Source organism: Cydia fagiglandana, chromosome 13, assembly GCF_963556715.1.
Source record: "Cydia fagiglandana chromosome 13, ilCydFagi1.1, whole genome shotgun sequence".
Lineage (NCBI taxonomy): Eukaryota > Metazoa > Arthropoda > Insecta > Lepidoptera > Tortricidae > Cydia > Cydia fagiglandana.
This window is the reverse complement of record NC_085944.1, coordinates 18,257,370-18,391,082: the sequence shown is the minus strand read 5'-3', so window position 1 is coordinate 18,391,082 and position 133,713 is coordinate 18,257,370. Positions and strand designations below refer to the sequence as shown.

Here is a 133,713-nt window from a genome sequence, read left to right as displayed (position 1 = left end):
TGCTGACTGCTTGTCAAAAATATCAACTGAGCATGTTACTGCCTCTGCTTACAATTTTGAAGGATTAAAAATAATTAATACCACTTTTTCATAATAAAATGCAAATTAGAGCAACATACATATTATTTGTTTTTTTTTTTATAAAAGTAGTTTTTTTATTAAATGTTGATTAATTTGTTGATCTTCAAAATAAAACATGACGTACTTTAAATAAGTAGTAAGTACACATGGAATTCATAAAGATTTTTACTCAAAATAACATATTTTTAATTACTTTCTCAAATCTCGATCTCGTCGAGATTAATCTCGATCTCGAAAGTGTGACGGTCGAGATCTCGAAACACCCTATCTCGATTCAGATTTTTCGTGCGAGATCTCGAATCGCCAATCTTGGTGCGAGATTGCATTCCCTAGATGCAAGGTTACGTACGCGTGGCGACACGCGACCGGCACGGGGTTTCGTCTAATGGCCAATTTACATCAGGTGTGACGAGTTAGGTGTTCCATGTACCGCTATTGACTACATTTTAAGTTATTTCTTGTTACCATTAGCGAATTTTTTGTCACAATTTGCCGCCCCTAAATATCTTGCCGCCCTAGGCCCGGCCTACTGTGCATTAGGGCAAATCCGCCACTGCAAGCGATAGGACTTTTGTCTTAATATGCTAATGGCTCATTTACATATTTCAGGTGTGACGATTTTTAGGTGTACATATTGCAATTTTTTCGCTGGGTTTTAATAATGATGTGGATTGTGGGATTGCGTACGCGTGGCGACACGCGACCGCCATCGGCACGGGGTTTGGGTTTAATTTAAGTAAGTACATAGGTAGGTGTGATAAGATTGAGGTGTTCAATTTAGGTATAACAGTTTTTCTAAGTTACAAATGATTTAAGTACAGATTTCTATTAGGTCCAGGTGACCGTAAGTTGTCACATACATGCTCTATCATGTACCTAGTTGAGCTGATCTATGGGCTACATGTGGTAAATATACGTCTTACTTCCACAAGGGACCACATGATGTCATGGCGGATAACTGAGTACCTAAGTACCTAGTTACCTACAAAAGTTTAACGTATGCATGTCGATGTCGCCATCTTCGGTCACCGCCATGTCTTTTACTTTACCTTACCTCACTAAAAATTAAACGACATGCTCAGCTTGTCAATATTTCATTGCGGAGTAGGTATAGTCATCACTTTGATTTTAAAGTTCCTACTTAGTTATGCAATTTGTACATTGCTAGTTATGCATAATATACCTATCTAGATGCGTATAGGCACCGAATGTAGACTAGATAGAGGGAATACTACACAGCGCAATGAGATTTTGGCGCATGTCCAGTTTTGTACAAATGTCCGTTTAATTTTAATAGCAATGGCGTTTCAACAAGAACCATAGTGTCATTCATAATCTTGGCGACTCGTGCATATTGTTAGATCCACAACTTTCTGAATAAGTGTAGCCCTATTCATCCTTCCAAGGAATTCTCTCATTTTATAGATTAATACCACGACGCGCTGTAGGGAACGTAGCACATCAATTTATAAGCACGCGGTCGGTTTCTGCGATAGACGCAATGTGAATGAATGCAATCACGAAATGTAAAGGCACAGTGGTCAAGGATGGTCCATAACAAGCCATCGCCATAGTCTACAGGGTGCTGTATACAATGGCGCACAACTAAGCCATCAGTTGATGTCTATAGTGGTGCGCAATTGGGAAGTTGACGATTATTATGACAATTCAAGGGAATAGGTATATCATCCCTGTTCCTGTTCTCTGTGTTCCTGAGGGCCTACCGCGAACCACGTTCGACGTGTTACCTCTCTGTCGCAATTTTAAATTCGTACGTAAGTGTGACAAGGAGGCAACATATCGAAGGTGATTTGCGGTAGGCCCTCTGTTCACACAGACGTCCATGGCAGTGGATTGGCATGGCCCCTCGTTAGCCACTGTATACTGGGGCCTTTAGGAAAATGACAATGCGCTTAAGTACCACTGAGGTTGCCGCGTAAAACAATAAACGGTCATTAGATCATTTAAAATCAATCATGTGCGCTGCGCATAAAACAACCTGGGTCTCCGCAGTAAATGTTTAGTCTATGCTGCAGCCAAACCGAACCTATAGAACCACAGGTGTAGTGCATGTGTGCTTGTACTCGCAACGTGACTTTATCTTAATAGCGTCGGCGCACGCGCTTACTATTTAAATGCTGACATCACCCGCGTTATTCCGATTGGTAGACGTGCATAATCGAGTCGAATAGGTATAGTTAGACCGTAAAAAGTCTGCAGCGATTTTGATACCTAGCCCATGTAGTGCACGTGTCATTTTAAACGTCAAACTTCTATGGAATTATGACGTATAAATAACACTTACACTGCGTGGGATATGAAATCCGCTGCAGACTTTTATTGGTGCGACTATAGGTACTCGGGTGAACTTGTATACATGATGATAGACGTGGGGTTGTCATGCGTCAGGATTCCCCTGACTCTCTAAATAATTTATTACCTATAATAAATTTTCAAAATGGCGGAGGCTTCGGGGTTCGCGAAGCCTACAGCATACTATTCTTCATTTGGAACTTTTGGGAGCTGTACATATCATAATAATATATACTGTATTAAATTACTGTGCGCCACATAATGAAAAGGAACACACATTATCAACCAGGACTCCTCAAGGAATCCCATCAGACCTTTGATGTTGAGTAGGACCCTGGGGGAGAGCGCTTATTGGAGATCCGAGATGTTTTGTGCTGTTTGTAGCCACTCCGCTGCATTCCAGCGCAACTTGAGAGGCCATCTCTTCTGTCTCGATAGTCATGCACTTGGCATAGGATCTGCACCGCCTGAATTTGTATTATTATTGAAGGTTTCTATCAACAATCCAAATACGAATTTAAAGGTCACGTAACGCTGGCCAACGCCAGAATTCAACTCTCACGCTCTCTCTATAGGTAGTAAGTTAGTAACACGCCGCCGTCGCATCTCTCGCCGCCTAATGTATTGACACTGCGCATAAATTTGTTCGCGTCGGCCTCCGCGCCGGCACTTCAAAGCTACCGCCTACAGCAATGGTGTGTGACCGTAGTTTAGGTAATGATACCCCGGCGTGTTGTGTGCAATTAAGAGGTTTTTAACAACTGATGACTTCAACATTTCCTGGTCTACGTTATTTTTTTCACCGTCAAATGTACTAACAGTTTTAAACGATTCACGGTTAAGGATGACTCACGTTACACCGGGCCGTGTCCGACCCGTAGCTTCCGGCGCATGGCCTATACTATGGCGCATGGCGCATCGTTTTCTATGAAAAGCATCACGTGATCGCCTGTCATGTCATAGAAAAGTAAGCGCCGGAAGCTCCGGCCCGGACACGGCCCGATCTAATGTGAGTCATCCGTTAGTTTCACTACTAAGACTTTATTTTATTTTATTTATTTTATTTTATTTATTCAGAACACATACAGTCATATAAGATACATATGTTAGAGGTGCGTAATACGCACATAAATCTTAATACTAAAAAGACCTGACTTATCGAGACTTATCGGGAGCTCGAACGAAAACGATACAAAACACATATATATATATATAGGTACAAAATGTAGGTAATCACAGGTACAAAAATCTTAGAATGCAGTTTTGTTTCTTTTTAAAAATAAAGAAATGTCGAGCCAGCTTAAAGGATTTAAGGTAGTTTCCCTCCAGGGCTCGACTTGTGTTTCCACGCTGTATATCCCGGTCGATGTAAGTTTCGTCGAACGTACTGTTTTCAATTTGTTACTCAAAACAGGCCTCGACATAGTGTTTATCATTAAATCAAATAAGAAACAGACGTTTAAACAATACGCGAAATTCCTTTCTCGCAGCGATATCTCATTGAAAGTTGCATTGCTAATAAATGAAATCAGGCGTTAAAATGGTTCCATATACCTAGTTGTTCCGGGATTTACAGAGAAGTACCTACATCACTTCCCTAATTTCAATATAAACCTTTACCTAATAACTAGCACTAAGTCTCATTTTAAAACGACGTTCTGCAATTAACATGGACCTGAACATTCAAGAAATTGTAAATTGTGTTGTAGTTTTGTATGTAAACTTCTCCTCCCTCTAATTTCTTTTTATAACAATTTTTAGAAACGAAAACGAAGTTTCACGTAAGTACTTGAAACTAATGTAATTTTAAAATGAGAGCGTAACTTAGGTTGTATTAGTATGTATTATATTATATTAGATTGTATAAAAGTTATCGCGGTTGCTAAACTCTACCTAAAGGTAAGTACCTAACCTAACAGTTAACACCCTAAAATTCTAAACACTTCAAAGAATTAATTTTCGCGCGGATCCTGATAAACTTTTTTTATTCAGTGTTGCCATGAAATTGACTTGTGTTAACTTTTTCTCCGGCGTTTTTAAGGTTAACTGAAACAAGCTTAATAAGTTTTGACAACTATAGCGAAGGTAGGAAAGATTTTTATGGTCGATTGTTTTCATTATCTTATCGCATTATCAATGTTTTAAAATTATCTTATTGTTTTTCTTAATGAGCGTCATTTCAATCTAAGCTTCTATCCACGGATGTTGTTGACATACTTTACTAGAAAGAGAAGTTTTAATTGAATTTATTCTCGCGGGTGGTACTCAAGAGTTAACAGTAAAATAATTACATTTACTGTATCTTTAAATGAACGGATGGGAAGATTGTTAGCTAGACCTTTTCTATTATTCTTGCCGGGTACGCCAAGTTTTCGCAAGATGAGCATCGACATTGGAGGTAAGTAATTAATTAAACAAAACACAATCATGCACATTAATTTATAACTTTCTAGACGTGAGATTGACTTTTAACTGGCTTAATATGAGCTACGATTTTAATTATTAAGTAGGTAATATAAACCCAGTTCAATTGAGTGATGTGGTCTGTAATTTTATTACTTTAAAATTGATAACAGAATGTTACCATTAAATTATTAAATGTTACTTTTTTAAAGGAATGAGAATCAAATACAAGGACAAGGATGAGACGTTTCTGGAAAAACACCTGGTCTCAAAGGAGCCTTTTGGTCAATTTAAGGCTTGGTTTGAAGAGGCCTGCACTAAAAAGGAAATCCTTGAGCCAAACGCTATGTGCTTAGCCACTGTGTCACCGTAAGTTATCATTTTTGTTTATTATCTTTTATAAATATGTAGAGGAATACAATTTAATCTTAGAACATAGTCCTACAAAACTCATTTTTGAATTATGTGGCACTATGTTCCTATTTCTTTTTACTTTTTTTTTACAAACATACAGACATTTACTATTGGTTTTTTCGGAGGCCAAGATTCTCTTTGGATCGCTGAGCTAAAATCGTTAGTTACATTTAATACATACTGAACTGTATGTAGCAAGCTGTAATGTTTTCTTAATTTTTTTTTTTGTTTTGCTCTTATTAGTTTCACATTTAATCCTCTAAAGACTTCAGGTACTTAAACCGTAATTAACTTTCTTGCCTGCTTATTCAGGCATGAAATTGAATCTGAATTAGCTACAACCTTTGATCATAAAGACCTTGAAAAGACTTACCACTGAAAGGAGTTACTAAGAAGTTCTAAGCTAAATCTAAACAATTTGTAGGTTTATAACAAAGTAAGGTTTAATGTTTTAGTGTGTTTGTTTGGTAAACTTTTTCTTTGGTAAACTTAACAGGTAAGACTGTATTTAAAATGTTTTTTTTTTGTATCTTGTTACAGGCAAGGTTTTCCTTCGGCTAGATTTGTTTTACTGAAAGGCTATGGAAAGGAGGGCTTCAAGTTTTTCACCAACTATGAAAGTAGAAAAGCTAGAGAATTGGTAAGAGTGGTACCTTTTCCTCTAATGTGAATTTGTTCCGAGGTTTTTTCCTTCTTATTTATTTCATAATACCATTACATCAGATTTGTTGGGCTATGTCAATTTACACAGATAAGGGGCTATTCATAAATTACGTCATTTCAAATTAGGGGGGGGGTCTGGACATCGGATGATGGTAGGAGGAAACGGGGTCATTCGAAGCATGATTTTTGTATGATTTTAGGGGGGGGGGGGTCAAAAATCGATGACGTAATTTATGGACAGCCCCTAAGATAAAAAATATCAATATTCAAGCCATTTGATATAAGTATTAACATTTTACAGGATCTCAATCCAAATGTAGCGGCAACCTTTTACTGGGAAGTCCTAAACAGATCCATAAGGATCGAAGGTCAAGTAGAAAAGCTGTCGGAAGAGGAATCAACAACATACTTCCATTCCCGGCCGGTCCCAAGCCAGATTGCAGCCTGCGCTAGTCATCAGAGCACTCCGATAGAGTCGAGGGATGTGCTGTGCGAGCGAGAGAGTGTATTGGAGGCTCAGTACCTGATACCTGAAAAGGAAGTTCCTAAGCCAAGCTATTGGTAAGCTACAATTTTTGTTTCTCATTATGAGAAAACAACACAACCTACATAAGTTATGGAGCCAGCAATACTTAAAACTGACAACCTCAGATTTGGAAGCAATTATAAAAAAACCCCATCATTCAAAAAGTGTATGTATAAACAAAAGCTCCTTTAGTTTAGATTTTGCGAGATTGCATGTTACATTACAGTATTTCATAGGGCAGCAGTAAGTCAGCTATCCTAGCTTAAATATATGTTACTTGTTACAGGGGTGGCTACATCATTCGTCCGCGAGCTGTAGAGTTCTGGCAGGGCCAAAGGGACCGTCTCCATGACAGGATCAAGTTCCGGAAGCCAAATGTAGGCGAACAGCCAGACGGGAAGCTACTCCATGAGGGGGAGGATGGATGGGTTTATGAGAGACTCTCACCATAAGTTTCTACTGAAAATGTGAAATTATGCATTTTTTTGTTTCTTTCATTATGTAATTCGTGAGCAAATTATATCAGCTTAGTGAAGTAATTATAAGCTAGTACAGCCTGGCGAAAAAGAGTAGAAATTAAAAAGTGGCAACACTGTAGTGTCATCCCGTTCTCTTATATATATTGATTTGAAAGGGACGACACTATAGTGTTGCCACTTTTTAATTTCTACTCTTTTTTGCCAGGCTGTAAATTTGTTATTATTTAAGTTTCAAGCACATTTAATAAATTTTATAATGATTTTTTATAAAGATCAATTTAATGTAGGTTAATGTAGGTATGGATATTATGGATAAGAAAGTCTTCCAATAATAATTATAATAATTTTTATTTACAATGTTGATGTTTTACACTGCTTTTGTTATACTTAAATTATAAATAAATAAATGTCATGTCTTCTTCGTCAGTTTTAAAATTTCCCTAAGTATTCCTCCTGTGCTTTTCCAACAGACTTTGCTTTCCAAAAGCCCATTTTTCTTTATACTTGTTTCAAACTGCCTTGTGCCACCGCCCACTCCAAAATAGCAGGTTTTAGCAGCCACATACACTTCTCCGTCTTTACTTAATCTTTTTACAAAGATATCAATTAGCTTATCATAATTTGTGGTGTTATAAATAGTCTCAGATGTCAATATGAGGTCAAAAACTTCAGTATCATCTAGTTTATTATTGAATGAGGCCCAGTCGCCAGAGTAGAATTTACATTTACTTATGTCCAGTGCTTTTTCATTTTCTTCAATGTTAAGTAAAACATTAGGTATTGTAACACATTCTAGTATTTCCTTGTTCTGAAACAAAAACAACATACAGAATGCGACACTGATTGGTCGAATTTATTTGTTGCCCACCATAATCATCCACACAAGTAAAATGTGAGACTGTGACAAGGACAGACAAGCTTTTGCTGCTACTCCTACTGAAAGATACTAAGACCATCCTGTTCAGTCACCTACCCCCCACCTTTTATGCCAGATCCAGTTATATAAGTACTATAGTTCGTTTTTTTTAGCATTAGAAATAAGGTTGTAACAATCTTGATGTGTCTTTTAATTGAAAAACACATTTTTTTTTTCTTTTTTTTTATTATGCATGGGTTTACTCATGGCCACATACTAGCCGAGGCGTAGACGTGGCCTACGATGGAGCGAGCTCGCCCAGAAGGTGCCTGTTCACTCTTGATTTGAAAATAAGTTACGGCAAATATGTAACAATTATGAATCTAATACAATCATTTATATTCTTCTGCTTTCATAAGTAAAAGTTATTGATTTTTAAAAAGCGTTTTCCAATTAAAAGACTTGTCAAGATCACTTACCCTCTTTAAGTTCTTTCTAATGCTAAAAAATACAAACTATAGATTCATGCTTTGCACTAGGTTTTATACTTACATAATCCTGAAATGTCACTAAAGCATCCTTTAAAAAAGTGTAAATGCCAAGAATACCAGCACCACAGCCAAGATCCAATACTTTCTTATTTTCAAATTGGATATCAGTGTCATAGTCAAGATATTCTATTAAATCATATGTGCATTCCCATATTTTAAGACCACCTGTAAAAAAAAGTAAACAAAATGACTTCAAATCTTAAAAACCAATACCAAGGGATCAAACCCTACTGTTTTTTCTTGTGTAGTATAATCCAATTGGATTCCACTTTGAAATTCTCTTATTATATTAGTAATGAATGAATACTGAATAGAATGATCTAATAGATATTAAATTTAAAAGTATTAAACCCACCTTCGTATTTACCGGCAACTAGGTCTTTGTGCTCTTTCTCTGCTAATTCAACAGCATTTTTGAACTCATTATCCCCAGTGTACATTTTGTTGAGTGCCTCCGAAGCCACCACATGACCGATCTCCACTTCTCCGCAGGCGAACATCCTAGCGTGCCCAAGGAGGTCCTCAATATCATCTATTTGTTTGTTTGGTGTGACTTCTTCACATTGTAACCAAACAATTTCTTCATTTGATTCTTCTATTTTATCTTTCGTAGCATCTCCATCATTGGAAAAGTTGAATTTGAAAGTGGACATTGTTGTGGCTGTATTTTGTTAAATATTAACTAGAAATATTTCATTGTAATCAGAATAATATAGAAATTAATTAATTAGGGAGATATTGGGAACGAGCGACAGAGATACAAGAAACCGACACCATAGACACCACGTGTATTTGACAATCTCTCACTGTCATTTTTATCGATTTGACTTTTGTTTTGACTGGACACATTATGGCAACACTTGCCTGTATGTTCGAGAAATTTTTTAAAACGTTGAAATTATTTTCTGTATTCAGTTGTATTGGTTGCGTTCATGGAAAAGTATATTTTTGTTAATTTGTACGAAGAGTTTTAACGGCAATGTCACAAAAGTCATGAATGGCACAAAAAATAAAAAAAATATAAGAATATAATTTGTATTAACGTCTGCCCATTTCACCATCCTTTAATTTCCATATAATGTCTTCACATAAAGATGTGGAACTGGAAAGGCTTTTAGATTCGGTAGGATGCATATTATTATAATTGATTAGGAGCCATTAACATTGAACGCAGCTAAAACCAAACCAAATTCAATTCATGGTTTGTAGTGACGAATTGTTGAATTAGCTATTATATTTAGTGGAATTCTACGCCTTTAGATACAATAAGTGAATCGAATAAGTTGTATTCTAGTAATAAATATCGATAGAATAATGACGGACGTTGCGAAAAAGGTAAACTGTTCCACTTAGCAGCGTTATTTGTTTGACACGAGTTAGGGACAATGAAGTGTGCGTGACCTTACACTTTCCGAGTAAAGTACGTCTAAATATAACCGTAGTGTGATTTCGTGCCACCTGTGGCTAAATTACAAAGTTTAGAGTATCCCTAAAGCTATTTCTTGAATGTTAGGACAGTAGTATGGTGTGTATGGAAGTCAACATAACCTCTATTGTCGGCCATCGGAGTTGTTTCGATACGCGTGTCGAGTAGGCCGCCTGCACTTAATCTCTTTACTTCTACTTGCAATGTTTCAGGTGCAGGAGTACAAAGATTCTCTCAAGCAGAAGGCCGAGCATTTAATAATAAAAGGCTTCCCCGAGAAGATAGTGAAGTTGAATGAACTTCTCGAAACGTCAAATTTCCAAAATCGAGATTTCGCTGATGTTCATCAGGTATGTGTATAAAATTGTATTACCCTTAGGGTTGCAATCAGAATACCGAAAATCGATTTACCTAATGTTGAATCTTCAATGCTTGTTTCACATATTAAAAAAATACCTAATGATCAATTAACCTAAGCTTATAACCAGAGCTCGGATAGGGTGAGCTATTTGCCTTATATATGACATAAGACATGTCAAATTATAAGGCAAATAGCTCACCCTATCCGAGCTCTGCTTATAACACCTAATGAACGAATTTATTACCTTTTGCACATTTCACCTACAATTGGTTTACCTAAGCTCAAAAGTTGAAAGATCTAATTTTTTTTTTTTTTTTTTAAAGAGCTAATCATAAAAAATTAATTAAACTCTGTAAGCATGTTGATATGTAACGCAAAAGACTATTTCAGTGCGGCAAGAGCAAAATGTGGTTAAATCTAGTATTGTAACTTCGCTGCTGCCTTTAAAACAAGTAAATAAAATAAATCATCTACATATTAATAATTCCTTTTATGTTTTACTATAAAAAATTGTAATTTTTTTAATATAGCTTCCAAATCAGTGTTCTAAAAGTTGGTTCACCCATATGATATTGCGAAACTGTGTGATTGCTTGTATTATTGAATATAAAAAATATTTCTTCATGGTTAATATTGACATTTTAGCTTTGAACTCAAAATTTCTAACACCATCTCATCTTTCCAGGACCTAAACATTCCAGTACCCCCGCCAGCTGCCTCCCAAAATGAACCACAAGCCAAGAGACCCAGAGTGGACTCCTCAGAGACATCCAGTCACTCGACCCTCGACGGAACTAGAGTGTATGCGCTGCCAAATGGCTCCGTTCCATGTAACAAGCCTCTCAGCGACCTCATACATCTTGTTAAACCACACATTCGGGAACTCGTTGAAGACTCCAATTTGGTAAGTGAAAATACTACTGTTGTTTTAAAGGTAGATATTCAAAGAAGGGAGAGATAGAGAGATATTGTATAGAATTATTTACATGTTTCTTCATTATTAACTGATTCCATAGTTATGTCTCTAATATACCAATACATTTTTCTATGCAATTCACTGATTGCATTTGGCTTAAGAAAAAATATAAGTTGATATTTACATTTATGATTTTACTCTGTTGGTGTTTCATAATGAAATAACTGTATAAGGTTATTGCATGATTCATTGTTGTAGGATAAGGAAAATTACAATTACCTACGTTTGTACTTTTTTACTACTGTTTTCCCATATTACGATCATATTCAAAGGAAATGTTACACATTTATTCATATTGATTTCTTTGATATGTAAGCTTGTTCAAGTTTCTAAATAGCAAATTCATGCCAATATGAAAATGAAAGTAATTCTCTTTCTGTTTAGACGACAATGGTTTCACTCACTTAGTCGCTATTGGCGACATGTTTTATGCCCGTCGGGGGTCCTTCCTCAGGCTCAAGTGTTCGTGTGAATTCAAGTGAGTGAAACCATTGTCCGTTTTGTTTAAAATATGTCTCAAGAAAGTTTAATTTCGATGAACTCTCTGTCTGTTTGTTACCTACCTCTTGCTGCTTAAGTCCTCGTACGCGGTACGCGGATCCGCGTACTACAACCTATACTACACATTTGACCTGGAGCCAGTTCTTCCCCGCAGTCCTTTTTATGTCGTCGTCCCAACGCATCTGGGTTCTAATTTGAGGACCTTCATTGGTTATATTTATATATTTAGATATTTAACTTCATTCATGTTAATTTTTCCGTTTCCAGTTGAAAATGTGGATCTCCTTCATGATCCCAAAGATCGAAGACGGCAACAACTTCGGCGTGTCAATACAAGAGGACACGTTAGCGGAGATACAGTCGGTCGAATCCGAGGCCGCGGCATTCTTCGACCAGATCTCGCGGTACTTCATCTCGAGGGCGAAGATCGTCTCCAAAGTGGCCAAGTATCCACATATTGATGACTATAGAAGAGCTGTTAGAGTGAGTAGTTTGTTTTGTACAATATTGTTACTATACAGTAAGTCGGTCGAGATGGAGGCGGCGGCGTTTTTCGACCAGATCTCGTATTTAGCGAGGATCGTGTCCAAAGTGGCGAAGTATCCATTGATGACTATAGAAGAGCTGTTAGTGTGAGTAGTTTTGTACAATATTTATTATATTTAATACAAGAGCACGCGTTAGCGGAGATACAGTTGGTCGAATCCGAGGCCGCGGCATTCTTCGACCAGGTCTCGCGGTACTTCATCTCCAGGGCGAAGATCGTCTCCAAAGTGGCCAAGTATCCACATATTGATGACTATAGAAGAGCTGTTAGAGTGAGTAGTTTGTTTTGTACAATATTGTTACTATACAGTAAGTCGGTCGAGATGGAGGCGGCGGCGTTTTTCGACCAGATCTCGTATTTAGCGAGGATCGTGTCCAAAGTGGCGAAGTATCCATTGATGACTATAGAAGAGCTGTTAGAGTGAGTAGTTTTGTACAATATTTATTATATTTAATACAAGAGCACGCGTTAGCGGAGATACAGTTGGTCGAATCCGAGGCCGCGGCATTCTTCGACCAGATCTCGCGGTAATTCATCTCCAGGGCTAAGATCGTCTCCAAAGTGGCCAAGTATCTACACATTGATGACTATTTGACTATAGAAGAGTCACAAATAAGTCGAAAGTGACACTTTTTGAATTTACCTTTTCTACATTTTTTTTAAATGTATTTATCTAAGGCACACACACATACATAATCAATTTTAAAGTTACTCGCCAAACAAGTGATATTGTTATATTGTTTGTCACAAAATTCATGGAACTCATAAAATTTTGTGCTCAAACCCCGGGTTAGCGGCATGTTGCAAGTGACCCTAAGTCATAACTCCGCTAATTGCAAAGAAAATTCTAGAAGGAACCTATTATTTCAGGAACTGGACGAGAAGGAATACCTGTCCCTGTGGCTGGTGATGTGCGAGATCCGCAACCGCTACTGCTCGCTCCACGACATCGTCATCAAGAACCTCGAGAAGATTAAGAAACCACGCTCCTCGAACGCCGAGAGCCTGTACTAAACGTAAATAGGTGCACACGTTTTGTATGACGTTTTTTGAACGGTTATTCAGCGTGTAATGTTTCCTATAATATTTTGCAACTCCAAAAAAGGGCTGATTTAGAACGCGCGATCTCGCATGCGATTTTAGTTATTGCGGACTGTGGATTACGTCCAATTTGACCGACCGATCAAAACCCGCAATGGTATGAAACTCGCATGCGAGTTCTCGCATCGTCTATATCAGCCGAATGTCATGAAAGACAAACATTTTATTTTGCTCAGAGTATGAAACATTCCCTATATGTTTTTCTCTGGCTTCAATATTTTGCTTACCCCATCTAACCCTATGAAACATGTTTTTGTACAATGACATTCCTTCGTGTCATTTTGTCTCACTCAGTGAGTAAAATCACATGTTTTTCTCTGTTTTATAAGCAGCAAAGTACTCTTGTTCGAGCTGCTGGTCAAAAACAATTTGCAAAATTTGCAATATGCTAAACTAGTCCATTCTAATATTGTATATTGGAAATCTAAGAATAAGAAAATCTAACTGTCAAGTCAAATTTAAATGTACCTTATTTGCATAATAAACGCAATTATTATTTTTCTGTTTAATTACTTTTCTGTAGTGAAAGACGCAACATGAATGTTTGGGGTAGTAATTAAAAAATGAATGAATAAGATTTTTTTCAGGACAAGTCCCATATTATGTTAGTAGCAACTTAGGTACATACTAAGAATGCAACGTCAATTACATGAGTAATCAGATTTGCAAAAATCATACTGTAGGAAACATTACATGATAATGTAAAAAAAGGGTTATATAAAACCATTTAGTCACATAATGTAATGATGCAAGATTTTCAATCTAATATCAAGCCGTCTTATTTTTTATTCACTGATTTGCCTTTCAGTACAAATTGACATTATTTTTACCGCTCAAAACAATAATTATACTTAATTAACTGTACTATAATTATACAGTAAAATTCTGGACCCTTTCGCCAAGTAACCATCCAAAATTTTGTAAGGGTTGCTCACCCAAGGGGTGTAGAATACTATCTCTGTCTGCTGGCTGTATCTCTTGAACTAAATACAGTTGAAATTTTAAGTGAAAAATAGGGTCCCGAAATATGAATTCGACGATTTTTTGTGTAGTATGATAACATGAAACCCTCAGTTGTGTATAACGTGGTTCTACAAAACAATAATTATACACCTACTTAACTTTACTTTATTTATATAGTAAAATTCTGCACCGATTTCGGTAAGTATCCCTTACAAAATTATTGCATAGTTATCTCTGCAATAATTTTATTATTGCAAATGCAAAGAGTTACCTCAACAATAATTTTGTAAGGGTTGCTCACCCAAATGGTGCAGAATTCTACTATCTCTTTGTATGTCTGCTGGCTGTATTTCTTGAACTTAATATAGTTGAAATTATGAGTGAAAAAAGGGTCCGTAAATATGAATTCGACGATTTTTTGTGTTGTATGATAATATGGAACCCTCAATTATATGTGATACAAACACTTGGCTGGTTATTATATTTTGGAACGAAACAATTTTAAACTGTTAAATCTACCCTTTTATTTAATAAAGAAAGGACGCATAGCACGTGATATTTCGTATATTGCTGCCCGCGCGCAGTGTCATTGAACCCCGTCATCATCGACGAGACAGCAATATAATTACGCGCGTGCGATAGAGATACGAACAGGCGGAGCAATGTACGAAATTCCTTGTGCTATGCGTCCTTTCTTTAGCAATAGATTAATGACATCAGTAGACTTATTTCCTTAAGTACGCCAATAGTCAGACTAACTGCACCTACTTTCAAGCTACAGTATGGAGGTGCCACTATAACATAACAGTCAAATTGCCATGAAAATATGTGACAATCCTCACTCTGCCGCTACAAAATCGGTGCAGAGTTTGCTTAGACGGGCTAAGTATTTCAATTAATGTAATTTTACTATGTATATATTAAGATTCTACCAGAGTGAATAAAAAAATAGATGCTTGTGGTACAGTAGTAAAATTTGACAAATTGTCTGTATTAATCTTAGTATTTCTGATTTCTCGTACCTATATAGGTATGATCGCTATAGGCCTATTCAATACTTGTACCAGTGACGCTTTAAACCCTAAACCTCTCTAAATCTTAAGTAGCATATTATAAAAATCGAAATAACTACGTATGTTATTTTTAGATCTATTTTGGGAAAGTGCGTTTAATATTTGGAATTGCTAAAGATAGTTTTTTTATTTTGATCTGCTGATAAAAATGTCTAACGGTAAAACCTGTACATTATATTTTAATTAGAATGCCTGACCAGGAATATAATTAAAATCACGCGCCATGTTGCGAAAATTCACTGGAACAATTTTTTACATACTACACTGTACTATCACCCTATACCACAGAATAATGAACGAACCGTACCGAAAGGAAACTTCCTACAAAACCGAAGTTTGACAGCGGTTCAGGGTCGAATCATGCTGTCCCTTTCTAATATATGGCACTATCCCTTTCGGCTATTTAGTTGTCAAAAATCAAGTGAATCTTATCTGTGGTCGTGCACGCCAAAGGAAGTCAAGTGGTGCCAACCCTAATAATTGCTCGGAGCAATGCTGAGTCGAGCGGAGCCGAGTTTGGCCGAAGTCAGGAGTTTCGCACCCTTGCCTATACATGAGAATAACAGCGCCCTCTGATGTTCAATTGATCATATATTACTAGTCAGGCATTAAGCACCATCGTCGACAAGGAAATATCGATTTTCGAAGTTTTCCTTTAGTCATTTTTCACGGAAGATTTTTTTTTCGAATATATAAACATCACGTTGTAGGACATCTTTAGGATTTTCATTAACAAACGTTATTATTAAACTCATTACGTATTTCGTACGTAGTTATTTTAATATTCCAAATTTTGCTACATACAACAGTAAAACGCATCTTCACAAGCCTCCATACCATACATTCGACCCATCACCTATTCTGTAAGTTCAAACGTACCGTCGACATCAAATATATGTATACATTTTTCGCCTAATACCAACGATATAAAGCTCAAAATTGTATACATATTTTTGGGATCATTTCCCATTTTCATTTGAAGTGCCTGTGTTATAAAAGGATTGTAGAGATCCGAGCACTGACGTGATATGTCGAGCCGATAGTCTCATTAATTTAAATATGTACCCAATACCAATAAATATACATTTCTAAATATGTATTTGTGTTTGTTATTGATGGACCTTATCATCATTGATCACATTGATTACTTTTCTATGGAATACAAAGTCTTCTTTCGTTATAAGTTACACCTATAACTATGTTTCTACCTATGTTTGTTTTTAGAGAGGGACTCTAAAAAGGACTAAATTGCCATATTTTTTAATTTAATATTTAAGTGTGATTTTGTTTACTTATATATTACAAATATAATCCCTTGCCTTATTTACTTATATATTATAAATAAGGCAAGGGGCATGGTATTCAACTATTCATATATTCAATACCTACTCTTTGATGAATTGATGATACACCATAATTAACAAATTTTATATAAAAATGGTAAAGATCAATTTTGTGCAATACCATATTGTCCCACGTCCAAAATGATAACTTCCTTTTAATTTAATATCCTGTAAAATTTTCCAAAATCCAGATTTTTGGCAATATTATGTCCTGAACTTTCATATATTATTCGAAAACTATCTAGATGGCAGCACTGAGATTTGAGGGTCTCCGTTAGGTATACTCATAGCAAAGAGAATAGATAGTATAGAGGGCTATTGCCAAAGTAAATTTTGTAGTCACGGTACATTTACTGCCATCTATCGACACACGATTAAAACTTAAAATAAAATTGAAAATGTATAAATTAATCAAAATATGTTTATGGATAAATGATTTTTAATTTTTATTGTTCCATACTGACCCATGTTCTTTCACTGATATGTGTAAAAATTGTTAAATATCAAACGGTGTCGTCAACGCTATCTAGCCGAGAATAGGCCAAAGGTATATGGCGCCATCTATTCGAGAATGACTTATTCTTGATTTCCGAGGCACGTTTTTTTCATAGACTTTATTTATCTTATACGGAGTTATATATATCTCTGCTCATAGGTATACTTATCTTTCCACACTGTAGGTATATTTATTACTAATAAATATACCTACAGTGTGGAAAGATAAGTCGGGCCCTGGAGGGAATCCAAAATAAATCCTTAAATCCTTAAGTTAGCTCATTTTACTTAAAGGAGACATTCCTTTATTTTTTATTACACTACTCTGGTGGCGCGAGTGGTCATTGTGCCTAAAATCCGTCGCAGTGCGTCCGTGTCAGTTAGCGTTGCTCATACCAAGACATATGTAACTTCGATCCGTGCACTCGCGCCAGCAAGTGGAGGCTCTGCCATCTTGTGGCTCGAATCTGAAACATAAACATGTACATTGCCAAAGCAAGTGCTGCCATCTACCGTTCTCGAATGTTTTATGTGCATAGTAAGATTAGTAGGTTCTGCCATCTTGGGGGCTACATCGGAAGCATAAACTCCACATTTACGACTCGCGCCAAAAATCTGACGGCTCCTGTGCTGCCCCCTATAGGTCATGCACGCTACCTATACTTGCCGTAAAACTAACTGGCGACCGAGATCATAATGTAGGTATCTCCTTTACCCTTGTAAAGACCAACCAAGAGTGAAAGAGATGGCCTTATGACCTGACTCGCCACTTAGCTTTTCGGCAAGGTATGAAAACTTTTTACCACTTCTTCGCGCCTACCACTATTTCACATTCGATTTTAGAATCCCCACTGACATTACATCGACATTGGCAAATCCATGTAGTGAATGCTCTTTGGGCAAATCTTTTTGACAACCACGATTTACCTATTTGTCAACTATTTTATGTTTAATTTGTATAATTTATTTTTAATCTAAATATTTTAAAACAAAGGTTAAAAGATGGCAAGCGACATAGATAAACGTAATTTTGGGGACAGTGCTAGGAACAGCGAATGCGTGACCGTCCGGAAGGCTTCTAACCACGTTTTCGACGGAGCCGGCGAGAACATACATTACCATAGCGATACGGATTCCGATGCTTCGAGGAAGAGCAAGACGCGATATATAAACTCGGCGATATATATTGAGCCGGTGGAGGCGTCGCAGTCGGTGACGTCGCTGCATTCGGGGCAGTCTTGTGCGGACGTCACTCCACACCCGCACAGGTACTTAACTAACGTTTATTTCAGTTTTTATACGTCCCACTCATCCCAGTCCCACTGCTGGGTATAAAAGACTTGGTGGAGTTCTAGGCCCCACGCTGCCAGGATAATTATATCATATCCAGAACAAATTTTAATCTATGTCCAGAACTTCGTGCGCCTTTAAATTTCTTCCTTCTTTTATTTAAGTTTTCTTTTACCCAATAGCAGCTGCCGCAGGCACGCAGCTGGTAGGTAGGTACTTAATGTTTTAAATGATTTTTCGTTTTTGAAGTTCCCTAAAACTCATTCGTTAAACCGCATGGCAAATAAGATCATATTCATCTATCTATTCTAGAAATATCTGTAGGTAATTGATAAGCTGCAAATATATTGCTGACTGATGGCTGTCCGAAAATATTTAAAGAGTAACTCAACCCTCAAGACGCTCAAGGACTGATCTAATAACATTGCGGCATTAGTAAACACGGAGAGTCATTACTCTCCGAGTCAGGACATTTCCTGTCTACGTCCATAACTTAGTGATTTGCGTCGCGTTACCTTCCAGCTCATACAGAAGCAACTCAACTCCCTGCCTCTCCGGGCGAGCTTCATCCACTTCCAGCATCAAACGCAAATCCTGTCGCCTAGAGATCGGTCCCATTCAAGATGAGGACGTTACTCCTCGTGATGACCGCACGTACAGAGAGGGACAGGACACGTTCAGATTGTCCGTCACGTCGGTTTCTACCACCACTACTGCTAAGGAGGAGAGAGAGAGGAATGAAGCGAAGAAGAGACAGGTATTTGAGCAGTGGTTGGCGCGGAAAGAAAAAGAGGTAAGGATTATCCAGAATCTAGTTAGCAGTTGGTTTAAGCCGCTTAGACGGTTCAAGAACTTGCATGCGATTTTCGCTTCATCGCGGCATTATGAGCGATTGACTGCATTAGGGCTGATTTAGACGGCGCGCGAACTCGCAATACTCGCATGCGATTTTAGTTAGATAGCGGACTGTTGGTTACGTCCAATTCAACCGAATGAAACTCTCGTATCGAGTTCTCGCATCGTCTAAATGAGCCCTTTGTGCTATGTAGTAAGCAACCGAATACTTATTGCATGCAAGTTCTTGAACTGTCTAAATGGGGCTTTACTCACGGTATTACCTACCTACTCCTTTGACACCTGGCTATGACATAAGACATAATGATGATGAATGTAGATTAGGTACCTAACTTCCTCGATACTTAAACTCCTGCTCAACTGCTTCACGAGTCTAATCTTTTACTGTTCACTTCAGGATTGACGGACGTTTAAATCTATGATTATGAATATATATTTTTTAAAACCTGCAGAGATTGAACAAATAAAATACATTAGACTATTTGGAACAAAGCACCACTCAGTTTAGGGTCATAGGTACCTCTTTGAAATTCATTTTGCAAGTTTTTGCAGCGCCCTTAGGAACTTCTTAAACATTTATATAGGTTCTTCTTTATACCCTCCCTACAGAAACGCGAAAAGGCCCGCCTGGAGAAACTCAAGCGTCAGCAACCACCAACAACAACGCCTGAGCAACGCGAGGAATCCTACCGCCGCTGGCTCGAATGCAAGCGCTCGCAGAACGAGCGTCGGAAAGCTGAGGAGATCGTGCACAAATTCAAAAATGCCGAGCGACTGGCGGAGGAGAGAAATATGCGTGAACGAGCGAAGGAGGAGAAACTCGCTGAATGGATTAGGCGGAAGGAGGAGGAAATGAAACGTAAGTAAATAAACCGGTTAAGTGCGAGTCGGACTCGCCGCGTTCCCTACTTTTTAACCGACTTCCATTTCATAGAAGGAGGAGGTTCTGTATTCGGTTGTGGCTATTTTTTTTTCTATGTACAGTCAGCAGCAGTAGTCGCTATACACTCCAGGTGCTCAAAGAGAGGTAAACGTTTAAACTGTCAAAAAGTTGTTGACTGTCATGGTAGTATTTACTTGTGAGCGCTCAACGTGTCACAAATATGTTAACAGTCGCTATTCATTAATTTCTACACTTACAACAAGTCATTGATACCTTAGCTGTCAAAAAACCAATGGTATCTAAGCGGTCAACGTGTCAAATATATCTGAACAATATGGAAAAATAGACTTTAAAGCATACAAGTATGGTCGAATATTGAATAAAAGATAGCCATGCTAATTTCAGGTAAAGCGTTTTGACAATCATCGAAAGCAGTACAGTCTTGTCATCACATACATCTATCTCACGTTTTGCCCTTCAACCATTTGACAGGAGCCTCTCGGTCAACTTACTGCAAACTATTTCTTTTAACAGAATCGTCAAGACGAATGACACATAGCAAAAGCTAACTGAAGCCGAATTTAGAGCCAATTGTCAAGGCACGTCGTGGTCTCAGTAACAGGCGTTTGCTTTTCAAAGCAGAGACCGCGGGTTCAAATCTCAGTCGCACGCACCTAGAGATTACAGCTTTTTGTTTTTTTTTTGGATTTCATTTCTATTATTAATTTGTGTCTTCTGGTTTTATGTTAATTTCGCATTAGTTTATATAATTTTTGAAGATAATGTCACATGTAGCGTATGTACGACTTTCTATCAGGACGTTGTAGGTTTGAACCCGCAGTGGGCGTTACTTAGATTACTCCTGTGCGGAATGCCATTTGATATTTACTACTCAAAAATCACGTTTGTTGTATGGGAGCCCCACTTAAATCTTTATTTTATTCTGTTTTTAGTATTTATTGTTACTTATAATAGCGTCAACAGAAATACATCATTTGTGAAAATTTGAACTGTCTAGCTATCACGGTTCCTGAGATACAGCCTGGTGACAGACGGACGGACGGACGGATGTCGATGGACAGACGGACGAACAGCAGAGTCTTAGTAATAGGGTCCCGTTTTACCCTTTGGGTACGGAACCCTAAAAATGGCTGGTCTCTTCGAAAACTGACTAAATTAAATTATAGGATATGAAAACAATGCATTTTATTAATTTCAGACATCATGTTTCATAGTAACATTTATTGCTTAAGACCTACACAATCGATATCTAAATAGAAATAGTCTTAGTTTTATTTTTCAAAACGTTCGGGGTTCGATTCCCGAGCTGAGTACACATTTTTTTTAATGTATGAATGCAGTCGTATTACTAAAATCGATAACATGATTCCTAAGAAGAGATCGGTGTATATCGTATAGTATCAGATTTTCCCATACTGGCCGATCTAAATGGGCCACCCTGTATAGTATATTTTACTACAATAAGTGGGCTAAATAAATATATTAACATAGGTATATAATATGATCAACGGTTTGGAAGAACAGCTGCATATGACAGTTAAAATAAAAAAAACCGATCATTCTAGTAGAACCTACTTATTTATTGTATAAGTTTGACACTTAACGATAAAATACTTCTTTAAGAAAGGAGGTGTCAATTCGTAGTGCTACAGTATTTATTTTAAAGTGAAACAGATAAAATGTTGATGCTTAGTTACCATTGAAATAACAACTGCTTAGCAACTGGTGGCACCCTGGCTGCTGACGTACGTACGTGATTGGCAGTGCGTGTAGGTATTAATGACAGCAGCTTGAATTTGATTGCTTAGTTACCACTGACTTTTTAACCGTTATTGTCATTGTGATTAAATAAGGGTGTATGTGTTAAAGAAAAACTCAGAAGTTAAGGTATTTGTGACGAACTGGAAGCCTACGTGAAAATGACATCTTAGATGTCGTTATTTTTGTGACGATTGAAGTGTATATGTTTTCTTGGACACCTTGCCCGCTCAGGTATATCTGCTGCTGACTGTACGTTCACCGATTACTCCGACATCCGTAGTCCGATTTGAGTAATTCTTTTTTTGTTTGAAAGGAGCTACCTCCGAGTTGGTCCCATTTTAATTTGGTTCTGTTCTGATGATGGGCTCCATGAGGAATTGAGGGAACTCCTCAATTTTTAAAGGCACATGCATGGTGATTTGGGTGTTTTCTTAAGCAACTCGAGCATTTTCTCCCGAAAACCACCACTTTGATGAAATAGACCTGATGATGATGATTGTTTTGATGATAATGATGATGAATGATGATTTTTTAAATGTAGTATGTTCAGCGATTACTCCGGCACCTGTGATCCGATTTGAGTAATTCTTTTTTTGTTTGGAAGGAGTTGCTTCCAAGGTGTTTCCGTATTATTTTTGGTTCTGGTCTGATGATGGAATCCATGAGGAATTGAGGGAACTCCTCAGTTTTTAAAGGCACGTGTAAAGTGATTTCGGTGTTTTCTAAAGTAATTCGAGCATTTGCTTCCGAACACCGCCAATTTGATGTAGTGCAAGTGTATCCTTACCACGAGTTTGACATTGACATATTCGCTAAGTTAGCGACGCTAACGTCTTCGTAACTTACTTTTTTTGCATCTCGCTCGCACTAATATGCCAGTAAGAGCGAGATGCAAAGAAAGTAAGTTACACACACGCTAGCGAATAAATCAATGTCAAACTCTTGGTAAGCTGGTAAGGCTACTGATCGGGGGTTAGGGTTAGGAGTTAAGGGGGTCGGGGATTAAGAGGTCGGGTAATGGTGGTTGAAGGGGTGCTGGTTCAGGGCCGAGGGGTACATGGATCAGGGGTTCATGCGCTGTGAGGTAGAGTGATCGGGGAGTTGAGGGATTGGGTCAGTGGCGGGGCGGAGGTTGGATTTAGTGTAGAGACAGGAATTATAATTTCCCAGTCAGACTCGAGAAAATTCCTGATTACATATTTATTAAAGTAGGTACACGAATTTAGTGTTAATCATGATATTGTTTTTCATTCATGCGTCGCGCTCTTAACAATGCGTTAAAACTAAAAATGGAAAAATAAAAACTTTTACAAAAAAAAAGAAAACCGACTTCAAAAAGGATGAAATAAAATATTATCCTTTTTAAGTCTATGCGTTACCAACTCATATGTTTGAAGTCGGTGCCAAGCCAAGTAGTAACAATACCCGTCAAAAATAATCAGCTTTATGACTATAAATCCCATTAGAACTATATTAATAACTATTATAAATGTGTAAGTAATTCTGTCTCCCTCTGTGTCGCCTTTTCATGGCTAAACAACTGAACCGCTTTAGATGAAATTTGGCAACAATTCCTTGAATTGTTTTATATTTTGAAATGTAGTCCTCTGAATCAGGGACGGGAAATAACTTCAGTCCCAATCCCACGCGTGCGTGCCGACAAACATGGTACGGACTGTGCCAAGAAGGTTTGATCGTGTGTTCTGAGGTGTGTTCTTAGGTATAGTCGACGTCAAAGATATGTTGACACTTTTGCACCTTACTCCTTTGTAATAAGACGAAAAGTGTAAACATATTTTGAACGTCGACTGTACCTACAGAAAGTACGTTCATTGTCGTCGTGTAAGGCAATCCGACGTACATCCTTATCGAATCGCACCAAAATCATGGTATGCTTCAAAAGTTGGCTTGGCACCGACTTCAAACATATCAGTTGGTAACGCATAGACTTAAAAAGGATAATATTTTATTTCATCCTTTTTGAAGTCGGTTTTCTTTTTTTTGTAAAAAGTTTTTATTAGTATTTGTTTTGTTATATCGGCAATAGAAATACATCATCTGTGTAAATTTCAACTGTCTATCACGGTTCATGAGATTCATGAGATAGGTATAGGTAGTACCTATAGGTGACAGACAGACAGACAGGCGGACAGTGGAGTCACGGTCAATTGTCTTCTTATTTTTCACTTTCGATTCGACTGTTCATCATCAATCTGTAATTGTTTTACTGTCTGTTATCTCTTCACGCTTAAAACCTTTGAACCGATTTAGCTGAAATTTGGTATAGAGATATGTAGTTTGAAGGCCGGGGAAGGACATAGCATAATTTTTAGGGTTCCGTACCCAAAGGGTAAAACGGGACGGACCCCATTACTAAAATGCTGTCCGTCCGTCCGTCCGTCTGTCACCAGGCTGTATCTCACGAACCGTGATAGCTAGACAGTTGAAATTTTCACAGATGATGTATTTCTGTTGCCGCTATAACAACAAATACTAACAACAGAATAGAATAAAGATTAAAGTGGGGCTCCCATACAACAAACGTGATTTTTGACCGAAGTTAAGCAACGTCGGGCGGGGTCAGTACTTGGATGGGTGACCGTTTTTTTTTGCCTTTATTTGCATTATGGTACGGAACCCTTCGTGCGCGAGTCCGACTCGCACTTGCCCGGTTTTTAGGGTTCCGTACCCAAAGGGTAAAACGGGACCCTATTACTAAGACTTCGCTGTCCGTCCGTCCGTCCGTCCGTCTGTCACCAGGCTGTATCTCACGAACCGTGATAGCTAGACAGTTGAAATTTTCACAGATGATGTATTTCTGTTGCCGCTATAACAACAAATATTAAAAACAGAATAAAATAAAGATTTAAACGGAGCTTCCATACAACAAACGTGATTTTTGACCGAAGTTAATCAACGTCGGGCGGGGTCAGTACTTGGATGGGTGACCGTTTTTTTTTTCCTTTTTTTTGTTTTTTTTTTGTATTATGGTACGGAACCCTTCGTGCGCGAGTCCGACTCGCACTTGCCCGGTTTTTTTTTGCCTTTTTTTGCATTATGGTACGGAACCCTTCGTGCGCGAGTCCGACTCGCACTTGCCCGGTTTTTTATCAACCATCAGAAAAGCTAATATTCTACAATGTTTCTCAGTAATGAAGACTCGCGAAGAGCGCCGAGCAGCGCGTCTCGCTATCGAGGAGCAACGTAAGCGAGCGGAAAGCGAGCGCGCGTACCGCGACTGGCTGCGCACGAGCAGGAACAAGCCGTTACCCGTGCCGCTGAACCAGGGAGAGCTCAGTAAGTATTATTATAGAGGACCTACCGAGAATGTGCTCTTTCGTTCGTCAATTTGCCTCTCTATTAGGGAATGCAATAACCGGCCAATCTTCATAACCGGTTTCGGTTACGATTATGCCCAAAAAATAACCGAATATCGGTTACGGTTATTTTCAATAAAAAATATAATTTTACAATGAAGTAAATAAAAAATACGAAAATAAAGGTACAGTATTAGGGAATGTGAGTATAAGTCTTAATTTTTTAATAAAACACACAAAATACAGTAAGAGTAAAATATGACCTTGGACGTGATACAATATTCAATAAAAATATTTCATAAATAAGGAAAAGTCAATTTGGTATATCTTCATTAGTAAAGTACAGGAATGACAAAAATTATAGTCACGGGCGTCATAGCCATAAAAGGCAGGATTTTGTAGTCATTAGATGATAGAAACATAGAATTTAAGTCATAAATGAATAACCGAAAATAACCGTAACCGGTTATTCCATTTTCCAATATTCGGTTACGAAATTTTGTCAAAATATTCGGTTATAACCGATTATTTCGGTTACGGTTATAACCGAATTGCATTCCCTACTCTATCCATCGAATGCTAGAGCGGTAAAGATGCAATCATGAAATTCCGATTTTCGACGTTTGTCCTATTGGCATCTGGTGATGACAACAAATAATGTTCATGACCTGGTGTGTCATTACTATCGGATTACATCCCCAGTGCTATTATTACCATCACAAACGGCGAACTGTTGCTACGATAGGTACATTTGTCCGAAACGATAGCTAGAAATAATTCTGTGAGCTTTGAGTTTAATCGTTGATTACCTAGTCGCAATTCAGCAAAGGTAAAAAAAAAAAAAGTGTAAAAAGTAAGGTAAGGTGGTAAAAGGTAAGGTAAGGTAAGGTAGGTGTTAAAGAAAGCGGATTAGCCCCCAATATGGTACGGTCTTAGGTGGTCGCTTTCATGGCCTGTATTTTTGCGCCACTTTTAAACAACACCTCGGTTTCCTTAAGGATACAATCCTAAGTGTAGTCCACCTTCATATAGCCTTCGTATATAGGTAGTTGTATTCCGAAGGTATCACCTTTCAACGCCAATCATGGCGTAGTTTACCCTACTATCGATCGATACAAGCAAAAAGTTGATGTTAAAAGACCAGTAGGTACACATATTTAATTACACAAACGGGTCTACCGCGATATAATTTCATTGTTTTTACCTTTAATTCCGACATTTCAGCTGAGTTGAGTAGGTATAGTCTATGAACAACCAGCTGAAATAAATGGCGTTGCATGGCCTTGTTTTGGGGTCACTGCTGGCCTAGCCAAGGTTACAATCGCTATCGCTTCGACAACGAAAACCATTATGTCTCTCTATCACTCTTCCGTATTAGCGCGACAGTGACAGTTGCGTTTCGATCGCTACGGAGCGTAAGCGATTGGCATCTTGGCTACGCGGCCTGGATTGTCTAAGGGTGGTATTCCACCTATTAACCCACATTTATAGACGGGTCTAACGATTCTATTATGAATAATTCTTAGATAAAATTAGTCATCAATTTATTTTTAATCCTCCACAGGTATGCGAGGCTCAGTTTCTAAGATGTACATCAACCCGATCCCATGGCAGTCCCCTACTTGACGGATCCAGTTATTTGACGGATCCGGCCAGTTATTTGACGGATCCGGTTATTTGACGGATCCGGTTATTTGACGGATCCGGTTATTTGACGGATCCGGTTATTTGACGGATTTAGTTATTTGCGTCAGACAACTACAGACTATCGTTTCTAGCTTTATTGACACCAAATGTACTTACTTTATTTTAGATTAAATTTACGATTTTTAGATTAATATTGTTGTTTTAATAACATAACTTCCGTGAGACACAGACAATTAAATATATTAAGAACGGGTCACTCACGTATTTTAGTCCGTCACCGTCAACGCAAGCTCCCGATAATACTACTCGGTACGGAGTGAAACATGTCGAGCGTTTTTCGACTTAAAATACGTGACTGTTAATATTGTTGTGATATATTCAGGAGCAATGGACATTGGTTACATTTATTCAGGTTGATTTCTTGCGTAGGTAGATAATAAAAAATCTTTTTCTATTGAAATTACCTTAAGATATATAAGAGAAGTTCAAAATGATCTACGAACATTAAGTATTATTCTACATTTTCTGCTACAGACTGTATATAAATTTAATAAAACCTGTCCCAGTTATTGCTCTTGTTTTAATTTATCATCGGGGTTTAAAATAATGAAGCCTTTATTTTAAAACGTTTATTATTTCAAAATTCTAACAATTTTAGAATCTACAGGGTCCCCTCAAGTTACGAATGACGTGAATTAGAAAAATACCTATTAATGTTTATATTTTATATTTTTTATATAAAATCCGTATCGTGCGTTCAATTACGCTTTCTAAGAAATTCGGCACACAACTAGTTTCATTGAAACATTTAGAGTTATCTAAAGTGCAACACGAAAAGCAAATAATACAAATGTTTCGTTTTAGATACGGCCCGCTTACAAAATTATTTAGCCTCACAACTCACAATCACACGGTCTCATGATTCCAATGATACCAATCTGACCACTGGAAAAGACTGAAAATCTCAGGTCATGGGTCAACATAAAGTGTCATTCTACGGAACTTGCTAACTATGTAAACAAACCGCCATATTGAAATTGTCACTGAATGATGATTTCAATGTGGCGGTTTGTTTACATAGTTAGCAAGTTCCATAGAATTACACTTTAGGTAAATATATGCTATCAGGTGATTTGTCACCTACACCACCAGAAAACCAGAGTGTTACCATCAGGTGTGTAGATATATAATCTATCAGCCGATGAGAAACCTATACTAAAAGATGAGCTGTCCAAAACATGATAGTTCCTTCATCTCAAAATATTTTGTTGAATTTCTTTGTTATTATTCCTTTATCGTCTTCTCGCTAGTTAATATTACCGAATTGGTATACCTATCGCTTACAAAATCCATTTGTAGTTAAATATTAGCCATGGATAAAGATATAACATCATATCAAAATATGAAAAACAGAGACTGACTCACATTTTTGTTTCAAATAAGTAGTAAACGAGTTAAATGGACAGAAAAAGTACTTACTTTAAAAAAAGTTAGAATATTGTAATTTTTAAACTGTGCACAAGTGGTTAGAAGACGATAGAAAAATAAAGAATAAAATCATCCAAACTCCTCAACTACAATTCGAGGAATCAACTAAGCCCTCCTGCTCTGTCAGTAAATCTCCTCCTCCTCTTTGAGCCGCAGGATGTCAGACTTGTTCATGAAGTAGTAGGAGGGTTGGCGCCCCTTCAGGTCTTTGAGCACGCGCTTGGCACCCGCTCGGATGAGGACACGGCTTAGTGACTCCATCTTCTCCACTCCCATTGCGTAGTGAAGGGGGGTGCGCTCTAACTGTAAAGAAAAGGATTATCGAAATTAAACTTTCGTGAGACATACTTATTTTAAACTGCTTAGACGGCAACGGTTTCATTCACTTGAATTTTTAGTCGCTATTGGATTGGCGACATGTTGCGACTGCACGAAGTGCAGCCGCCGCGAGTACTCGAGCCTGAGGAAGGACCCCCGACGGGCCCGAAACATGTCGCCAATAGCGACTAAAAATTGAAGTGAGTGAAACCATTGTCGTCTAAACAATTTAAAAGGATTATTACTTGTTAGTTAGTGAAACTTATTTTTTACTAGCGAACACTTCGACGGAACACACTATGCAAGAAGGTTTAAGGATAATGCCTATCGTGAGAGTATAAATATGCTGAGACTTCTTTCGAACCTTGTGCAAACGGACGGATACTGACAAATCTGAGGGTAGGCCCCCAAGATGACAATCGTAGATAGAAAACTCCAATCAAAACTTAAATAATATCCGTACATGGCGGAAAAGGTTGATATATGCCGGCAAAAATAAATCAGAACTTTAAGTAATTTTATTTTTATTCTATGGAATTTGCTAATTATGTAAACTAACCGCCATATTGAAATTGTCAAATAATGATTTACTAGTGACTTTTATTTACATAGTTAGCAAGTTCCATAGAATGACACTTTGGAAGTAGGTAACAAAGGCGTACGTTGTCTCCAAACCGTAGCAGCTCCGGACACTTGGAAGCCAGTAACGCCACGATCTCTTCATGCTGCGCCAGCACCGCTACATGGAGAGCTGTTCTCCCGAACGAGCTTTTGCCTCTAGCTAGTGTTCTTCCACCCTCTGCTGCCAGGGTATTCTCAACTGCTGCGAGGTCTCCTCTTCGTATCGCACTGTGGAGGGCGTCTCGTGAGTCCTGAAAATATGGAAGAATTGTTTTATGGATATTCATCACTTTTCTCTTAAATAGCTATTGTACTATTAGGGTTCCGTACCCAAAGGGTAAAACTAAGACTTCGCTGTCCGTCCGTCCGTCCGTCCGTCTGTCTGTCACCAGGCTGTATCTCACGAACCGTGATAGCTAGACAGTTGAAATTTTCACTGATGATGTATTTCTGTTGCCGCTATAACAACAAATACTAAAACCAGAATAAAATAAAGATTTAAATGGGGCTCCCATACAACAAACGTGATTTTTTACCAAAGTTAAGCAACGTCGGGAGTGGTCAGTACTTGGATGGGTGACCGTTTTTTTTTTGCTTTTGTTTGTTTTTTTTTTGCATTATGGTACGGAACCCTTCGTGCGCGAGTCCGACTCGCACTTGCCCGGTTTTTTATTGTGGATAAACAGGTCTTCTGACGTTATCTAGGCGATTGATTGAAGCTTTCATCGTGGACCATAGGTACTTTTCTTTAAAACAATCATCTACCTACCTAGAGATGTAGTGCATAATTGTTTTCCATCGTATGGTTTTCTCGGAAACGTTCGCATTTGTCATGCTTTGCAGTCAACCTCAGTCCTACTTTTTGCACCGACACTGACTGAAATAGCAAGAAACGTTCGTACATTTCCGTGAAAATACGACGGAAAATAATTATGCACTACTACATCTGTAATTCTTATCGAGGCATTTTTTAATGAGACCAAACTCAACGAGGTTTGCATTAATATGTAGTCAACATATAGGCATCGAAAACGGCTCAGCTCGCGCAATGACATGTAGGTACAGTCGTCATCGACTATATCGGAACGGCCAAGGTGCCCACAAATATCTAAACACGCCTCTATTGTCAAGGCGTTAGAGTGCGTGTTCAGATATTTTTTAGCACATGGACCTGTCCGATATATTTGTTAGCGACTGTACTTGGTGCACACTGTATTTGCTTATTTGAGAAAGAGTATAAAATACTAGACCTCGAAAGCAGGTATCGAAGCAAGCACGTTGCTCATTTCACTGTCCCGGCTGGCCACTACATCGGTTATTGGCACTCCCTCATCGTCTACGACGTCTAGTATGTGATCGTAGCCTTCTAGAAACAACTCCATTATCTTTTCCTTGTTACCTGTAAACACGTGTTTATTACAATGTAGGTACGAGTAATCATAGAAATTTAGCGAACTCGACATTCTGGAGGAATGCTCCAAAAATGGAAGCATGTCAAGTAGTAAGGCCTTTTACCTCTAGCAGCTAGATGCAGCACCCATCGGTCGATCTCAGCAGTATTCTCCGGCACATTAGCCTGCAGAGATACGTCTCTCGCAGTCCGGTACAGCTCATCTCTATAGGCAAGGTTGACATCAGACTCTTGAAGCAACTGGAACAGTGCGTTACGTGTGTGTGTCCTCGCGGCCGCGAAGTGGAGCATAGATTGGCCGTGTTCGTCCTAGAATTTAACATGATGATAAATAAGACAAAAGACAGTCGTTGATGGGCTTTTCATAAGGTTCTCTAGTCGCAGTAGAGCGCTGCCCTTATCCAACGCTTCCAACAGTCCCTGGCCAGTTCTTGACCAGTTCTTGATCAGATCATCTGATGCGCATCTGTATCTGCATCCTTGCAGTCAAGCAGTTATATAATCAATGTGCCCCGTCCACTACTATAGTCAGCCAAGAAAGTGTTTTACCACTTTTCGACTCTATTATCTGATTGATAGAGTCGAAAAGTGGTAAACCACTTTCTTGGCTGACTGTACCATAACGTTTTGACGTGACGGTTAGGACGTTTTAGAAGTAGGCAGAAAGGAAAAGTGAGCCGTCTTGTAAGTTTCAATTAAATTTCACATGAAACGAATTTTCTGTAAAGCCTGACAACAGTTTATTTGACCCGAGGGTCAAAAGCCATTTTGCGGATTTTCAATGGTACTAATTTCTTTTACTGGCAACAAGTACTCTTTGACAACGAACGTTGGATGTCATCGAATGTCACCGATGTAAACAAATAGAAAATATCTACGAATATATTCAAATATAAACGGTTTTATTACAAAAACATGCCAAAAAAAATCCAAAGATGTGAAAAAAATTGTAGTGAATGCAATCAAATACTTACAGCTTAAAAAAGACGAAGGATTACATAGCATTCCAATAAACAATGTTTTAAAGTTGGTTGTTGACATGACCGGGATTGACATTTTATAGTGCGGTTGTATTGAACTATGTAGTTAGTTGTTTGGTTTAATAATTAAATATTTAGAATCAGATTTTGACGAATAGGTAAATTTCGATTTTCGCGTTTACCGGTAGGCTCTTGTTAACAAACCGCCTTGATGCATCAATGTCATATTTTATTGTCTGTGAATGCAATCAAATACTTACAGCTTAAAAAAGACGAAGGATTACATAGCATTCCAATAAACAATGTTTTAAAGTTGGTTGTTGACATGACCGGGATTGACATTTTATAGTGCGGTTGTATTGAACTAGTTAGTTGTTTGGTTTAATATTAAATATTTAGAATCAGATTTTGACGAATAGGTAAATTTCGATTTTGGCGTTTACCGGTAGGCTCTTGTTAACAAACCGCCTTGATGCATCAATGTCATATTTTATTGTCTGTGAAAACTTGTCAATAAACAGTTAGTCTATGAATTTACTGAGTCGGTAGTGCTGCACTCTGGCGGCAGAACATTGCAGTAATATCCCCTATTGAAAGAACCGAATTCTCTGTAAGCAATGTTTTGACATTATACGAGTATCAACATGAAGCCAATGCCCACTACCCCGACTATACATGACGTACGCACATTATTGCCATACGTAAGCTGTTTGCAGCGACACTATCACAGGGTTAAATAAACTGTTGTCAGGCTATAACTTTATAACTAATTTAGCTGTGTTGTTATAGTTAGTTGACTGCTTTCCGTCAGTGAGTCTACCGAAACGTCAATATAACATAGGCCACGGCCTCGTTGCCGTACGGGTCGCAGTCCGAGACTTCTACGTATATAAGTAGTCGAATTTTTTAAGCTGACCGTTTAGGACTATAAGAGCATAGTTTTAAACGGTCATCTTAAAAAAAAAACAACTATACCTACTGATAGAACATAATAAAAAAAAACCTTACCCTGTCAGCACTACTAAATGCGGCCTCCGGCCCATCAGGACTGCTTTCTGCCCGTGGATCCACCGTGATGACGTCAATAGGCCTTGGCCTCGTCGCTGTGCGAGTCGCGCTCCGAGACAATGCCGCGTGCGTGTCCGGAGGGGGCTGTTCGTTCTCCACTTCGGGTGGCCCTTGCGTCACTAACACATTGGATTCCTGTTTACAGAGTTGTGTCTAAGCATGCAAGTTAGGTGCGGGAGATGCTGCAAGCCATAGGGGTGATCCGATTTAAGTATGCAGATCTATTTATTAATTCCACTAGGTACGTGGATATGATAATGGCCCATGCAATCATTTAAATATAGAAAGTAATAAAGCAACAGCAACATAAGCTGATGTTGAACTCTTAGTTTCAAGGACTAGAGGACTATGTTGTATTTTACCTTAGTAAGATAACCGTTTCATATGTGATATAACAAGATTAATAACAGGAGTGATATGAGATCATGTGACTAAAGATTATTTGTCAAAATTGCCTTACAGAAGTCATATCTATCATGATGTTAACAGGCTCATTTTAGTGAGAATGACCTTGGATGAAATAAACATTATTTTGATTATGGATAAAAGTAAACCGTATTCTAAAAATACACTTCGAAGCAATTCTACGTCGTTAACATTATATAAATAACTAATCAGAAACGTGTTTAGCTTACTAGGCAAAATACAACTTAATTCTGCAGAACTGAATCCAGCAGAAGCTAAATTATAAAATTAGAAGCGCTCACCTGCGTACCTAATCGTGGTTTTTCATTCTCCGGAAAATTGTGCAAAAAACTCGCGAGGAACGCCACTGGGTCCTTTGGCTTTACATTAGCCACTTCGGTCAACCCTTTGATCAAAGGATCGCCGAGAGCTGTAAAAACAGTGTCCGTGTAAACGTCCTTCGTGTCAACTTCTTCCATTTTAATTCTATTTAAACTACTATAATCTGAGAGCTTACACTTGGCGAGGTATCTGCCCTCGTCGGTCCGAAAGATGGGAATGTCCATATGGCCGTTTGCGACGTGGTCCGTACCTGAAAGTGATTTATAATTCAGTAGTCGGCCTTCGGTGCGTCTGTGTGCGATACAGTGTGTGAATACACACAAACGGTACTTTTGTAGGCGTAGAGGAGGCAATTTGTGCCGGTAGAAAAATCGTCGGTAAATAGAAACCCCTCTATTAGCGCTTGAAGCTAATAATTGATATGACGAAGTTATCGATCGTTGATGATACATATACCATACAGTTCTACTAAACTGTGACCTTTTATACGTGGTAGTCAATTAAATATTATTTTGACAGTGGATCAATACTATTTAGTACTAGTATGACGCAATAAATGACTCATTCCAGTTTTATTAATTAAGGTTCGACATCGTTCATCATACGTTGCCACTTAATATTTATAAACTTTTGACATAATGTTTAGTAACGTATCGCCTTCACCTTTACCTATTTTGAGTATGAACACCATCAGTGCGGACACAAACACAAAATTAAGATGGATCATAAACACCTACTTAGTAGATAAACTATAAAAACTCCCTCCCTGTTGCCAAAAGTTAAGGAGGTCGAGCCTAAATTGTGATATTTTAATTAATATATCCACAAATAGAGTTTACTTAGAAGTAAGTTTTTGATGAGTTGATTATTTAGAGTTTCCACACGACACTTAACTCTTGAAAACAGGAAATAAGCAATAAAAGTCTAAGACTTCGTTAATGGACACTGGCATCTCGCGTGATTTCTCACAAGCCGTGTCGTTTTATGCAAATGCATATACTTTTTTATGTCATGGCTTATCAAGTTTAAATTAGATCGTGTGTCCAAAAACAAAGCCATAGCCTTTTATGACCCAGTTGATCTAATGTTGGAAAGACTGGCATTGCTAGTGGTGAGTGCAACACATGAACTGCTCGGTGTCAAAGCGTCAATGAACAACACTCGGATGTAGTCACACGAACACAACTCACATGTGAGGGTGACTTAGAATTACTGTACTGACCTAAAACATTAACAGCAGTCATGGCTACTAACGATGCTCCCATTCCGACGACTGCACCTACATCTTTCCAACATTCGATTATAATCATTATTTAAAAAAAAGTCTAAAGTGGCTTCTAATCTACAAACTTATTAATTGAATTCTTTATGGTTTCTCGTAATCCGACGTATCCGCACCAGTTAAACTGCTCCTTTTCCGACGGAAAACATTGTACAGCATTGTAGCGATGTGCGCTGAGTTTTGCATCGACAAATCTTTCTCTAAGTGCAGTAAATTCGAAGCTGCCGTCGTGAAATCGTTGAAACAGTTCGATTCAGTAACACTGAGACACTGATAATTGCTGATTCTGGCTATATCGGTGCTCAAAGTCTCTCTATACTGCAGACCTCTCATGGCACACAAATGCTTCATATTATCAGGATCTTTTGTTAGTCCAGGGAAATTTACTATTAGACTGAAACGGATGCCTGATCCCAAAAATGTTGGTCTGCTGGATAAATGCCCGAGTTTATAATCAAATACGAAATCCATTTTCTCATGAAGGTATGTCATGATAGTGAACAGTTTGCTGAACGGAAGGCCCACCTCTCCTGGTGATTCTGCGGGTGAAGACGTTATTACGCGGATGTGATCATGTACGTTTATCCAGATGGCTATAGTTTTATCATCACTGACGTAAACTCCCCGACCATAAGGCCAGTGTTTACCGTGCAAACGGGTATAGTCATCGATTTCTTCTCTGTCACAAAGGGCGATAAGAAGTCCAGAGGACGCTAAAGTGGCAGATATTTCGGATGGCTTTTCCAACACCTCATTCAATGTGTAGTATGTTCCTCCCTTTTGGTCAGACTCTGGATTAGATTGTGCGGTAATTTTAGCAAACTCTTCTCTCATTAAAATTGTGGTTATAATACGTTCTATTGTTTCCAATTTGCCGATTTTCAAATTAATGGGTAACTCGAACCCTAGTAGGTTTCTTGTACATTCTATTGTACCTGATAGAACAAACTCGTCATTAGGATCTATATTCAATTCTACGAGGGGCTCCGATGAAGAAGAAGATGATTTTGTCTGTGGTCTTTGATGCGTCACAAAATCAGAAGGAGGATGCAACGGCAGATCAGAGTGCACATTGATGTTGTGCAAATCTTTAACTAATGGGGTCAAAAATTCATGAAAAACTTCGTAAACATAATAGTCGGGGGCAGTCACACCTCCCGGAAAATCTTCTTCCACTGTTTGGACGACGTTTCGATTGTCTGGCAATTTTTTCACGGCAGGCCAAATCACATCGAATAAATCGTGATCTAATTTTGTTACTCTATACTTGAGTGCATCAAACACCGGTCTCTTGAGGAATCTGCCTAAAACCAATGGTGGTGTAGCACTGTTAGATGAAGCCGAGAGGGGAGTACGCGTGGGACGAGCAGACGCCAGCAAACGATAGCACCGCTCAAGTGTTTCCAATGCTTCTGGTACATCCAATACTCTCCTTGAAGAAACTTGGTCCTCTGGCACTGATTTTTAAAAAGATTTTGTGCATATATTTATTAAAAGTTAGCAAGCGTATAAAATAAAATTTCTACGAAACAAAATCCTCTTCCTTACCTTTGTCCGATAGCATCTCTTTGGCTGTTTCCTCATCTATGCCAAAGTCTGCAATTAACTGACTAAACGGCAATAAACTCGGAGTTTTGTAATACTCTTCTGCCGAACGACCGTTCTGTGTAAAAAACATGAGTTAATTTTCCGTTTGTTCCCAACTTAATTATTTTACTGTTTAATAAACTAATCTTACATCATCTAGGTCCTTTGCATTGGCCCCTAGCTGTTGCAGTAAATTATAATAATGACCGTTGTCTGGCAATACAGCTGCATAATGTAATGCCGTTCTGCCTTCAAAATCAACCGCTGAGAGCGTTTCAGGAAATCTGTAATATAGACAAAATAATTTGATATTCTTTACGATTACAACATTTGCACTTTCAATATTCTTTTTTAGTGTTATTGTTTGATGACATTGGTTTTATAACTACTTACCTTCCACCTAAATATTTAATAATATTTGTTTTTCCAAAAACTGTAGCTACATGCAAAGGCGTGGCACCATTGGGTGAGATAGAATCTCGTGCTATGGCAAATTTCCGTCGATCTAACGCTGCTTGAAGCTCTCTAATATTACCTTCCCTGGCTGCCAGGTGAACCTTATTTATTTTTTGCTAAAATCAGAAAGTAAATGCTAAGAGCGCTGTTGCAAAATTAAATATAGATTACTATCAGGTTGAATTGAACAATTTTACCATGTAAGTTGAAACATTATCTAGAAACGCTTGCAATTCAGAATTTCCTGAACGTCTACCAACTAGTCTTGATCCTTCTCCATTTAAAACCAATGCTGCCAACATTTCCATGTTAGCATTATTTATAAGTTCCGTCACTTCCGGGTCAATTTCATTGTCCTGTTAAATATTACACAATTAACGACAGTTTATACAAAGTGAGATAGTAAATAATAAAGTGAAAGGCATTCGCGTACTAAGAAGTACTATCAAACATATAGTATCTAACTAAAAAGCTGGCAAATCAATTTATGACAGTGGTGTTACGTGTGCCTGTGGAAATACACAGTGCTACAATGATGCTTCTATTCTAAACAACACCACAATCAACTAATTAATTTACGGACTCGTTACCTTTATCTGTTTCGAATGTCTTACGTGGTGGTACGGTATGACTTATACTTACAACAGCGAGCCCGTCCCCGTGTACTGATCCATCTCTTTGTGTAATACTTGCATCTTGGGAGTCCAATTCGGCTTCTCCGTTTACTATTCCTTCAATAAGACTGTCTTGCGTACTTCTTCCGTCAGTCAGGTTTCCTTAATCAGCAAAATAATTAAAAATATTGAGCTTGTCAGGGACCCTTTTACAAATGATTAAATAGGTGTTGTGATGATTATGTTTTTATTGTTTCGTGTATGGTACCAGAAGAGATGGCACTTTTACCTCTCTTGGCACTATTCGTGTCGGATAGTTCCGCAGTACTTCTGAGATTTGTTTCGCTGTATTCGGAAACAGCGTCTCCTTGTACTTGTACATCATCGTCATCCTCGTTGTGGTCATACTTGTTATTACCTTCTTTTGGAGATTCAATAACTTCTTCTTCTGATTTATTACCAGTATCTTTCGTGTTTTCATGAATGTCATTGTTTTTGTGTGTCATCTCACCGTGTTTATCAACTTGTGACTCACCATTATGTTCTTCGTGGTTTTCAACAGCAAAATCGTGTTCCTCATCTTTAATCTCTGTCTTTTCTTCTTGATTTGCAGGTTTTGTTTCATCGACTTCATTTTGCTCTGAATGTTCATGGTCATGTGGTTCATGGTTTTCAGAGGCATCATGTGATTCATGGTCTTTAGATGCATTGTGCGTAATCTCATCAATCTCAGCTTTTTCTGTATCTTTAACTTCTTCACGGCTTTCAACTGCATCGGGTACTTGCTCAATAGCTTCAGTTTTGTCATCAGTATTCTCGGCATTCTGTGTTTCAGGTTCGTTCTTTTCATCTTCCTGGTGTTTTTCATCATTTTCTTCTTGTTTGTGGTTAGTTTCATTTTCACCATTTTTAGTTTCATGTTCATCATTTTCATGATATTTCCCGTTTTCATTTTTGTGCTCTTCATTATTATGATCGTCTTCAACGTCGTTGGCGTTTTCTTCAACTGGTGCTTCTTCAGCTTTCTCTTCCTCTGGTTTTTCTTTTTCCTCATCTTCAGTATAGTTTTCAGTTACATCGTCTGTTTCTTCAGCTATTTGTGAATCCTAAAATGCAAAAATAAAATTTCATGCAGATGCTTATCAACAAGCTATGCAAATAAACCATGACAACAACAGTGTAAGCTTGGCATGCAGTCCTCACCTCTAATTTGCTATCATTCGTATCGCCATTATTGTGATTAGGCTTGACATTATCATCTAGATCAGGTAAGTCTTTTATGAATTCATGCGTGCTACTATTTTTCATGCCCCCTGCCTTATTCTCTATTGTTTCAGAGATGGTGGTTGTATTATTTTTCGAAGAAATATTTTCACTGGATGCTTTCATTTTCCTCCTCGACTTTTTATTCAGTTCAGCTATGACTTCTGTGTCCAGTATCTTCCAATCCCAAGACGACGGGTAGGTGCTGGACGGGGTTCGAGGTGCATCAGGAAGTGTTTTTAGAATATTTTTGTCGATTTCCTGAGGTCTATTTATATAGTAACCAGGTGTCTTGTTTTTCTATAAATACACAATATTTATATTGAAGTGAATTGTTTCATATTTTTTAATTATTAAGTTTTTGTTATAATTGATACCAGTAAAATCGATTAAACTGTAGTGAGTCATATTAAGACTCGATTAAACTGTAGAGATTATATTACTTAATTCTATTAATTATACACAAAATATATACGAAATCTGTCAACTTTTATATGTAGGTATATTACATTGTTGTCTGTGCTTATCGATAAAAAACACACGCGAGTAGAGATATATCATTCTACACGGTTCTTGAATAATCTATTTGGAATAGCAATAATTGAAATTGCCATCAGTCGTATCTCGATAACACTGCAGCGAAATGGAACCCGGTTTGTTATTCAGTGCGGCACAGGTCATACTGACAAGTATAATGAACTATGAGTTAATTGCCGGTGTAGAATAGTCTAGAAATGTTATTATAAATCCATAAGTATTTCTTGTACCCCAACCCAATACTAAGTTGGTGAGTTATGGATGTTTTTACTATGTCGGTATTGTCGGAGAGTAAGTCTTTTGTACTGTCCAGTAGTGCGCTGAATATAAATGTGTGTGTCACGTCTACTGTATGTGTGAAGCATGCAACTCACGTTGTCCACAACCGACTCATCAGCCCCCAATCCCACTAGCGTATTGTACATATGCTGTTCATCACGTACAATAGCTGCGTAGTGTAAAGGTGTGCGGCCGTCGTTATCGACGTCGTTGATGCCTTGAGGGTAGCGGAAGGCGATGTACTTCAGTATACCGCCGTGGCCTAAGCCGGCAGCCTGGAAGAGATTCATGGTTTTGAGGGTTCAAAGTTTGAAAGTGAATAAGGCCCTAGATAAAAAATGGTTTGGAGAGGTACAGATGTAGTGCATAGTTGTATTCCGTCGTATTTCTCGGAAACGTTCGTGTTTGTCTACTTCAGTCAACCTCAGTACTTTTTGTACCGAGACTGACTGAAATAGCAAGACGTACACGTTCGTACTTGGTTCGTACGTTACCATGAAAATACGATGAAAAATAACTATGTATACACTACATCTGTTAAGTACAGAGTTTGATGATTTCAATGTTAAAGACTCATTTATTTAAAAACAGTTTGTATGTTATCCAGTATAGATACGATCCAATGCTTAAGACAGACGGAGGTTTTTACTTTCATGAGAATCATGAGTTCTAGTTCTGTGAGATATACATTGAATAGCATGAATTTAAATTGGACTGTCCGTTGGAGTTCTCTGGAGAATCAAATAACCACAACGACTAAAATTATTGTCACGATCGTCACCCGTCGATCTAACTTCAGCTTTCTCTACTAGATCAATGCCTATCAATTGCTGCATTATCCAGTATACCATTCAGATTTTTGGAGTAAATTGAGTACCTAATCGTTCTTTTGAGTATAATCAGATTTAGACAATCCCGTAAAGTGTATATACGACGGGTATTTGTGAAGATCCTTTGTCCAGCCGTACGTATCTTTGGATGTTCATGGAGATATCTCTTTGTCCTCACCTTATGCATAACAGTCATATTATTAGCGTCGCGACTGGATAGGATTTGAGACGTCACCGGCTCTCCAGAGTGCTTTATCAGACCTTCCAGGTCGTTCTGGATCACTGCCTCGTGGATGTCTCGTATTGTATTCTGGAAAATGTTAAAATAATATGAATAACAAGTTAGATATCTTAAGGTGCCCACAGATTACCAGTTCGCCGGGCGGCATCAGCCTGTCAGTTGTTCGGAACTGTCAGCTTTTGCGTTTAACTGACAGGCTGGAACTGGTAACCTGTGAGCCCCTTTAGATGTGCATTAAGGAGTTATGTACTCCTATATGTACGTGTTGGTTACATCAAGTAAGCAAGACGAAAGGTAAGCATTCCAGATGTGAATCTTTCACTGTAGCAGCAGGTATCAACCATCAAATAAGTTACACCTTTCAGGAACTTCTTGACTACTAGCTAATTAGAGACCGTGCTGATAAGTCTGGTTCCGTGACACATCGCAACGTGAAACTGCAAACCATGTTGTCATCATAGAGATGCACCATCGGAAAGGTAATATAGTAAACGCCGGTCTGGACTAGTGGGTACCCTGCCTATGGAGCCGATGGTCCCGGGTTCGAATCCCGGTAAGGGCATTTACTTGTATGATGATACAGATATTTTTTTCCTGAGTCATGGTTGTTTTCTATGTATTTAAGTATTTATATATTATATATCGTTGTCCAAGTATACCCACAACACAAGCCTTCTTTAGCTTACCGTGGGGATTAGTCAATTTGTGTATGAATTTCCTGTAACATTTATTACTATTTATTTAATTATTCACCATCAAATAAGGCACAGCCTCCAGAAACTTCTTGACCACAGGTTGGTTGGAGACCTCGCTGAGAAGCCTGGCCCCGTGTCCCTCCCACACGACGCGCTGCAGGCGCGCCATGTCGCAGTCGTGGCACCATATTCGGATGTTGTGCCGTTTTATCACCAGTCCTGAAACAGACGATGACTAATCAATTTTTGTCAAGTTTATCAATTTATCAAGTTTTTTTTTTTCCTAGCCTACTTTTGTGTCCCACTGCTGGGCAAAGGCCTCCCCTCGTTTTCTCCACTCGACCCTGTCATCGGCATTTTCCCACCATTTGGAGTAGAATCAAGTTTCTTAAAAGTTGGAAATGGTCTCAGAAATTTCACACATAAATGGAAAATCCACATATAAAGAGAAGATAGATATACCTTATCTAATCAGAGAAGTTTTCGAAATTTTTCCATGTGGAACTTTCCGCAATTTTGGAAACTTTCCGACGGCACAATAGTTTTTGCACTTTCTGAATGAGGGTATAGGTAGATGCAAGTTATGCAGAGGGAACTCCAACCTTTTGAGCGTTTATTGACCTTACCGTGGACGTCCATGACAATGCCCATCCTCCCATAGTTCAATAGTCCATCGCTTTCCCCCAATAACCTAGTTCATTTTAGATCCCATCAAATTTCAATAGTCCTTACACCCTGCGGGTGCTGCCTCAGCGTGCGTCCCATGACACGGGCAAGGGCAGCATCCGCTCGGTGTACCCCTTACTTTCATTTAAGTGTCAAGAGGGCCTCTACATGCTGGGAATGACATAATATAAGTATATAATGTCGCTCCTTGAGAAACACAGTGTCATTAAGCGAAAAACGTATTTTTTGGGTACAGAGCTTTAAAATTTTCGAAATCTTCAAACGTCTAAAACTGCCGTACTAGAGATAAAGGAAAGAGTTTTTTGCTATATTTTGTTAGCAGACTGTTAGTTAGTAAACTGTGTTTTTTTGTTTAATTTCTAAGATAATTCAATTAAAAGAAAATTGTAATGTCACTATTCCGTTTAGTTTTGCTTAATGTCACATGACGACTTCGCAATATTGATTCAATTTATGGAACAGTGACACTATATCCAGTTATTTGATATAACTTAACGTTTATTTCAAAGAAAAAGCGCAAATAGAATCATTTTACATGGATGTTAATTAATATTTACTAAAGTAAGCGACTTTCAGTCTTAAAAAATTAGTAAATATGACTAGTTTTTCTTTAAAACTAGAGTATTCTTAGCTTGTTTTGTTTGGCTATATTTTTACGATCAAAAATTACCAAAGTAAATAAAGAAAGGGGAGGATAATATTTGGGGGATGCGATGCAAGGGGCCCGAATGTCATGTAACGGACCCCAGACCAGCCTCTCCTGCACGTGGTCACCCTGTGGAATACCAAACAAGCCTCTGGCGATCCACCAACCCGCACTGAACCAGCATGGTGGGCTTATGGCCCAATCTCATTTGACATGTACGACTCCTCGTTACTGCGCTAAGTACCCTGTAAAAGTGGTGCTAAGAATCCCCGGGCGAAAGATACCCAAGTCATCATCATCCTGCTAGGCCTTGTTCTCATTTACTTGGGGTCGGCCTTCCCTGTTCTTTTCCTCCATTCTGCACGATTGAGTGCAACGTCGGCGTCTATATTGAGGTCTTTCAGGTTTCGCTGAACCGTCGTCAGCCAGGTAGCAGGTGGTCTTCGACGTCCTCGCTTCGTCGTTGAAATATCGAGCGCTACCTTAACCATGTAGTCTACGGGACGTCTCTGTACATGACCGTACCACCTCAGAAGTTTTTCCGTTAGCTTTTCTGTTATTGGCGCTACTTTGAAACTACCCGGCGGAAGATACCCACACGCTTTGTCGTCAAAAAGAAGTGGCAGGACAACATTGTCGGATTATCAAATTACTCCGACAAGGTGGCTGTGTTGACGTTAAGCATATCCCAAATCCCAAAGCTATATACCTACCTTAACCGCAATCAAAGCCTACGCATCAACATCTACACATTGCGATGATAAGATTGAAGAGTATTACGAGATTATGACCCTCTAAATAAATCTACTGATGAAAAGCAGGAAACATGGACCATTGTCCTTGGTGAAGTCAGATCAAGCACACATACATAGTCGGACCACATATGGCCTTGGCAGCAGAAACGACCGTAGTTCTAGGTCTATTTATTTATTTATTATTTATTTTAAACTTTATTGCACATACAAAAAAAGTACAACAGGCGGACTTAATGCCGGTATAGGCATTCTCTACCAGTCAACCATAGGGCGAAACAGAAAAGCGTCCATGTGGGTGTCCGTCCATTTGCCTTTGGTCGAAACATGAACGTAGATAAGTAATTCCTTCTTTCTCAAAAAAACTTCAAAGTCGCTGGACCTGGACTTCGCCTGGCGGAATATCACACACGAAATTGACTACTTATATAATAATATTTTCATCTGACAAAAATTTAATTAGATATTTATTTATGTAGGTATTAGGTACATCAATAGGTTTAAATTTAGTTCCGATCACAGACCCGTGAGAGCAAAAATAAAGTTTAAGACTTAAATCCACCGTAAGCAATTAATTCATAAATAGGCAAAACACCTAAACAGAAACACACTCTTATTTGTAACCACGATCAGTTTAACTTAGAATTACGAAGTAATTTTGACACCTTACAAGAAGAGATACCACAAATACACATACAGAAGTTCAAATTCAAAATAACAACATTATAAATAGGTACTTTAGAAACAGCCAGTAGCAAAATTAAACCAACCCGGAAAAACAACAAAAAACTCACAAGCGACACATTACGTTATTAGAACTAGCTCTTCTGAAGGAGGTACGAATTCTTCATCATCATAAGTATTATCTTTATTAACAGTTTCAACTAAAACAGTAGTATTAACTTTATTAAAATAGCTTTAAACTTTTTTGTCATTCAAGACACATTGAGACATTTTCTACTGTAAGAGAACAATAGTTTTATGGGTAATTAATAGGTAAGTACCTACCTAGTGATAATAATAATTAATGTGTGTTTTGTGTCACCTTGTCAGAAATAAAATTGGAACATAACAGACATCACAAAAATAACTTGCTAATTTTGATGAATGAAAAAGTATCACACAGCACATAAATAATATTATATTATAATTAATAAATATGGGAATCTTACACATACCAACCTAGTTCCACAGTTAGATCAATAGGGCTCGTAATGTGGCTATATCTATCTAATTATAAATAGTCGTCTAGTAGGTACCCATAATACAACTCTATTATGAACCTTATAGAAAAAATACAACACAGTGACATTAAACAACGAGTGACATTCATTAACCACACCGTTATAAGCGTTCTGTACCAGTTGTAGTGGCTTTAAGCTTAAAACGACATTTTTCACTTAAGCATGCCAACTGTCGCTATGGTAAACTAAGCTAGCATATTGACACTACACAGATAATGACGATCGACCTGCTAAAACTTCTGTCAGCTTCTTAAAATCACAATGTCACTTAAAGTAAAAGAACAGTACGTTTTTATTTTTAGTCAGCATTATGGCTTTAAGTTTTAAGCAAAACCGTTATTATAGGTATAATGTCACTTTACTTATTTCAAAACGTTATTCTATTCTATTAAATTCAAAAGTACAAGTGTCCTTAAAGGCAAAAGTACGATATTGCTTTAAATTGAGTTTTGATTTTGATACCATATTATAAGTTTAAAGTGACATAGTATGTATAGATACACTATTTCTTATGTAAATTGACGTACTTACCATTGAATCTCATAGAAAACCGTCACTAAGCAAAAAAATACAATTTACTTCCCTTTAATGACATTGTTCCTATGAGACGGGCACCTATTCCCTCTATTCGCCATAACGACATTAGCGCCCTCTGGCGGTTCTAATAGAGCTAGGGCGATAGGTGTCTTCGTATTGCGTGCGTTACGATCATACGAGCTAGATGGCGTTATTAACTCAAAAACCCCATTTTTTGGATAATGACGTTATGTTTCTCAAGGAGCGATGTTTCAATTCAAATGATTCATTTTTACAATGGAACCATATACTTTCGAGGGTCATCGTACACATTATATTCGTGTAGGTGGCGTGATGTATGTACCATCACGTGTGTAAAATAATCAGTACCATGACTTGCATGAACTTTCATGTAACAGTTCAAACGACCACAACAATCCAGCACCCACCAACCTAATGTCGAAGCCACATTGAAAGGAACCAGACAACATGCAGACAACAAAAGTGTATGATTCATTGGAAATTGCAATCAAACGGTTGAAACGGTTCAAGGTAAAACTATTGAAAAAGAAACGGCAAAGGGCGAATCGTGTCGCGCCACAAGGATTACCTTGGTAGGTAGGTTGGGTTAGGTTAGGGGCCCATTTATGGAACGGTATAAGACTAATAAAAGTACCACTTACCATGGCAACACACTAATAATATTAAACTAATACCGTTCGAGAAATGGACCCTAAATGGGTGGATTAACTATTTCTTGCTGTTATATTGTCGAGTGAACCAGGGGACAAATAGCAGTTTTTTAATAGATGTGCTTAGTAGATGACCTATCATGGTAAGGCATATAAAACTACCACAAAAATGTGTTTGGTAAAAAAATAGGGTTTCAAAAGTGACCTAGAAGACCTCAAGCACGAGAGGGTTTGGGCTACCCACGCTAGATCAATGCGGAATGGGGACTTCACATACACCTTTGAATCTCTTCGCAGATGTATGCAGGTTAGTACTTAATTTTATTAATTTAAACAATAAATATTGCTCTAGAACATAATTATGTACCCGGACAATGATATAGGTAGGTTTCTATAACTATATGTAGGTAGGTATAAATTTAAGTTACTATTAATTATTAAAACTCTTTAGAGACATCCCTGTAATAAACAGAGAAATTGACCTAAGATGGTTTAGTAGAGAGAGGACTACGCTAAATTTTCATGCCAAGTGCTGCGTCACATATCAAGTATGAAGCTTATAGGAATATGTTTGCATTCATACTCCCAAGTTTGTGTGCAAAGTTAGTGTGGTCAGAGTGAAATAGCGCCCCGTTAGCTTTTGAGTACTGATCCCTAAATAGGAAGCAATTTAAAAAGATTTTATTGGAGAAATTGCGTGTGAATTTCCAATTCGAGTTACGTAAATGGCTTTCTTCTATCGTTAACACGGTTGGGCCTCGCTTGTTGTCCATAATGTTTGAAAGAGGATTGATGAGGTGGTATTCAATTGACTAAATTTAGAAATCGATTTTTGGTGGAATAAAAAGTTGTGGAAGTCGAATTAAGGTTACCGAGGTTACTTAGGTAATTACTATAATTATTACTTAACTGAATTAGATATCATAGGCACCTACTTAGGTACTCAAGAAAAATATGACCATGTAATTCAATCAAAATAATTTAATTGATCCCCTAGTTTTAATTACATTTATACTTACGTAAGTAAATAAGCAGGAAAATACATATATGTACTTCTAGCCGTTAAATATTCGGTGGCGAACAATACAACACAATAAAATCCTCTTTTTGCACGTTCTCAAAATAAATATACTAAAGAAACATATTATATTTCATAAAGACATAGGTAATTAGCGATCTCTTACAGAAAACCTTTAAAGAATCTAGTATGCTTGTGTATATAATAGACAATAATTAGTGCAATTAATCAATTTCTTACAATATCTATTTTATTTTATATGTTTATCAATCTCGAAAAACAAAGGAGTATAAAATCTAGTGCATTGTGTATGACAAAGTTTAAAAAAAAATCTTCACGCCACTCTTAGAGTCGGACCAAGATAAATATGCAAGGCATTTGCAATGCCAAAGTGGGCCAATTTCATAATTAGTGTCAAAGACAATCCCTCATTTGTTCTGTTTAAGTCGGTGAAAAGTTAGGTTAGACGTCTAGCAATCCCGATGACGTGTCCTCACTTTCAATTCTTCAATCAGTCGATAAGAGCCGAGTGAAGTGTCAAGGCCGGCCTGTATTATTCAGTGAGGCACAGACAGACAACCGTTTAATATTTAATGCCGATCGATGCCACACACCTGGACTGTCATTGTTACCACTGAACAAGCGTATGACTCTTGCGAGCCTGTATTTTAGGTAAACTCGAAATTATCTACCTATGGAAACCTAGGTACAACGTATGTCAGTGCAATTTTTGAGTATTTCTGCGCTTTCGGTGCATGGAGTCACAATATTTTAACTGTGGCCAAGGCCACAGTCGAATTGCTGACGGTGGAGTATCAAATTGACCGACTGTAGCGAAAGTCTCAATTTCATGCTCCTCTACACGATAGCCCAGCGCTGGACCAACAAGATGGCCATGCGATGGTGTAGAGCGCGCACTATGGAATGGGTCACGTGTAGATGCGTACGCACCAACACTGGCCAACCTTGGGCAAAAAACGTAAAAATTCGTACGTTTCTTGGGTTGTTCTTTTCTGCAGGTAGCATTTTAGTTCTATAAAGTTTAGTTTTAGTTATAGTAGTTTAGCGGTAAGAGCGTGCGACTTTCAATCCGGAGGTCGCGGGTTCAAACCCCGGCTCGTACCAATGAGTTTTTCGGAACTTATGTGCGAAATATCATATGATATTTACCAGTTGCTTTTCGGTGAAGGAAAACATCGTGTGGAAACCGGACTAATCCCAATAAGACCCAGTTTCCCCTCTGGGTTGGAAGGTCAGATGGCAGTCGCTTTCGTAAAAACTAGTGCCTACGTCAAATCATGGGATTAGTTGTCAAGCGGACCCCAGGCTTCCATGAGCCGTGGCAAAATGCCGGGATAACGCCAGGAAGAAGGAGAGCATTTTAGTTTCATAACAATTTAAAGATTTTTCAAAATTAATCTCATTGTTCGAGTCGAACGCTTGGTAGCCATTTAGCAATGAGGCCGGTTCGAACGTATGTTTCGTTCAATAATTGTCTGCATATCGAACCTTCCAGGCCGTAAATAGAGTTAATTAATGTTATCAGAAGATTCCATCGAGAACTACAAAGGGTTGATGGATGTTCTAAATTAGACGATGACGGTCACGTTTTTGTGGTTATTTATAATTAAAAGGGTTTTCAGCGTAACGCAGGGTAGTTAATTACTTTATGTGGTTAATTACTGGGTAGTTAATTAATGTCTTAAAATACTAATGTTTTAACCTCCTGTCTGTGATGATATGATCAATAAGGATCCTGATCGATTTTTTTTATTTTTTTTTATTTTTGCCAAAAAAAAATCTGCTCTATTCGGCGAAACTGAGATTTGCTCATTTTTGACCACACATAAGAAAGAAAGATTCTGGAGAAATGCACATTTGAGGACTATCAACCATCTAAGTGGTGAAGATAGAAATACTGTCGCGTAGAGCATGGTGGCAAGAAACGGCAGGGAAATGTTGTACTTAAGAGCCCATCAACGTGCACACTAGCGCCACTGCTAAATAATCGTGATTATTTAAATTTGGCGACAGGTATTTAAAAATGGAGGCCGCTACGGACGCCTCCAAAGTAAAAACGGCCGTTTTTGTTTTGAGTTCCTAGATCGACGAATCCAGCAACATACAAACTAGTTTGATGTATTCAAAAGATATTTAAATACACAATACAGTCCGTAGCGGCCCCCATTTTTAAATACCTGTCGTTAAATTTAAATAATCACGATTATTTAGCAGTGGCGCTAGTGTGCACGTTGAAGGGCTCTTAACTCCACTAAGCGCCACTTCCACTGCGTAAGGCGTAAAAGGAGGTCAAAATTGGGTCAAACATTTTAAAAGACTCGGTGGAGGCTAGTAATGACATAAATAACGAGTATACAGTAGATAATGAAAGTCTCGGAGCCGCGCCCATGGCGTGACCGTTGGACACTATAAAGCTCATGCGATGACATTATCTAAATATCTACCCTACCCCGACTAAAAGGATTCTATTTCACTGGTATGCTGATTTTCTGTTTGTTTTTATTACGTATTTCACATAGCTTTGACATAGCAGACTTAATGACAGTGGTCAGGGCATGATAATTAATACAGAATAGTTTTTAATTGCAGTTTTTTTTAAGTTTATTTTCTCAGTGCTGTTGTAAATGGCATTAAAAAAACAGCTTGGTTACTAAACGCATTTAGATTTAAAAAACCTGGTTATATGATGTATAATTCAGCTCAAAATATATTGTGTTTATAAAACTCTTAACACATTAACTCCCTAGGGGAGTTCACTGTTCGTAGGCGCTTTTCGCTACATACGGTTTTTCCCGTGTTATCGGCTACGCTCGTAGCGCGTAGCTCGAGCTGGCATTGAATGTCTTAATTTAAGTAACTTTTTATTGTTTTTCAACTATTTATCGTTTTGATAAATTATGACATGAATTTACTTGAAAATTAAGTTCTCAAAATCGAAACTGAAATAAATAATGGCAGTACCATCACCCACACTATTAACTGTACATCGGTGGACCTTATGCCGTTTGTAATAAGGTCTACCTATGTACAGTCTGGAGTGTTCCGTTTTCTACAACTCAAACAAGCACTGTAATAAATATTACGTTCCCTCATACTATAACTTCTAAGACGTATCAAACGCAACAAGTTCGCGTGTCGGAACGCTCGAAAACTCCGTTCTAACACGAATGAACTATTCCTTCACGAAATGTGTCGCTTAATTTCAAATTCGGGTAAATCCATTCGGCCCTCTCAGCAAATATCTACCCTATTACCTTTCCTTAATACTAAAATCGCATAATCCGACAGATGGATTTACCCGATTTTGAGGTTAAGCGACTAAAATATACGCAATTTCCCAAACACTTGCCTCTAGATTAATGGTTAAAATTATGTAACGTGTTAAAACGGACTTTTTGTATTCGTAGGACTAAAAATAGAATAATTTATGGTCGAGCTGATTGGGGAAAGAACAGTTTGACGTAGGAAACGTAATGAAGGAGGCCGATGTTGTTTTTAGAGCACCGTACAAAACTTTGTTCACGGTGCTCTTATGGGATCACTTCGGTCTTGCAAATCGATTAAATGCGTTTTTCTCAAAGACCGTTTGATGTAGGTACCTGAAATTTGGAATAGTTATGGCAAGTACCATCACTAACACTGTGAATAAATCGAAACTGCTTATTTCTGATTTTAGGGGGAAATTTAGGGGTTAAGAGGGGTAGGCTGAATTTTATTTTCAATTGTAAGAATCGTGTGAGGTACCATTAGAAAGCTTGCAAAAAATTGAGTCGATGGACTGATTTTGACTTCATTTTAGAATGCAATAGTTTCGATAAAAAATGCATTTAAAGTTGCAAGTTTTCATACAAAAATTTTCACCTCTGTCCTGGCGTTTTTCGGGAAAACTATAGCTAACAGGCAGCTGACCAGTCAATATCCAACTAAAACGAGTATGGAGACGGCGGGAAAATTATCAGGTTAACTCTAACTTTATTAGTTTTTAAACTGCAGCCTGATCTTTGGTTTCTTAGGGCTAGCTAACTGATGCTTACACTGGTCATTCATATTAAGAAGTAATTTAGTAAGAAAGATCCTTACTTAAAACTTTGACATTGAAATTTATGACTTATGTCTTTGATACAAAGTTTAATTCTACTTACTTACTTGAGATATTTCATTTATTTTTCTGAATAGCCTACTATAAGTATGAGAGAGTAAAAGATCTGCAAAATGCAACCTTATTATAAAGCAAATAAGTTTAAATTTCGAACGGGCTTTCCAACCAATGGACTATCGCAGTGTGCTCAGTAAGAATCATATTTATTATTGGAGTTTATCAGTTCAAATTTAAATTAAGAATTCCGTTCTTCTTTGTCGTTATGTTTTTTTTTCACATTAGAGCACATAGAGTTAGTAAGAGATCATAAAGTCATTCAATATTTATTAACAGCTATGGCGTCATCTACCTATAGATTTTACTGAGAGTATCTGATTCGTCGAAACAGTACCTATTCCTTTTCATTAAGTACCATTACATTTATGTATTAATTGTATAAAGTATGTATATTTTTGAACCGATCGGTGAGAGCAGCAACTAGATACTGTTCTGTTACGAAAAAAAAATTAAAATTCACAATTCACAGTTTTTGGAAACAAAGGTAAAGTTGACGAAATATAAAGTAAGCCGATCTTGATCAAACTTGTTTGAGTGACAAAAATGTCAGTTAAGATTTGGTACTCATGAATTCCAGTTCTACTAAAATATTTTTGCTTTTAAAAACTGATGTACAATAAGTCCAAAATTGTCCGGTAAGTTAGGTTTATATTCAAATTATACGCAATTCTTTGTAGCAACTCCGCCAAGTGGACGGAAACAGGTACTGGACGGCAACCTGACGCAGTTACCCTACTTGTACTAAAACTTAGACATTTATTATTAGGTAATTATTTCTGTGACTTATATGAAACATGAGCAAATTGATTAATACTTTACGTTAATTATATTTTGAGTCAGAAACAAGCCTAACGTCAAAAACCGAGAAATGCCGAATCACAGACTTAATTGTAATATTATTCCTTTTTGAGTCGTGCCTGCCCACGTGCCCAGTCTACAAGTTTAAAATACAACAATTGCGACTATATCAAAGATTATGAGGTTGTATGTATACCCAGTATTTTTGACGGATTTAGTTTTTCATGCTCGAAGTTGCCTGTCAACTCTGACGTATATTAAATTGTCAACTATTTTGGTGTTTGAAAGAATCAATAATTGGCCAAAGAGCATATAATCAATACGTTTATTGGCAAAGTGCCGTGGCAGAAAAAGCCATTCTCACAAAAAAGAATCAATAATAATGAAAATGTTCAGACAAGTGGAAGAATATCATACTTCAATTAGTTATGGATGCTAGTAAGATGTAAAAACAACAGTTTAGCGGAATGTCAGTTTACGAAATGGTTTGTACAAATTACAGAGAAATTCATAATAATTTGTTTCTACTAGAAATGTGCCTTCACCAAACGTTTTAGATAAACGGTATTAGGCCTATATTATATAAACGTTCTTGATTTCGGTTGGCCGAAATGGGACTTACGATTTTTCCCCTTTTCACCTCCAAGATGAGGTTGATTGTTAGTGTTAGAAAGCTGTAATTTGGTATGGATATACAATCAACCCGACAAGGTGGTAAATAAAATCTTTAATCTCTAAAAAATATATCTAAGGTAGAAGCTTTGTAACTTCTACATTACCTATACTAGCCCAGAGGACTTTAATAAAAGTCCAAACTCCAAGGTCCCAGAGCTCCCAGACATTACCTTCTTATTTCCTAGTCAATAAAATGTACTTATGGGATAAATTAGTATTAGTATCCAAACTTAAAACCACCTAGGGATGTGTCGTACGGTGCTCTGAACACCGTAGTCTTGACTTCGTGCTTGGCTAATTATTTTTTTATGAAGCAAACGACCGGACGCATTGCCTTGTAAGCGATTACCGTCGGTTATGGACATCTGCAACACCAGAGGGGGTTGTAAGTGCGTTGCCTGCCTTTAAGATGGGAGTCCGCTCCTTTCTTAAGGCTTTGAAGGTTGTATCACAACTCGTTATGGTTTAGATCTTGATTAAATACGAACTAGACGATCGTCTTGGTGCGCATCACACGCACGACTTTCAAAGCATCATCAATATCATCATCCTCGCTCCATCCCATTATTTGGGGTCGGCTCTCCTGATACATTTCCGCTATTCTGGGCGTCGTTGAGTTAATTCGGGTCTCAGCCCCATCGTCTTTAGGTCGTTTTCAACGGTCTTCATCCAGGTTTTAGGTAGGCGTCCGCGCCCTCTCTTTCCTTCGCTGATATTTATGACCATTCGCGTCATGTGGTCCGGTTCGCGACACATTATGTGTCCGTACCAGCGCAGACGGTTTTCTTCCACTTTACTCGGGATAGCCAAGATATCTGAATTCAGTAACTTGCTTGAGCGGGATTCCATCTATGGTAGGTGCCCAGTTTGAGTTTGAGTTGCGGCCCGCGTAGTTACATCTCATGTACTCTGTTTTACTACGGCTTACTCTGAGTCCTCGCCGCTCTAGCGCTTTCCTCCAGTTCTCCAGGTCTATTTGGATTTCTGCTGGTTCTTCGGCGACAAGAACTATGTCGCCTGCGTATAGAAGGCACCAGGGTGGCCTTTTCTGCAGGTTTTTAGTGACATAGTTCATGCACAAATTGAATAAGAGCGGACTTAAAGCTGACCCTTAATGCACGCCAACACGCACGACTTTCAAAGCTTCTTCTTTCCCCTGCCCTTATCCCACGTTATGTGGGGTCGGCACAACATGTTTTTCTCTTCCATTCTCCTCTGTCTTTCGTGTCCTCAGCACTCACTCCTTTCTTTCTCATATCCTCTTTCACACAATCCATCCATCGTTTTTTGGGTCTACCATTCGCTCTCCGTCCATCAACATTCATCCCTAACATTCTTTTGCCTATATGGCGTTCATCCCTCCTCATTACATGCCCATACCACGACAACCTAGCACTCCTCATTTTGTCCGTTACTGGCAGGGGTCGGAAACCGGTATTTGCTCCATACAAAAATACCGGTATTATTACGTTCTTTTTCGTTCTTTGGTTTATTATTTCAATTTTAATGGGACAATCTAATAACACAAAGTTGTTACCTAAATACATGGTTCAGTCCTATGTAAAGAGCATAAAATAATTCAAAATATTGGGCTGATTCGGGGTTTTTAAGAAATACCGGTTCCGAGCCCTGGTTACTGGAGCTACTTTCAAACTTTCAAAGCATTTCGCATAAATCATCATACACCAATCACCGCGAGCGCTCTTCAAGTTAAATTATAATAGAGATAAACTGCATTTATTTAATAACATAATAAAAGCACTAAAAACTCTAAAATAAAAAAAATGACCTAAGTCGTAGTCGCTTCAAGTTCGTATCGTCCGTATCAAAGCGAGATCAAAACCATAACCAATTATCAAATTAGAATCAGCACCAGAATCGGCTAATCGCTCCGTCGCATGAACTAATACGAGTATTTCATATGTAAATTAGGAGTTATTTAGATAGAGCGTGGATAAGGAAGCTTTTGACAATGTGTGCCACAAAACAAATGGTATATGAATTTTCCTAATGAGTTGGTAGTTGGTAATAGTGTTATGCTGTGATCGATCGGGGGGTTTCACTAATAAACATTTTGACATGTTAACATCCCCCTTTCAACCGATTACCGGTTATTCTTTATCAGTATATGGTCGAAATAGGTGGTGGTGTATGTGTGTTATGTTTTATTTATACGTTCCACAGTAGCGTTCAAACAAATGAGGCTTTTTAGGGTTCCGTAGCCAAATGGCAAGAAACGGAACCCTTATAGATTCGTCATGTCTGTTCGTCTGTCTGTCCGTCTGTCTGTCCGTGTATGTCACAGCCACTTTTTTCCGAAACTATAAGAACTATACTCTTGAAACTTGGTAAGTAGATGTATTCTGTAAACCGCATTAAGATTTTCACACAAAAATAGAAAAAAAAACAATAAATTTTGGGGGTTCCCCATACTTAGAACTGACACTCAAAAATATTTTTTTCATCAAACCCATACGTGTAGGGTGTCTTTGGATAGGTCTTTAAAAATGATATTGAGGTTTCTAATGTCATTTTTTTTCTAAACTTAATAGTTTGCGCGAGAGACACTTCCAAAGTGGTAAAATGTGTCCCCCCCCCTGTAACTTATAAAATAAGAGAATGATAAATCTAAAAAAAATATATGATGTACATTACCATGCAAACATCCACCGAAAATTGGTTTCAGCGAGATCTGGTAAGTAGTTTTTTTATAATACGTCATAAATCGTAAACCGCAATTTTATTATGTTACTCGCTGGTACGGAACCCTTCATGGGCGAGTCCGATTCGCACTTGGCCGCTTTTTAGGGTTCCGTACCCAAAGGGTAAAACCGGGCCCTATTACTAAGACTTCGCTGTCCGTCCGTCCGTCCGTCCGTCCGTCCGTCTGTCACCAGGCTGTATCTCACGAACCGTGATAGCTAGACAGTTGAAATTTTCACAGATGATGTATTTCTGTTGCCGCTATAACAACAAATATTAAAAACAGAATAAAATAAAGATTTAAGTGGGGCTCCCATACAGCAAACGCGATTTTTGACCAAAGTTAAGCAACGTCGGGCGTGGTCAGTACTTGGATGGGTGACCGTTTTCTTTTTGCATTTTTTCCGTTTTTTTTTTGCTTTATGGTACGGAACCCTTCGTGCGCGAGTCCGACTCGCACTTGCCCGGTTTTTTTAATAGGTAAGGTGTCAGGCGATTTGAGTGTCACTTAGGGCATTTTTTTAGGTACCATTTAACTCGTCCTATAACTACGAGTATGTATTCCAACAAATCAAGTTATGAGAATGACACAAGAGAATTGTGTTATCATTGGAATAAATCCTCTCCGTCAAACTGGGGACTGAAAAATCGGCTCTTATACATATAAGTCATATAATCAACATTAACAGTACAAATTTAATGTCTATATAAATATAATAAATATTTTTTAAATGAATTTACAAAAAAATGTTCGTTATGTACAGTCACCTACAATAATATGTTACACAACGAAGGCCACAAAAATATCTGACACGATCGTATTTGTAGAGCCATAAGCCAGTGTGTCATATTTTTTTGCGGCCTTCGAAGAGTAGTTATTGCTTATGACTGTACCGGCATCGCAAAATATTAACACATCGCTCTTTATTAAATATGAAAATATAGCAACACATATTAGTTTAATACAGGATAATAAGTAAAAACATTAGGAAAGTGTTGGCCGGCCACAAAACGATTTACATACGCAAGTACTAATTATTATAATAGCGACACTAAAATACTCACATAGGTCATATCATAAACTACTATCGCCTACACGTCAGTATAAAAGGCAATATAAAATATCGATCCATTAAAACCTAATGGATACATGTTAGCTATAGAATACGTTTCTATTAGGTTTTAAGCTCTATGGAATTTCGTAGCAGGTCTACGGTGTACCGGTAGTTCTCCGATAGTTCTTTATACTAAATACAAATTATTTATTGTTTGAATGTGAGTGGTTATAAATGGTGGTAGGGTTAGTATTTGGTTACATCACAATCAGCCAGCATTTGGCGTACAATACTTTGACTCTCAATATGCATGTCTATGTGCTAATTGTTAAGTATTGGACTTACTGTTAAGCTTTTTAGTTTGGGTTTTCATTATGTTGACACTTCATAGCAGAAGCATTGAACTAAATTAGAGACAACAATTAAAAGCCGTGAGCGTGTGTACTATGCTTCAAAGGGACATACTCGTAGTAGCTAAAAAGGGAAACGATTTCAGTGAACTTCCGTCTTCGTATGAAATTTACTATTTAAAAAAATATAACATTGCTAATGCCACGACAACTCAACGCCGCATTCTCAGTTTTTTGTGTATTTTTAAGTGTAGTATAATCATTAATCACTTTAATCAAGCATAGGTATAATTCAAATGATTTTTTTTAGGTGTTTGTGAAGTCCCGTCCCCAAACCGCATTGGGCTAGCGTCGAGACTATAGCCCAAGCCCTCTCGCACATGAGAGGAGGCCTGTGCCCAGTGGGACGTATATAGGCTGTTCTTTTTAACGAAACGAAAGAAGCGATTCTTTGCATCTAATTAATTAGTTAAAGTCTTAATAATAGGAGATGCATGCTTGTCGTTTTTTAAACATATTATAATTTATAATACTACAGACTGAATTCGGATTTTTAGGTATTTACCTAAGATTTCTATTTAGAATTTAACTGAAAGTATTGGTAATTTTTTAGTAAATAATTATTTTAAAAAATACTGCACAACGGTGACAATGCACGTAAATTCATTTACGTCTACCTTGACATAACATTATTCTCATTAGTTTTGTAATTGGGTCGCTGTTGTTTAGAAAAGTTGCACATGCATGCAACTATACCAACATACTCTTATCTGATTCGTATGTAACTTGCACATAAGTACGTAATTTAACTTAGTACCTAGGGAAATGAAAAATATTATCAAAAGTACGTAACCTACTGAAAATATTCCTTGTAGAAAGTCTACAATTTAGGAAATTCTCGTGTGGAAGAAAATAAAACAATGACTGCCAAGACATTTAGATTGATATTTTGAAATAAAAGCACTGTAGGTACTCCTACTACGCCATACTGTCTATACCACTATTAAACTTAAAATTGTTGGTTGGTTAAGGCCGACTTTGGATATTCTAATAAGTAATTTATATATATTTTATATCGGTTTTCTTCGGCACTTGAATGTTTGAATTTATAGGCACGTTGAACAACAACATTAAAAATATAGTAATATTCTGAAAAAGTGTAACACAAACTTCGATTTCCGATCAGAAAATATTTTAAAATTTTATAATATGAAACTCTCTCTAACAGATTAGGTCTTGCCTTCAGACAGTTTACAACTTTAGAAATTCTCATTTACTTTGGCACTGAAAAATTTAATTAATATGTTAATAAAAAGTTTCTAACCTGGCTTGCCGGGCGGCATGGCGATGGCGTGGGTCTCGCGGGCTCGAACGAAGTGCGGCCGCGGCGGGCAGCAGCCGGTCTCGCCCCCGCGCCCGCGCGTTAGCACCCCGAGGGCCACGGAACGCGGCGTCAAGCGTGCACGATTGGAGCGTGCGATTTATGGCCAAGGCGTCACATGATGCCGTTTGGACGTCAAAGACGGCGAGATGCCTACTATCAACCCTCGTGCATTCCGACAAGATTCAACACGGTGCGCCGGATAACACGATACGATAGGCGTGGCGTTCAAAGAGCTAGGCCACGAAATAAATGCTCTAACTAAGCAAATCCGCTTAACGCTTCCGCTGGCGTCTAGGGTAGACCGCTAAAAACATGTTACCTTATTTATGATTCACTAGGGTGATTTTTGCTAGGAGCATTTTTGTGTGTGCTTTGTGTTGTGTGAACAGTATAAGCCGAATACCTATACCGCTCTGGGAAGCAGTCACATATTTGCGGCGTTTGGTGTCGAAACTTTGCGGCCATGGGGGCCTAGTGCACGTCGACTGTACAAAGACTTGTCGGCGCGCCTAATAGAGGCTTCTGTTGACCAGGAGGCTGGCCACTATTTCGCCCAGACTGAAAAGAAGAAGAGAAGTGCGTCGTTTGCTTGCGATAAAATACTGGCGCCTGGCCCGCCGCATTCCGCGCATCTCGCGCTGTCCCGCACGATGACATACATGCTAAGACATTACATACTAGACAGACAGATTGTTTCTACATTTGTACAAGTCTCTAACCTGGTTTATCCTGCATGGGTACGGCAGTCTTCTCAGGTAGCTCTAGCGAAGTGCGCTGCGCGCGGTAAAACGCTGGTGTGCGGCCCGCCGCATCTCGCGCGCCCCGTGCTGCGCCCGCGCGCTCCAGCAGCGCCGCGGCGGCACCAGCGCGGCGCCCCACTGCGTAGTGGAGCGGCGTGCGACCGAACTATTGAACATACTTAAGTTACTGAACGTGCTTTCTAAAATCAAGTTGTGCATTAAGAGCCATCCCACATTAGCGTCTTTCAAGCGTCGGCGACTAGTCAGCGCTATGGAAAGTGGCGTAGTTACGCAGGTGCGTCGACGTTGCGTCGAGCAGCAGCCATAGGAAAGGTAGTTTCGACTTAGTTGTATCCGTAAGTCACACTAATTACAAGTAGCTCAACAATGTTTTAGTTCATCTTTATATAGATCTACATACTCGACAATAGTAACCCAGTATTTATAAGATTAGTCTAATACCAGACAAGGCAGGGCTTGCGACTCAACTGGATTACTTATTTAGCGTTATTTTATTTACGACACATTGTCGTTACGCGTCCAGGAAGCCATTTATCATTCGCGTCTCGTTTGCGCCAGCATAACACAAATAAAAGTGTTTATTAAGCATTTAACTAAACAGAATATTGGCGTTTGTCAACCATTTTGTATGGTTTAAAAAAATTATAAATAAAAATATTGACGCATTACTTTCTTACCCAAGTTCCAACTCAATTAATTAGTAGGTATATAAATGTTTTGAACTCGTAACCCTAACTACCAACGAGGAAACCATAATGTGACGCACATACCGACTTTAAACTAGAACTCGATTGTCAATCGATAGGCTGATAGACGCATGTAGAGTACAGTTCCAACATAGACTAGTAATAGGTATTCAAGACTAGCGACCCGCGCCGGCTTCGCACGGATTACACGAAACCTTAACAAATTATACACCTAAATAAATCTTCGAATCGACCTTGTTAAGGCCGCCGCATGACGCTGGATGCGGGTCGCTTCCAACCAGTACGAATGGAGGTCCAAGGGGGAGGCCTATTTTCAGCAGTGGACGTCTTTATGGCTGAGATGATGATGAAATAAATCTTTTATTTTTTTTTATTCATAAGCCATAAATTGTATGTGTACATGTTAATGTTAGGCAATACAGTGAGAATCAATACAATTTTACCCAGTGGGTGTAGCTACATATTTACTTACATACCTACTTATTAACTAACGGTTTATATTATAATATTCACTTAAGCTGTAGGGGCATAACTCAATGACAATTTTTTTAAGTGCTGTCACAAATTTTCCTCAAGTATCACTCTATGTGATAGCTGAAAACCGAATGGAAACCCGTTTATCAGTTTTTGAGTTTATCGCGAACATACAGACAGACGCGGCGGGGGACTTTATTTTATAACGTATAGTGATCTGGTGTGACGTAAATAAATATATTTTCTTAATTTTTTTCCCTTAACCGGATTTTTTTGCCGATCCGAAATTCGGTTTGGCAGTAGTTTTGGCCGAAATATGATTTTTATGACGATACTTTGGTTGGATACTAGGATGTATATTGTATATATCTATCAAAAAGCCTAATAGATTGCTAGCTAATATGTACTACTGGATATATAGCTAGCAATCTAGGTATTTTGAAATAGGCACGAACAGCATTTAACTGATCATCGATAGACCTTATCACTTTCAAAATAAGGGTCACAAAAGGTTAGTTAATTATAATCACCTGGTACCAAAAACTAGGTATAATCTCAGTCCGTTCAATTATCGGAACGATTGCGCATGTATATTTAATAAGTCTACATTTATGTCGGCCATTGCTGACAGATAATTGGAAACCGACTGAATTAGGTGCAGTAAACCTGTTTTGATATTGTTTTTCATGGATTTTACCTATGGCGGTATTTAACATGGTTTCAATGTGAATGATTCAACTTGTTGTAGGTATCATAAATATTATATTAGGGGGTCATCCATTAATTACATCACACGTTTAGGGGGAGGGAGGGGGTCAAGAAAATGTGACATATTGTGACATGGGGAAGGGGGGAGCCACAAACTTTGTGACGTCACTTTAACTTCATCAGTAACCGAAAATTTATTTAAATTATTTTATTCGCTGTACATTTAAATAACAAGTTTTTAAAACGATAATCGTTTTTATTCGTTTCATTTTCTTTCCTAAGCAGGTTTAGGTTATAAAATTACTAATATTTATATAGTCAAAAATATTTTGATAAATATTAATAATACTTAGGTACTTACTTAATTCGATTTGGCGATTTCGTAGAATAAATGTGACCTCACACTAGGGGGGAGGGGTTTGCCAAATGTGACCAAGTGTGACAAGGAGGGGGGGAGGGGTCAAAAAACCTAGAAATTCGTGTGACGTAATTAATGGATGACCCCTTATGTACAGTCATCACACCGGATTGTTATGCCATTTAGTATGCTTGCCAAATTGGAAATTCTATAGCGTAATTAAGTATTGAACAACCAATTTAGCTAGGACCCTAAATGGCGCAACAATCGCGAAGCGTGACGGTATTTACGAAGATTTTCTTCAAACAGTAAAAGTTTCTGTACAGTTACAAATATCATCATCTCAGCCATAAGACGTCCACTGCTGAACATAGGCCTCCCCCTTATGGGGGGTGAATGCCATAATCGCCACGCTTGGCAGGCGGGTTGGCGATCGCAGTCGAGTACACCGAATTTGAGGGACGCTGCTGCCCGTCCACCGGTGGTCTTGGACGTAGTTTAAGGACATACCCGGGTCCAAATTACAAATATAAACTAAACTAATATAATAGGTGCTATGCGATGCCTTTTTCAAAGTTTAGAAAAATATACACACAGTACATTGGGGAACATTCCTTCACAACGTTCACATTAGGGTACCACGTTTCGGCAGTTCCGTGGCAACCTGTCGAATCTGGCGTGGGCGGATCATTACCAGATGAAAATAGCCCGTCAGTGCCAGCGTGGTAGAGTTTACCCAAGCTATGCCCGTTTTCCGTGTTTCAATTTATTTAGCTAATGGTAAAGGTGGCCACTGACGAGTCTTCTAACAGTCCAAATAGCGTGGCTGCAATCCAAAATCGGTCAGTGAATGTCAAAAACCTACAATGTTTAATATTAGGATGCCGTCCATTTGGATGAATCCATTGTAACGGCATCCATTTGGAAGGCTCGTCAGTGGCCTGCTTTACCATTTATTTAAGAACAGGGGCCGATTTTTGTATTTCGAGCGCTCGATTTCGTGATTATCACTCCAATTTTTCTCCACTACTAGGCATTTAAATTCTACTAATAGAATTGAAACGAGTGGCCTATACCACTTTCCACCAGATTCCCAATATCTAATGCTCGTATTTCAAAATTATCAATTCGCTGTTTTCCACAGACTATCGAGTGACGAAATCGAGCGCTTGAAATTCACAAATCGGCCACCAGTACTTACAGAATCTCTCTGATGGACCAGCTGAGGGTAGTTGTTGACCAGCCACTCGACGATGTCCGTGTAGTCATAGTACACAGCTTTATGAAGCAGTCCGGCTCCAGCCTCGTCGCGGCACGTGACTGTTTTCTTGCGGTTGTAATCGCCGTCTAGAAGCTCCTGTGAGTATACAGACAGTATTAGTGGAGATACTTATGGCTCTAACACGTAGATACAGTTTGCAGAGATTTGATGTTTTTAAACACGTTCAAGGACACAGACCTCTTCTCGAAATGGAATGATCAATGCGGCACAGATAAATCCCATATTCCTACAAGGTGTTGTCCCGTCTATGGATGGACTGCCACATCCCATTTATAAATTTAAAATTTTAGGTAGTTGTGACAGCTAAATTTGTTGCTGCAATTTCTTTGTCTACCCCGAACATTTTTATAAACTAATTTCGGGTAGTTTAGTGTTGTTTTGTTTATATTTCCGTTGACATTTGCTGGGAAGTCAGTCTTTCCGTGACCACAGCTGGTGCAACTCAGCTAAAACGTAAGAATTTAAGGTAAATATAGCTAAATGTATATACATCTTTATACATTGAAGAGGCTCGTGAAACAGCACCCCGCATATAATATAGCCGTTACGTCTTCGGCCGTATGGCCTTATAATGGTGATGCATAAAGTCGGTAAGTCACTAAGCATCATGCTATGACAATTGAGCCACAGACTTCCAACTACAAAGAGCGTTTAACATCAATTTACCAGTTGTACCTGCAGTTCCAGCAGCGAGCCCTTCTCCACAGCCTCATGCAGCGCCTCACACTTGTTGACTAAGGCCGCTATATGAGTGGGCAGGGGCAGCGGCTCGGCCTCCAAGAGAAGCCGCCGGCCCTGCCCCGCGAGCACGGCGCGCTCCAGCCCGCCGTCGGCCCCGCCGCGGGCCAGTTGACGGAGTTGGGCTGCTGACACCGCGCCTAACACTAAAGATAAATTTAATTGAAAATTGAAATTCAAATATTTATTGCAGATCGTGGTCCATAGTGTATTAAATAGTACAGGTACAATTAATATTCACATGTTACATGATACCTATTTAAATTATTGGTTAGAATATTACATAGGACACAAATAAAATGCAAATCAATAAAGATTACACTTACATTTTAGACATGAAGCTTCATATAATACAATACATACCTATTCTTTTCAATAAAAAATTGGTTATAAAACTGTCTATTTCATATAAACCTTACACGTTGGGTAGTGGAATTTTGAAACCAAAATCTTTAATGAAATACTTTGTGTCGCGGATTTATTATTTAATTTTGTTGTCGCTATAGCTAGCTATCATATGAAATGCGGTGAAGAAATTTCATATCCAAGTAACTTCAAAAACCTTAGTCACAGTCACAATAATATGAGATGAGTGGCGCGAATTTCATATTGAAAGTAAGAGTGGCACAGAAATCATAATATATTCTTTGATATGTTTTTGGACTATATTTAGTTAGTCAATATGTGTTTACCTTGCTAACAATAAATAATAGTACTAGGTACAGAAGACTCACTCCCTAACAAAACGCGTCTGTAACGATCAGGGCAGGCCGCTAGGTGGCGACAGCGCCACGCGCGGCTTATGGCTAGCCACCAAAATTGGTGTGGAGCGGATGTACTTTTAGCTACCTGCAGCAAGCGACGAAATCGCGGAGTGAGCCACGCCTGGTTTTGGTATCTTTTAGTAAGAATACCCGATAAACAACCAGAACAAAAATTCACTCTTTTGTAAAGCTTATAGGTAACTCACGTCTGATCGCGTTTAAAGTTTGAACATGACAAACTAAAGGATTATACAAAACTGTTCTAGCAAACTGGTGAACCGGTAAACAACAATTATTGGCAATAAAATATTATCAGGATTTCGCAAAGGCATAATTAGATGATTATGGCGCCCTAGCATGAGCCCTAAGGCCACATTTAAGACGAAATTGATGATATCATATGCTGTTATTAAACACCTTTAATAATTATTAAGCCACTATTTATATATGTACAGTCAGCCAAGAAAGTGGTCTACCACTTTTCGACTCTATCGATCAGATGATCAATCAATCAATCTTGGCTGACCGACGACCGTACTTACCTAGATTCGAAAACCATTTCCTGATTATAATAAAACTCAATGCCATTATTTAAAATATTTGTTTTATTAATTTCCACGAACGGTGAAGAGCTCGTATAGGTATAAGTTGTATGTATGTAATGTGATTTTTTTATTTTCATAATTTGAAAAAAAAAAAAATTAAGTTTGGAACTATAAAACCCGACATCATCACCACAAGTATTATGCTTTCTATTTTATCTTCACGATTTCTTGTTATTTATTTATTCCAGGTTGACAAAAAACCCCAAGTTATAAGCATTTCAACTGAGACTAGGTAAACAACAGAGTGCCATTGAGACGATCTGAGTCATCGCCAAATGATCTATGGTAGAGATGCACCGGATATCCGGTTACTATCCGGTATCCGGCCTATCCGGCCATTTGTTTACTATCCGGCCGGATACCGGATAGGAACATTGCTTGATTTCGGAGTAAACAAATTGGATTTAAGAAACAGACATGGTCATAATCGTACTTGTTTATTATTTTAAAACAATTTAATAATTCCATTGACTTGCACGCGCACTCATTTCGCACCTAGAAATGAGTCGGCGCGAACGTTCACTAGGAAACAGGTCAAACCTGCAGAATGCGCACCTGAAAATCGAAATGTAGGTATAGTTCCGCTGGCCGAATATCCGGCGGCCGGATACCGGATATTAGGCTGATGGTCAGGCCGAATATCCGGTATCACGTATCCGGCTAAACAACTATCCGTTGCACCTCTAATCTACGGGGGCTATCGCTATCGCTATCGCATCTTGCTAGATTAAATCCGGGATGCTCTAAAATTGTGTTTACACTTCTAGAAGTATTAAAGGGGCCCACTGATTAACAGTCCGCCGGACGGTATCGGCCTGTCAGTTGTTCGGAACTGTTAAAATTTTGTTTCAACTGACAGGCCGATACCGTCCGACGGACTGTCAATCAGTGGGCCCCTTTAAAGGCTTATTTGACCGAACGTGTGAAATGCTACTGATTCTTTGCTACGTAGACTTTTACACGTGTGTGCTACGGCGCCTAAATACAGCGTAGTGGGCGGCGTAGGCGAGTGTAAAATATATATAAAATATGTGTGTGGAATATTGCAATACGTATGATATTGTGCAAGTGACATTATACTCGCAAGTTAGGTATTTATATGTAGTTAAGTGTGGTTATCAAAATGACAGTCTTAAGTCTAGTTGGTCGCGTCAATTGCCCCAAGATTATGGTGATTAATCGTGAAAGTACAGAAGTTTCAGAAAAAAGTGATTATTGTGTTTTAATTAACTAAGCTGTACTGTAGAAACTATTAAGATGCCTTTAATTGAAGTCGCCAGTAAGTACGTTTCTTCCTATTTACTTAATTTTATTGACTTTCATCAAAACGTACAGATCTACTCCAAAATTCCCAAACGCTTGAATAAAATACCTCTGTATCCAGTAATTACTTTCCCCTGTGGAAGTCAAATACATATATACAGACAATAATTTGCAGATTTTTATTTCGTAAAAACGTTTGTCTAGGTAGAATATTACTACAATTACGTAACCGTTTCATACAGTGTTGCCAACTTGGCATAAATGATGCTAGATCTGGCATATTTTCACTCGTTTTGGCACTAAAAATTTCCATTTAGCATCTAGCATATTTTTTAGCATAATTTAGTCTAAGCCAAGTTTGCACCAACTTGGCAGCAACAATATGCGCCATCGCCTTATGTGGTTCATATTTTCATATGAATTTTGACTTTTGTGGACGGATGGACGTCGACAGTCTATATAAAGTTGGTCAAGCAGATCTTGTCAGTAGAAAAAGGCGGCAAATTTGAAAAGTGTATGTGTTTTAAGTGTCTAATTTCAAGTGACATTTTAGCATTTTTTTAGCATATTTCAAAAATAATTGGCATGATTTTGACATAATCTGAACATTAGTCTAGCATTTTTTCAAAATCCGAGTTGGCAACACTGGTTTCATACCGTTTACTAGAACTTATGAACGCAAAATATTTCATAAATGCTGTTACATTCCATTATTTCCACTAACCGCATACTGTCGTTCAAACAAATGACGATGTGTAATTCTGATTACAAAGCCATAAGGTCTATCATAAATCTATGGGTCTATCGATGAAAAATTCATACGGGAACGAAACGATTCTACAACCTATCTCCGGCAGTCTTTTCATCGTTGGATTGATCATTGTACTATACACGTGCGAATAGGTAATTCACAACTCGTGTCAATTTAAAACACTCCCTTCGGTCGTATTTTTATTTATTCGGGCCAAGACGCGTATGGCAGCTTCTTCTTAGTTACACTCTTTACAGATTTTTCGTGGTCATTATTAACCTCTACCTTAAATTTTAAGCAACTCGCTTAACGACAAGTCGCCATTCCTCCCGTAGAGGTGCTTTTCGTGAGCATTCGCTTACTGTGTTCGACTAACTGGCTTTGAATTGGTCGGTCCATCTCATTGGTGGTCTTCCTCTAGCCCTGTCACCTCCCACTCATGCATGGCAGTTAGCTACCTTAATTCTTCTTTTTCTTCTTCTCTATATTTAAGAGCTATGCTCATGTCGATTGAGCAATCTTCAACTCGACCGGTCCTTTGCCAACTTCTTAACCTTCTGGTATGACCTGACCTGAACCTTTTCTTTTATTTGGTTGAAATAATTTATTCTCGGTCTTCCTCTCCTTCTTTTCCCCTCTATTTTTCCTTCTATGATGTTCTTTAGTAAAATGTCGTGTCGTAGCAGGTGTCCAATTACAATTGAAGGGATGTTTAGAAAAACAACATAACTGACTACACTGGTTGATACCTGAAACGATTAACAATGTTCTTAAAAAAGTGTCAACGGCTCTAAGCAGTTATGTTGTTTTTGTAAACATCCCTTCAATTAGTACTCCTCTTCTATTTCCTTTATTATTATTTTTATATCGGCTGCGAAGCTTTATCAAGACTCTTAAAAAATAGCGTCACGTGCCTTTCAGGAAAGCCCTGTATAGTAGCTGTAACAATGAGTGTAAATACTTGTTTAAAAAAAATGTGCCCTTGGCCGGCATGTAAAATGCAAATAAAGCAGCCTGTTGTTCGCATGTTTATGACCATTCTGAGATTACTGGATTTATGCCCTAACAGCCGGCGGTCGTGGCCTGACATTGTACTTACACCTATACAGGTTGAGCTCAAGCCGAATAAAATGTTCTAGGTACGTACGCTGACATTTAAAAAAGGACTTAATATCTATGGGCCCGATTCGGATTATGAAATAGACATCTATTAGACATCTTTAGACATCACCAAGATACGATAACGATATGTTTAAGATCTAACCTACCAAATTTGACATTTGCGCGATTTTGGAGATACTCTTGAACGATTTCCACAGGATATGACTTAGAGATCCAATTCACACTTAATACATATCTTACGCTATCAAACGTAAAAGTGACATTGGTTGCCCAAATTGCGCTGCAAAAGAGAACTAATTGATATCTAAACTATAACGTATTTATTAATGGATCTAGTACGCGTCGTCTCTTGTGAATATCTTGAAGTTCGAATACGGCAGTTAATAATAGAGGCGTGTACAGATATTTGTAAGCGCCTTGACCGCTCCGATATATCTGATAGCGACTAACTAGTTTTCGCTGCTAGTAATTGTAATACAAAGAAATTAGAGCAAACATAAATTTATATAAGGTAGAAGTACTAGTCTTAGACAGAAAAATCTTCGCCGTTCAAAATTAACCTATACCTATTAATTACTTTGACATAAAGTGCCCATGTCGAATACTAATGCAGCGTCGAGCACTAGTACTTCTACCTTATACCGGGTGTGGTCTGTAACATGAGCAAAAAATTTAACTGTAGTCCTCATACTGACCAACATTTGTTAAGCGACTTTTAAAAATAACTTGTGGTTTGATTTTTAATACACTTAAAATTTATTCTAAGACGCAATGTATTGCGAATTTTGTTATGTTTAAGACGTGACAAGCAACGTCAATTCAATCACAATGATATGGCGTTATTTTGTATGAGAAAAAGAGAGTCTAAATACTTACTTCATAATTTTTAAAATTTGTTGAACAAAAGTGTCACCGTTTGAGGAGTAAAGTCTGTATTAATTATTTGCTCGTGTTACAGGCCACACGCGGCATATTACGTAAATATTCATGTCAAATTACATGCAATTTAAGCATGTCGTTTTAAAATGAGAGCGTAACATCGATTACATTCTGTGACTTTTAGGACGACATCTTCCTGTATATAATAATTTAATTATTATTGCTTTAAAATAATGTTAAGTAGCGGCAAACTACAATAATGACCATCCACTTTTACTTTACAGCAATTTACTTAAGTAAATCGTTTAATTATGAATTTTACTTTGCGGAAGGCGTGTATTATTATGCAAATTTAATTCATCACACTTGACCATAAAGGCTGCTACCACATGCAGGCGTAAACGCTATTCGTACAGTATTTAACACAATATTTTAGTTTTATGGCAGTAACTAATTTTACTTATATTCAAACATGTATACGAATTGTAAAAAGACCTTAGTGAACATTACTTTGTGCGGGGTCGACTGGACAGAAAAAGCTTTGGACAGCCTGCCGTATTCGAACTTCAAGATATTCACAAGAGACGACACGTACTAGATCCATTCTAGATACGTTATAGTTTGGATATCAACTAGTTCTCTTTTGCAGCGCAATTAGGGCAACCATGTCACTTTTACGTTAGGTAGAGTAAGTTATCTACATATTAGATGTGAATTGGATCTCTAAGTCATATCCTGTGGAAATCGTTCAAGAGTATCTCCAGAATCGCGCAAATGTTATATTTGACAGGTTAGATCTTAAACATATCGTTATCGTATCTTGGTGATGTCTAATAGATGTCTATTTCAAAATCCGAATCGGGCCCAGAGTAGCATGGCGGTCTTTGGTGTCGGAGGCCAAGATCCACAGTAGTATTCAATCATGCGAGAAATATAATTAATTAATTAAGTAAAAAGCCACATATATTTTGCTGAAGCTGCGTATACAGTTTTACTGTTGAAATAGTCGATTTTATCTAATCCTCCCCGTAAAAATCGGCAGACTGTTTCGTACAGATATTGACAGCCATTACTTACGTCACCAGTTACTACATAATGCTATAAGCTTTTATCTAAAATATTTTCTAGGTATAACATACAAAGGAAAATAAATTTCGTGGCCATAAATGATGTACAATAAATATCATGCATTTATGTGTAATGTAATGTAGGTACTAATGTACATAGATCAATGAACTAAGTTGATTACTACTCAGGCTAGATACATTATTTCCTACACTACCTTAATACTAGGTTACAAGAGTAAACGAAACGTAAGTCCTAATATCCTATATGCCATGACAAAGACAAAGCTCCACAAACAACAGAATATGCCTACCAGAGATATGTACAGTAAGGACTGTCAATCTCTAAAAGAAGTGTGAACTCCCATAGGCATACCCACGGTGGGGCAAGGTGGGGCAGTTGCCCCACCCTGGTCTCTGAGCAGAAGCTAAGAATTTTTGGGCAGATTAACCGAACCTGTTACAACATAGCCAGCCTCAACTACTTCTGCCCCACCCCTTAAAAAATGCTGCGTATGTCCATGTGAACTCCTCATCCTTTGTACCAAGCTCAGAGGAACAACACTAAAATATACTACAGACAGAGGTGACAAAGGGGGAGGGGGAGATAATCTTATGGGATTCTTAGTAGGAGTAGCAGAGAAAGCGCTTATTGGTTGTCTTTGTCATAGTCTCACTTTTCCTTTCTGCCTACTTGTAAAACGTCGAAACCGTCACGTCAAAACATTATGGTACTCATGGTTTTCCATCAACGCTTGGTGGGCAAAAATGAACCCGGATAAATTGCGTAGATGGTTTTTGTTTTTATAGGTTGTCAGGAATGTTAAAACGCAATTAATTTTGTTGCTTTGCGTATGCTCTGTCCATCGCAGGCGCACACATGTGTCAACTTCCTGGTAGCCTTGCTTTAAGCTGTGAGATACCGCAATCGACCTTTCGAGAATATTTTTCCGTCGTTTCGAGACTATTTTTTTCAACTATTACTAATTTCTTGAAACGTACTTAACGTTCCAAACTGCCAGTATATTATTTACTCGTCTCTGGTCTCCATTATCGTGAATAGATCATACTGCGTGCCCAACACTAATGGAACTAGCACAATTTATCCCTTACACACCTATCCAACCCTAGCACAATACAAATAGAGGCTAATTCCCCGTGGCATTTCTAAAATGCAATGTGTACAGTCGCCATCAGATACATCGCAGCGGCCGAGGTGCTCACAAATTTCTGAACACGCCTCTAATGTCAGGGCGATAGAGTGCGTGTTGAGATATATTTGAGCACATCGGCCGCTCCGATATATCTGATGGCGGCTGTACACGATTAATATTGATGTCGGTTCGACGACACAGTTAATTGAATATTTTTTAGCCTTATTGGAGCGTATTAAGGTTTATAATGGGGTGTGTGGGTTCGGCGACCAGTAGGCTGTTCACATGAGCGACCTACAAAACTTTTCTATAGGTGGTCTAGCTTTATAGTAGATTCTATCTAGATAGAAAATTAGAATATAATCATACATGAGAATTGGAGCCCTACAATTATAATCTTTATAATTGATATAAATAGTACCTATTGAACATTTAGAACTAAAACTTTTTTGGTATAGCCTAATTTTCGTATTTATTGTTCTAAGCATGTAGGAATGATAGGAATAACATACATATCCTAAAAACCTTCTACTTTTTTTTAATTTGTTTAATAAAAGTGTTAGAAATCATTATCCATGTCGTTATCTTTTTTTCTAATGTTTAGAATGAAAATATGTCGGTTTTCCCGAACGTTTTTGACCCATTTATATTGATACAATACAGACCAATTTATCAGTAGGTAGGTATTCGAACCTGTTTTGGAGTTAATTCTGCACAGACTGCAATGACAGTGTGAAATTGTCACCCTACATAATCATACAATTTCTGTGAAAATATGGCATTCCCTTACTCTTTCACATCAAAGTATGTATATTTTGATGTACTTGCATATGTGTGTTAATTTTCTTTTTAATTAGCGTTGCGGTTTATATAAAATTTTGTTAGTAGTAGTAGCAGTTGCACCGCCCACAATCACTCTGCTTTGCCTTAAGGTTGACTGCTAGAGAATGCTTTTGGCATTAATTCCGCTTTTTGTCCGAAAAGTTTTTCTTTTGTGCAATAAAGTTAGAGAGTTAGTTATGTAGCTCAGACGGACGGGTATGAAAGTCACATTTGTCGTTAAATATCTAATTTACTTCAAATGCCCCAGACTTTCTAGGGTGTGCTTCATAATTAATAAGGTCAGTCGACCCACCTACAAAAAGTCATAAGTGTCGACAAAATTCCACTTAAAAAAATCACTTTGCAAATAAAAAAGTATTGCAAAATGCCGCGCATATTTCGTATAATTCACCCCTGAGACAGGGCGCACGGCAAGAATATTATTCCACATGACTTGACTAAGCATCCGCATAAAACTAACCAGTATTACCAGTCCGGGACTCAACTAATAGCAGTGATGTAATCCACATAAGTGATGTTGCAGATGCAGTTTTTTTTTGCCATCCACGGATGCGGATATTTAAAGGCTTACATCCGCGGATGTGGATGTCGATGTCAAGATTAGGTACCTAGTTAAAAACGTCAAATACCTATTATGAATGAATAAATGAATGAATTAATGAATGAATAATTAATATTTATTTCAGGACTAGTCCCATATTATGTTAGTAACAAGTTTGGTACATACTTAAATTTAGTATTAGTGCAAAACAACATAAATAAAATTTAACAAATAAAACTTAAAAACTTATAACCTACCTATACGTGAAGCGCGATACATGGAGCTGTGTCCATCTCCGCATCAGCGCGGAATCCCAGCGGTCCGCGAACGCGCTCAGGATCCCGTTGGTGCTGCAGCGAACTCGGGCTAGCAGGGAGGCGCACCGCTTGCCCATTATGGCAGCAAAATCGTCGGTCCGCGCCTCCGCAAACATGCCCGACGCACTACAGTGCCGCGGCAACTCCAACAGAACCCTAAACGCGTTGTTATATTGGACTCGCAAGTCGCTATATGCCCGCTGCGTAAAGTTGACCCACAGACCGCATGTATAAAAAGATTGGCAATATTCCTTGAACAATGTAATTTTCACAGGCTGTGAGCATCTTGCGAACCTGCGAGCCAACATATTACAACGGACAGACAGCGACCTGCGCTCCCTCTCCACGTCACCATTATCTTTTAAGTCCTCCGTGACCCAGTGACCCAAATACTTCACCTTTTGCGCCCTGTTGAGAGGTGTGCCACTGAGCGAGATACCAGGAGCGTCCGTATAGGTCTTTAACCCTGCCTTAAAAATAATCGTCTCGCTCTTTTTTGGCATTATATTTGTGTCCACAGCGTACGACTCACACATTGCGACCAGTTTTCGTAACGCGCCAATCGAAGGACTCAGCAGCACCATATCGTCTGTGTAACTAATGTTATTCACACAGATATCGCCAACGTGACATCCGATATTAGTGCTGCTGAGCTCAACGATTAGCCGGTTCATATAAAGATTGAAGAGCCGGGGCGAGCCTAGCCCCCCTGCCTCACCCCGCACTCCAACCCATATTCATCTGAGTATGACCCACCCCATCTTACTCTGTTCTTTATATTGCCGTACCAGTAGCGAAGCATCAAGACGACCTCTGGCGGTAGTGTGATTTCATGCTGCAACTTGTTCCACAGCGCATTATAGTCTACTAGATCAAATGCCTTTGACAAGTTCAAAAAACAGTCAAAAACAGGTGTATTTTTATCAGTGTAGTACTGAACACGACGTTCTCCTGATAGCCTAGAAATGACGACTATGACAGGCAAAGGGCCAGAGGACTCGCGGCAGACCATCCGCTAGATGGAGCGCACAAGTCACTACACCGCTGCATCTACATTTGCAGGAAGCCGTACATATGGCGGGTGACAGAAGCCTATGGAAGAGACTGGTCAGCAACATTAGGACATGATGTCACGATCCTCAGTATTGAGGGAACGACTGATGATGAGTACTGAACAGTTTGCTTGAGACACAATATTGCACTCTCCGTGGACAACCCCGGCCTAAAACCAAATTGTGAGTCGTGCAAGTTTAGGTGCGTAGCGAGTTGTTTATCAAACAAACTGTCCAGAACCTTGACCAGAATAGTAGCTAGCGAAATCGGCCTGTAATCGGATATGTCAGAGGCATCTCCAGTCCTATTCTTTACTATTGGTACGACTACCGTGTACATTAGTTCATTCGGAAGGTAAGAGTGGGCAATGCACAAATTAAAAAACAAAGCAAGTACTCTGGGTAGGTGGGGACCTGCATACTTTAGTTGTTCGACGCTGAGGCCGTCGAACCCCGGAGATTTCCCTCTAACCATATTATTTATCACCGTGGCAACTTCCTTTGTTGAAATTTTTACAGCGAGATTCGTGGTGTCGACGGCCTCAGAATCACCTACCGCCGACCGCTCAGAGAGCGGCGTATGCACCCTAAAACTTTCTTTAAAAGCATTAGCTATATCCGCAGTATCATGCAGACCAGAATCGCTCGCAGGAAGGCTCGACTTAGGATTTAGGCTTTTTGCTCGCTTCCAAAATTCACCAAAACGTTTTTTAGAGTGACTTCTAGCTATCATATCCATTTTTATTTGTTGCTGATTATTCTGACAATATTTCAGTTTTAACTTAAACAATCGCCTTGATTGTCGCATGCTATTGTACACATCGCCATGCAAAGGTTTACCACACGTTAACCACATCTGGTAACGCAATCTCGCCTCCCTGTGCGCGTCGCTGACATGCGGGTTCCAACCTGGAATTGAGCGTTTTTTAAGCCGATTTGTACCTTTATGAGAAAACTCGGCGCCCTGTTTAAGAGTACTTACTATATTATGATGCAGTGTATCCAATAACGATACGTGACCAACATTCGTACACAAATTATTAGAGCATTGGTATAACTCTTCTGGCATAACCACAAGTCTTAACCTATTATTACAAAAATCATTATATTTCTCAATCTGCTCACTGTCCCTCTCCCCCCATATTACTTTATTACAGGGGTAGTTGGGCAGATCTCTAACATATCTAATTATATCTATGTCAGATTCTATTAACATAGGATAGTGATCTGATGTGTACACGTCATATAAAACGGAAACCTTTACTACAAAACGGCGCGCCGAGTTGGTCACCACACAGTGGTCCAACCATCTCAAGGCCTGGTTAGCACTGCTAAGAAAAGTGTGCGTACTGCGCAGCAAAAGTTCAAGGTCAATGCACGACCACGATTGTTCGTTACAAAGTCATTAGTTCGTTACGAAATCTCTCACCTGGGTGCGCATTAAAGTCTCCCAGCATGACCACGGCCTCGACGTCATGCGTTTCAATTATTGCTACCATCTCTCTTATATTTTTATTTATTTGCTTAAACTTTATTGCACAAAACATAAAAATAATGTACAAATGGCGAACTTAATGCCTAAATTAGTAATATTTATTAAAAAAAAACGAATGGTTTAGTATTTGAGCAAGAATATAGGTGCGTTTATATTTGACAGTATTATACAGTAGGTATCTATTGTCCAATACCAGAGAGGCATCTTCTGCCACAGCAATCACAAACATGACAAGACTCCAACCCGTGTTGATTTCCGTACCTTATTAAGTCCGTGAAGTTTCCTCTTCACGGACGCTGCATCGCCTGGGACGCAGTTTGGAGAAACGAACTTGATATCGACGTACCATCTATGGGAGCGTAGATTCGTATCCTACCGACTGCGCCATGTAAAACATATGTACAGGAAAGGGCCAAAAAGAATGCACATCGAGCTTTAGAAAGAGGCAATCGGCTAATTTCGACTTCATATAGCGATATCTGTGTCGCACACACCATGACGTTTGTTTTGTCAGTCATGGTTCAAATGCGAGAGAGTGCAGTCGCCTATCTAAGTCAATATATATATAGAGCTGCTAAAACCCCTATAAAATTAAATTTGTACTATGGCATCTATAGGGAAAAAATGTAAGCCGTTACTCTACCAGTCACGCGAAATTATCCACAATGTTTATAAATATTTTTTATCTGAAGCCAACCAATTTAAAAAAACATGAGGATGTTAATGTAAGTAATTATTTTAAGAAGGTTCAACAGAGATTTGTCATTACAATATTACACTTTTTGTCGATCTTATATAAAATATATATTTATGAAGATTATTTTTCCCTAACAAGAATATAGCAATAATTAAAAATAGTTACATCGTGTTTTACAGCTCTATATATTTCACGTGAAATCAAAACAAAACAACAATAAAGTACTTAGTTCTAAATTCAAATTCTGATAAACGACTAACCTAATAATTGATGTACATGGAAATGAGCATTCGTTTGTATTCGGAAATGCGATGATTGCCGATGTGCATTCTTTTTGGCCCTTTACTGTATGTATCATGACGGAGAAATAAATAATACACGTACTCGTAAGCTGGTTGTAACACTGATCTTTATTCAACTACCCACACGTATCAATGTAGGTATACAGTATGTAAACTTACTAAAACAATATACTCACACCCGTTAATGAGTAGGTCACACTGAGTAACTTTTACTATAGCACCGACCCCAAAATCGTGAAAAAAAATTGGTTGTTTCATACATTTTGCTGGTTTAGCATTGAAATTTTCGATGGGAGAGTAATTTTTTCGCGATTTCGGGGTTGGTGTCATAGTAAAAGTTGCAGTGCAACATATTCATTAACGGGCGGGAGTAAATGGTTTTAGTAAGTTTATATACTGTATATATGATATATGACAATACCGACGACAAAATTAGTCGATTATACTAGGCAGAGTGGTGGGAATAGCAAGTCAAAGCGTGCGAAATGTCCACTTCGTTCACGCTATCACGCTAAGGTCGAGTTGTTGTTGTGTTACGGCTCGGCCACGACATCGAGCGACTTGCGACGGCGGGAGCGATTAACATAGGTTGGAGCGTGACACAGCGATCGGACCTTTCGCTCCAACCTATGGTTATCGCTCCCGCCGTCGGAAGTCGCTCGATGTTGTGGCCGAGCCGTTAGACTAGCCCGTCGCGGCACGGGGGCGGTGTCAGGCTTCTTAAATACTTTCTAGGAATGCCGATACACCACGAACACCAAAAATGCCGATAATTACGTGATATTCGAGCCTCATCGCTAATATCGCTATGATCCGTATAGCATACAGTCTAAATAATGATAAAAGCACCTATACAAGGCGGGTGTCTATTTTAAGACAGCAGCATTTCTTGTTCTATAAATATAAGTTAAAAAGTTAGCCAAATCGAGCTCCGGAGGCAAATTCAAATACATTTACATTTTGACATTAAAATGGTATGCAAATGATGTAATTTTGTCATTATTCGCCCGCGCATCCCTTTCGCGCCAATACATGTATACATCATTGGGATGTCCAAATGTACGTTCAAATTGGCCTCCCAGTTTGTCAAATTGCACAGTTAGCTATGTATGCCCTAGCTACCAACCTGGTATCAATGTATAACTAACTATATCTACACTGTATGAGTATATTATGTAGTTTATATTTTCAATATGCACATTATGCGTAGGTATGTGGCTCATACGCCGTCAGGTTTCCTTGGATTAATCAATTATCCATATTATAGCAGAAGCCTTGTTGGTAAACCTCCGGCACATCTGCTGGTATTCTCAAGTAAACGGGGACATATAACACTTATAAATTTTATAATCGGTCGCGTTATATTATTTATAATTACTTTTAAATGGGCTATAAACGTTCGATAAATCTAATATCGTTTATTTAATGATTCAGTTACAAGAAACTTTATTTATTAGGTAAATATGTCAGCTACTACGAAACGAGGATTACCAATAATTTTCTATTAAGGGGCCCACTGATTAACCGGCCGCCGGACGGTATCGGCCTGTCAGTTAGAACAAAATTTTGACAGTTCCGAACAACTGACAGGCCGATACCGTCCGGCAGACTGTTAATCAGTGGGCCCCATTATAGGTGCATTAAAAATAAGCCATTTAGGTTGCGGGTAAATTATTATACACCGTGTTTTTATTGGATTCCGTTAACTTCGGGGTATGGTTAAGTACGTTTAAGAGAACTAAATGGCATAGGTAATTAAAAAAATAATATTAAGTTTAAAAAGTAATTAAATGTAGCATATAACGTTGTTGTAAAACGGGCATTACATTTAACTCAACCAAACAATTGAAATCTGTGACATATCAATGTCATTTCGAACATCGATCGACCGAGATTGTGCTTAAGTTTACTCGCAAATGTATGAACTCATTCTAAACACTAATCAATATGTAAACCGGCCCTAAGGCAAGTGTACACGCTTGTAGAGGCCTTATAGGAAAAAATAAAATATTGATTATCTCCGAAATGGAGTTAATTAGAATATCGGTGTCTTTGAGAAAGTTACTTGATTTAAGCTCAGGAATGCACCCTTGAAATTAACGGAAAACAAAAAAAACGCGGTGTAATTATCAACGCCCTTTAAAATTTTTTTTTTATTGATTTTTTCCATAAATGGATAGTTTCCATAAATGCCTGCTGCATGTAGGAGCATAATCAGTGGTCTATGGTTTAAACATTATGCAGTCGTTAAGATAAGAGCTGACCTTCGCTTATTAAAATATACAAGTTAAATTAAAACAGTGTCTAAATGCACGAGTGACCTAAAAATATTTTTGCTTGAACTTTGTGGCATGTGCTACAAAATAGCAATTTATGGCATAAGTAATACGTAAAATCAAATCGTTAAAGTGGAATTTTCAACTTTGTGGCATTGTAGGTTGTATGATTAAATTATTATTGCGTTATACAGGTGATTCATGAGACGTGAGCAGGACTAATCCTGCACACTCAGAATTGATCGATCACCGTCATATTTAGGTGAAACAACCACACTTTTTCCTATTTTTAACATTTTTGTGAGAGCAAATTTAATTCTCCACAATCATGGTTACCCTACCCTAATTAATAAACATAAAACCATAATGACAGCATTTTGATTACGAAGAAAATAAACTGTCAAATTTGAGTGAAATACGACGAGTTTTCAAAAATAACCAGACCGTGATGACAGTGATGACATTCAATTTGACGCAAAATATCGGTAGTTTAGTATTCTACTTTTAGGGTGACAATGCATGTCGTAAATAAATTAATAACTTTTTTTTCAACACGACTAGAAAATTAACGTTAACTTCACTAATACTGGTACGAAACAGTTGCTTATAATTTACGAAATGCGCAGTGTTTGTCCTAGTCACGTCTCCAGAATCATCCTGTATATTAGCAAATATACATTGGTTAAGTAAAATAAGTAAATATTATCATTTAAGCAACGGATGGCTTCTGTTATGTTAGTATTGCAAGATAAAGATTTAACAATAAGCCGTATAAAATACAAATAATCAGTTTTTTTAATGTGTCATAGTGCCTTGTTGGCGTGGAAATGTTATAGGCCTTACCGATGTTTCCTCGTGAACTGAACGGGCCAAACATCCACGCTTAAAAAAGTCATATGTAAATAAATTAGCTTATTGCAAAATCATCTTTGATACCTGCATGGTAAGGTGTAAATTTCGAAGAAATGTCGAAGGAGTATATGGCGTTATTCGTGGGTATATGTTGCAGCAACACGCGATAGGCTTTTCGGCTGACACAGTGTTTGCACGACACTTTCATTCTGGCAGCTCGTTGCACACGATCGTCATTTGTTTTTTTAGTTTCATTTTAGGAAACTTTAGTTTAAACTTCTACCTACTCGTGTAAGTTTGACTATTTACCACGTACATAATGGCAAATTAGGTCAAGAAATGAATGCTCAAAAAACGTTGTAGAGGGAAATGCTAGGAACACAATTTTTGACTCCGTAACTTTGTTAGGACTAGTTAGGAGGTGAACATATCAAAAGTCCCCGGCTGTAGCCCCGCTGCTGGGGGGTAGAGGGGGGTAAGAAGGTCGAATTTTTCGGTTTTTCATTGATATCTTGGAAACTTTGCGTCTTAGCGACATGACTACTAAGACAAACCGAAAGCTGATAAAATTAGTTACAAGTTTTATCCTGTCAAGTTTTTCGATATCATGAATAGTTTTTCAGATACCCGCTCTTGAAAGTTTATTTAGGGATTTTAATTTTATCTTGATATCTACGTCAGTGAAGCTGTTAGGCCATGTTTCGTATCATTTTCGTATAAATAGGGGGTGCTGAATTCATTTATGTTATCACATTGATACCATTCCGAAGTAAAACCAAAATTTAAAAATAAATATTTTTTTAAATCCCTCTTTACGCTTAAACCGCTGAACCAATTTCGTTGAAATTTGGTATAGAAATAGTTTAAATCTCGACACACGACATAGGATAGTTTTTATAACCAAAAGCATCTTTTGAGGGTGTGAAAAGTGGGGTGGAAGTTTGTATGGGGAGTCAATAACCGCTGAACCGGTTTAGATGAAATTTAGGACGGAATACATCTGTGATTTAGATGAAAGTGATACCAAACATGACTTCAAACCTTACCTTGAGCAGTATTAACCTCAGGAATTCAGTTTCGTCGACGAAGTTGAATTCCCACCATACTCCATTTCACAACTTTAAAGGATGATTATTGAGATAAAAAGTATCTTATGTCCTGTCTTGGGACTCGAAATATCTGTATACCAAATTTCAATTAAATCGGTTGAGCGGTTTAAGCGTGAAGAGGAATTTAAAAAAAAAGGTATTTGTTTAAAGTTTATATGTTTTTTCTTAGGAATGGTGTCAATGTGATACCAAAATTGAATTCAACACCCCCGATTTATACGAAAATGATACCAAACACGGTCTAGCAGCGTCACTAATGTAGATAACAAGATAAAATTGAAAGCCCTAAATAAACTTTCAAGAGCGGATATCTCAAAAACTATTCAAGATATCGAAAAACTTGACTGAATAAAACTTGTAACAAATTTTATCAGCTTTTGGTTTGTCTTAGTAGTCATGTCGCTAAGACGCAAAATTTCCAAGATATAAGTGAAAAACCGAAAAATGAGACCTTCTTTCCCCCCTCTACCCCCCAGCACCGGGGCTACGGCCGGGGACTTTTGATATGTTCACCTCCTAACTAGTCCAAACAAAGTTACGTAGTCAAAAATTGTGTTCCTAGCATTTCCCTCTATAACTTCTTATTGCTTGGCCTAAATGGGTAGGACTAATGTGTTGACTTGAGGCCAGTTGAGGCTAAGTAGTTAGAAGTTTTTAAATAATGGAAATTGATGCAATTGTTTACATTCTTGTTCAGATTTCAGGCTTTAAAGAATGGCCTGTGATTGTTTCCATTCCTTCCTTTTGTTAACACGCCTCAGGAAGGCGCATGGCAACAAATGTTCTATCTTACAGGCAGCGGAGTCTCAAGTTATATTGTCAAATCACCAGTAACAACTAAATTGGCTGGTAGATTGGAAACTTGAGGAGAGTCATGCCCAGTAGGAAAGCCACCAGTAGGAAAGCCAAAAATAAGTTGGTAAGACATTAAAAGAACAGCTGGACCAAAATATAATGTAATGGCAAAATTTAAAGGAAACCTACATCTTGAAAAGGGCTAAAAAGAAGAAGAAGAAGAAGAACTATAATATTATTATAACTTACGTTTCGGCGGGCTGTGGTGCACGTAGATACCGTCCTTCCTGGTGCCTCGATCCTGCAGCCACTTTTTGATGCTCTCCATCACCCCCAGCTCTACGATGCTGGCTGATTCTTCACTGAAACATCTGCAGTTTTCATTACAATGTTGTATAAAATTAAAACAAGTACCGTCACCATGAGTTTTACGCGGACTTTCAAACAATGCATCTCGCTTGCATCAATGTTAGTACGAGGGAGATGCATTGTGAGTTAGTTTACGCAGTCGTTACTTAATATGTCAGTGTCAAACTCATGCTAACTTTTGAACGTCTAGAACCTCTAAAGCGTACACTCTAAAAAAAATTTGGTTGGCCCTATCAATATCTTGATGGCCGTAATCAAGCATCTTGATTCCATACGAGCCTAACAAGAACTTAAACACATCAAACAAGGTAATTCTGATTGCTATTACTATTGTTAGGTAACTGAACCAATTAAGATCTTGTTCAATATTTACACGAAAAATAATTATGCTAAATAATTGATCCTAGTAAGATCAACTAAGGGCTTGATAATGAAAACAAACAAGTTAGTTTAACTAAGATGTAAATCAATGTTAACATGAAGAATTACTGTATTAACTATTTGACCCAAATAAGTTCAACTAAGAACATGATTACACCGACTTATGGCGTATTAGCCTGAACTAAGATATTGGTCAATTTGAATCTTAATTGTTTAATCATTTCAACTAAGATGTAAATCAATGTTAACATGAAGAATTACTGTATTAACTATTTGACCTAAATGAGTTCAACTAAGAACATGATTACATCGACTTATGCATCTTATTAGCCTGAACTAAGATATTGTTCAATTTGAATTTTAATTGTTTAATCATTTCAACTATGAAGCTTGTTTAGTACAATACCATTCTTGTTCAATTGTACTATGACTTTCTTTGTCGCATTTACTGAAACATTTCTTTCAGATCTCTAGTTTTTATACGCGCCGTGCTGAATAATGCTGGTGGTCACTACTTATTCGTTTAAATTTATAAAATTTAAACGAATAAGTAGTGAATAAAATATAACAACAAAGAAAGGGATAAAACATAATTAAACTAAATCAAGCCCGTAAAGTTTTATAAAAAGGGGGTAAATGAATAAAACAAAAAAACATTATAATAAGATGTTATTTATTCATTTAATCATTTTGAAAGTAAACGCTTTGCATTTAAATTCACACGCACGGATCCGTGTCTAAGCATACGAGGGCTTAACACTCGTTGGTCCAATCACGTTCACACTTGTTGGTCTATCCAAGCACTACACTCACAGTGTCACTACGCGAGTTTGATTCGGATGTCACTGGTTGTTTTTTAGTCAAACAAATCACAAGATTCCACACATTTGACAGTTTAAAAACCCATTTTCACGATTAAAATTGTTGTATTTGTGAATTAAGGCTTCTCTTACCAATCTTGGTATATAGTGGCGTGCTGTCGAAATGACCTTGGGACTATGCAGCTCGATCCAGTGACTTATACCCGACTCAAGGTGACACTGAGCAATAGCTGACTTGCGAGCGTCGTTGTTCTTGACCGCAGCGATGTGGTCTTTAATTCTGCAGGCAATAGTGCGTTTGGTATGCCCACTGTACGAACTACCACAACTGCAATCAACTTTGTACACACCAGGTTTTTCCAGAGGAATAAGTAATTGAATGAGCTTAACGCAACTGCGTGCTACAGAGACTGACTGCTCGGTCGCACGCGCCACGAGAGGGGCGCAGGCGGGGCGGAGAGCGGGTGTACAGGCGATCCCCCTACTTATCTCTTGATTGATCGGATTAACCGATTATTTAATTTAATTATTAAGAAAATCGATTTAACAAATAATTCTTAGTAAAATGGAATATTAGTTTCGTAATCAATACAATAACTTGATCATAATGGGATTGAGTGTTTTATCTTCGTTGTTCTAAATATTATATGTTTAGTTGATTCAACTAGCAAATCTTATGTAAATCAACAAAGACAAAATAATCAAATAAACTATTAAAATGTTCATAACTATTAACATATTTATGTGTTTTAATTAAATTGTTAAGGATTGAATTAACCTACGTTACATAATTATGCCAACAAGTTAATAATAGATGCAAAGTATACAATTGTTAGGATTAATAACATACCTACTTTATTAGTTCAATCACAGATACACTTATTGTTTTAAGTAATCAGCTTTCTTTGAGTTATATAAGATCGTTATTGTTCTAATTAACTTAACGTCAACTAAGAGAAAACTGCTCTTAGTTGGTCTTCATTTTTTAGAGTGTACCTACGCCGCTGTCAAAATATCATATGTACAGTCGCCATCAGATATATCGGAGCGGCCAAGGTGTTCACAATATCTGAACAAGCACTCTAACGCCTTGACAATAGAGGCGTGCTCAGATATTTGTGAGCACCTTGGCCGCTCCGATATATATGATGGCGACTGTATTAGTTTTTGCTATGTTACACTAATGACTTTGGCATAAGGGCACATTTTTGGATGTGACGAACGACGTTAGAAAAGTTTTCATAATTATCCGGTCAAAGAGGCCAAACTCGGGCTTCGTTAATGAAGCTTGCTTGCCAGTGATTTTTTCCTTTACTCCTTTCTTTATATTTTACGTTTTAGCAAGTTATAATAAGAGTACTAAATTCTCGCTAGAATTACATGGAGGGGTTGTAATTTTGCTTTAATTTCTATGCCCCCACTCCTCTGCTAAATTTACTTGAACTTATTATGTTACATAGATAGTCGCTCAACCTATTCAATTCTCAAATGCTGCTAAAAAGAAGAAAAATAATTCTGTAGGCATGATACCATAACATCTTTAAGCGCCGTAGTCATTTAAAGGGTTAATTCCCAGTATATCATGACGTGGACACAACAATGTCCGTGCCATCGATTGCCGGCCGGCGCGCCGGTCGATAATGTGCCGTATTAAATATTCACCGGCCAACCGACAGACTGACATCGTTCAACTTGTTGACCTATTACCGAAATATCGGTTCAATTAGACTAGGTCTAGCCAAGATGACAATCGTATGTCGACAAACGCAAAATGAATAGAAAAAATGTATTGCGACGGCGCGCTCATTCTTTCTTCCGTGGTATTGCGAAGAGCGCGGCGCGCTCATTCTTTCTTCCGTGGTATTGCGAAGAGCGCGGCGCGCTCATTTTTTCTTCCGTGGTATTGAGAAGAGCGCGGCGCGCTGATTTTTTCTTCCGTGGTATTGTTATGACCACAGATGCTACGAAAAGTCACGTGACAATTTTCATACATTGACATTTTGGCTAGGCGCCAGTGGTTCTTAACCTTTCAGTGGTAGTGGACAACTTGCTATTTCATGGTCTGTGCCGTCGGCTTGACCTGTGAGATTACGCTATTCATACAACTATCGAGAACACGAAGTACTTATGTCCCCGCGCCGTCCAGCCGCGCGCGCGCTCCTCCTCTCCCGCCGCCCCCGCCCCGCGGGGGGCCCGAGCAGAGGCGCGCGAGCGCGGTTCATCAGTACGCTTTCATTCCGCTACGCGAGTGCACGGTGTCTATAGTTAACAACGACGTAGTTCGTTCGAGATCATTAAGATCGACAATATTGTGTTATAGGATTGTTTTCACCAATAATGATGGTAAGTGAACTCTTTGTAAACTGTAAGTGCTTGTGACTTTTATTTCAGATAACCTTTTAAGGTCCAATACCAACTTGTACTGTACCAACATACAAGTGACTTTCAAAATCAAGGCTCGATATACAGATGCAAATGTGCGAGTCGCGTTTCCCATTCGGAACCGATTCGATTTATGTTTTTATTTGCTGTCTCTGCGGTCTTTCCAACCCAGAGCGGTAGATTTATATTTGCACCTCGAGTTCCAAGCATTACTGTACTTTGGTGGCTTTATAGCGATCCGTACGTACCATTGTAACGACCCGCGTGACTACTTTCTTTTAAGAGTCACTTAGACCACTTAAAGTCTATGTACGGCCCATATTTATGAGCCGTACGGGTCAGAATGGTCAGCCATACGGGTCAATCTGGTGAGCCATACGACCCAGCTTGTTGACCCGTACGGACCAGCTTGTGAGCCGTGCGGGCCAGATTAGTGAGCCGCACGGATCAGTCTGAGCCGTACGGCTCAGACTATGACCCCCTACGGCTCACCTTTTTGAGCCGTACGGGTGACATTGGCGAGACGTACGGCTCACTTTGACACGTTGTACGGGTCAATTTTATTTTACGTATGGATCATTAAATGAGCCGTGTTAGTCAATAAAAATGCGGGCACAATAACTCACAGAATCCCTATTGTTTTTTTTAGGCAACGGGATCGGGAGATATGCGGTCCCTTGGATCTCTTCTGGACTGGGAGGCGGATGACCCTGGTGACAAAGTGATCCTCGGCAGGCTGGTACGCCTAATTACAGCACACCTCCCGGACGGCTGGCAAGAGTGGAAGGTTCATACATACACCAGAGAAGACCTGCTGGGGAGCGAACTGGACCCGCAAATTTTAAATAAAATCAGGTTTGCCATCCCAACAGTAGGTCTGGCACGGGCGTTCTCACCGAACTGTTCCTCTCTTTCTGAGAGAACCTACAGAGACATAAAACTCAAGCTACTAGAGTGGCCCTTGTGTGTGGGGTTAATTACCGGCCCTGCCTCACTAGCAGCGCGAATACGGGGTTCCGCAGTACAGAATGAATTGGTTGTCGCTGCTCTGGCAGACATGAAACCCCTACTGATCGGCAGGGAGGAGGCTAACCACGAGTTATCCAGCGACCCTGAAGACAACGGCTCTGTCTCGCATGTTTCTCGGCGCAGCAACAGCTCTGCTCGTACAACTAAACGTCAAGACAGATTAAGTAAGTTAGAGGAAAATCAGGTGGCGCTAAAGGAGATGCTGGAGTCCTTCATGAAAAAATTTGAAACACCATTTGACTCACAGGAGAACTCGGCTTACGAAAGCTCAGATGATGACTGCGTCTCAGCTCACTGCTCAGATGTCGACGACCCAATAGCCCCTGAACAGGCTCCAGACGAAGCTACCCCTACGTGGGAGCCCCTTGAGGCTCCATTAGGTTCTGAAGAAGATTTTGACTGGTTACCCTGCACTAAGCCACAGGATCCTGTTATACCCAACCCAAAACCGCACATTGCAGAGCAGGGGATTAAAGTACTAAGACTAGGTGACACCACGTATAACCAGATTAGGTACGTTGAAGTACAGAAAAAATTACACGCGGCGCCGGTTTTTGGTGCTTTAAAAGCCAACCCAATCTTAGTCAAGCATACGACACCTAACCCTATGCAGGAACAACTAGGTAAAATGGACTATGTTCTTGGTACAATGGTCCACGGGCTTTTGATGCAAAGAGATGCCTTACATGTGGCTCTTAAGGAACTTTCAAATAAGCATCCTGGCCTCAAAGAGGATCTCAAGAGTCTCCTGTCTTCTGGATCTGCCACGAAGACTATATCAGACGATCTTCTTCAATTTGCATGTGGTCGTAGGAATGAAATTATAGAGCAGAGGAGGAACTTTCTTATCCCCAAAGATGATTACCAGGCATCGCTTCTGAATTCGGTCCCCCCATCAACTACTCATCTCTTCTGTGAGTCAAAGCTCACGGAGGTTCTTAAGCTACCGCCACAACAGACTTTCTTTCGGAACCACTATAAAAAACCGGTACAACCGAAACACCACAATGGAGCAACCGGTTTCTCCCAGGGAAGAATCTCCAAAAAGAAGACGTTTGTCAAGCCCAGAAGTCGTCCATCCGAAAAAACGGGATCTAGCTCAAGACGTTCCGACAAGAGGAATCACTCTAATCCCTCATCAACCCGGGGGCGCTCGTCGAAAGGACACTCTTCGAAGAAACATAGAAGTGCCTGAGATACGGCTTTTCAGAGGAGGCAGGCTTCGCTCATTCCTAGAAGTCTGGAAGAAGGAGGGAGCCCCCAAAAGCATCCTAAGCATTATAGAGGGGTACACAATCCCGTTCATATCAAAACCTCCTCTGATTCCATTTCATGCTCAAATGGTAAGAAATTTCGAAACAAAGGAAATGACACAAGAGATAAACTCCCTCATAAAGCAAGGCATTTTAGAACGAACCTCAGCTCAATCAGGTTTTCTTTCAACGATGTTCCCGGTTCCAAAATCAGATGGCAAGAATCGACCCATAATCAACTTGCGAGGTCTAAACAGGTATCTTCAGCCAAAGAAATTTCGCCTGTTAAACCACTTCAAAGTACCTCACTTTCTGCAACCAGGAGATTTTCTTGTAAAAATCGACATCTCACAGGCATATTTTCACGTGCCTATAAAAATTCAACACAGAAGATTTCTAGCAATAGTCAATCAAGGTCAGACCTTACAGTTCACGTGTCTGCCGTTCGGTCTTTCTACAGCTCCCCTCACGTTTGCAAGGCTGTCAAACTGGGTGGCATCACGGCTCCAGGACATGAACATAAGAGTGATAGTCTATCTCGACGACTTCCTTCTAGCCTGCCAGGATCCAATAAAACTACGAGAGGATGCCATCAAAGCAGCGAATTTTTTGACAAGGCTAGGTTGGATCATAAACGCAGAAAAATCTCTAAACGAACCTTCGCAACAAATCGAGTACCTCGGAATTATGTGGAATACTTTGCAAAGCGTAACATCACTACCTCAAAAGAAAGTTCAATCGATAGAAAAAGACTTAAACCAAATCCTAAAAGACCGCAAGTGGAGTTGGGAGCTCGCCAAGAGCTTGCTGGGCAAACTAAATTTTGCCAGTTTCGTAATCCCTCTAGGAAGGTTACACTCCAGAGTTCTACAAAGAGCAGCCAACCGCTTACCAGAACATCAGAAGAAGAAAATGCTCCCCATAACATCAGAAACTCTTCAGGAATGCGTCTGGTGGCAAAAAAACCTGAAACAAAACGGAAGTCTGGTAACGTACCGAAAGACAGCTTTTATAACTTCAGACGCATCAGATCAAGGTTGGGGAGCTCAGATAGACGAAAAGATGATCAGCGGTCTATGGACTCCAGCTCAAAAACGATGGCATATAAACAGAAAGGAACTATATGCGGTACTACAAGCTTTTCGATCGGAAATGACTCATCTAAGGGAGAAAAGGGTCATAATCCAGTCGGACAATCGAACGGTTGTGGCGTATATCAAGAAGCAAGGAGGAACCCGATCTCGTCACCTGACAATACTTGTGTCCCAACTACTCCATACAGCACAGACCCTGCGGACAGAACTATGCCCTCAATATATCCCGGGCATCTACAACGACATAGCAGACAGTCTATCTCGTCAGAAACCCCTGGCAGACTGGCATCTGTCCCAGCATGTGACGAACATGATATTTTACAAATGGGGAACACCGGAAATAGACTTATTTGCAACGAAAGAATCCAGGGTGGTCCCTGCCTATGTCTCACGGGACGCGAAGGACAAAGAAGCCCAGTTCGTCGATGCTTTCAGCAGGGTATGGCGGTTCAATCTGGCTTGGATTTTCCCTCCTCCGTCTGTAATTCCACGAGTATTAGCCCACCTGAATCATGCAAAGGGAACATACATCATGATAGTGCCACGGTGGGAGAAAGTTTTTTGGAGGTCGGATCTGAAGTCGAGATCAGTGGATCCCCCGTTCCAGATTCGCAACCTCAATCATCACCTGTTAGACATGACATCCCAAGCGAGTCTTCCGAATGCCCAAAACTTACGCTTGGAAGCATGGAGGATACGGGGTGGTCGACCATAACTTCAGACTGGCACGGTGAGGATTTGGAACTCCTCAAAAAGTCTTGGAGGGCGTCTACGTTGAAAACTTACTCGGCTCCTTGGAAAACTTGGTTAGACCGGTGCAAAGCTCTAGGAATTGACCCATACAATCCTGATGGAAATTCTGTAGCTCAACACCTAAGCTACCTATTTAGGATAAAGAAGTTATCTGCCAGTACAGTAAAATTACACAAGTCAGTCATCGCAAATTTCGCTAACCCAACAAAGAGGGAATCCATCTCTAACAATATTTTAGTAAAACAGATGATTAAAGCCATCGAATTAGCAGAACCCACTTCTGTTAAAAAACGTATTTGGGATATACAACAACTAATTGATTGGATGGAGAGAAAGCCCATACAAGAAGACAGCATCTTTCAGGTCTCCCGTCATCTTGCACTTTTACTGTTAGTGGCATCTGGTAGGCGAGTTCATGATCTTACCCTACTAAACATAAACGAGGCAAGCATGCTACTTACTGATGCGGATGTTACATTCTGGCCCGATTTTGGTTCCAAAACGGATAGTACAACCCATAGACAGTCGGCCTGGCAGCTTTCGGTGATACCTAATGAGAAATTGGATCCGGTTCGGTGGACAAAACTATACCTGTCTCTGTCAGAGACCAGAAGGTCAACAGGAAATATTCAGATTGATTCTCTTTTTATCACCACAAGGGGACCAGTTAAGGCAGCTTCGAGAGCAATTATTGCAGGCTGGATCAAGACAGCCTTTGTGGAGCTAAGTCTTCCTTTTCCTCCTGGAAGTATTCGCTCAGCAGTCGCCTCTTCCAGAAGGGACAACAACATGCCTATAGATAACATTCTTAGAAATGGAAATTGGCGAAGCGAACGCAATGTTCTTAAGCATTACTTTAAAGAAGTAATAAGGCCCCCTGTTTTTGTACGTAATTCTAATGCCGATTTAATTGATTCTAGTTTTAATACGTTGTGACCGACTTCAAAAGTCCGTTCTGTTAAACTTTTAACTAGCAAATTGATTATTTTCTATCGATCTCGTTTAGAAATGTTTAGACTGAAATTCACTATTTTTAATTATAGAGTTAAACAACCAGTTAATATGTTGTTAAACTTGTTAATCTTTGATCTCAATTATCTATATGCTGTGTTTTTAATTATTCTTACAATTCCTCGTATGTAACTAGTACAGGAATTACTTTTCATCCGAGTTGGATGCATGATTGTTTAAGTTTGTTTTGTTTTCTTTTAACAACAAGTGTAAGTTTCTGTTGATTATTTTTATTATAGTTCTTAATGTGTATTACATTAAGTCGTCAATACGGCATACCCGTTTATTGTTTTAAACTTGTGCCAAATGATTATTTCTATAATAAAACTTAACGTATCACATATGATAGCTATTAATTGAATAGTCTGTTGATTACAAACATGTTGATTTTTTATTCTTTTGTTTAATTTACAAGCACTTACTTATCTTACCTACCTTTCAATCCATATTTTCCTACCTCATGTATTACATGTAGGTAGGGGTAATATAACACATATTCACAGTACGCTTCCCCGCGTCGTCAGAACCTAAACATATCTCACAGGTCAAGCCGACGGCACAGACCATGAAATAGCAAACGTTTTTCCCCCGAAGGGATAAAAACGATATATTTCATGTCTTGCCTAGGCTTGACCAAGTAATGCCTTGACGACTCGCAATCTCAAGGTACTGATGAACCGCGCTCGCGCGCCTCTGCTCGGGCCCCCCGCGGGGCGGGGGCGGCGGGAGAGGAGGAGCGCGCGCGCGGCTGGACGGCGCGGGGACATAAGTACTTCGTGTTCTCGATAGTTGTATGAATAGCGTAATCTCACAGGTCAAGCCTAGGCAAGACATGAAATATATCGTTTTTATCCCTTCGGGGGAAAAACGTTTGCTATTTTTATTGCTAAGGATCAACTAGAGCTAGACCAAGAAAAGTCTGCAGCGATTTTGATACCCGACGCAGTGAAAGTGTTCTTCTCTCTCTCTCTTCTAGTGAGTTATAATTTCATAGAAGTTTGACGTTTAAAATAACACTTGCACTGCGTGGGCTATCAAAATCGCTGCAGACTTTTCTTGGTCTAACTCTATTATAAGCGTGGTGTTAAAAAGTGACGGCTATTTAACACCATGTGGATAAAGTTCTCCTTCATATCATATGCCTGCTAAACGGTTAGGAAATAAATATAAATAATAAAATTTAATAATGACCTTGGACCGCAAACAGCTGTTCAGTTTCAGACATTCGGGACACACAAAACACACGTATTCTAGGGAAAGTACGGTAATATACTGAATTACCTCAGGTGTGAGAATTGCAGTCAATAGATGGCTGGCACCATTATGCGCACTCCGAGGTTCACACGAGACAAGTCTTAACGACAATAAGTACAGTCGACGTCGGAAGTAGTCACTGAAAATATGCTAGAAAAGCCTGAAGAATGCTAGAAAGAATATGCTAGAAAGGCCTACAGGTTGTTTTGAGCACATCCTTATTAAATTTTATTATTTATATTTATTTCCTAACCGTTCAGCAGGCATATGATATGAAGGAGAACTTTATCCACATGGTGTTAAATAGCCGTCACTTTTTAACACCACGCCGCATCTTTCTCGTGGGCGAAAATGATATACGGTCAATGTGAGGATGACCGTTTATGAGGTAAGACCGTCTACAAACTCTTTCGTCGCTTTTAACTCTTGTGCTTGTACATACTCTACTTATAAGTTAAGTAATAAGTTCGGTAGAGCAGAAGAAGCGAAGCTCTTACTTTCTAAATTTGTCTGAGCGAAGTGCGTCTATAGTTCTTGCCCTATGATGGTCTTCCCAACCAAAAATTGTAAATGGCGGTCTTCTCTACATTGATAATGGACAAGATTATATGTAAATATAGGTACAAATTTGCCGTAACTTATTTTTAAAAGGTAGGTACAATTATAATTGTTCAAGTTCAAGAATTTTAATTAGTATAAGATAGATATGTATATTGTCATGTTATTTTCTCGAACTCCCCATCGGCATACAAACCTCCTCAAGGTTTTGCCCACGATGGGTCTTGTAATAATAATGTAAGTTATTTAGCTTATTGTTCAATAAATTAAAAAAAAAAGTGTCAATTTTGCAGTTTTATAAGAGTATCTGCTAGCAAGTAAATAAGTCGGTTTTCATAATTATTTTTATTAGACGTAGGACAAAGCGTTAGGATTATGCTCTTTCAAACACAGTTCACGAACCAAGAACAAATATAAATATATATTGCCGTCAGTTCAAATCGGACAACGTCAAATACCTACCAAGAACATACGTATCACGTATATTCCCATATTTTAAAAGGTTACATTTTCAGTGAATGTTTTTCAACAAGCATTACTTTTCAGCACGCTTGTACCTTGACTCAGCGAAAATATAAATAATAAAAAGAAAATCATCATCGCAAAGGCTTGCCGACAGCATAATTAATGATCGTTCTGAACGTTTTTAATTCAGCTAAATGCCCCAAAACTAGGCTTGAGTGTGATAAAATTGAGCTATAGATAGGTAAAAGGGGCATTCCAATAAAAAAGGTTTAACCTTGTCGGAGGAGTGACGCGTATGGCAGCTACCTTAATAACCTGCAAAAATCTGTATTATATACCGTTGAATTTAAAGCTAAGTTCAACGGTATATAGGTAATACAGATTAGTTTTACAAAGGGTTATTAGTTTTACGAGAAGTGTTAAACCACCGCATCATGTAGGTACCCTATCATCATCATCATCATCAGGCTATATTAGTCCACTGCTGGACATAGCCCTCCCCTAAAGAGCGCCAAAGCGCCCTGTCTTCAGCTTGCCGCATCCAGCATCTGCCCTACCCCCTATACATACCCTACCCATTGTAGGTACCCTATACATTTCTGAAATGCCCCTGATGGCCCTTTCCATAAATTCCAGACCATTATCATATCATATCAATATCAGATATAGGACATAGGTTGATACTATCATATACTATAGGTAGGTATAGGTACTCAAGCAGTACGAGTAGATATTATTGATTAACGAAAGGCGTGACCCAGTCCGCTATTCCGTACTAATCATCATCATCATCTCAGCCGAAACACGTCTACTGCTGGACAAATGTTACTAATGTTATTTTTTAATTGGAAGAAACTAAGCTGACAATGAAAATAAATATCGATTTGTTTCAAAATAGCATTTCTTAACCCATCCATATATGCAGAGATCTAGTTTTTGTTCTGAATGCCTTGAGGTTACAGGCTCTCTCTCCTATTAGTAATGATTAGGAGCGAGTTTTCCAGCGGGTCTAAAACACAGGCGCGCTCATTCTTTCTTCCGTGGTCGAAAACGACCCAATGAGCATATTAATAAATAAATAAATAAATATTATAGGACATTCTTACACAGATTGACTAAGTCCCACAGTAAGCTCAAGAAGGCTTGTGTTGTGGGTACTCAGACAACGATATATATAATATACAAATACTTAAATACATAGAAAACACCCATGACTCAGGAACAAATATCTGTATCATCATACAAATAAATGACCTTACTGGGATTCGAACCCAGGACCATCGGCTTCACAGACAGGGTCACTACCCACTAGGCCAGACCGGTCGTCAAAATATTATAAAATATTATATGGATTAACAAATTTTCCTACTTATTTTGCAAAAAAGGCTTGGCGATGTGTCATGTACTCATGAAAAGGATTGATTAAAGCTGAAATAGATAACTGTAACAAATACTTCTAATAACGCTAGTACAGTCAGCATCAAAATAAGCCGATCAGACTAAGCGTCAAAAGTATCTACTATTTTCTATACAAAAATATACAATACATGTCTCTACTACCGTGTTGAACTATAATGTTTACTATTAGTTTGTGACATTTATATATTATGAACGTGAATTGTAGAGGTATACCACGTGTCTCAAAATTCAACGATATTCTGACACCAGAAGATGGACCTGCCCATGAGTACTCGAGGGGAAAAAAGAAAAAAAATATATCTCAATTTACTATGGACTTACAAAAAAAAATTAAAATCGACTCCCCTACAATTTACTATTACTATTCTTAATGACCATGTCTACAAATTTTCAATTTTTTTGTAATTTTTTTTTATTATTTTTCCTCTTGTAGTCATGAGACTCATGAGCAGGTCCATCTTCTGGTGCCAGCTTTGAATTTTGGGCCACGTTGTATGACGATTTGGAAAAGTATTTCAGGGTGGCAGATGCTTTTGGTGCTTTGTCCTTTCGCTGGTATTAATACTGACTGCAGTATTGTAAAGTTAAACCAAAACACTTCGGTGATCTTAATATTTTATTTTACTAATTCCGTTACACACACATGATTAGAATGAACGAATTTAAGTGTGTATTAGAATGAACAGTCTTACTTTTAATTCAGTTGTTACTTGTTTTTTCCATGATTTATTGATGTCACCGAGTCCTTCTTACAATTGCATTGAGAATCAGCGTCTACTTGGCCTTTAGACCTGTTGCTTTTATCTGTAAATTAATGAGTATGTCATTAGTAGATCAACAAAAAAGTACTATAATAGGATTCTTGGTAGTAAAACAAGGCTTCTCCCAACCCTTTAAGCGACATTCAATAAGGCCACTCATATGCTAAATTCATGGCAGATTTTAGAATTACTTGAAAGTTGAAAGCATGAAGATACGTCATTATTTGACATGAAAAGTGCACAAAAATAATTAAAGTCTTGATTTCATTATGATCAATATTAACAAGTTTTACGCTTTGGACATTAAGGGACAACCTAAGTGTAATACCCTATTCTGTCTTAACAACTACAAGAAAGAAGGGCAACTACTACTATGAATAAATCAATACTCACCAGTGCTCAATTGATTTAGAATACGATGATACAATTCATTAAATTTCTTCTGACGCCTCACGTTAGAGGGCGTGCGTACCACCAGAGTTGGAAGTAAAATAAAATGTTCAAGGTTCAGTTCTTTCTCGTGGTGTTTTTTGCGCGAAGAATCTTTTTTAACAATCAAGCGAGGATTTTTTTTATGTTTGTCTGACGAAGCAGTGCTGCTGCTGGAATATTTTTCTGTGGCATAATTATTTTTTGGTTCTTCAGACTTTCTAGACGGGCCGGCCGCGTGGTAGCAGCAGGTTGGTTCGCGTCTGCTCCGTGTCACTGCGTAGCTCGGTCCCGGTGTACATTCCTCCTGCACTACGCGTCGTCTCTCAGGTGACATCAACCGATCGGCACTTTTGTGACTTCGATGATCGGGCCACCTAATACTGGACATCATCAAGCCAGAGGCATGATGTGTGTAACCAGTCGGTGCATCGTCATCCCGATGTTTGTTATTGCCACTGGCCACGATTATATCGCCAGTTTTGCCGACCCGCCCCGCACTGTGCTGCGTGTGCTTCACTATTCTGTAGTGTCGTCGTCGTCTGCGTTCTACATGAGCCACACGCTCTCTGAGCAGACTGTCTATTAACCGCTGCAGTTCGCTTCTCGTGCTAGTCCTCTCCTGTGTGTGTCGGCGCCCCAAGCGGGCCGTTGGCCAATGTGTGCGGCAGACATCCTCCCAGATAATATCACTGAGCACGGCTTCTCGAGATGGAGTTAGTTTTATACCGTCATTGCGTGGAGCGAACTCGCCCTGCGCTAAGTAATGTACGGTATCCATCAGTCTGTAATCGCGCACCGGGTTGAGTTTATGCCGTATCTTGGTAATCCTTTCTGCGGCTTGCGGAAAATCGTCTCTCTTGGAAGTCACAGAGGCGCACTGCCGTCTCCCTCGCGCCGTAAGCCCATCATAAGTTGTAAAGTCTCGTCCGTATTGCTCTGAATTATGTTCTTTTTCTATAGTAGCGCCTTTACTTGGTGACAATACTCTTGATTGTTGAGCATATCTTTGAAACGCTGATGTTTCTGGAATGTGACTGTAATGTTCTGTGTAACTGCACCCTGGTCGAGCGGGCCCACAGTAACGGCTAGGCATGTTGTCCCTAGACTCTTCATCTGACGAGGACAGAGAATTATGAGAATCGCGATCACCTAGGACCATTTCTTGTGTTCTTACTAAACTTTTTAAATACTCTACTTTGTTGTTCAACTTGATTATTGAGGCAGATAAGTTTTTATTAGTCGAACAGTCGGCATCTATAAGTTTACGGTTTTTTCTCTCAAAATTAGATTTTTTATTAATGTTTTGCTTCAGATTGTGATGGTTTGTTTCGTGACGGTGCACATAAACAAAACATGTTTCCTCTGGCCCAAGCTTTGTCTTATCGTCATAAAGTTTATCAGGAGGATCTTCTACCTGCTGGTAGAACGCTACATCGAACGTCTTTTCAGATATTTCTTGCTTCAATTTTTGTTTTTTGTCGCCAACAATAGGTCTGCCAGAATTCGTAGGTGTGTCAGCAAAATCTGTCGAAATGATATGGCGTCAAAACTAAATATCCGAATTATACATCCAATATTTTAAAGAATATTTGCATTTATTCCTTGAAATATAAATATACTTACGAGTACTGAAAGACAGATGATCTCCGATTCCAAGTACCGACCTAGATTTATCGGATTTCTGAAAAAAAAAAAATATGTGAAACAGTCAACATTTCAAGACAAAACCATTACTATTATAATATCCTTTATAACCTTTGTTGAATTGAATCGTCTCTTTTCGGCGATAAAGAGGGTCTTGATGGCAGGACCTCGTGGATGGACTGTTGGGTGAACTTGTTGCAATGGCTGTTGGTTTCTTTTATTCAGGAGTGTTACTAAGTCTGGAAAAATATATACTAATAATATTCAATATGAAACAAAAATCATTTTACAAAGGTGTTTAAGTTTAATTATACGTTCATAGGGTACACACTTTTCTATGGCATATAATAAATAGGATATAAAACAAATGGAAAAAATACTTAAAAAATCATACAATAAAAATAACTATGTTAGAATGTAACAATGAAAAGGAAACCTTGTCATTTTTTTTGGAAACTTGGAATATTATGCTTTTCCAACAAGATTTACGAATAGATACTAAAGATATCAGGGGGTAGGAGTACTACTAGTACTACTAGGTAGGTAGTTTAAATATTTACTTAGAATATATACTTATGTTACCCAGGAGTAGTTGTTTTTTGGACGAGCCAGGGGCAGCCCGGATATCACACTTTACTTGACGAACTTTTTCTTCTTGATCGGGTAATAACTTTTTCTTTGATGGTGATTTTCTATTTTCCATCACATTTTATTTTTGTCTTTCCCGGCATACTTTTAAATTTATCACTAAATTTATAGAAAACAGTAAAATTCAACAAGAATTTGATGTTGTGTGCAAAGACGAAATTTCTACATTGTGACAGGTGAAAGAAGAAGAATGAATTGTCAAAAAGATTAAATGATGACAGAAAATTATCTCAACCAGTTCTTACTTTAAAAATATAATTATTCATACAGTTTATATTCTATGCCAACTAAAACTAATAAATATGCTATTTAAAACTACACTAAACGGTATGTTGATTTTAATTAGGTACATTCAAAGAATACTAGGTAGTAATTCGACATAAGTACAAAATATAATTCTATGAAGGTTTGATATAAAAGATGACAACGCAATAAAACGAGCAATTATACTGTCAAATTTAAAATAGAGTGACATTACACACGTTTATGTTTCCTTTATATAATTTCATAGCAAATTTTCATATGGCTTAACCTAGTGTTTTTATACGATTGGGGTCCTGTAGAATGGCAGACCAGGAGGAAGATAGGCTCATGAATGCCGGGAAAGCCGTAGTTGTGGTGGATCAGCAGCCGTCATCCGCGAGTAGAAACAAGCCCTCAGGGCAGGACGGGCCTAGTGACGGGCCCCACAATAGACCAAAAGTACCCGGCATCCCTTGTACGAATTATTTTATTCAATCCGAAAATCTCTGCCACAGTAAGCGAAGGACAGATGAATCGTTCTACGTTATCACAATTCTACCACGCTAAGTTTTCACGTCTAGTTCTACTTCAAGTATGGCTCTAAAATGTCAGCTGGACTATCAAACCGATGTATATATGTACTTACATTAATCTTAATAACTGTCGCTTCGCTCGTTGTGGCAAATAGCGATGTGTAGAGTGGTTCATCTTAGGACATGATTTTGTATCTTATTTGAAATTGTTGTTTCTTTGTCAGCGGTAGCAGAGAAGGTAAAAGAAGATTTAAACCAGACGAGTCATGCAATATCAAAGTCATATGAAAAAAATAAAGGTAAACTTTCTATTAAAATTAACCTCTTGTTTGAGGAGGATCCTAACCGAATATTAAGTCATCTTTTTACATCTTTTTCGATAATGATGTTTACACAACTGAGGTATTTAACCTCCCTCCAGTACCATCGGTCCACTTTTCCAATCTGTCTACTTTACCAAACGGTCTACTTTCCCGATCTGCCTAAGTGCTTTTCTCAATCTGTCTAATGACCTATCGGTCCACTTTCCAAACTTTCCAGGCATATTACGATTTATCGACTACGTACGCGCCAATAATAATCTCAACTTCAGCATTTCGATTCAAGGTTCAAATTAGATTGGACTTGTCTTCAAATGAATCATCAAAGCTGAATTTGATTGGTGTCTGGAAAAGACTTAACCCACAATTTTCGACCATCACGCACATATGAAAGGTTACAGTTGTACTGAGGATAATTAAAATATTGGACGTTTATTTGCAGTGTCCAAGGAAATCATCAATCAACAGGATGCCAAGATGCCATGCACAGCTTCACATGTGCCAGTTAAACAGTCGGAGACCATAGAACTAACGAAAATAGGGTCAGGATCCACCGTACCAGTAATTAAACAATGTCCCACAACGACATCAATAAAGAAGATGGATCCTAACTTCGAAAAGCGTTTCGTAACCACGTTTCCAGCAGAAATGGGATCTGAGCCAACAGTGTCAGAAGTTCCTAGACGATTTGAGGGCACGGTATCGAAAAAGAAATTAGAACCTATTGCATCAAGTACTGTTAATCGGTCGGAAGATAAAGGATCGGAAATTATAGAATCGGAATCTGCCAAAGTAAGTTTTCAATAACACATTTTACATTTACTTTTAAGTCCTGGACATGTCTTTAAAAAACCGAGGTATAAAATACCTTGGCCAAAATAGGAATTGCTGGCCTTGTGTTGTTATTATCACATCGCTCGTTCATCACCACTCACACACTCACTCACTCACTATCACTCAGGTGCCAGTTTTTCTCTGGCCGTTTCAGTGACGAACTGTATTATTTAAAAACAAATGTAAATTTCAGAGAGTAAAACAATCCCAACCAATTCCTCAGGAGGTAAAGCCTCCGATCGTGAAACCTTCCCTGGCCTCGAGGAAGACGACAGATGAGAGCTCAGACGAAGACAGTCTCCCAGACAATATTGTAGTGCTACCTCGTCGCGAAGAAACTAGGATCTCCGCCTGGGTAAGTAGAACTATGACATGGAATCGTATGAGTTATGTACTTTGGGACAATTCAGAAAAGAGTCGGGTATGAGACGGTATATTTTTTAACACTTCTAATTAAGCTAAGAACCTGTTATTTGGCATGATAACGTTTGATCACTTAACTTTAAATTCAGATTTCTCCAGATTATTAAGGTTGGTGCCATATGCGTTATGTCTCTGACATAGTAGTCCTTTTTGTGAAATGCTCCCACAGCGCATTCTCGTTCCAAATTTCTAACCAATGGTATCTAAGATATAAGTAAAAATATTTATTTTTTGCTAGGGCGCGGTAGCCTGCCCGCGATTGTCATCATTATTACGTAGAGAGTTATTCAAAAATTCACTTTAACGAATGCAGCAAAAATTTTTCTTAGTTATTAATAAAGTTTAAAAAACGGGACTCGTTGGAATAGACATTTGACTGATGATGTCTGAATATAAATTGTAACTTCGTGAAGTCACCAGACTTTTGGTGATGTCGTTGAAAATGAGTACCTAGTCAACGTCAAAAAGATAGCGATGGCGAAAATACTAAAGGAAATATGCTATGAGAAGAGACGTACGGGAAGCACGTCTCCTTTCATCACTGCTCATCACCGGTCATCGCCTTTGTTGCCACAAAAATAACAATGTACACGGATACATTTGGCTTCTTTGTCCGTCACTATCTAATTGATTCTGACTGACTATTTGGGCTAACTGAATATTGGTTTAATCTCGGCATATTGTTGTAGTCCGAAGACCAAGAGGCCGGCGGGCTGCCGCGCACCGACTCCATGTCCACGAGAATGTCCCGCGCCGTTCGCCAGCTGTTCTGCTGCGGCGTGGTTTACTCTCCCCCATCCGAGGACGGTATCTCCACTACGCGACTATCGTCGGGCATCTGAAGACACCCTCCATACCTACAAACGTAGTCCCTATAGCTTTTTTAACAACTTGATGTTTTTTTAACTACAACTACGAATATGCCCCTTTGTTTTTTTTCTGTAGAATTATTACAAATCTTACAAGCTTTTAAAAATTTGTATGGAATTTGTTTATCGCTCCTGCAAAAGTCAAACAAAGGTAACTATGGTTACTAAACAATAAATTGTGTAAAAATATTTTCCGTAAATTCAATATCCAGTAAGGAAACAGGAACTACGTTTGTATGGAGTGGTTGTAGTCCACTATTGCCTTAAGACCACATGAAGCATGCGTATGCGTAGTACTGCTCAGTACCGATGCCTTATATGTTTACCTTTACTGTATCTAGAAGCTTCTTGGTTATGTTAATGTTTACTAATACAAGGTGAAGGTAATTATATAGAAGTTGACAGGCAATATAAAGCTCAGTTGACTGAGCCGTGTAAATGAATCTTAAACAGAATATACATATGGACGTCATATGGCAATATGACCATAAATCCCCCCTCTCTCATATTTAAAATGCCTGCTGAAAGTGCCATTATGCAATAATGTAGGACCCACTTCCAACCCACACTGGTGAAATAAAAGTTGAATTTCTAGGTTTGTATTACACAAGGGTATATTTTAAAATATAAATAGGGCTACATAACCTACTTATAAGAATAGGTAGGTACATGTATATTGTAATGTACATAATATTTAATGCAATAAAAATTTGGTTTTGGTTTTTATGAAGTGGTTTTAGTTACCTACATATTTAGATAATAAATAGTGCTTTACCAGCAACGATTTACCAGCGAGAAGTGAGGCGGGTAAACTTCAAATTAACTGCACTGAATTGGTTGTTTACGATACAGTTGCGGAAAATAGGACGTGGGAAGGCTGCCTAAGTCATATGTTTCCGAACTGGGCAGTAATTAAGTATAGTACTTAATTATTTGGTATTATATTTTTATTATATTTTTGGTATTATTTGGTATACACTAATGGTATAGTGATGGTGGTATTAAAATATAATATACTCTTAACCCTTTAAACGCCACGCCTGCAGTGTGCAGCGCGTCATTATGAGCCTTGTCGGAATTTGTCTTCGCAATAAAGTTTACGAAAAAAATTTGGTATTCTAAATATTTCAGACGACAAATGATGATGTTGACGATATATCACAGAAGAGAGTTTCCTGGGATGATTTTGAATATCTTGATAAAGTGCAATTACAGGTATGATTATTAACTATATAATTTACAGCGATTGATGAGAAATATTTTTCGCGTGTTGACAAGCCTACAGAAAATATAAGGTTCAGTTATGATAATGTCTGTATCGCTGCAGACTAAGGTTGTGTTTCCATCACAGGTGTGGATGTGCGAGGATGCCTTTCGGCGGATGTGTTTATTATGAACCAATAGAATAAGTTTATTTACCTATCCTCGCTAAGCGCAGCTCTAATCTATCTATATATATAAATGCAAGTGTCCTGACTGACTGACTGATTCATCAACGCAGAGCCGAAACTACAAAAGATAGAAAGTTGAAATTTGCACACCAGATTACATTTATAAAGTGTACAAGAGATAAGAAGCAATTTTGAGAAATTCAAACCCTAAGGGGGTTAAAAAGGGGATGAAAGTTTATTTTAAGCTAGGAATTTAAAACTTCGTAAAAAGATATATTATTAAAATACAAGAAAACTAATTTCAGCGTTTTTGAAATATCAGCCCCTAAGGTGGTGAAAAAGGGGTTGAAAGTTTGTATGGATATCAAAAAATTTTTCGATCACGGGACTTGAATCTTTGTATTTTGAGATATTATTAAAAGACAAAAAAAGTAATTTCAGCGTTTTGTAAAATTCATCCCCTAACAGGGTTAAAAAGGGGTTGAAATTTAGAATCCACTACAAATGCTTTGAAACTTCTTAGAAAGGCGTAATAGCCAATTACAAAAGAAGTAATTGCAACGTTTTTGGAAATTCAACCCCTACGGGGGTTAAAAAAGGGATGAAAGTTCGTCTTGGGGTGCAAATTTTATTTTAAGATTTTTATATGAATATCAAACATTTTTTTTTTCAAGCTTTCAAGCTAGGAACTTCAAACTTGGTAAAAGGGCATTAACATTATACATATTAAAAGTTTGTATTATAAAGTTTGCATCAATGAAAATTATAGGTACTCAAGATGTAAAATGTTCAAGATAAGGGTCCACGCGGACGAAGTCGCTGGCAACAGCTAGTGGATAATACTTATTATTTTGTTTCTTAACAAATACATCCCTCGCTAAGTAATTGGTGGAAACGCAGAATGTATTATTAAGATAGCCTTTTTTGTATAGAAGCACTAGTTAATACGAAATAAATTAGTCTAAGTACGAGTATGCCCGTCAGAGGTAACCTGATAGGTATCTGCCGCCATAAAGCAGGTTTAACACCTTCGCTGCGGCAATTAGTGTAACTCGTAATTAACCATACCTACTTTTCATAGGGTCTTTCGACCCCCTACCGCAGTGAACGCAATGACATTGAAACATTGCATTGCAGATACTGAGTGACACACCCTCGACCTCCAGAGCCAACATGCCATATACAAAGCCATGCGGCATTGCTCTATGCTTACCCCAGGTTAGTCACTCATAGATTGATACCGGCTGTACACACTTCATCGAGAGACCCAGAGACAGGCTGAGAATAAAATGTGTACTGAAGGGAGCAGTCACTTCTCGTCTCGCTCTTGTCTAGTCTGACCCTTCTCCGATTCCCGGACCGACTCCCGGACAATTTAGTTAGGTACGTCATTTAAATTTGAAATATGATTAATTAAAATAAAGTCAAAATTCCAACATATCAAAAATTACGTATGCCACTTTTTGAAAAGATTGTTTGATGGTCTCGATTGTCCTATATGTTATTAGTTGAGTGGCCTATGCTTAACCCAATAACTAAATTTACATGAACCATTGTCTCTGTTTGGCCCGATGGTTGACTGGTAGAGAATGTTATTAGGCATTAAGTTCGCCATTTGTACATTATTTTTATGTTTTGTGCAATAAAGTATAAATAAATAAATAAATCAACAAATTCTTGAAATGATGCAGCATTGTTCCCATTTAGCTTAAATCAGACATGATCTTAGCTTCTGAAATATTTTAAGTGACTCTACTATCAAGTCACAAATAGGCAATTATTTTTCCTTTTTTACTGTGGGAAGTACCACATTACAATCTTTAACGATGTCAACTCTGGCCAACGGACAACGTGGGATTCGAACACATCTTTGGATGGTCAGCTACCGGAATTGGTAACGCGTTGGACCGACAAAGACGTGGGTTTGAATCCCACATTGGCCAGAGTTGACCATCGTGAATTTTTTCATTGTGATTAATATCTGTATGTACAACAAATAATAAGTCACAATTTTCCAGAGATGTCAGTCAGCCTTTAACAGCACTGCTAAAACAGGAATCCATATTGAAATCTATAAGGTAGTCACCATTCAGTACCTCTTTTAAATTCCATAAGTTAACGAGTATCATCATCAATATCATCATTCATCATTTTCAAGTTTGCGGACGTCTCAAAAAGCTTACATTTACAATTCACAAATTGAGATTGTAGAATTAACAAGTTTTTGTAACAGAAAACATCATGCGATTAATGAGCGACTTTGTTATTTGTTTTTAATTTTTATTTCTTTTAGGAATTTTGGATTTTTAGGACTTTGAAACTGTATGTATAAATCTATTTTTTCACAATGCAGCGTATCGTATCACAAAAATGTTCATACGACATAATTAATGAAGCTTTTATAAGGTAGAAGTACTAGTGCTCGACGCTGCACTAGTATTCGACATGGGCGCTTTATGTCAAAGTAATATAGGTTAAATTTGAATGGCGAAGATTTTTCTGTATTCAAATTTAATCCTTGTCACTTTGACATAAGGTGCCCATGTCGAATACTAGTGCAGCGTCGAGCACTAGTACTTGTACCTTACGTATAGTCAGCGTCGTATAGTAGGTAGCATCCAAAATATTCAAATAGTTCGGTACGCCATACAAATTATATGAGGTAGCCTTCGAGCAACACGGAAGGGAGGCGGCATTCGCACTATTTCCCCTCTGCCGAGGTACAAGATTAGCGCGTCAATCTAATCTAGCGCGGGTAATAAAACTAGTTGCACTTGGATTTTTCACTAGACCGAGTCCAGACGCGCGCGTGAACACTGCTGCACAAAAATGCCTATTTGCTCGGTTTTTTGTTATAAAAAGAGGTCGGGGACATCAAATTTACAAAAAGAAAGTGTTACATTTGGGTCAATTTCACCAAACGAACATTTTTGTCTAATTTCCATGGAATTTTGAAATACTAACATTACACAAAAAAAAATATGCTGAGAATTTGATAAAAAATATAATAAATATTAATTTTCTTATGGGATAAAAATATTCATAAAACTATAAAAGTTATTTAAATTTAAAATTTTGGTCAGGGCACGGGAATTAGTGTGTCCATGGAAATTAGATTTTACTAGGACGGAAATTAGAACACGGCACGGGAATTGTTTTCTTAACTTATTTTGGTACTTAAAACTATTATTTATGTATATTTTAATCTACAATAATATACTGCAACCATACTGAAATGGCATAGGGCATATTTACCTTCTTTAATTTTAGTTTCGAACGACAAATCTACGAAAGTATGTTACACTAAAAACTACGTATTTGACTATCTAATCCTTTCCTTTATTTTAATGGCAACTAATCTCTCTTTCTTAGTAAAATGTACATATTTCAAAACAATACTTTGAGTAGTTTCGTAAACTTGTCCGCCTTTACATACAAAACTATTCATTAAAAAGTGTCATTATGTATCTGCATGTAGATAGGTACAAGGTGTATGATCTGGTATATGGTCTTATAGGAAATGATACTAAGAAATAAATAGGGGCACAGTGAGAAGAAGTTATTGTGTAAGTTAATCTGAAGAAATCGAATATGCTGCTTCATAAATTAATAACCCAAAAAATTGTTTGAACACATATGAGGTAAGGTGGGGTAAGACTATCACCGGGGTAAGACTATCACTTGTATGGAATCCTCATACTGTTAGTCTTGGCCCCGATCAAAATAAACTAAGTTAGTCTTACCCCACCTTACTTTACACATAGGTATACGGGTTGTCCCTGCCCTGCGGGAAAATCATCAAAGTGTAGGTTGGTTCAGGATTTCTCAAAAATATCATAATCTTCCTAAAAAAAACTTGCTTACAAAATACCCCCTGGCACTGACTAAAATAACCGACTTGGTTTCACATTACATCCCAAAACGAGATTTTCATCTTTTTACATGAATTGAAATGATCCCATCTCTTTTTGTAGGCTGTCCTTCTTTTCGGGTAAACATACCCATACATATCATAATACATCTTTATTCATAAGTCACTCGCTGTTGTTGGGGCAAAATTGTACAACTCGCTTCCTACCGAAATAATTGAATCATGCGATACAACATTCGACAAAAAACTCAAAACACTTTTAACTGAACTGGCGTGTTATACTGTTGACGACTTTGTCAGTAGGGCAGCCATCCCAACCACATAAAAAAAAAATTTTTTGTAAAATGTATATAAATTAATAATTAGCAATAATTTAATGTAATTTAATTATTTATACTATTGTAAAATGACCTGTAAAATACTAAATTTTATTAATAAATATCTGAATCTGAATCTGAATCATACTCACATCGTCCATCGTAGTGTACCTTTACTTTCCCTACTAATTGTAAGAACTAAAAGGTAACGTTGTTATCGCATATATTTCTATAGGATTACAAACTTAATTATGCAGTTATCTTTAGAACGTGACTAATATTGCAGTATTATTAGATTTTTGTTGGCTTAAAAAGCTAAAACCTAATTACGTTTCAAATTTGGAACTTGTGGGTATGCTAGAAGTACCTTAAAATAATATTGATTGAGAGTGATTGTGCCAGTGACAAAACTAAGGGATTTTAAAGTGTATTAATTGTTAGACTACATGCTCAAATTAAATGTTATTTAGATAGAATGTTATTGAGATTTGATGGTACGGCCGTGACACTTTGTTTTGCTCGACTTGGCGGCGGCACTGCCGTGATCCTTTGTCCTTCTTCAGGCCTCAAACTATCTCCATACCAAATATGTATTATCAAGATGATATTGTTTCAGCGGCTTAAGCATGACGAGATAACAGACAGACAGACAGAGATACTTTCGCATTTATAATATAGTAAGAATAGGATATATTTAATTTTTCTTGTACCTATTAGAAAAGCTAATTTATAACAACTAATCTATTAAACGAGCAATTCTTGTACATATTTCGGGGATCTCGGAAACAGCTCTAACGATTTCGATGAAATTTGATCATGTATGGGCGTTTTCTGGGATGAAAAATCGATCTAGCTAGGTGTCTCTGGGAAAACGCGCATTTTTGAGTTTTTAGGTAGGTATATGTTTTCCGAGCAAAGCTCGGTCTCCCAGATATTTAAACTTTATACGGCTTACGCTGTCAGCTGTCAAATTTACAAAATAAAACCATTGTAAATTTGATTCATTTTGTTTCATGTAACCTTAGGTACGGGTATTATAATATGTAATAATTCTAAAAATAGTTTTATGTTTATATAATATTTTAATATTATAATATGATAAATGAATAAGGTAAGGTGGCGTAAGACTAACAGTACGAGGATTCCATACAAGTGATAGTCTTACCCCAGTGTCGTCTTACCCCACCTTACCTTACGGATTAAAATTGCCCGGGTTATTCGGGTCCACCCTGTAAGTATGTACTATAGTACTTATACTAAAAAACCGTTCATAGATTTTTGTGCATTCTCTGAGATTTCCTTAAATGTAAAATAGAAAGATATACGTCATATTATTATTACATATAATATATATTCAATGCCAATATATATATATGTAATAATAATATGACGTAAACATTGCCAATTAACTTACAGTGCCCCCAATTAAAAATTTGTTGACAATAAATGTAATACTTTCTAATTCCCGTGCCACTTAATCAGCTGTTTTAGGTAAATATTCTATGGGAATTAGGGCACGGAAATTAGAATTCGTAATAAAAAAATTCGCCAAAAATTTAAATCGTGTTTAACCAAACTGTTATGTTATCGCTTACATAAAGATACATAAAGGGCTCCTAAATATGACAATTGTTATTGAAAAGCTATATGGGAAATAAAATGTATAAGGGGCATCGAAATTAGAAAAAAATTGTCGCCCACCCGGATTCCGAAATACTTATGCGATTTGCTCGAACACGCCGCGGCTTGACGTACATCCGCTTGCATTGAGAATCAGCCAAATACTGCCAGTACAGGTGAGGCGGGACACGAGGCGGTTCAGATACAGACGTCGGCTGTGAGAGCCCTTTGAGTTTTGCCGACGAAATTTTACTCGCGCGCTCGGACAAAATTTAAACTTCGATCACGAGTTATTTACCACAATGAAGTTAATAGTGTATGTGCTCAGTGATAGTAAATATCATCTAGTTTAAGTATTTGACACTAAATTAGTGATACTAATGTAGAATTTTTCGTAGGATTTTTCATTATGCTCAAAAGTAGATTCCGGACAGGGCACGGGAGTAGTAATTTGAGCCTTTAGGTATTTTTAAGTGTACTCTAAAAACCAATTAATCAGTGAATTTATATGGAAACCGGTGTGAAAGTGTGGCTTCTATATGTAAAAAAAAAATGGTAAGTATTATTTGATGCTAACCCGCGATTTTCATCACGGACAGAAAAAAAATCGTGTTCAGAAATTGACCCATTTCACATGTAATACTTTTTTTTACATATCATACGTTAAATTACACTTAAATACAATTATTATATTTTAGTCTCAAGTAATTGTTGGATTTATCGATTTTGCTCGCTCAGTATAAATTGCGGATCGGTCGAGCGACAAATCCGACTTCTCATCTCTCAGAATACAATGACATACTTCAACGAAAATGTGTTAGTGTGCGTGTTGTGACACTAGTCACTCGTCCGTACACAAAAAGAGATCGAAGTTTGCAAGATTTGTCTTTGACGTGTGTCATTTTCTATGTATTTGTGTCGTCATTACAGATTGGATTTTGTATGTAAGTGTGTGAGAAATACGACTGTGTTCACCTTTCCCCCCGCGAAAAATGGCAGAAAGATTTGTACGGCGAGATATCGCTTGGGCCCCTCCCTTCCGACGTGTCGGAAGCCGGTGTTGCTCGAAGGAGGTAGCGTATCACAAAAATTTACTGCCAACATATTTTGATACATTTTTTATTCCCAATAAAATATTCCGTAGTCACGCTTCTCTTTGCCGATGGCCTATTGTTAAGCTTATCAGTTATTTATTATAATTTTGTTTTTGCAGGGATCTTTAGTAGGATCTAAAAGTCAATTTAGTATTCGCGAAATGGAGGACTTAGAAAATGAAAAGATGCCGGTGACAAAATCTAATGAGGTGACGTACATCGTATAATCAGATGTTTTTAACCTCGACCAGTAATATATGATCACATAGATCACGCGCCATGTTGTGGAAATTCACCGGAACTAATTTGTTCATACTATACTGAACTGATTTTTTCATACTATACTGAATAGGGTATACATGAGAATAACAGCGCCCTCTTGAAAATGATCATATATACCTACTGGTCAGGCTTTACTTTAGTAGTTTTTTTTTATCACAGAGATTTTTATAGGTATTTGTTAGGCAAGGTAAACGTGCTAGTGCTCGCTCGACATGCAAAGCCCAATAGATGACAGCTTGCTGTCACCTCTATTGACAATGACTTAAGTTTCAAGATGTACATGTACTGGGACCGCGTACGTTTACCTTATTAAATCAATACAATCAATAATTGTTTGATTTTGTTACAGGAATTTTCAACAACACCGCACTGCTTGAGCGTGCTACGAGAGAAGCTTGATACTATATGCGACAAAATAATACATTATTTCAACAAATGAAATTCTCATATATTTTTAAACATTTACAAAAATACATTATAAACTTTATGTTTTTCTAAACAGTCACTTTCATTTAACAACCGTAACCATGCAGTATAATTTAATTTATTCATTTTGTTATAAGATTGGTTTTTACAACAATCTAATTATAGATCTAATTATCTTATAGATAATTTTTCAGAAGATAAAGATCCAAACAATCAGCGAAATCTTTGCCTCGCTTCATAAATGGTATAGGTATAAGTAGGTAGTTACACATAGCGTGTACAACACAAGTTTTATACAGATAAGCCTACACATTCTGCCTGGAGCACGATTCGACGAGGTAGTTGAGTCTTAACGAGGCATATCATGATCATGTTGCGCGCCTCACGTCCTATGGTGTAAGTAGGTAAGGTTTATTGTGTAGGCAACATTTATTGAGGTCTACACGTTCCGTCCACAGCACGGGTCCCTATGCCTTTCTAAATACTCCTGTGCATAGCGCACGCTCCGGGGGATGTTGCAAGTACAGCAGGCACAACACTTATGTGCCGCGGGATGCGTGGAACTAAGCGCACGCACCTTGTCGTAGTCTCTCTGGCGGGGGCGCCAGCATAGCTCGTATGGGCCGTCGATGCAGGTCTGTTTGCGGCAAATCTGATAACATGAAGGAAAACAGATTGATTTTAATGTAAACAACTGATATGCTATGGGCATTTATTTTTGTCTTTGTTGTCGAGCTCCAAGGACGGGTGCATTATCGGCAACAACCTATCCAACCTTGGAGGCATTATTCACACTACACAATTTACAGAAATATCACTTCCCAGATTCTTGTTTTACTCCAAATCTGAGGAACACGAAGTTCTAGTAAGACCTGCCCCATTCTTATTGCCCGTAAGGCCCTGTCTTTCTATATATGTCAATGCCCCTGACGCGCTAACATCTAGAGTACTTTAAAACTTTTGAAGTACATCTAGAAGGTCCCTTACCAAGTTACTATCATCATCATCTTCCTCGCGTTGTCCCGGCATTTTGCCACGGCTCATGAGAGCCTGGGGTCCGCTTGACAAGGTCAAGAAGGAAGGAAGGTCACTTACCGATGCTAGATAATCATCACGACAGGCATCCGGACAGTCACAAGTCCAATTCACAGGAGGCACGCAGGGCATGTATGGAGGCCCGTAGCACGTGCACGGGTGCACGCAGCACCCCACCGTGCAGCAGGAAGTACAAATAGAATACACCTGGAAGTCATCATCAATATCATCATCTGAATCAGCTTATAAGCAATGTATCAGTTATTCATAGTTCTGTATCAGATTTTCATGGTACATGTACTACGTTTATCTAATAAACATAAAGCAAAAAAATCTTACACTGGTTCCAGGCCTTCGCACCGACAGCTACATCGACGCCAGGCGGGCTGTACGCCTCCCATATACCCACACCTGGAACCAGTGTAGGATGTTTCAGTTTAATTGGAATTTAGGTTTCGCGCACACGGAACAGAAGCGTGTCTTAAACAATAAGGGGCAGCTAACAACTAATAGCCGAGCCGAACATAATAGGTGAGATCAACAAAGACAAAGCACATTGTCTCCACTGCCTTGGCCACCTCGAAAGAATGGGTGAAGATCGGGCAGTCAATACTGCATACTCGTACTTTGATCGACCAACTGGACGTTCTATTGGTCATCCAATATCGTTCGGCGGTTAGAGGGAGGTAGATCTCCGTGAGCTCGGCGTTGGCGAAAGCTGGTGTGATTCCGCTCAGGACCAAGCAAAATGTCCTGCTATTCTCCGGGATTAGGACCATTACCATTCCAAATTTCATCTAAATATTTAGGTAATCATATTAAACGTTAACAGTTTTAACAGACACACAACAGACAGACAGCCAGACAAAGTTACTTTCACAAGATTCACATTAGTAGAGACTGAAACTCGTTTCAAAAGGTAAAAAAATATTACCAGCCAAATGGCGCGTGCTATTTCATTACGGACATAGGGGAGGCAGTTCATCAGGAGACAGTGCTCGAATTGGGACAACTCCGGAACACCAAAGTTTGATGTCACACCTGACGCGCCCAACAGCACCTGAAAAGAATTATATTAAATAGTGGATATAAGTGGTAAATATCCGCCCAGATGGACATCACACTAAGCAACGCTTTCCACAGAGCAACCGTCAGGAAGAAGTGGAGAGCTGCCATAGGAAAAAGTGAGGGACCGACTTAGTAAAGAAGTGGTAGTATAAGTGGTAGTAGAATTCGGATCAAAAATTGCTGACATCTCTTGTTGAAATGTATCAGACCAGAAAATGGTAAAAGTTTTAATCGTGTATTGTGATTTGATCAAAGTAAGGGGTTGTAAAATTTCTAAATACAGTGAAACCTGGTTAAGTGGGACCTGGATAAGTGAGAAACCTCTATAGCTGGGACTCATGGTGCGGTCCTGACACTTTAGCACTGAATTACCTCTGTTAGTGAGAAAAAAAGAACCTCTATAACTGGGATTAGTTGTTGTGATTTCATAGTCACATTTACCTCTATAATTGAGACAGAGAGTGTATTTTACCTCTTTTACTGAGACTACATTTATAAGATTACATTTTTCTAATTGTTTTTTTTTTAAATTTTATACGAATTACCTCTGTATCTGAGATAACGTCAATCTATGACCTCTCTAACTTGGACTTTATTGATCTATTTCCGTATTCTTCCTAACTCTTAGTCTATCCACAAATCTCGCATTTGCTTAATTGTGTCTAAATTGTGTCTAAACGACTTCAAGTTTAATTTAGTTACTTTATGTAGTTAAAACTATCGAAACGAAAGCTGAAATCTTGATAAGTAACAAGAATAAACAAATTTTCATTTAATTAATTTCTAATACTCTTTGCGTCTTCCGTCCGTATCAAATTTAATTGAAAAAATCTATCCTTTGGAAAATCATTCAAAATAAATTCAAAGAAATATTTAAATAGACTTAAAAAAATATTTAGGGATAACGATTATTTTACCTAAACATTTAAAGATAATTACAAAATACCTTATTAACCACCTCTATAACTGAGATATATCCTCTATTCTCACCTCTATTAATGGGACCCTCTGTAAATGAGACAGAAAATTATTTCTACCTGGCTAACTGGGAGCCTGGGTAAGTGGAAAACCTCTTTAAGTGAGACAAATTTGCTCGTCCCTTGAGATCCCACTTATCCAGGTTTCACTGTAATAACATCCAGCGTGATCTTTCATTAACGACGTGTCCGAGACATCTTCGCACTACAGTGAAGTCAATATCTGTGACTGCGAGTCTTCGTAACAGTTTCATAAATTTCATAATACAGCCTGTGACTACACGGATCGATTTGAGAGTAGACTAGGTTTTTAAGTTTAAGGAATAAGGTGGAAAGGACTAAGAGCATTTTTGTACGTGTCAATCAACACGTTGAGGTTAGTTTCCGATTTGCCGGATTCCTGCTTCTTCGAATTTTTATAGGTATACTCGGATTGTGATTGTGACGTCCTAAAGTAACTCCGGCGAAATAGGAATCTAGTGAAACAAGAATCCGGCGAATCGGATTCTAACCCACATTGAGTGATACCGTACGGCTTACGATGTACTACTACTACTGTACCTATTATTGCTACTTTTTGCACTGCACATTGCATCCATGCTAAGTAGTAGTTAGCGACCCTTTACCAACATTACAGGTACAGTAATCACTAGGTATGCCTTATAAAACAAAGTCCCCTCCGCATCTGCCTGTTATATATATTCGCGTTAAACTCAAAAGCTACTGAACGGATCATGCGGTTTTCACCTATCAATAAAGTGAATTTTGACGAAGGTTTAGGTGCATAATTTGTTAAGATTTTCCCATGCGAAGCCACGAGAGGATAAAAGTACTTACTTCACTAGCAAAAAACTGACAACATGGTGCACAAGTATTCAGACTGTCGACGTAAGCGCACTGCCTCACCCCTCCCTGCCCCTGCAGCCCGCGCGCCACGTTGATGGTGGTGCGGGCGATAGCATAGGCCCCGGCGAGGCAGGCGGTCTCGCTGCAGCAGCCTTTGGCAGCGCAGACGGCGTCGTCTCCGCCCATTATGCAGGAGGTTAAACATTCAACCTGGAACATTCGTTGACAAGTTTCAAGACGAAACATCTACACTGAGCTTAATTTCGGACGCCAATCACACCTGTTGTGACCAGTCATGCTCACAGCGCCAGGTAACGCTATGCCTTCAAAAAGTGTAATGACGTAGGGTGCTTGCAAAACTCATGATTTCAAATAGTCCCACTCCTTTGAGATTTTGGCAAAATTGATTAACAGTCCGCTGGACAGTATCGGCCTGTCCGTTAGAACAAAATTTTGAACAAAATTTCAAATTCCGAATAACTGACAGGCCGATACCGTCCGGCGGACTGTTAATCAGTGGGCCCCTTAAGTGTGCTCACTTGAGAAGAATCTACTAAAAACAACAGCTCTGCTCACCTCATACCTGCTAACTAAGGTCTAGTAGCTTCATCAGAACAACCACCTTGATAATAAGAAGTAATAATTTTCTCATATTACATTGAAATGGAATATCAATTTTGAAAAAAAAAGGAAGCTAAAGACTAACACCAGTGAGGACTATTAATGACGAGACGACTCAAACTCATGGTTCAATAATTGGGATTTTTCTGGCTGGTCCTCTCTTTGTGTATGTAATTTTACTCATCTGTTTAGGAAATGTTTATAGGTATTACCTGTTCTTGAGTGAGCATGCAAGGATGCACGGCAGAAGAGATGATCGGCACCATCGTCTGCGGCGTGGCTCCTCCGATAACAGGCACGCGCACCTATAAATATTTAAAAAGTCGTTATTTTCCGAGTATATTTTCAGTAATTACCTCATGGTACAGCATTAATGCTAAGTCGTAAGTCGGATGTCTTTATTTCATAGCAGATACCCCCCACAAAAAATAATAGAATAATCTAAAGGTTTACTCGGGTAATTCCGAATGTCGAAAACTGTCGGATAATTCCGAAAAGAGACTTTTATTATGATGGAATTTAGGGTGATTTTCATCTGGATTCAGGAATTGTCCGACATTCGGTATTACCCGAATACACCTTAAATGATCTTTCATAATAAAAAAATATTTATTATGGTTTATTGGTTTTAAGTAGATTTCTGTCAAAAAAATGTTTTTTTTTTGTAAATAAGTTCTATTCACTAAAGTAATTTTCAATCAGCTTGGGTACGTTGAAAAATGCCATCTCCATACAATTTATAACCTTAAAACGCGAAATGTCGCAAAATTTTATCGATATGACATCTGTCACCGTACCCAAGTTGTTTGAAAAATATCGTCGGGTGACAAGCAAAAGTCACTAAGTACTATCAAAAAATTAAAGTCATAATGCACTTTACGCTTGTAACACGGTTTATTGTCCAATAATTTCAATGGTGTTAGTTATAGTGACTTTTGCTTGTCACCCGACGATATTTGAAAAACTACCTCCGTTGTGAAGACGGCATTGACTTAAATAGTGGTCTCGCTTGTTTATAATGTTTATGTAAATGACATTTCTGGTACAAATTTATTTTTCATATACCCACCGTCTCAGGTGGCACGCGCAGAAAATCCGCCATCACCGTATTAGCGCGCACACAGTTCAGCTCAACACAGCCAAGAAGTTTGCGCGGGTCGTAACAATTGCGCAGCCTTTGGATCTCCGCCACGATCGGCACCATACTCTCTACCGGCTCAGTTGCTACTATTGTGAATGTCTGAAAAAACAAAACCTTCATCGTCGCCTGCTTGAAAGGGGCCTTGACCCCCGCTCCGGGTTTTTCCTGATGCAAAGGTTGTCCATCGCAGTCCAACGCGGCAACGCAGCAAGCGTGATGGGCACCTTTGCGTCGGGAGCAGCCCGGGACGGGCTTCAGTAGGCAATTTTTTTATACTTATTTAGTTTATATTTATATTTAAGTTTAGTTTTTAATTAGTTTTGTTTAGTTTATGTGTTATTCTAATTATGAAATAAGTTTTATTGATTACCATTACCATTATAATTCTTATCATCATTAGGTCCGATCGTCGTATAACCATCGTCATCTTCATCATTACTGTCGCCAACAAAACTAACATCATAAATATTATCAACTTCACAAAAATCATCTCTAGCAATATCATTGACATCATCATCACAACCATCATCATTAGTTCAACACAACCGAGCTCTCTTCATCACACTCTTCATTATTAGTTCCATCACCAAAAAAAACCACATCTTGGTTTATTATTATCACTATTAGAACTTCTCATTAACTATTATCAACGACAACATTCATTATTATCATCAACAAAACCATATCATTATTACCAACATCACCATAATTATCAGGAGCCCCGCCAAGATCACAATCAATCGTACTTCGACAGATGCCAAACGAAAAGCAAAAATGGGATAACAGAAGCTACTTAAAGTCACGTGACTGATTACATAAAAACAATACATTTTATGTTTCGATTGGCACAGCAAAATGCACCGATGCTTGATTAAGAACCTTAGTACAAATCTGTTGTTATTATAATTATTATAAATATATACTAGCTTACAGTTGGACATGCGTTGCAGATTTGAAGAGCGATGTCAGCGACGGGGGGCGCGTTGGATTCGAACGAGTCACACTGGTTCCGCACCATAATCACTACTATCTTGGAGTGCTGTAAAATGTTATAAGCAATTCTTTAATGTCCAAGAAAATTATAAGATTAATTAAGCTCAGGCAGGCCCAGACTGAGATGGCGGGATGACTTGGACGCCTCGTCAGTGGCTGGCCGTAGAAGGCACTACAACGGGAGTCATGTACATCAGGGGGAGAGGCCTTTGCCCAGCAGTGGGACACCACAACAGGCTATATAAAAAAAAGCTCAGATGGGGTAAGACAAACACTGGGGCAAGAGTACCACTTGTAGGGAATCCTCATGTTTCTGTTTTCCCACATGACCTTAGAATATTCCAAAGATTTAAATAAATAACCTTTAATGTAGTACTTAATTATAAGAGGATCTTAAGCCTAGCCATGTTCGACGTGTTGAATTCGTACGTAATTGTGACAACCTGACAACACATCGAACGTGGTTCGCGGTAGGCCATCTGACACCTTGCACTTGGTGTCAAGTGGAGTGGAGTGTAGTTCCAAATTCCAAGGCGTCGATGGTTCAGCTTCGTGGCATAAAATATCTACAGATGTAGTGCATAACTTTTTTTCTTCGTATTTTCTAGGAAACATTCGTATTAGTCGTGCTACTTCATCAACCTCAGTAGTTTTTGTACCGAGACGGACTGAAACAGCAAGACACGTTCTTGGGTTTTCGTCAAAATACGAAGGAAAATATTTATGCACTAGGTACATCTGTAACTGCATCTGGATAGAGTCAAATGGAGAGAGCTCCACCGAGTCTAACTCTTAAATTTACGACGACATCTGTATATACTTACCGTCTTTTTCTTTTGATGAAATTTTATAATGATCTCGCCAATGTGAAAAGTACTTGCAAAGTATGACGTTGTTCGGTAGTTTCTTTTAGTAAAGTCATTAACCTTTTGGTCGCCAACGACCGATATATCCGCACCGCTGGTTCAACGCCAAAGACCGATTAATCGGTCACAGACCACAGAGCATCATAGAATTCATAGACCTACATGGATATGCATAAAGTTCAATTTCAGTTTTGAGACTTCGGTGACGTGCGTGGCGTCTGAGTGAATGTGTTTGACACGGCGTCGAAAAGGTTAATGGAATGACGGGTGCTGTCTATAGAATACCTACCGTCAACGCGTCACACAGCATATGACGCCCTGAATATGACGACACTTTGCACTTGGTGTCGACGTGGCTCAGCTCCATACCAAAGCCGCAGGTGGCGCATTGGTCGTACAGAGCTATCTCGTCTAGCAGTGGGCATTGTTTTAGAAGAAGGGCGAGCGGCTGCCCTGGAAGGAAACAATAAGGTTTTATTTGACTACATTTTCTAATATTTTTTTACAAATGGACACAAATTGTATTATAGTCTGGCAAGAAATTGTAGAAAATTATTGAGGGCACCATTTACTACGCAACTGTCACACAAAAATTAGACACCGACGGTCAGAGCAGCGCAGCGAGCAGAATATATGTGTATCTATCTAATACCTTTAAAGGAGCAATTCTTGTTTATTTTGTTTGTTTGTATATTTCGGGGATCTCGGAAATGTTTCTAACGATTTCGATGAAATTTGCTATATGGAGGTTTTCGGGGGCGATAAATCGATCTAGCTAGCTCTTATCACTGGGAAAACGTGCATTTTTGAGTGTTTATTATGTTTTCCGAGTAAAGCGCGGTCTCCCAGATATTAATATAACATACCAGTACATCCACCCGCCCCGCAAATTGTGACTTTCATTCCGGCAGGGCAAGTGCTGTACCGGGAACACCCGCAATGATTGAAGCCCTTAACCCAGTTTGCCTTCGCATTGCTGACTTGCCTGACACCTCGACACAACACTCTTATAACACCCAGAACCATTATTCGTACTTGGAATTTTATATATTTTTTTGCATGGTTTCTATTATACTACTGAAAATTTAACATAAGTTTGACGTTTTTGAAGTTTCGACAGTTCTTCTTTATTTCGAGAGAAATATCGGAACTCTTTGCTTACTATTTACTCAACACAGAGTTTCGTTGAATGCTGTCATACGTTTGTCAGTTCGTGAGTGTCCATTTTGGCACATTTTGGTGTCCATTTGGGTGTCCATATCTACAGAATTACAGATGCACATAATTATTATACATCGTATTTTCGCGGGATCTTAGGTACGAACGTGTCTTGCTATTTCAGTAAGTCTCGACACAAAAAGTGCTGTGCTGAAGTGGCATGATAAATACGAAAGTTTCCGAGAAATTACGATGGAAAACAATTGGGTATGCACTACATCTGTATTTATGGTATTGCAAGCTTGCAAGGTATGGTTTTCCTATTTAAATATTTTTGTTAGACTTCGGTATCGAGCGTCCTGCAACTCACCCTGGGGGTTGTATGGTGATCGACTTTATTATGATATAATTTTTTTCTACCTATAATACTTTACTGTTCAAGTTGTATTGTGTATATGTCGTACGTATGATCGTAAAATCAAGCATATCGTGAAATTCCTAAGCATATCGTGAAACGTGAAAATCTTTGACTCGTCCCCTGAGTCGACGGAGCCCCGCTACGAGGGTATATTTATTATATTCACGAATTAAATGTTTCCAATTATCTCCCAAATAGTTACTAATACCGATTGCAGTTTTCTTTGAAGGATTTGTAATACACCAGCGATGGCATTGGATTAAAATACGCGCTTTGCACCCGATTACTCATGCAAGATGCAAGTATCCGAGAGTTAGGTAAACTTATATTTAAGTTTTAAAGTCAATAAAATACATTTGATAACATATAATCAGTATAACTGCTGCAACTAAAACCGTAAAAAATACACATAGATACCAATCTATATTACAAATTGATCACGCAGACATAGCACTCGATAAATATTTCAGTAACATACCTAAGCGATACTATCGGTCTTTGCTTCGTTACGTTACGACGCAGTCAAGGCTGTTGTTAATAACACTAACCTTTAATACTTTCAACTCAAGGTTGATTTTTGGTTGCATAAGCATTTTTTCTACTTTATCACCGCCCACAATGTTAACTGACAGCTTCTAAACCTTATTACAAAAGGCATAAGGTCCACCGATAGACAGTTAGGAGTATTGCTGTTTGTACCATCGCCCCCATTGTTAATCGACAATTTTAAACCTTATTGTAAAGGCATAGAGTACATATAAGGTCAGTTAATTCTGTTGCTGTTAGTAATTCACGGTGCAACTATCATCAAAAAATATCGAAGCCATTAATCTTAAAACACTACCGCACTACACTAGTTCGTTGAATGTAATGCAACAGAGTCAACCATGTCATATTTCAAAAAATATACAAGCACGAAAACTGAGAAAATTAATATTTGGGGTGCATTCAAACCTTTGTATTTTATATTAACTTTGTTTGGATTATTACCGTATTCACTCAAGTTTCCAAAGGGATCTGGAGGCGCTATAATAATCCATAAGTCGATATACTTCAACTCACTCTGTTCGGTTTCAATGATTTTAATTCTTTACTCGTTTTTCGTTCTTCACACGCAGCAAGTGTTCGCCTCAACCGAAAACAACACGATGACTGAAGTTCTAACGACCAAGTTCAACTATATGTTGGAAATGCTCGCTTTCCTATTATTTGTTACGATCAGTTATTTTTGCGCTTATAAAAACAGATTTAATTACGTGAAAATATTGAATGCTATAGTTTCATCGAGTAACAAGTTCGTTGATTATAAAGTTATCCGTCGATTACAAGTGCAGGTGAAGATAGTAATTTTGTGTCTGTTCTTATTATTATTGATACAAATTACGACAAATTTCACAAGACACGACACAGTGAGGAAAATGATGCTGGTGACGTCAAGCTTTATTCTACCACAGATGATACAATTCACACTTATTAGCTTTTATTACGTGTTAGTGTTGATGGTAGCTGGTGTGCTCAAGAACATTAATGAACAAATGAAAAGTTTATGTAACTACAACCGGGTTAGTGCTGAATTTATAAAACTGGATAAAAGGATTACATTGAATCAGATAGAAGTTGTTTATGTTAACATGTTGGAGATGAAACGAGAGATAAATAGAGCATTTCAAGCATCTATTTTGGCTACTGCGATCCAATGTTTCCACTCAATAGTGAGTGAATCGCACATTCTCTACCACGGGCTGGTTGTAGAACATACTCTGACGACGCACGACGTATGTAACTGCTCGATATGGATTGTGTGTCAGTTGATAAAGATATATACTATATCGTGTTCAGGGAGCATGTTGAAAGAGCAGGTAAGTGACATGTTTGACGAAATTTCTTAGGAAAATATATATTTAATCAAAGACAAAATTATTGCTGTGTGCCACACAAGACCTTGTTTGTCTTAAATCTCTCGTTACGCTCAAGATAATGAGATGCTTTCGCTAAACAAAATCTTTGGCTTACTCTAAGCTCAAAATCAGGACTTTAAACAAAATAAATTTATTCTGGGCCGATTTTTATTTAGTGGAAGATTGTTTTTTCATCACATTTTGATATAAGTAATCTACCTACCAAATTTGGTAGAGTTCCCTGTCGGTATTCTGTACAATAATAGCAATATCATCGCAAATCTTCCTCTGAGTTACGACAAGGTATGATATTTTCTTTACTCAACGAAAACTTACATAAGTAGGTACATTTTTTATCGTATTTACATTTTATATATTTGGTTTCGTATTTATTCCACCCAGAATGAGGAGCTATTGGAGGAAAAAATATAATTATAATTCGATAACAAAATAAAAATCGACCATACCATAAATTAACAACAGAAAGATTTTATTGAATGAAATAGTAAATAAAAGTAAAAAAAACTTATTGTTAGTAACTTTTTACTCTTACAGGCGGCAAAAGTCGGACGCAGCTTGCATAATATACACCCAGGGAAAGATGACGTTAGATTGTATTTGGAAGTGCAACATTTCTCTTCGATGATATTGTACCAGAATGCGGAAATGACTGTTTACGATTTCTTCCCGCTGGATTCTACCTTCACTTATAATGTAAGTTTTCTTATAATACAGAAAGAGACAAACGAGCAGACGAATTGTCTGATAGTAAGTAATTACCGTAGTGCATTGCTAGACTTTAAGAAATTGTACTTTGTTTATTTTGTCGACCAAAGAGCAAAGCTCCTCTTTTTAGTTAAATACATGGCACACCAAGAATAAGCAGGCATCTCGCTCGTTACTTTCCCAAACTTGCAGAATATGGAATGGTATTTCCTTTGCGTTTTATGCACATGGTCTTCTACAAGAAGCGGGTATTCAGGGCTCCTGAGGGTGGCTCCTCTGATGTTGACTTGTCTGCTCGTTTGCTGGATAATACATTAAAAAAAATATTTACCGGTGTACTGTACTGATGCCTGTTTTTATTTTTAGGTAGTTTCAGCAGCTGTAATGTATATAGTGATGCTTGTGCAATTTGATACTAACAAGAAGTCTTAATTCGGAAACGATAAAAATCGAACTTTTTATATAGCTGGCGCCGACTGCAACTTGAAACATGTGAACATCGAATATTCTATATCTAACTCTATCGGTCTTACAACATTACTGGACTGACAGAGGAGGACACAAAGATACATAAGTCGTTGTAATGTCATAGACAACATGTTAAGTTTTCCGTCGTTAGAGACGTTTCTTACCAGAGTCCAGACTATCAGCCTGATTCAAACTTTAATATACGTCAAATATTACGTATGGATAGATATGGATTGTGTATATGTATAGACAAAGCAGTGTATGTAACTGTACATAATTAGGCATTAAAATTAGGCATTTAAATGAGCTGAAAGCGTGGAGGTTGTATAATGTAGCAGTCATTATAACATTTATAACTTCAAACTCACAGATTTTATAATGATTGTATACGTGTAATAATCCAAATATTGCTATTAAAACGACCATTAAAAACGCATTAAGAAAGTGTTTTATTAAAACGTTTTGAAGAGCTGCTAGTCAATTGTCTATTATACTTGTAAATATTGTAGAATGTATAATCATTTTGTAAATAATTTATTGGTACCTTATTTAAAAACAAAATGTATGTATTTAACAAACAAAAGACAATCTAGGTACTGTGTATGTGTCATCATTTGGAATCGAGACGCAATCGCTTTAACAGAATCATACTTAAGAAAGACGTAAACAGAATGTTTTCACTTATCATAACATATTTTACTCCTGATCAAAATATTGTTACCGTTTTTAAACCAGTTTATATTTTACTATCTATCGTAGGGCTGTTTCCCTATTCTATTAAGTTTCCAAAAGGAAGACATGCTTTCAAAATAACACGTAAGACTTTTACTCTCCATTCTCTTTGCGGTCTGGCCATGTTTGTATTTCTTTGTTACAATTGCTTCTACAAATTTAAAACATTGATAAGTACCATAAATAAACACAGATCCATGAATTTAATTACACACATTAATTATTTTGTCGGAATATTTTCTAGATTGATTTGTGACGTCGCTATATATTATTATACGGTCAGAAACGCTAAAGTTTACGTAAATATACTTCAAGAAATTGCTTTTCGTTGGTCTGAATTGGGTTTAGTTAACGTTAACGTTAACGTTAATCCTATACAGCGATATCTGCATAAACGTTTGGTTGTGGCGCCTCTACTCTGGTTCTTGTTCTTTTTGATATTTCGTCTGGAAATATATTACGCGGCGCGGAGCATAATATATTTGGCCTTGGCATATTTCTATTTTTACCTGAAGTGATTACCAGTTTAGTGGTGATTTTCTATAGTTCCCTGATCCTGTTGGTAGTAGGTTTGTTGAAGAACATTGAGATGCATTGTAAGATGCTAGTAAAAATGAAACATGGGGTGTGCGGAACAAATTCTAACGATGTAGATAATCGCAATTCCCTCCAGCATTTAGAGCGAACTTATGTAAAAGCATTGGAAATGAAACGAGAAATTGGTAAAGCATTTGAGACTCCTCTTGCCATTATCATTTGTCTATGCTTCCACACGGCATTACGAAGTACGCATACCATGTACCATGGCCTAGTCATTTCTAAAACGATTAACTATTACAAAATTGCTGAAAGGAGTTTTTGGATTCTGTATCCTTTAGCGAAAATCTACGTTTTGGCTTATACAGGAAACCAGTTGCAAAACGAGGTAAGCATGATTAAATTGATGAATATACATGACGGTCCCAGCGCGCATAAGTTGTTCGCAGTAATCGCGAAGCGTCTGGTTGACGTAACTGGTGACCGAAGAGCTGGCGGCTACCTCGCACAACGTATCAGCATTGCGATATAGCGAGGAACAGGGTTGGGCAAAATACTGGCTTCCACGTATTTCAAATACAAATTACAAAATACATTTTTAAAAGTATTTAAAATACCAAATACAAACTACTTTGGTGACTGGTATTTGAAATACAAAATACAAATTACAGTGTTTAAAATAATGTATTTCAAATACCAAATACAAAATACTTTTCATTTTTTTTGTTTAATAATTTAGTTTTTTTAACGAATGTCCTTTCCTAAAACCGTATAGGGTCATTGCGCTTGTTTTCGTCTAGCTCTAGTTTTCATCCACTTGACGAAATTTGAATATAAACCTACATTGCTGCAAATAGTAAATAAAAATGAAATATTACTATTTGCCTATGGGAGCATTCAAGTATTACGTAACGCAATTTTTGGACATTTTTGACCCCCCCTCCCCCCCATGTAACGCGGCGTAACGTTTTTCTGTCCTGTCCCCTGGCTGTTGACGAAAAGTTCCGCGCAGAATAACTCGCGCATTGTACCTATTTGCCCTCGTACAAGTCGTACATTATATTTAAAAAAACGTCCCGTTTTAGGATCATAGAATTTAATAAAATGTATTTTGTAGAAATGTATTTTGAAGCTTGAAGTATTTGAAATACAAAATACAAAATACATGTGAGTGCAGTATTTGAAATACCAAATACAAAATACATTTCCAGGTAGTATTTGAAATACAAATACAAAATACTAAAATGTATTTCAAATACGTATTTCAAATACATGTAATTGAAATACTGCCCAACCCTGGCGAGGAAATGCCGCCAGCATCCTTGGTACAATGCCTCAAGGGCCTATTTTAGATTTAAGCTATAGTTATTCATTTCTTTTAGTAATACCACTTTATATATCTTGTTTGTATGATTTAAAATTTAATATGAGAACTAACATGTTTTTAATATATTTCGTTATTCGTGGTTTGTTGGTTAAGTATTACGGCGTTTAATGTATTTCTGCAGGTTAGCAAAATAGGTGAAACGCTACATAATATACCAACCGGGGACCAGGAAAGGCATTGTCTGGAGGTAAATAAGAATTTCCGTACTATTTTGTACCTACCTTGTCACAGTAACAATCAATATGTTGTACATGATTGCAATGATTAAATGATTAAATGATTAAGTCGCTAGGGACCTCATACTATTGTCACTGTGACAAGGTACGAAATGGCACTGAAATTAAATTTCTTGACCGTAGTTAATAATGTAGATCACAATGAAAAGAGACTAATAAAATATATAAAGACAGGATCATTAGTTTCCTGTTCAGTATCCCAACAGTATTAGTAGAGATCCCAACCCTTTCTCAATTTATAATTGTGACCAATAAAAAAAAATCATTATTATGAAAATCGAAACCAAAACCGTGTTGAAATAAATGTGTGTTGGGGAATGTGCTTCATATTTAGACTTAGGCCAATAAAACTCTGCAGCGATGTTGATAGCCCACGCAGTGCAAATGTTATTTTGTACGTCATAATTTCAAAGAATTTTGACGTTTAAAATAACACTTGCACCGTGTGGGCTATCAAAATCGCTGCACAATTTTCTTGGTCTGACTCTAGTGGTAGGTTGGCTTAAATGATTTATTTTTGCAGGTCCAACATTTCATCAGCCTCATGTCGTTTCATAAGCCAGAAATAACGATCTACGATTATTTTGCTATGGACATAACGCTATTTTTCAGTGTAAGTAAAACATGAACATTTTTGATTGATATCCAACATTGTGAGTAAAAACAATCATGTATTCAAAGTGATGACATACGAGCTAGAATTATATACATACGAGTACAGACTATGTAGTGCATAATTGATTCCCATCGTATTTTCACGGAACCGTACAAACGTGTCTTGCTATTTCAGTCAGTCTCGGTACAAAAAGTACTAAGGTTGGCTGAAGTAGCATGACAAATACGAACGTTTCCGAGAAAATACGATGGAAAACAATTATGCACTACATCTGTATGCTATCTAATTCCAAAGTTCCAGATTAATTTATTTTGGCTAGCAAGTTAATCATCAAACCTTCACCTTTGACTTCACCATTTCAAGGCATCTTGCCGCTCTTATTATAGTCTCGATTGGCGCTTTAAGAGTGTTATTATTATATTATAATTAGTTCTCTTTATTTATTTTTCTTCTTAAGTTAGGTTAATTATAATATGAATATAAAAGTAAAATATAAAAACACTTACAAAACATTAAAAAAAAATATAAACACATTATAAAAAACCTAACCTAGGGTGCCGCCGGCAGCGGGGCAGGGCCCAAGCTGCCGGTGGTCAGGGCCGCAGAGTGAGGAATCGACGTACTATACGCGCCGTGTCCAAAATTACCGCCTTCTGCATCTGACCCTTGATCCAACCACCTAGCGAGAGTCTCTCTAGGTGTTGGTCGAGACTCTTCGCTATGAGACCGTTCGCTGACACGAGTATAGGAACAATGATCGTCGAGTCAACATCCCACATGGCGGTTAATAATTAGTTATTATTAGTTATTTAGTTATTATTATATTATAACTAGTGACCCGTCCCGGTTTCGCACGAGTTAACACATTTTACACCTAAACCTTCCTCAAGAATCACTCTATTGATACGTGAAAACCGCATGAAAATTCGTTCAGTAGTTTTTGAGTTTATCGCGAACATACAAACACACAAACAGACAGACGCGGCGGGGAACTTTGTTTTATAAGAGTTCTACCATGTCGGGATGTGCCGGGAGTGTGAGATGTTGGATGAAAGGCTTTCAAGCACTTGCATTTGACTTTTAATGATTATATATAGTAGTATACCCTATAATGGACGTGGAACCAGTAATGGGATAAAAAAACATAATTCCTCTAAAATAAGTATCTAAAAGTAGTTTATTAACACTGGCTGTATATTATCATAAATAAGAGTCCTAGAGCTGTTTCAGTTTGAAGTTTCATTAAATTTGGTTGCTTTTTAAGAAATTGGCGTCAACCCAAAAGTTGTCGTGTCACTGAAAAAAAATACCACTACGAATTCTTAACAACTTCGCTAAGAGAGGTGAGTTAATTTATTAAATTTCAATTAATTAACACTTGATGAAAACTAGAATGTGTTTTGTTAATTGCATTTACCATGAAATAAGGTATACAACACACAATGTTGTGACTCCACAGATGTAAAAAAATAGTGGTATTTGGCCCAATCCCATTATAGGAGCTGTAAAACTGCGTACCTCCTATGATGGGACAATTGACAGAATGATGCTTGCCATGCCATAATTTCATGTTTAAACAATACAGAAGTAAAATGTAGTTACGAAATATGTCAATCAGGAGGTATTCTCGGACTTCGGATAAATTAATATCGTTTTTCCAAATTTTTATTTAGTTAACTTGCCCTGTTAGTTAGTGTGGGTCCAATGTTGGTAGCTGAATTTGAGCTACTTTTCGATTTCCGATTCAATTGAATTTTGTGTAAGTACGTAATTAAGTATGCAAATCAGATGATAATGCAATATTATGATAACATGGACCTAATCTGATGATGGAGACAGGAGGTGGCCATGGGAACTTTATTGCAATAAACCCTAACTAATTGCGTTTGGGCATATTAGAATTGTCTCGATGGATCTAATACAATAATAATTGGATGTGGAAAGAAAAAAACATTCAGCGATAAAAGCTTATACCAAAAATTGATTTTTTTTGCCGTAACTTATTCCCCATTTCAATATTTTATACTGATAGAGCAATGCCCATTATAGGGGGCCCATTACTGGATCCACGTCCATTACCGGGGGCCCATTACTGGAGATTTGGTGTCCATGACTGGAGAAAAAAAGCATAGTTTTAATCTGCTAAATATGTGGAAACTAATTGCTGTATCTTTGATACAACACGCCTAAAACATGAAAGACAGATAGGACTTTCATATTTTAACACGCTAAGCGGTAGACCATTTACATGTAGAGTCTGTGCGGAAAGAGAAGAGTCGTGGCAGAAACGGGAACTAACATTTTAAATTTTAGATGGCAATCAAACCTTTGACACCTGTCTCGTAAAAAGTAAACAAACTTCTGTCAATGTATATTTTTATTAACAAAAACCGCAAGTTTTATGTATAAAATATTTTCAAAACACGATAAAACCGTACATAAAACCACAAGGAAAATTATATTTAACATTGTTCGGTTTTGTCAGCGGGAAGAAAACGGCTAAAAGCCGACTATCGACTTACAAAAAGTCGCGGAACGTGTTTCCGCTATTCGCGGGTATTGATGTTGTATTTAATATTAAATAATTACCTATTTAATAAGCCCCCTAAGTAACTTGTCTCCGGTACATAATCGGTAAGTATATTCATTCAAAATATATTAATTTTCATAAATATGCAGGTCATTCATGATCTTTAAAATAACTGACAAATAGTCTTGATACTTGCCATTTTATGCATATTTATATGTAATTTCTTTTTCAGGATTGTGTAAAAGTACCTACGGTATCTCGAATAAAAGACCGCTAAGTAGGTGATATGCAAGAATTCGTAATCTACGTGCCGGATTCAAGCACATCCAGTTCAGATGAAGATAGTTCTATGAGTGTCCCTGGTTGTTTCGAAGCTAGCTCAAACATAAGTGACATTGAATATTTTAATTCAGACTTCGATTACAAAGAATGAAACATTTTCTAATAAAATATTTCTTTACTTGTAAGTTCGTTTACAAGGTTCTGAATAAAACTTTTTCTAATAAAATATTTCTTTATTTGTAGGTTCTGTTAGTTACGAAATTATATTTCATATTTAGCAGTGACTTTTCGGCGACGATCGTGAGATGAGAGAACCGGACATATCCCAATAAGGCCTACCTACTTATGCACTATTTTTATTCATATTCATATTTATTATTAATAATGTACACATACATTACAAGTCAAGTTTACAATGGGTGAAATTATCCCAGATAAAATTACAGTTCTATTGCCCAATTTCTACCCGATCTACCCGGTTTTAATAACTGTTGGACTGCACAGATTAGGCAGTACATATATGAGACTCTATCTTGTTTGGTACTAAAATTACAGTTCTATTGGGCAGATTCTTAACTAGTTTTAGCAGTTTTGTCAATCGCAGTCACTTTTTAGTATCTGAGATATAAAAACAAATGTGTTTTAAAAAGAAAACTAGTGCCTGCGCTAAATCAGAGGATTGAGTTGACGAGCCGACACCACCACCAGGCTCCGTTTAGTAAACCGTGGTAAAAAAACCGGAACAAAAGGGATTCAAGTATCATGACCTTTAGTGTCGTACTATAATCACGTGACCAGTGTTGTCAGCATAGCAAAATCCATAAAATAGCACTGGCGCGCCCTCAAATCCCACGACTCTTTTCTTTCCGCACAGACTCTATACGGGAAATATTATAAATACTCCAAATTTCCTCTTAAATGTCCCATGACTGGTGCTGTTTGTAATAACCTGTATTTTACTTTATATATATTTATTGTATTTGTAATATGTAATTAGTCTAATTAATTAAAACCAAAACATTATTTTGCTAATCCGCGTAATTATGCGGTGTATTGGCATATGCTGTGATGCCGTGTAAATGTATTTAAATAATTATATATTATTATTTTTTATTATTCGGAGCCTATAATGTCCCACTGCTAGGCAAAGGCCTCCCCCCACTTTTTCCAGTCTTCCCGATCCTGTGCAGTCTCTGGCCATTCCTTTGAAGGATTTAAATAATAAAAATAATAAATAAATAAATAATGTCGGTATGATTGCAGGTAATGGCGGGTCTGGTGACGTACGTGATATTACTGGTGCAGATCGACACTCCGCCCAGTTCTACTGCCACTGGTTTCACTTTCGTCGGCTTTCGAGAATGTTGTCTGTGAATTATTTGAATGTATAAGGTGCTAACAAATTAGTCACGGATATTTTCAGAGACATTACATTAAAACAATTAACTTTTAACTGTAGTTAAGGAACCTTTGTATATCATTTTTTTGCTTTCATTTACCGAACAAAAATAAAATATTAGGTATAATTAATTTTTAAAATAATCACCCTATTATGTACCTATCAAGATGTTTAACACTGTCTGTCATGTCACGTCAAAGGTTGTTTTTCTTAAATGTCATTATGATTCGGCGGAAATGATAGTTTAAAGAGGTTCTAGAATGTCTAAAGAGGTCTCATTTAATTATCTTATTAACAGGGTGTTTAAACGTAGCAAATTTGTTTCCTAGATTTCTCAAAAAAAAAACATAACAAAATCAATGTTGTTTACTACTTAAATATATATACTCCGAGAACCGAGTACTATCAGCTATAAAAATATCCGTGACTAATTTGTTAGCACTTTATAAAAGTATAATATCCTGGTATATCTCACTCATCTTCGAAGTGATGTGCGAAGATGTAGGCGAGGGATGTGTTTGCTAAGAACCAATAGAATCACTTCATTCCTTTGATCAGCGCTGGTCATGTGGATTAGGCTGCCTAAGGCATCAGTGACGACGCGTTATTAAATATGTTTAGTATTAATTATATAATTGTAAAAATAGTAACCACTCTTATTTTAAAATAAGTTTTTAAAATTGAAAACCTGTTTGTTTTATTTAAATAAATATAAATAAAATGTTCTACTTTGTGTTGCGCGGGTGCACGGAGACGGTGCACGCACGCGGGTGCCATTGTACGAGTAGGTAAAATCGGTCGCACGCGACTGCGCCAGTTAGCGTTAAAGTGACATTCCATTTCCAACTGCAGCTGCAATACTGTTCATTTTCTATGGAAATTGACAATGACAGCGACGCGTTTCCATAGTAAAATGAACAGTATTGCAGCTGCAGTTGGAAATGGAATGTCACTCTCAAGGTGACAGTCCATTTCCAACGACAGCTGCAATACTTCATTTTACTATTATGCGGTTAGAAATGGAACATGTCGAGATCGCTTAGCTTCTTTCTAATGATAAAAAAACGAACTATAGCGGACGCCCTTAATTAAGTAGTTGAATACTTGTCTGTCTGCACCATAAAGTAGGTACATCTTTATACGGAACCCTAAAAATAATAAATATAAGTAGTACTTTGACCAAAATAAATATGTATTCAAATACCATTTCGATTTACAAATAACATTTGCGAGAATTAAAATAAGTAAAAGTGTTCTCTAGGTGGATCTGGGTGTAGCGTTGGATTGAACCAACACGTGACCAACACTATCTCGCATGTGTAGGATCGAGAAGATACAGTGGAACCTGGATAATTGCAATCTCAAGGGACCGGTCAATTTTTGTCAATTAACCAGGTTTTTCATTTAAGCAGGTCGTGTCAATTAACGAGGTTAAAAAAATCGTTGTTTCAATTATAGAGGTTTTCATTAATAGAGGTTGCGTTCTGACAAATTTCTTTTATGGAGGTGCAAATAACCATTTTAAGTAGATTTACACGCTTACATTCTATATATTGCTTCCGTCTATACTTTCACTTTTACACTACATTAATTACTACTTTATTTTCTTATCATTTGGGTTTAAAAATTCCCTTGAATTGTAGAAGAAAGTTTTATTAGAATGTAAAAAGCATACTTTGTTTTTTATTGATCAAAACTATTTCACCTACTACAGGCTGTGATAGATACCCAATAAATAAATTAAATTCTGGATGGAAATATAAATAAAATGATCATTGCTATTAAAATATTGTTTCTGCTGTATAAAACTACATTATTTCAATTACAGAGGTAATAAGCAAGACTCGTTTCAATAATAGATGTAAAAACAAGAGCAAAAATAACGGTTTTTTTAGCACAGTGTCAATTATAGAGGTCTTAAGTTGCGATGTGGCCAATTATAGAGGCAAAATTACGAAAAGCACTAAAATCTAAATTGCAATTATAGAGGTTCCAAAATTTCAATTATAGAGGCCTTTTGGTCTCAAGGGACCGGGACCGGACTTTTGGTTGCAATTATTGAGGTTTTCCATTTATCCAGGTGCCAATTAACCAGGTTTCACTGTATATGTAAAACAAATAGAAATAATATTTAACAAAATAATGCCTGCGTAACTTATCGGTTTGTGAGCCATTAGAAATAAACTGACCAAAGACAGGAGATACAAAGGTAAACTAGGTACTACATTGATAATAGTGCTACTACATTTTGATTGTCAGAAAAATACTCTGTTTTAAACGATGGTATTTCTTTACAAATCACGTCTACTACCCAAGGAAGTGATAAATAAATAAATATATGAATATTATAGGTCATTTTTTACACTAATTGACTAAGCCCCACGGTAAACTCAAGAAAAGAAAGAAGAAAAGGAAGAAGAACCAGAATCAGAAAAATATTTATTGCCACAAAAATACTACCTTATCAACTAAGTACAATATTAAAATAGGTACAAATTAATTAGAAATATAGGTAATTACAATAATATAAGAATGATTGGGCAATGGGCTCCAATCTCAGCATATGCCAAGCACTCCAATCAGAGGGCCTAGCGCTGGTTTTCAGACTGGACCCTTGAGATCGGTCGGTCGCAGTTTAACAAATTACCGTGCTTTGCTAGGCTTAACAATTACAATAAAAACAACAAGAGTAGAGTACGAATAAAATAAAATAAGTGTCATTCTATGCGTACTAGTAAGTAGAACAAAATCAACCAAATATAATCAATTAATCAATATATGTATATAATAATAATAAAAAAAAAACTTGTGTGCGTGTCTGTGTGTGTGTTGTGTGTGTCTGTGTCAGTGTGGTATGAGTGAAGCATACGGATATATGTAAGTGCCAATTGTGTGCCAAATTTCGTGTCTTTAAGAGGGAGAAAAAAAATTTGCTCTGCAGAAGTGATGAATTAAGGAATAGTACCTGGGCACAGAAAAAATACCTATACATAATGTATTCTACAAAGTTTACAATACATTTGTACAATGTTATACAAGTAACTGTACAGAAACCAGCTTTAAATATTTATGACTAGTAGGTATATGTGTGACCAATAGATGCGTTAATACTTCTTATAGGTGCTCTTAGACCATTAATATAAACCTGCATGAAAACAAGGCCAACTATCTCGTTAAGCGATAGAAAGCCACTCCATGTTGTGTAAAACGTAGTGATTATATGCTCTTTGATGTTGTGTACATAATGTTGACACACGGCCCGACGCCAACTTTAGGATACGTCAATTAATAACCATTAACTAGTTGCAAACCACATTTTATTAGACTAGGAGTTTTAACCTTACCTTCAATTTGCATTTTAGAGTCAGCCACATTTGTTCGTAAAAATATCCATCTATTCAATTTTAATAAAAACCGGGCAAGTGCGAGTCGGACTCGCGCACGAAGGGTTCCGTACCATAATGCAAAAAAAAAAACAAAAAAAAAACGGTCACCTATCCAAGTACTGACCCCTCCCGACGTTGCTTAACTTTGATCAAAAATCACGTTTGTTGTATGGGAGCCCCATTTAAATCTTTATTTTATTCTGTTTTTAGTATTTGTTGTTATAGCGGCAACAGAAATACATCATCTGTGAAAATTTTAACTGTCTAGCTATCACGGTTCGTGAGATACAGCCTGGTGACAGACGGACGGACGGACGGACGGACGGACGGACGGACGGACGGACGGACGGACGGACGGACGGACGGACGGACAGCGAAGTCTTAGTAATAGGGTCCCGTTTTACCCTTTGGGTACGGAACCCTAACAAACCCCCGCCGTAATTTAGATTTAATTCTGCCGGAACCAAAAATTGATATCTACAAAAAAGGCCCATACTACACGTCTATACAAATTTGCAATCATATCCCCAGTTATATCAAATCCGAAGAAAACAACAATACATTTGAAAGAAAATTAAAACAACTTTTATTAAAAAAAGCATATTATACAATAACCGAATTTATGGAAGAAAAGAAATTTTAGACATAGTACGTCCTACAATAAACCTATTGATTAATATAAAATATTCTAAATATCTATATAATGATAAGTTAGTTATAAGTTTGTAAAAGCCACTAGAGTTATGTTAGAGATGTATTAAGTACCTGTAACTTAATTGAATTATGTATGTACTTATGTTTGCTACACCCTATTCAGGGTCCATGTGATACCATAAGAAATGTAAATACCACCTAAAAATGTACCATAGAAGCAAGAAATAAATGAATGAATGAATGAATGAATGTCAGTGTCAAATGTGACGTTTCTTCATACAAATACGTCACTTTTGACACTGACACATCTAATCCATATCGTTTCTAGATCTATTAATTGACGTATGGGTAATTCTTATTCTTATGCATTTTT

At 37.9% G+C, this 133,713-nt stretch overlaps 12 protein-coding genes across 21 annotated transcripts; 7 read left to right on the top strand and 5 right to left on the bottom strand.

The window, feature by feature from the left end:
• Positions 1 to 4,483: 4,483 nt before the first annotated feature.
• On the top strand, positions 4,484 to 6,954 carry LOC134669828 (pyridoxine/pyridoxamine 5'-phosphate oxidase-like). The gene is made up of 5 exons (XM_063527449.1): positions 4,484 to 4,792; positions 5,010 to 5,166; positions 5,752 to 5,851; positions 6,176 to 6,435; positions 6,687 to 6,954. The coding sequence occupies exons 1-5, from the start codon at positions 4,711 to 4,713 to the stop codon at positions 6,850 to 6,852; spliced, it is 765 nt and encodes a 254-aa protein (XP_063383519.1). The 5' UTR covers positions 4,484 to 4,710; the 3' UTR covers positions 6,853 to 6,954.
• A 257-nt stretch (positions 6,955 to 7,211) lies between these two features.
• Positions 7,212 to 9,059, bottom strand: LOC134670411 (histidine protein methyltransferase 1 homolog). The gene is made up of 3 exons (XM_063528256.1): positions 8,642 to 9,059; positions 8,288 to 8,451; positions 7,212 to 7,687 (listed from the first exon to the last, which is right to left on the bottom strand). Exons 1-3 carry the CDS (start codon positions 8,937 to 8,939, stop codon positions 7,289 to 7,291), a joined length of 861 nt encoding a protein of 286 aa, XP_063384326.1. The 5' UTR covers positions 8,940 to 9,059; the 3' UTR covers positions 7,212 to 7,288.
• Positions 9,060 to 9,460: 401 nt separating this feature from the next.
• On the top strand, positions 9,461 to 16,333 carry LOC134670381 (proteasome activator complex subunit 3). The gene is made up of 5 exons (XM_063528207.1): positions 9,461 to 9,621; positions 9,925 to 10,062; positions 10,759 to 10,977; positions 11,818 to 12,033; positions 12,968 to 16,333. Exons 1-5 carry the CDS (start codon positions 9,601 to 9,603, stop codon positions 13,109 to 13,111), a joined length of 738 nt encoding a protein of 245 aa, XP_063384277.1. The 5' UTR covers positions 9,461 to 9,600; the 3' UTR covers positions 13,112 to 16,333.
• Positions 16,334 to 17,946: 1,613 nt separating this feature from the next.
• LOC134670380 (nucleolar protein 58-like) lies at positions 17,947 to 27,037 on the top strand. 2 transcript variants are annotated; one of them, XM_063528206.1, is made up of 6 exons: positions 17,947 to 18,340; positions 18,885 to 19,155; positions 19,827 to 20,076; positions 25,033 to 25,179; positions 26,764 to 26,831; positions 26,938 to 27,037. In XM_063528206.1, exons 1-5 carry the CDS (start codon positions 18,075 to 18,077, stop codon positions 26,823 to 26,825), a joined length of 996 nt encoding a protein of 331 aa, XP_063384276.1. In that variant the 5' UTR covers positions 17,947 to 18,074; the 3' UTR covers positions 26,826 to 26,831; positions 26,938 to 27,037. The 2 variants fall into 2 exon arrangements, with proteins under 2 accessions (XP_063384276.1, XP_063384275.1); XM_063528205.1 differs by having other exon boundaries at positions 26,764 to 26,848.
• Positions 27,038 to 27,460: 423 nt separating this feature from the next.
• Positions 27,461 to 58,860, bottom strand: LOC134670379 (uncharacterized). Of its 5 annotated transcripts, none has more exons than XM_063528203.1 (18): positions 57,901 to 57,934; positions 41,322 to 41,482; positions 40,506 to 40,637; positions 39,593 to 39,772; positions 38,622 to 38,981; positions 37,708 to 38,524; positions 37,447 to 37,580; positions 37,002 to 37,160; positions 36,742 to 36,920; positions 36,500 to 36,632; positions 36,310 to 36,424; positions 33,655 to 33,729; positions 33,440 to 33,567; positions 32,673 to 32,867; positions 30,789 to 30,993; positions 30,524 to 30,672; positions 29,315 to 29,524; positions 27,461 to 28,637 (listed from the first exon to the last, which is right to left on the bottom strand). In XM_063528203.1, exons 1-18 carry the CDS (start codon positions 57,917 to 57,919, stop codon positions 28,458 to 28,460), a joined length of 3,531 nt encoding a protein of 1,176 aa, XP_063384273.1. In that variant the 5' UTR covers positions 57,920 to 57,934; the 3' UTR covers positions 27,461 to 28,457. The 5 variants fall into 5 exon arrangements, 2 of the variants coding, with proteins under 2 accessions (XP_063384273.1, XP_063384274.1); XM_063528204.1 differs by having other exon boundaries at positions 32,673 to 32,851; positions 33,448 to 33,567; XR_010099050.1 differs by lacking the exons at positions 27,461 to 28,637; positions 29,315 to 29,524; positions 30,524 to 30,672; ... (1 more) ...; positions 32,673 to 32,867; positions 57,901 to 57,934 and adding exons at positions 34,702 to 36,218; positions 58,680 to 58,860 and having other exon boundaries at positions 33,503 to 33,567.
• A 2,583-nt stretch (positions 58,861 to 61,443) lies between these two features.
• LOC134670415 (uncharacterized) lies at positions 61,444 to 91,596 on the bottom strand. Of its 4 annotated transcripts, none has more exons than XM_063528259.1 (4): positions 91,154 to 91,219; positions 81,119 to 81,226; positions 62,917 to 63,134; positions 61,444 to 62,325 (listed from the first exon to the last, which is right to left on the bottom strand). In XM_063528259.1, exons 1-4 carry the CDS (start codon positions 91,185 to 91,187, stop codon positions 62,092 to 62,094), a joined length of 594 nt encoding a protein of 197 aa, XP_063384329.1. In that variant the 5' UTR covers positions 91,188 to 91,219; the 3' UTR covers positions 61,444 to 62,091. The 4 variants fall into 4 exon arrangements, with proteins under 4 accessions (XP_063384329.1, XP_063384331.1, XP_063384333.1 ...); XM_063528261.1 differs by having other exon boundaries at positions 62,926 to 63,134; XM_063528263.1 differs by having other exon boundaries at positions 61,445 to 62,325; positions 81,119 to 81,231; positions 91,154 to 91,596.
• On the top strand, positions 84,684 to 87,046 carry LOC134669857 (uncharacterized). Its single transcript, XM_063527475.1, has 2 exons — positions 84,684 to 84,783; positions 85,472 to 87,046. Exons 1-2 carry the CDS (start codon positions 84,778 to 84,780, stop codon positions 87,044 to 87,046), a joined length of 1,581 nt encoding a protein of 526 aa, XP_063383545.1. The 5' UTR covers positions 84,684 to 84,777.
• A 2,660-nt stretch (positions 91,597 to 94,256) lies between the features above and the next one.
• Positions 94,257 to 97,318, bottom strand: LOC134669917 (uncharacterized). The gene is made up of 5 exons (XM_063527533.1): positions 97,078 to 97,318; positions 96,607 to 96,734; positions 96,475 to 96,532; positions 94,813 to 96,375; positions 94,257 to 94,462 (listed from the first exon to the last, which is right to left on the bottom strand). Exons 1-5 carry the CDS (start codon positions 97,196 to 97,198, stop codon positions 94,365 to 94,367), a joined length of 1,968 nt encoding a protein of 655 aa, XP_063383603.1. The 5' UTR covers positions 97,199 to 97,318; the 3' UTR covers positions 94,257 to 94,364.
• A 275-nt stretch (positions 97,319 to 97,593) lies between these two features.
• LOC134670406 (uncharacterized) lies at positions 97,594 to 109,439 on the top strand. 2 transcript variants are annotated; one of them, XM_063528250.1, is made up of 8 exons: positions 97,595 to 97,861; positions 98,144 to 98,218; positions 98,682 to 99,031; positions 99,267 to 99,428; positions 101,497 to 101,580; positions 102,894 to 102,974; positions 103,775 to 103,834; positions 109,290 to 109,439. In XM_063528250.1, exons 1-8 carry the CDS (start codon positions 97,708 to 97,710, stop codon positions 109,377 to 109,379), a joined length of 1,056 nt encoding a protein of 351 aa, XP_063384320.1. In that variant the 5' UTR covers positions 97,595 to 97,707; the 3' UTR covers positions 109,380 to 109,439. The 2 variants fall into 2 exon arrangements, with proteins under 2 accessions (XP_063384321.1, XP_063384320.1); XM_063528251.1 differs by lacking the exons at positions 101,497 to 101,580; positions 102,894 to 102,974; positions 103,775 to 103,834; positions 109,290 to 109,439 and adding an exon at positions 100,186 to 101,091 and having other exon boundaries at positions 97,594 to 97,861.
• Positions 109,440 to 109,566: 127 nt separating this feature from the next.
• Positions 109,567 to 118,070, bottom strand: LOC134670400 (malate dehydrogenase, mitochondrial-like). The gene is made up of 9 exons (XM_063528241.1): positions 117,780 to 118,070; positions 117,203 to 117,366; positions 115,986 to 116,093; positions 114,983 to 115,153; positions 114,126 to 114,218; positions 113,284 to 113,502; positions 111,336 to 111,461; positions 110,462 to 110,608; positions 109,567 to 110,018 (listed from the first exon to the last, which is right to left on the bottom strand). The coding sequence occupies exons 1-9, from the start codon at positions 117,937 to 117,939 to the stop codon at positions 109,806 to 109,808; spliced, it is 1,401 nt and encodes a 466-aa protein (XP_063384311.1). The 5' UTR covers positions 117,940 to 118,070; the 3' UTR covers positions 109,567 to 109,805.
• A 1,191-nt stretch (positions 118,071 to 119,261) lies between these two features.
• Positions 119,262 to 121,893, top strand: LOC134670402 (gustatory receptor 68a-like). The gene is made up of 3 exons (XM_063528243.1): positions 119,262 to 120,348; positions 120,943 to 121,101; positions 121,480 to 121,893. The coding sequence occupies exons 1-3, from the start codon at positions 119,377 to 119,379 to the stop codon at positions 121,543 to 121,545; spliced, it is 1,197 nt and encodes a 398-aa protein (XP_063384313.1). The 5' UTR covers positions 119,262 to 119,376; the 3' UTR covers positions 121,546 to 121,893.
• Positions 121,894 to 122,183: 290 nt separating this feature from the next.
• Positions 122,184 to 129,691, top strand: LOC134669827 (uncharacterized). Its single transcript, XM_063527448.1, has 4 exons — positions 122,184 to 123,238; positions 124,359 to 124,424; positions 124,997 to 125,086; positions 129,165 to 129,691. The coding sequence occupies exons 1-4, from the start codon at positions 122,903 to 122,905 to the stop codon at positions 129,273 to 129,275; spliced, it is 603 nt and encodes a 200-aa protein (XP_063383518.1). The 5' UTR covers positions 122,184 to 122,902; the 3' UTR covers positions 129,276 to 129,691.
• The last annotated feature ends 4,022 nt before the right edge of the window (positions 129,692 to 133,713 follow it).

What these genes read in the sequence shown, in the direction of transcription:
- LOC134670402 (XM_063528243.1), top strand. Translation starts at nt 119,377, where the DNA reads ATGTCATATTTCAAAAAATATACAAGCACGAAAACTGAGAAAATTAAT. An exon ending in GGAGCATGTTGAAAGAGCAG is followed by an intron (nt 120,349 to 120,942) that starts GTAAGTGACATG and finishes TTACTCTTACAG; the next exon opens with GCGGCAAAAGTCGGACGCAG. An exon ending in ATTCTACCTTCACTTATAAT is followed by an intron (nt 121,102 to 121,479) that starts GTAAGTTTTCTT and finishes TTTTATTTTTAG; the next exon opens with GTAGTTTCAGCAGCTGTAAT.
- LOC134669917 (XM_063527533.1), bottom strand. Translation starts at nt 97,198, where the DNA reads ATGGAAAATAGAAAATCACCATCAAAGAAAAAGTTATTACCCGATCAA. An exon ending in CAAAAAACAACTACTCCTGG is followed by an intron (nt 96,735 to 97,077) that starts GTAACATAAGTA and finishes ATATTTTTCCAG; the next exon opens with ACTTAGTAACACTCCTGAAT. An exon ending in TCATCTGTCTTTCAGTACTC is followed by an intron (nt 96,376 to 96,474) that starts GTAAGTATATTT and finishes TCATTTCGACAG; the next exon opens with ATTTTGCTGACACACCTACG.
- LOC134670381 (XM_063528207.1), top strand. Translation starts at nt 9,601, where the DNA reads ATGACGGACGTTGCGAAAAAG. An exon ending in TCGTTGAAGACTCCAATTTG is followed by an intron (nt 10,978 to 11,817) that starts GTAAGTGAAAAT and finishes TTCCGTTTCCAG; the next exon opens with TTGAAAATGTGGATCTCCTT. An exon ending in ACTATAGAAGAGCTGTTAGA is followed by an intron (nt 12,034 to 12,967) that starts GTGAGTAGTTTG and finishes CTATTATTTCAG; the next exon opens with GAACTGGACGAGAAGGAATA.
- LOC134669827 (XM_063527448.1), top strand. Translation starts at nt 122,903, where the DNA reads ATGCATTGTAAGATGCTAGTAAAAATGAAACATGGGGTGTGCGGAACA. An exon ending in GAAACCAGTTGCAAAACGAG is followed by an intron (nt 123,239 to 124,358) that starts GTAAGCATGATT and finishes GTATTTCTGCAG; the next exon opens with GTTAGCAAAATAGGTGAAAC. An exon ending in ACATAACGCTATTTTTCAGT is followed by an intron (nt 125,087 to 129,164) that starts GTAAGTAAAACA and finishes GTATGATTGCAG; the next exon opens with GTAATGGCGGGTCTGGTGAC.
- LOC134670406 (XM_063528250.1), top strand. Translation starts at nt 97,708, where the DNA reads ATGGCAGACCAGGAGGAAGATAGGCTCATGAATGCCGGGAAAGCCGTA. An exon ending in AAAAGTACCCGGCATCCCTT is followed by an intron (nt 97,862 to 98,143) that starts GTACGAATTATT and finishes TTTCTTTGTCAG; the next exon opens with CGGTAGCAGAGAAGGTAAAA. An exon ending in TTGATAAAGTGCAATTACAG is followed by an intron (nt 101,581 to 102,893) that starts GTATGATTATTA and finishes ATTGCATTGCAG; the next exon opens with ATACTGAGTGACACACCCTC.
- LOC134670400 (XM_063528241.1), bottom strand. Translation starts at nt 117,939, where the DNA reads ATGGTTCTGGGTGTTATAAGAGTGTTGTGTCGAGGTGTCAGGCAAGTC. An exon ending in CGGGGCGGGTGGATGTACTG is followed by an intron (nt 117,367 to 117,779) that starts GTATGTTATATT and finishes GTTTCCTTCCAG; the next exon opens with GGCAGCCGCTCGCCCTTCTT. An exon ending in TGCGCGTGCCACCTGAGACG is followed by an intron (nt 114,219 to 114,982) that starts GTGGGTATATGA and finishes AAATATTTATAG; the next exon opens with GTGCGCGTGCCTGTTATCGG.
- LOC134670379 (XM_063528203.1), bottom strand. An exon ending in AGAGATGCTATCGGACAAAG is followed by an intron (nt 33,730 to 36,309) that starts GTAAGGAAGAGG and finishes AATCACTTTCAG; the next exon opens with GTACGGACCACGTCGCAAAC. An exon ending in CTTCGATACCTGCTTTCGAG is followed by an intron (nt 29,525 to 30,523) that starts GTCTAGTATTTT and finishes CCATATTTTCAG; the next exon opens with GACTCACGAGACGCCCTCCA.
- LOC134670411 (XM_063528256.1), bottom strand. Translation starts at nt 8,939, where the DNA reads ATGTCCACTTTCAAATTCAACTTTTCCAATGATGGAGATGCTACGAAA. An exon ending in AGTTGCCGGTAAATACGAAG is followed by an intron (nt 8,452 to 8,641) that starts GTGGGTTTAATA and finishes TTTTTTTTACAG; the next exon opens with GTGGTCTTAAAATATGGGAA. An exon ending in TAGTGACATTTCAGGATTAT is followed by an intron (nt 7,688 to 8,287) that starts GTAAGTATAAAA and finishes TTTTTGTTTCAG; the next exon opens with AACAAGGAAATACTAGAATG.
- LOC134669828 (XM_063527449.1), top strand. Translation starts at nt 4,711, where the DNA reads ATGGGAAGATTGTTAGCTAGACCTTTTCTATTATTCTTGCCGGGTACG. An exon ending in TGCTTAGCCACTGTGTCACC is followed by an intron (nt 5,167 to 5,751) that starts GTAAGTTATCAT and finishes ATCTTGTTACAG; the next exon opens with GCAAGGTTTTCCTTCGGCTA. An exon ending in GTAGAAAAGCTAGAGAATTG is followed by an intron (nt 5,852 to 6,175) that starts GTAAGAGTGGTA and finishes AACATTTTACAG; the next exon opens with GATCTCAATCCAAATGTAGC.
- LOC134670415 (XM_063528259.1), bottom strand. Translation starts at nt 91,187, where the DNA reads ATGTCTGAAACTGAACAGCTGTTTGCGGTCCAAG. An exon ending in GCACCACAGCCCGCCGAAAC is followed by an intron (nt 63,135 to 81,118) that starts GTAAGTTATAAT and finishes ATTTATCTTTAG; the next exon opens with TGTTAGGCGCGGTGTCAGCA. An exon ending in TGGAACTGCAGGTACAACTG is followed by an intron (nt 62,326 to 62,916) that starts GTAAATTGATGT and finishes GTATACTCACAG; the next exon opens with GAGCTTCTAGACGGCGATTA.
- LOC134670380 (XM_063528206.1), top strand. Translation starts at nt 18,075, where the DNA reads ATGGCAAGCGACATAGATAAACGTAATTTTGGGGACAGTGCTAGGAAC. An exon ending in TGGCGCGGAAAGAAAAAGAG is followed by an intron (nt 19,156 to 19,826) that starts GTAAGGATTATC and finishes CCCTCCCTACAG; the next exon opens with AAACGCGAAAAGGCCCGCCT. An exon ending in GAAGGAGGAGGAAATGAAAC is followed by an intron (nt 20,077 to 25,032) that starts GTAAGTAAATAA and finishes AATGTTTCTCAG; the next exon opens with TAATGAAGACTCGCGAAGAG.